The sequence below is a fragment of the Cyrtonyx montezumae genome, unplaced genomic scaffold, assembly GCF_038088225.1.
Source record: "Cyrtonyx montezumae isolate F1298 unplaced genomic scaffold, pur_monq_1.0 scaffold_3, whole genome shotgun sequence".
Lineage (NCBI taxonomy): Eukaryota > Metazoa > Chordata > Aves > Galliformes > Odontophoridae > Cyrtonyx > Cyrtonyx montezumae.
In genome coordinates this window covers 123918621-124056575 of record NW_027072034.1, presented here as the reverse complement: position 1 = coordinate 124056575, position 137955 = coordinate 123918621, and the positions used below count along the sequence as shown (strand labels likewise).

The 137955-nt window shown below is 40.7% G+C and overlaps 3 protein-coding genes across 5 annotated transcripts in view; 1 reads left to right on the top strand and 2 right to left on the bottom strand.

The window, feature by feature from the left end:
* The first annotated feature begins 16415 nt into the window (after window positions 1-16415).
* On the top strand, window positions 16416-78360 carry ZDHHC17 (zinc finger DHHC-type palmitoyltransferase 17). The gene is made up of 17 exons (XM_065743267.1): window positions 16416-16487; window positions 31054-31157; window positions 39483-39605; window positions 42461-42538; window positions 43777-43921; window positions 48110-48174; window positions 48920-49082; window positions 53526-53651; window positions 54825-54967; window positions 57588-57690; window positions 65653-65775; window positions 68303-68365; window positions 69193-69286; window positions 72360-72443; window positions 72844-73001; window positions 75005-75099; window positions 76486-78360. Exons 1-17 carry the CDS (start codon window positions 16425-16427, stop codon window positions 76622-76624), a joined length of 1869 nt encoding a protein of 622 aa, XP_065599339.1. The 5' UTR covers window positions 16416-16424; the 3' UTR covers window positions 76625-78360.
* Window positions 78361-80242: 1882 nt separating this feature from the next.
* Window positions 80243-87830, bottom strand: CSRP2 (cysteine and glycine rich protein 2). 3 transcript variants are annotated; one of them, XM_065743278.1, is made up of 6 exons: window positions 87810-87830; window positions 85518-85636; window positions 83881-84049; window positions 82451-82583; window positions 81695-81788; window positions 80243-80547 (listed from the first exon to the last, which is right to left on the bottom strand). In XM_065743278.1, exons 2-6 carry the CDS (start codon window positions 85627-85629, stop codon window positions 80471-80473), a joined length of 585 nt encoding a protein of 194 aa, XP_065599350.1. In that variant the 5' UTR covers window positions 85630-85636; window positions 87810-87830; the 3' UTR covers window positions 80243-80470. The 3 variants fall into 3 exon arrangements, with proteins under 3 accessions (XP_065599350.1, XP_065599347.1, XP_065599348.1); XM_065743275.1 differs by lacking the exon at window positions 87810-87830 and adding an exon at window positions 87079-87190; XM_065743276.1 differs by lacking the exon at window positions 87810-87830 and adding an exon at window positions 85943-86165.
* A 44536-nt stretch (window positions 87831-132366) lies between these two features.
* E2F7 (E2F transcription factor 7) overlaps window positions 132367-137955 on the bottom strand; it is a 14039-nt gene continuing 8450 nt past the window's right edge. The window contains exons 8-12 of the mRNA XM_065743254.1: window positions 137560-137626; window positions 136232-136742; window positions 135301-135571; window positions 133842-134263; window positions 132367-132807 (exon numbers count right to left, since the gene is read on the bottom strand). Coding sequence (XP_065599326.1) covers window positions 132631-132807; window positions 133842-134263; window positions 135301-135571; window positions 136232-136742; window positions 137560-137626 — 1448 coding nt within the window. The 3' untranslated portion in view covers window positions 132367-132630. The remainder of the gene's footprint in view (window positions 132808-133841; window positions 134264-135300; window positions 135572-136231; window positions 136743-137559; window positions 137627-137955) is intronic.

Here is a 137955-nt window from a genome sequence, read left to right as displayed (position 1 = left end):
GTTATTTACATTTCAGACATATAATAGAATTCCTTTTTTGCAAGGTATAACACTAATGCAATGGAAAGCATAGCAACAACAGCAGAGTAGCAAAGTTATAGGCTGCAGCAAGCAAAGACTCGCTCAAATACAATAGCCACAGAAACAAAGAAAAGATTCTTCTCATCTTTGGAACACTTCAGATACGCAAGGATCTCCAGCAAAGTACCCTTACCTCCACTGCCAACCCTTAAATGAGGCCTGTGAAAGGGTGGATCCTGGCTCCACCCCTTCCAGTCACTTAGGTGCATTGCCCGCAGCTGAGCTCCCCTAGGTTGGCCCTGCCTTCCCACCAGGTGCTTAATCACTGGTTCAAGCTGTGACTTAGCATTTCTGCTACATCGAGTTGCCACTGAACCAAGCTGTCTTTTCAGTTTATCACTTAGTAACAATCTGTAAGTGTTTTCCTTTCCCCTTTTCTTGAACTTACATGTTTCTTGTATAAACAAAGTTAATGGTTTCTTTTAATTTTCTTGTCAGGTCACTTGGGGAGTTCAACAGCAACCAGCAAGAGGGAAAGAAAAAGCATAGTCCGCTTTGGTCACATTTTTGCTGTAGGTGGTTCATGAGGAGATAGGAAAAAAAAATCAACTCTCCTCCAAAAAAACCAAAAGCAACATTTCAGTTTAGAGGAGATGTCCAGTGCATAGAGGCGGGTTTGGGAATAATTAAAATAGAGACAATATTCAGAACATCTTTCCATAGGTAATTGCTCAAACTGGATGTGCAAGCAAAGGGTAGGAGCTAGGGGAAAAGTGCACGATGCTTAGGTGTTGGAAGCGAAGTATCTACAGTATAACACTGTTTGCTGGTCTTTATCTGGTTTCTCAGTAGAGCTAATTAGCCAGCAAAAACTCAGGATGTGCTCTGTGCAGCTGGATCTGAGTCCGCAGCAGCACACCATGTGCCACTGGGTTGCTCTGCTCTGCCCAGGAGAGGTCTGAAAGAGCATCTAAGGGATTCCCTGAGGGGATCTCTAGCTGAAAGTAAGCACTTAAAGAGATGATGCTCCACCAAAGTAGAAAGCGCAGAAATAATCTGGAAGGAAAACAGTGCTTATGTGGAATAATACAGCAACCCTCCACAGGGTTTTGGAAATAGTTATATTTAGTGACTCTGATGGGTGGTACTTGCTAATTAGGGCCAGGTACAAATACAAAACATCTGTATATTCCAGTTCAGTAGAGAATAGGAGAAACAGGCTAAAAAATGTTCACTCTCAAGAGTAAAACAGGCTATTATTTCACCTGCAAGCATCCTGTCAGCGCTGAAAAGGCTCTTGAGTGACCAAGAATATCCAGGGAGAATGGAGGGGCCATTAGAAAAGCACCATGATGTTTGGCAAGGAGGGCAGCAAGATGATGGAGGTCTGTGATCCAAAAATTCATCAGTCCAAACGACAATACAATCTGAGAGGGAGAGATGGAGAGAGACTGCAGGGATTGTATTGTATCTCAGTCCCTCTATAATGGAGGAAATAAGGCAACCAAAACCTAACAAAATTCACTGTGTAAGTCATACTGGGTGGTGCTTCAAGTATGTGCTCTTCCTGGTGTGGGAGAGACAGTTCAAGTAAGATGTAATTCTTCCAGTCTGATTATTCATCCTTTGATAGGAAAAGTACAGGAACAAGGACCCCAGTCCTGTACATGGGTAAGAACAGAGACATGGATATTGCTTTCTTAGTTGCTATTTTGCACCAGGAGATGCTGGTTTCTTATGAAACCAGTAAGCAAGGCACTCTGACTTTGCATTATTTTAAATACTCTCTATTAGCATTAACAATATAAAGAAAGTGACGATAGTATGGATAACCACATGTCCCTTGAGATGCTGGGAGCTCCAAATTGTGGAGCACCAAAGAGGATCCTGATCTGCCATACAGACCCCAACCACAGATGAGTTACACAGTTTTTAGCCAATCTTTTACATGATATTCTTGAAAGAAAACAACTTTATTCATCATTTCTATATGGTCATATGCATGAGAACTTGTTGCTACAGCTTTAGATAAAGGGAAGGACATGCAGGTGGTGTAATTGTGGGTACAGTGGGGGAGCAGCCTGCAGGCTCCTCTGATAATGTCATCTGTCCTCAGCCAAGAGATGAGTGCAGTGTGGCACACACCTCTGCCTGCTCAGGCAAGCTCTTACATTGACCACCAGCTCAGCTCCTCAGTGTGTAGTGGTCATCTGGCCAGCAGCATTGCATCTGGCTGCATCTAATTTCTCTGTCTCAGCAGCTAGGTTTACTATTTATGTTACCATATTCTTATATAACTTAGTAACTTTTAAGAGCAAACCAAATGAACCATGACCACAAACAAAAAACAGTGCTCTTGCATGTTAAATGGAGAAGGTATTTTCCTAAGTCAAGTATGCATTTTGCTTCGTAGGTTGATGTATTCTGCATGCGTGAGAAAAGAACTTTAAGTGAACCATTAAGGCTGAAGAGGTTAAACCTCTGACACATGGTTGCTGGCAGGTTTGGATGCTTTTCTCTGGAGACCCTTTAGTAAAATGCTTTGTATAGTGGTCTACTCATGCAATGATAGCCATAAATATGCCAGCTGAAATGCAAGTTAATTAGGAAGCACTTATTCTACTCCTCCAGAGTGTATTAAAATAGAGTTTTACTTTCAGGCTACAACTTTCTCCTTTCATTTCCAGCTTCACACTTTTGCTTTTTCTAAGACTTTCTTCTCCATTCAATGGCAGGGCAGTACATATAGCAGGCTTTCCAATGGACATTTCTTTCTGTGCTGAGCAGAAAAGGTCATTGCCTGCATGTATGGGAACTCTTGAATCACGGCTTGAGCCACTGATTGATCACCTGAGGTGAGCACCTAGTCAGCCCCAGGAGCACAGGTGAAGGCAATGCATCTGTGTGACCAGAATGTGCGGAGCCTGGCTCCACCTCTCCCAGACCCCATGTAAGGGCTGACCACTACTGGGGAAGGATCTTTTTCTGGAGATCCCTCTTATGTGATGAGTTTCCTTTGTGAGCCTCAATCTTTGGAGACAGGTGAGCCCTTCCTAATGTATTGGGTGTTTTTCTGGATAATCCATCCAAAAATATACTGCCCATCTTTGTTACATTGTGTGGGCACTATTCATTCAGGGTATTCACCCTACATTATAAAACCAACCTTCTCTATAGCATCATCCTTGTCCATCTTTCAGTTACTGGACTTATACTTCACCTTGGGTTGCGATCATAACTTAAATCAAAGATAGACTTGCTTGAGCTATTCCCTACAAGTGAAATCATGGCTCCATTGAAGAGAGTTGGCTTTTCACTTCAGGCAGTCAGAAAACTGATTTTATGTGTACTGATTCTATTTCTATTTATCTGTACTTGTAACCAACAACTCATTTTACTTGTCCTTGTTTGAATACCACAATTTAGGGAAGTAAAGTGTAGGCTTGCATCAGCTGTGTCTGTCTGAGTCTCAAATGTTCATATTCATCAGGTGAAGCTAATTGACAGATTTGGGGTTAATGTGAAGATTAATCTTTTCCTTGGTGTCAGATTGACAGATACTGAACAGCTTTTCCTTTCCTGTGGGGCATGATGTGGGGTCCATCTGCTAGAAATTCTCCAGGGATATTTCAGCAACAGCAGTGCTGTGCATGTCTTCTGTTCTCCTTCTGTGTGATAGTGTATTTTTTTTGAGGCTTTTTTGCCTGTTGTACTAATGGTGTTGCAATTTTTACATGCTATCAGAGACTACTGTGTGGTACGTGATACAGATGGAGTGGCAGATACTCAGAGGATCAACCTGAGCCAGATATTGACACCATCACAGCATGACTGCAGTGGGCTGCATTTAGGGACCCTGGAGTTTCTCTCCAGACCTATGCTCTGCCTCACACCAGCTGAGCACAGATCACCTATCTCCCTTTTCTGTCTTGTTCTCCTGTCTCTCTGCTGCTCTTTGGTTTTCTCTTATCTATATATACTTTTTAAAAATCTGCTTATGAGACAACCTAATAATATAAGCAAAGCATTTCCAAAATAATTGAACACAGTATATGATACCATTACTGTTCTGATAATTCTTACACAAACCTTTCAATTCCTTCATTAGCTTTGGAGATAGTATTTCCACAAACTGATGGAGCTGGGTTTTCACCTTGGAAGATGTAACTATAGGTTTTCAGATGAAACACGTCATTGTTTCAATCATAAATAAATTTATAGGCAGTAGCGATTAAAAAGGGATCAAATTGAAGTGAATCAATGTGAGCATAGAGGATGTTAAAAACAATATGATTTACATCTTCAAAATCTCATGAAGCACTCGGCCTAGAAAGATGCTGTAGCTCTTTGGAGGAATGGGATGGATGGTAAGCCCCCTTGTGGCATTGATTTCCATTCCTGGTGATCCCAAACCAATAATCAATGTCTTTTCAAATCAGGAAAACTTGCAGGCCTCTTTCTGGCTGGGACAGGATGTTTTCTGCATCTAGTGTACCTTTAACCACTTATCTAACGTTATCCATGTGAAATAAATCTACTCCACAGGAGTAAACATAATTCTAAGTAAATATTTCTTTGATCTCCTAGTGTAGGGGAATAAAAAACGCAGACACAGATGTGTAAGAGTAATTGTCTGCATGAGGCCTTCTTTTGAAAGGCTTGCATGTGGAGTGTAAAGCTTTTCTTAATCACGTGCATCTCAGGCAATGGCACTAACCACACACTGTGCACAGTCTTCAGTTTTAATAGCACCGAGCATGGGTAAAAATGGGGAACTGTTGCCTGATTTTCTAATTTCATCTGCATTGTTTATGGAAACATTATGTCTCAGCAGAGCTCCAGGGAGACGGGTATTCTCTATTTTCTGAGTGCCTGGCATTTGTGAATGCTAGAAACAGACCAGAACCTTGATGTCGTTTTTGACATTCTGAAGTCAGAAAAGCTCAAATACCATTTAGTCACAGAAAGAATGAGACCCCACTGCTTCCTTGCTTCCCTTGCCCCAGCCTATAGACTATATGCATTCTGAGGAAGAAGATGGAGCGCAACTCAAAATTTAAATTACAGCAACTTTATAGTTAACCAACACTTGACAAAATTAAACATGTTTCAAGGGATGATGAATAAGAACTCCCCCTTTTTTTCCTCTGCTTACCTTTTGCTTCTTTAATAACCTCCTTTCTTAATCTTTTCTGCTTGCTTTAGGCAGTAGATTGTTCCTCTGCCTGCCGTTCTCTCTCTGTTCTCTAAATCTTGCTGACTCATACAATTTTCTTTCTACTCAGAGCTCTTTTCCTGGTTTCTCATGTGTTCCCTGTCGCCTACTCCCTCATTTTGCACCTTGACTCTCTCTGTTCCTATTTCTACTTCTCTACCTCTATATCAGGGTTGCTGCTAACTTAAGACAAGGCTGTCAACAAAGGGCAGGGCCTGGCTTCTCTCCACAGATGAACTCCTGAAGGAATGAATAGCTTGGAAGGTCAGTAGGCTTCAGAAATCTGTGCTATACCCTTGCAGACCAAGCACTGAAGTTCCTTAGTATCTAATGCAATAAGCACAATACAGAGAGATAACATCACCAGAGAAAAAGGGGACAACATACTGTTCAGTGTATGGGTGGAAATTTTCAATAATCCTATTGCTATTCATGAACTTGTACTGTCTTCTTCAGTGCTTGCAGAGGTACCCACAATACTCACAGCTCCTTTCTCTTAAGAGATGATCCCTGCAAATACTGAACCTGATTCACAGCTATTTTTGCTGAAATTTTACAGCAGCATAACTTTACTGATTTCACTGGAGACAGGCCAAGTTCAGCAATATAAATGAGATCAGGAGTAGTAAACCTAGCCTGTATATTTCCCTCTGAGTGCCTTCAAAAGTCTTCCTTTGTATTTTGAGAGTCTCTGTGTTTCCACTCAAATTCAATTATTCATGTTTGACAGAACTTGCTCTGGTGTTATTGTGCTTTAAAAACTGGAAACTCCTCCAAGGTATAACAAAAAATAAAACCCCCTATTGTCCTTGAAAGGAACATTGGAAGGTTGTTGGTTCTGTTCTTTCAAGCAGACTGAGATTTTAGTCCTATTGTGTCAGTTCATGGTTGCTGAATGTATTCTAAAACATCTCAATTACTTTCTACTTTACAGATGTTTTTATTAGATCTATAATCTCATGCCTCATATCCTCAGAGCGTCCTCAGCGTTCTGCCATTGCTAAGCAATTACCAAGGGGATGTATTTTCTCCTCTGACAGATTCTAAGCTTTCCTTCCAGAGGCTGAATTTTATTGCAGTTTTTATGTCAGGACAGCAGAGTCTTATTGTTTCTTCTTAATTTTTCCCACTGGATGTCAAAAACATAAACACAGAAAGAAGAGCCAGAGTGATAATCCAGCCAAGGGATAGAGTGATTTTAGATGTCCAATATTCTCATAAAGATTCATTTAACGTTCCTGCTGACCTTCCTCTTGTTAACTCATGAGGGACAACAGAATGATTCTCTCATTTCCTCTGTTGTGATACATCACAGAGGCCAAGCTCATCTCTTAACCGTCCACTTTCCTGTAGAATAACAGGCTACAGGATGGCAGAGTTTTGCTTGTCTTCATACTTTGTTCTTTCTGCCCCAAGTCTATTTATTCATTCTCTTCATATCCTGAAAAAAAAATTCATCTGCTTTGCACTTAAGTGGTCTTATGCCTGTAGAAGACCACAAAATAAAAAGCATGCTTCACCCAGAACACAACCCTTAGATGTGTCAGTTATACTCCACTGTTCCCACAAGTAAAACAAATGATGAAGACAAAAACAAACAAATAAAAAAGCACTGACAGCAAGAAACATACAAATAACTTCCCAGATTTACAAAAATGGTCATTACATGTATTTATTTTTTAATTAATCATCAGTTCCATCCTTTGCTTCCTATTTTTTCTTAAGGCTTTGCTTGAAAAGGAGAATACCAAAAACTGATAGGAAAAATTTTCTTTCCTCCATCACCTCGGTGGCAGCATCATAGAAATGCTTGACTTCTCAGGAATACTGCACGTGACAGCCCATGCATAAAGTGGATACTCTCCAATAGTTTAAGGAATAAATGTACGTAGGGTGAATACCCTGAATGAATAGTACCCAAGCAATATAATGAAGACGGGCAGTATATTTTTGGATGGACTATCCAGATGGTATAAAAACACCCAATACATTAGGAAGGGCTCACCTGTCACTGAAGGTCAAGGCTCACTTGGAATTCCATATAGAAAGGATCTCCTCTTGGAGATCCTTCCCCAGTGGTGGTCAGCCCTTACATGGGGTCTGGGAGAGGTGGAGCCAGACTCCACCCCTTCCAGTCACACAGATGCATTGCCTTCACCTGTGCTCCTTTGGCTGAGTCAGTGCTCCCCTCAGGTGATCAATCAGTGGCTCAGGCTGTGATTCAACAGTTCCCTTACACATGTATTCATGAATTCAGTGGCAGAATAATGAAGGAATAAGTCCAGACTCATTGGTCTCAGTGTGGAAGATGTCTTGCCAGCTTGCTGTTATGGGGTAAGCAACTCCCTGAAACTGCCAGTTGCTGGTGTGCTTTGGTCTTGAAGGAGAAGGAGGCTTTGGAAAAGAATGATAGTTTGAGAAATTTGTCTGCAAGGCTGAAAACAGACCAATGTAATTCCCGTGGTTCCCAAATTTGGCAAACTCAGGCATGGAAGAGAATAGTTTTTCCACTAAATGCTAATCACTACAGTGACTTTTTTATTTCAGCAAAAATTATTCTGAGATCAACAGAATTCTCACAGTCTGAAGCTACCGATTTATTTATTTGTTGATTCAGTCATTCTGACTGCCTTCTTCCCCGTGCATTTGACAAGCATTTGGAATACCACCACTAAAGAAGTACACATGAATTCAAGCCAGCATCCTTTTGCATAAATGTAGTACTTCAGAAGATCCTGTATTATTTTGGAGCTAAGACAATTTTTTAAAATGATCTTAGATTTACAATCAATTCCAGTGCCTTGGAAAGTGAGTTCTAGGGTGGGTCACAGATAACGTCCACTAAAATTACTCACAAGCACAAAAACCACAGAGAGCCAACCTTCAGCTTTAGAAGATTACAGAGAGTTGTGCTTCTTCCAGCATGGCTACCCTTTCTAGGATAAAGCAGATGCAGCTGGGTCCTTTCACTGTACTTTCTACTTTTGCTCGGCCTTCTGTATGGATTTACCCACAGTTTAGGACAGGAACTGAATATTTGCAAAGGGCAAGCTATGAGCACTGAGTGAGTTTCCAATAGAATGGCAGTATGCTTATGTAATATAGCTCGCTACTGATTGTTCATGTGTGCAGCAACTCTGGATTTCTACACATGAAGTGTCATTGTTTTCTCGTTTTTATCAAAGACCTGTTTTGATTAGTTGCCTCTACCTCTGCTAATCTTGTAAAACCAGTATTGTAAAAATGTGCAAAGGTCGTCTCTAACACACATCTCTGACCACGGGCAGCCAGCCCTGCATGTTCCCGTCCCCAGCTGGAAGGGGGCTGGATACACTCACTGCTCATCCCAAAGCCTTGGGATGTTAACCAGCCTGAGCCTGCCAAAGTACAAGGGGTGCTCCCCAGGCCCATATGTCGGCCAGAGGGCCACAGTAGGGCTCCTCACGGCCCTGCCCAGCAAGCAGCAGCTCTGCTCCTTTGCCTCAGGATGCAGAAGCTCTGAAGCATGGTGCTAAGAAGCATTACTGGGTGGAAAACTAAGAACACCAGACATGGACTGTCAGGAAAAATGAAGACATTTGTAAGAAATTAAGCATATGGTGTTGCTGTGGTCTGCACTATTTTTCATTCCACTGCTAGAGAACATGGCTGCATTTCTCTCCAAAACCACTAGTGTTATACAGCAGAGCTCACATCCACGCAGCAGTGGAATGGGCTCAGACACAACGTGCCAATCCACTGTTCTATAACTAAAATCGATTATTTTTTGCTGTTAGCACTCTCCTCCCCTATTAAAATTCAGTGTTATGGTTCAGCATTCCTGATAGAGGTGTTCTTGTCATTTTTCCTAGGTGTGCTGGAAGCATGTACGTACTTCTAGCAAGTGCTGAAACCTAAACTAAAAGGCTTACAAATCAGCAGTAGCACACTGCACTACAATGCTTAAGTTTTTGTTGCCATATGACGTATGCCCATATGTAACACTTTAGAGCCCAGCTATGTACCCATCTATTAAATACCAATCTTCCTGCCAAAACTTTTAGTTCTGCTATAATAATGTGTGAGTCTTTTTTAATTTTTTTTTTAAGACTGATAAAAAAATCAGCTGTAAATAAAGTCCAAAGTGACCAAGGTCTTGATCCTTCTAGTTCCTGAGCACCGCACTTCCCATTAACATCAAGCTGTACAGTTACACTGCTGGGAAGGCTCTCTTTCAAGAAACATTTTGTCACTTCTGAGAACAGGGCCTGAAAGGGTCTTAAACTTCACAGCAACTCAAGGGAACTCTGTCTTACTGCATTGTAGAAATCATCTATGCTATTTTGACTGCTACCTCAGCAGCTTAGAACTGTGCAACAGCACTGTCAGTCTTTGTATGACAGCTTCATTCTCTTGCATTTATTCTAATAACAGTCAATTCCTTACAGCTCCTAAACTTGATTATACCAGCTATACACCTCCTATATGTGTCTCTAGTGATTCCCAAACATGCTGTCTAAATGGACAACTTTCTGTCCTCAGTATTCTGTATTTTTTATTTTTAAGAATGTAATCCCATGCAACAGTTTATTATACTGATATATCACTGAATATCGGTCATGCATATGAAAGCTAGAGTTTGTAGTTCAGATTGGTCATTTTCATCTAGTGTTTGCTTTGTTTTAAAGCCTAACTATGGGGGATTATTCCTCATTTAGTAGCTTCAGTAGTCTGGCAGCTATTCTGAGAATCTAACAAAAGAAATTCAACCCCCAAACCTTGTCCATTTTCCCCCTGCTCTGTCAGTGAGACAGTAGAGATTGCTGCTTCCTACATATCCTTGCTTAGTCAAGTGCAGACAACCATTGGTGCTACCCCTCTTCCCGAGTGAAGCATAGCCTAGGTCACATCAGCACCTCTGGACAGAGTACTTGCCTGCTTGTAATAATTAATGACATTAATAATTGATTATTAATCACAAATCTAAATAAGATGGTGATTCATGCAACATTTTCCATCACAATTTTGAAGCTTTGAAGCTTTTCAAAGTGGTGTCGGCTATTTTTTTTTACTGTCCTTGATTCCATTTATATAATAATCTAAAATACATTCATGGCATGATTTGCATGCTTCAAACTGCCAACTACTTGTCTGCTACAGACTTTAAAACATGGAGAAATAAAGTATCTCCCATGAAAAGCAAATGGACAATAGAAATAGCAGGAGCTTTCTGGTTTAAATTTTTCATTTTCTTAATATTTGATAGAAGTTTTGTTCTTTTATATTTTGTTTACAGTGCTATTCCTTTCTTTCTTTGACATGGATGCAAACAACCTTTCATGTTCACTGGGCAGGTTCATCTCTGGCAATATGCTGCCCCTCACAGTGGTTTTTAGTTGTCCATTTAGATGACTATCATGATGCTCATGACTGCAGTTCCTGATTATGTTTATTACAGAAAGTATTCCGTGATTGTGCTACTTATAAAATAGTCTTATTATCGTATGCTTGGGTGGCATCTTAAGCATGGAAAATTGTTTCAATCAAGCTAATAAATTTTAGTTTGTAAATGGGAACGGTGTTAATTTATCATTCTCCTATCTTGTTTTTGAACTGGGCAGAGAAAATATTTATTTCATTTGATATAAATTACAAAAAGAGAATTCATTTATTGGCTTTCATCCAAAGGTGGTAAGTTAAACTCCTATAACTGTGTTCTGTATTTTATTTTATTATTCGTCCTGCTTCAAATTCAGTTCCTGAGAAGGAAGTCCATGAAATACACCGTAATCGAGTATTTATAGCTTCATTCTCATTAATACCTCTCTAAAACAGTGGCATGGCTATTGATTTATTTTTCTTTGTCTATTTTTGTTTTTCAGTTTGGCAGAGAGCTCATCCCTCAGCAGTTGCATGTTTCATAATACATAGTTTGGACACATTCTGGACCTTCTTCGAAGGCAGTTGGAATAACGAGCGCAGCATATGCAAAGAGAGGTCTAAGATAAGAAATGGGCAATGAAAATTAGCCAAGGAAGTTCATGATGAGTAAGTCAGCCTTCAGCTCCAAGTGTGTTCATCTTGCCTTACAAATATTAAACATAATCCAGTATCAGCTGTTGCATGGGGTTGATGTATGCTTGCCCCAGAGAATGAGCACAGGCAGACACATTAGCAGAACAAACTGATATCTGCAGCATGTTCCTGGATGTGTTAATGAAAGAGCTGCAGGGTAAAGCTCAGAGGAGACTAATAAGTACATAAAAATATATTTTAGTATTCCTATTAGACATATTTAAGCATTAGGCAGTCTAAGCAGTGAGAACATTAAGTAACAGTAACTTTGGCCATAGTGAATGAAGAAAAATTAAATTATGCTTTGATAGCAGCAAAGCTATCTATGAATATGATATGGTATCAAGATCAAGTGCATTAAATGTCTTGGTTTGGAAGGGACCTCAAGCATCAGCAAGTTATAACTCCCATGCCACAGGCAGGGCTGCCAGTTGCTAGATCAAATACTAGATCAGGTTGCTCAGGGCCCCATCCAACCTGGCCTTGGGGATGGGGCACACACAACTTCTCTGGGCAACCTGTTCCAGCACCTCACCACTCTCTCAGTGAAAAACTTCCCCTTAATATTTAATCTAAATCTCACTTCCTTTAGTTTAAAACCATTCCCCCTCATCCTATCACTATCTACCCATGTAAAAAGTTCCCTCACGTTTTAAACTCCCTTTAAATACTGGAAGGCCGCAATGAGGTTTCCCCGCAGCCTTCTCTTTTCCAGGCTACACAAGCCCAGTTCCTTCAGCCTATTCTCATAGGAGAGGTGCTCCAGCCCTTGCTTCATCTTTGTGGTCTTCTTCTGGACCCTCTCCCAAAGCTCCACATCTTTCCTGTCATTAATAGCAAATAACTAAGCCATTTAGAATTCCAGAAATATGTTTAGCATCTTATAGTTTGTCATTTTCATATATATGTTTATCTCATCAGCATTATATTTTAATAATATAATACACCAGGACCAGCTCCTCACATTTAATTTGATACAGAGATTTGCGGTCCAATTACCCTGTGGGAAGGTAGAAGTAAATAGTCTCCCTTCAAATGAAACACATAACATAATTTAACATTGAAATGAGATTTCCAGCTTCTTTTAAGACAGAGTTCTCCTCAAGTGTTTCCACAGGAGAAAAGTGGCTGTGCAGGGCACAAGCAGACTTCCTTGGGAAGACTCACCCTGTTCCATACCAACAGTCCTGAAAAATATCTGTCGCCTGCAGACCAATAGCCAAATCTTAGCTTGTGTTCCCAATCACAAAAGTTTGCCCCTAACAGATTTCCACAGGAGCAGTGAAAATGAAGGCAGTCATCTCAGTTAGTAGCATTGTCATTGTTGTGTATTACAATTTACAGTAGTTAAAGAAGCATCCAGACATCAGATAGTGGTTAAGCTGTGATCTTTCCGACATTTTCCCTCTGTTCTGAGAGGGTCGCTGATACTGCACGATATCTAAAACTGCCTGGTATGAAATGTGGTAAAATAGTAAATAGTAATAGTAAAAGTAGTATAGACATTGTGTCTGACTTTCCTCTCTTCATAGCATTGTAAATCAAGACAAACACAACTGAAATTAAAAAACCCATCACTAGAAAGCAGGTGTAAGAGAACTGTCAGGCTCCCTGGTGTGATCTGCAGAAACAAAAAGGCTGCCACAACTGCCTATTGCAGCCTAAGACTATTTCTCTTTACTGGCTGTGCAAAGAGAAGCCTTACAGTGTATGGCAGTAAGGCAAAGCACTGATCTCTCACACTCACTGCTTTGGCTGACGTGCAGTGGACATTGCAGTCACATGGCCGATTGGTACTGTCCCCAGCCATCCTCACCAACTCTTTGATCTCTGATGTGAGTTCTGGATACTTAATATGCTCTCTAATCTACTTGATTTGAGAGCATTTTCATCTGGGTTATAATTTTAAACACAAAATACATGGAGCTATTCGGGCAGAGAAGGAAAACCCCCACACTCTTTAAAGAATGGTGTGCTTTTGAGCCCAGTGTGTTGCAGTAGCTTGGCCTGTAGAAGTATGTTAGAGAAGTAGTTCAGAGAACTAGAGCCCTGAACATCTGAAAAAAGGAGGGCACATGGGGATGGCTGTACTCACTGGTTGCTGGTGACCCAAACTGATCAACAGTGCTCAAGAACTGGGTGCTTTCCATCTGGAAGTGAATGCAGAGAGTAAGCACAGACTTGGACAAACCCAAGCAGCATGTGCTCATCCACATTTAGATGGGTGGATGTAATTATCAATTGAGAAAACACAGAGCACACAAACTAACATGATTAGAAAATGCACTGCAGAGAGTTAATAATGAAGATGTAAAACATAGGGTCACTGGAGTGCTGAGGATGTCACTGTAGCAGTATTTCATTTTTCCTGTGTTAATTACATTACTCATTCTGATCATAGCTGCTCTGCAAACATGCCCAGGGAGAACAGGAATGCGATATGGCTTATGCAGATATTTTAGCCACTGTCAGTGAAGCTAGTTTTTTGGATGACTGAGGAAGGGAAAATTTCAGAGAGGCCTCAATATGGTGGCAAATCCACGTCATGATGTTTTAATTAAAGTAGGATTAGTGAAAATCACATATGAAAAGTGAAGGATAAAAGCAGTTCTTTTAAAGATGTTCATTCTTGTAGAATTAGGAGGAGTATTCTTGACTTAGTACTTATTTTTGCACTCAGACATTCTTATACTTTCACTACAAGGTTTTGCCTGCCAAGAGTGCAAACGTTTGCCTTGAACTGTGGTATTTAACTGTAAATATAAACAGTGTTTAATTGCACTTTTAGTCATTTTAAATGGTAACTTCGTAACACAAAATATACTACTCGGACATAAGCCTTTTATTTCATGCTTCAAAGTTTAGTAGAAGATACAATGTAAAATAGCTGTACAATCTTTTATGGTGCTGGGACCTGTATCTGGATGCTTATTGTACAAATATACTGTCTTGTCTCTGCCGAAGTTATTTTTTTCTAATAGTTAATTCAGAAAAGTGAAATTCATGCTGTGTAATGGAGAATCATAAGAATTTATGCTACTTCCCCATTAAGCTGGGTGCCAATTTTGTTACCAAAGCAGGTCATTAGGTTTGCAGCTGCTGCTCACTTACTCTGTGTAGTTGTTAAGCGTGTCTGTAGTGACAACATAAGACAGTGAAGAACCGTGTTTCCGAGCAACTGTATTACAGACTAGGAAATAACTGGGAATAAAAGAGAGATTCAGTTCTGAAGAAGGATACAATGGGCCACACATGAACTATACATGCAGACTGAGCCTCAAGTGTGATGGCAAAAATTCTCTGTGCAGATGTCTTTGTGAACAGAAGTGGTTACAAAACGTGTGGACCTGTGAAGAGCACAGTATATATAGGGAAACATCAGGGCTTGCATCTACGATCCAGTTCAGAGCAGAAATTGAATGTGCCATGGAATGAAGCACAGCTTCTTTAGGCTTCTGGAGAAATATAATGTGTACAGTAAAAATGCTACCAAAATTTTGGATTGCTTTCTGATCCTTTCCTTTATTATGCATAAGTGAACAACAGTAGTGATGCATAGGATTCCTGTTTCTGAGGTTTGCAGAAGTTTGAAAACCCTCTTTACACAAATCAGATTGCAAATTATATCTAGACTCTCATACATGTAGTAATATACACGGTTTAAAAAAAAAAAGACCCTCTTCTGAATATTGTGTGCTGTGTTCTGCTCTTGTAGCACTACAGTACCTCAAGGTTTCAAGTCTGTGCTTCCATTCCTGTTCCATAGTCCTGGTTTCTAAATCTTGTGTCATTCTTCTTGACAATTGCAGATTCCCATTTATTTATACAGCAAAAAGATATTTACGGTTTAACATTTTAATAATGCTGTAGCCAAATGTTATTAGTGCTTTTCTGTTACATTTTATATGAGACAGGAAAGTAATGAAGAACATATCATTGTGGGTTTTTAGGCTTATGAGCTTAATGTATTATGATATAACAAAATGTATTATGTAAAAGTCCCTTTCTCAGGAAGGCAAATGAGAGGACCATAGATACGGCAACATAAAGCAGCAATCAAAACAGCAATAACTTTCTGTAATTGGAAAAATGCTTTTTTAAAAAACCATAATGTATAAGGGCAGATAATTCTGAAATAAAGAGCTCTCAGATTGCTAAGAGTGGCTGTTTATGTATCACACAGGTAGTAAGAAGAGAAAATATGAATAAAACAAAACCTATTGCCCCATAAGGGCAATATTTGATTTCCTTATTTGATCTCCAAATCTGCAGCAGACAGCTTGTCTGTCTGCACAGTGTATGTGACAGAATGTAAGAAACCATCAGCTCATCTTGGTACCAGTGATCAGAAAGAATCCTTCATAGACTTTCTTAGTGAGGCAATGGGTTTTTAGAAACCTTAGGAATCACTCTTGATTTCTTCCTACGCTCTCTTAGCTACCTGTAGACATGAACATAACCTTTGAAGAGAACCGGACAAGCATTACTTTGTTATGAAACAAATTAACATAAACCACAGCGGAGTCCTCATTTTGTTCTCATTACGAATTAGAACGAGCTTAATGAAGTTGCAGTTTCTCCCCAAAGCTAAATAACACTAAGCATTCCTTTCAGAAGCAGGGGCACTGGCCTCCCCACATGCCAAGTTTGGCAGTTTGCCTTTCCCCTGCAATTTGGCAGCCACTGGTTGAGGCCTTACAGGGTGGGCAGCGTGAAGGACAGCACCCCAGGCTGCTCCACCGCCAAGCACGGGGTGGTTTGCTTTGAACCTGTCTGATCACAGAGCCGTTCTGAGGATTGCAAAGGAGCACAGTTTGGTGCTCAGTGGGCATTTGTGCACATGGCCAAGGCGCTGCAGAGCAGGCAGCGAGCCACAGCCGGGGGCTGGCGGGAGCGAGACTGCAGGGAACGGCTGTCACAAGCACCACGAGCTCTTACTACGGCCATTAAAACTGCAGAAGAACGTTTATTTCAAAACATCAAAACAGGACACGAAGAACTGCCACACACAGCCCCGACCCTGAGCACGGAGCCGCAGCGCACAGCCGTCCCCACGCGGCCCCGCCCCCTTCCGTCAGCCGCCGCCGGGGCCGCGCAGTACCCGGCATGCAGCGGGCGGGCGGCTCGCTCCAAGATGGCGGCGCCGCTGGACGAGTACGAGAAAGAAGCGGGCTGCGTCCCCATCCTGCATCCCGAGGTGAGGCCGGGCCGCCCGGGCGCGGCGAGGCGAGGAAGGGCGGGCCGGCCGGCTGAGCGGGGCGCGCGAGGTGCCGTCCCCCGCTCCCGGCCTGGGTGTGCGCGGCGGGGCGGGATGGGGCGGGCCGGGCGGAGGAGGGCGCGGATGCCGCCGTGCGTGTGGCGGAGGGCGCGGTGCGCCGCGGGCGCTGCGCGGAAAGGGCCGAGAACGGGGCGAGGCCCGGCCGCCCCCGGCCCGCTGCGAACCGAGCCGTCTCTCCCCGGCGGCGCCGCCCCGCGCAGCCCGCCCGGCCCCGCAGCCCCGGGAGCGGAACGGGCGCTTCCTCCGGCGCCGTGCCGCTGCCCGCGGGCCGCCCAGCTCGCATCCAGCCGCCGCTGCGTGGGTTTGTTTAGGCGCCCGCCGGCGTGTTGGCCGAGGAGTGCTGACAGGTAACGTGCAGAGGTCGTTTCGTGCGGTGTGTTTCTTCTCCTTTGTGCCCCCCGCGTTTATCAGCAGCACCTGTGCTCTCCTGAGGTCCGCTGTGATTGGTTTGAAGGGTATTTGAAACAGTTTGTAAAGCCTTTATCTGTGGGCTTCTCACCTGATCCATTAGGGATGGTAGGGACTAATTCTTCAGCCTACAGAAAAGACAAGTGCATATGCTTGGCTCCAGTTTCTACTAAACAGATGGCACTTTTTTTTTTCTTCCATAAACAACATCTTAAAGACGCTTTTAGTTTTCTTGAAGACTGAAGGGGCTCCATAGGCATCTATATATGGCTGTACATCCTAGTCACTCTTTGCTGCCTCTCTAAACTGTGCTTACTTATGACTTTGAAGTACGCGGTCTATTTTGAAGGTTACGCATGCACCCCAAACATGTCACGATTATTATTTAATTATTACATGTTTCTGTAGGGTAGCAGGCGAAATGCTCTCATTTCATGTTTATCAAAAGTGACAGAAGCTGACGGTAAGTCTCCTTCTCTGGAGATGTTCAGGACCCGCCTGGACGCCTACCTGTGCAACCTGGGCTAGGGAGCTGCTTTGGCAGGGGGTTGGACTCCATGATCTCTGGAGGTCCCTTCCAACCCCTACAATTCTGTGATACTGTGGTAACCGTCCAAACTGACATCTTCATTTGAAATACAGTATTCTGAACTTGTTGGAAGCTTAGAGGGGAGGGTGAAAGCTATAAAACAGAGAAACAAGTGTGTGCAGGATGTTAGAGAGCCTTGTTTTAAGGACTGAAAACTAATATTCAGTAAGTTGACTTTGAGTGAGGGCTGCGTAGTGAAGAAGGGTCTTATTGTAAACTGATGGAAAAATCCTTGGTGAGGTGATCTGGTAGAACTGTATATACTAAAGGAATGTGTTTGTGATAGGCACGGAAAGAAACTATATTAGCATATTGTATATCATGTGCAATAGGTAACCACCAGTCTTGAGGTTTTATAAGTGGATCGGTCTGAAAATGCTGGGTATCTGACTGTACTGACTGTATCTGACAGCATCCAAGGGGAGTGTTTACATAGATATCAGTGGGTGTTCCCTTAGTCCTTCGGGAGCTTATCTGTATGAAGGGATTTTAAGAGGAGGATGCTTTTAATGTTAGTGATGTTGATTGTTCAAAGTGTGTTTCAGGGCTGCATTGTTGCAGACCTGCTCAACAAACAGCGTAGTGCCATCTGTGTTGAGGTTTTTTTTTCTCAAGTTTAGAGGCCCTTGTAGTCAATGCCTTCCACTTTTTAAGAAAGTAGCACCATATCCTTATGTAAGTGGTGACGTTGGAGCACATAATCGGTTCTTACGTTTGTACACACAGAAAGTGATGCTTTTTATAGGACTGTCATAACCTTTCCGAGTTTCTCATGCTTCATGCTGGTGTTAATCTCAGTGTCGTGCATCTTTCTCAGATATCTTTTTGTGCTTCAAAATCTACTTTTTTTTTGTTACTTGATGCTTTTGTTTGTTTGTTTTGACTAATTTGTACTACTTTCTAAGTTTAAGGGGCTTTTTTTTTAAGAGGAAAATGTTTTAATGCAGATAGCTTTGCATTTTCTTGTGAGGTGTTTCTGGACATTGTTCGCAAATGATGTGGGAAAGATGGTCTTAGAAATAAAAGTTACTTAAATCTTTCAGCACTTGAATATTTATTTGTGAAAGGCTCAACAGAAGAAAGTGACTCCAGTAAGTTTTGTTAAGAAGAGGTAAAAACCACTCTGAAAATGTGAATGCTTGAGGTAACTGGTGAGGGGACAGCTTTGTACGTGGATGTGGGTTATTGGTGGGGGAGCATGAAGGGGGTGGTGTGGGGACTGGGGAGGATATCTTGACTAAGATTGTGGGTTTTCCTTCTTTGTTTGAAACACAGCCTAATTTTTATCTGGGACACTTGTTTCAAAGGCATTTTTTTTTTAAATCAAAGTTCATATCAGTGTTACAGTGTGGAATTATAGAGTTGTTTGTGTTGGAAGGGACCTTTAAAGGCCCTCCTGTCCAACTCCCCTGCCGTGAACAGGGATACCTACAGCTACATCAGGTTGCTCGGAGCCTGGTCCAGCCTCCAGGGGTGAGACTTCCCCCAGTGCTGGGCAGCCTGTTCCAGTGCCCCACTACCCTCACTGTAAAAGGTTCTTTCCTTATATCCAACGCAAGTCTGCCCACTTCTAGTTTGAAGCCAGCTCCCCTTGTCCTATAATCACAGACTCTGCTAGATCCCCCTGTTGTCTGCTAATATAAAGCTAATAATGAAGCAGTAAAGCATATAAACATCATTTTAGCTGCAAAGTATGCTAACAAACATCCAATTTGTGTTGTATGAGCATTACGTGATCCTCTGGCAATGATTAATGGTGGAGTTAGCTGGCTAACTGTAACTTCTGAGAAGTAGTTGATTAGAGGGAATTGTTCCTGAAAGTCTCACAGGAGTGAATCTGCTTAAGACATTCTTATGAATGATTTGTGAGGAATTACAGAATTATCGCTCATCAGTGGGGTGGATAGATATGAGGCAGTGAGGACACAGTGATGACACAAACTCACTTAGAAGCCATGTTAAGTTATCTTAGTAAATCAAAGTCCATCTTTGTGGAGTCATGTTCTAAATCATATGCTGAAGGTGAGGAGCACTGGTGTGGTGCTGTAAAATGACTTAAAATCCAAAAACAACAGCAACAAAAAAGTGTTGTAGTGTGCTCCGTGATTTCTTTCAAAGATGATTTTAGGAACAAGGAGATGTTTTTTGGCTGAGCATCGAATATAGTAGTATGAACAATGGAGAGCTGCCCTGAAGATTTGTTTCTTTATAAGTCATTGTTAAGCACTGTAAACTGGAAAAGACTTTGGAAGTGGTTTTAGTATTGCTTTATGGTGGAAGGGATGGAAAAACTGTGTTCACACAGTTAGAAATAGCGAGAAGTGACTTCTGTGCAGCACACTTAGTGAGGTGCAGTGCCCCGTTTAGTATATACTTAACAAGATCAAGTGGCTGGAAAGTGAAAACAGATGGGATCAAACTGAAAGGCACAAGCAGTAAACAGTGAGGGTGAGTGATAAAGCAAGAAGGGAAATGGTGGATTATCCACCTCTTGATGCTTTCAGCTCAAGTTTGTATGCCTTTCTGGAGACCAGATGCAGTCTTTGAATTTGGGACACGAATAACTGTGGTGTTTCAAATCTGTGGCTGTGAAGGAGCTTTGGCCACGATGGGATGGTTCTGTTTCTCTGAGTGATGTGTCACTGCTTCCGTACCTGTGAATCCTTCAGCGTGGGGGTGATGGGGTGCAGGGGCCATCAGCTGTCCTGGAGTGTGAGAGCTGCTGTCTAAGAGGTGGGATGTGTGCAGAGAGCACCCTGGACAGCGCATACATGATGTCAGAGCGGGCCCTGCTGGTTTGTCTCCACCTTTCAGTGTTGTATAGTGACAGTCACAGTGGCAAGCAGCTCAGCTTCCAGCTATGCATGTAGCTCTAGTAAGGGAATACTTGTGCTGCTCATACTAATGATTTTTAGAGTCCTTCTGATGGTTCCTGGAACTGTGATGGTTTCTGTGGCAGATAATGGTAGGCTTGAAGGGAATACTTAGAAACTTGCTTGTGTTTTTACCATTCCTTCTCTTTATTTGCAGAATATTCTTAGTGTGAGAGCTAATGCTGCCTGAACTGCCTAAGGTGTTTCAGCTGTTTGTGGCTGTAGCTGTTCTGAGCTGATGGAGAGGAAGCTCTGCTTTGATACTGCTATGTCATGTGCTCTATAGCTTCGTTAGGTTGTGCTGGATGTGCGTGAGGGAGCTGCAAGTTGTCAAGTATTACCTAACTCCTTTGGCACTGGAAGAGTCTTGGCTGTGGAATTAGATTTTTATGTTGTTTGTTTGATCTGAAGTTGGAGACAAATCTTCCTGCAAAGCTGAAAGAAAATTTTAAGAACTATGTGTTCTGACAGACATTATCCCAGGTGGAAGCCTGTTATACTCGGTTTACTTTTTGTTTTGTTTCTCTGCCTGTGGTACGTATCAATGTAGGAAGTCAGAGGCATGGAGGTGGGGGTTTGAAGGAAATGGGTGAACCTTCTGTAGCTAGCTTTGGCTCTCAATTTTTCCATCTTAATGAAATCCATGATTTTCACAGTCTGAGTCTGTTTGCAGTGCGATTCAGTTGATATCACTGAGGCTGTGTTGGGTTGCACGTTGCTCTGCAAATGTGTGGAGATGATTCCTTAATTTAGGCAGGGACTTTCCAGCAGCTAAACTTCCATTTGTGATCTTATGCAGACCAGTTATTATTTATTGCGTTATTTCTAGGAAGAAAGTGAAACTGTGAAGTCTCAGGCAAGTTAGCGTGCTTAATATTGAAAGTAGACTCTTGTCTTATTAAACATATCGTGGTTAGCTCACAGGCTGTGAGGCCAGAGGGGACTGAAAATCTAATCTGACCTTCTAGCACAGCCATTGAAGGGTTTTCTTGAACGAAATAATTCTTTTTATAACTAGGATACTACTTCTACTGTAAAAAAGGAACACAATTTTACAGTAACAGTTATTCCTGTTTAGCTGGGTAAGTTGCTGCTAAATTTAATTGTTGTTAAATACTTAAACCTGCCTATGGAATGAATGAAATTTGTTTCAGATCATTAGGTCTTGAGAGATAACTGTCCAAATACAGCTCTATCTGTATGTAGTTAATACGCTGATGATTATCAGAGCCCTACAATGGAATTATGGTCTGCAGTCATATTGAATCTTCAGTGGATCTTAAGATATGGGTTGTTTTATTTCTCCATAGCTGTTTTCATGGTGTTGTTCTTGGGGCTGTCAGGTAGCAGACACTGGAACAGCAGTGTGCTTAAGAACAGAGTGCTTTTCTGGTTGTCACATGGGGTCAGGGGCAGCTGTAAAGCATCTTCACATTCTTATTTTCCATACGCACAGGCCATTGTAGCTGTCTTGCTGGAAGCTTGGGCCAATGATTTCTGACTGCTTCATTATCACTTCTACTCACCATCAAAACTTGCCTGTGAGTTGTTTGTTCCAAGGTTGTAGAGAAACGTGAAGTAGAGTGGGATCAAAATACATACTATGTAGATTAGTGCTATTGAAATGTTTTCATATTGACACCCCACACACAGAAGCTTTAAAAATACGCATGAGCTGTTGAGCAGCCTTCTTTTGTCCAGTACAGGTGGGGACAGGTTGTATAGTACTCACAACATGAGCAATAAAGCTCACTGATCTAGTCTTTAATATGTGTGAGATGGACCACATCAAGTTTTTTAATATTCAGATTTCTTAATTGAACTATCAGAACATGTTAAATAACATACTTCATGTGTGAAGGCAGGCTGTCACTACTCTTTTATGATCTGAAAGTGCTGCATTGTTGGGGTTTTTTTCTGTAAAACCACAATATTTGTCATTACAGATTTTTGCTTTTTTTTTTTTTTTTGCTCATGTTAACCTTTATCCAGACCACTGGAGTTCCTTCAGGCTCAGATTAAAAAAAAGCAGTATTTTCATCTTTTGGATGATATGTGTGACCTTAATCTGTATTTTTAAGAAGTCTAATAGCATTTAATAGAAATCTTTCATGGCATTTAAATAGGGAATAAGGGGGAAAATGATTAAGAAGTTTGTTGGTTGCTCAAAAACTAGCTAACATTTAGATGTCAGCGTTCACTTTGTCCTGTGCTGCTTTTCAAAGACTTGGAGATAAGAATGTAACTTCTGTAGCGTCGCTGTCGTTGAGAGAGCCTCTGGAGTGGGTTAGAATGGAGGCTGCTCAAAAAGCTGGAGAACTTCTCAAGTCAGGGAACCTGACTGAGCAGAACCCTCAGGGCTGTTGTGTTAGATTAACGTTAGATTACAATCTGTCTCATACATTCTTGATATCTAGTAATCCTTCCTACACTCATAAGATGCCCAGAGGTCTTTGGAAGTGTCACTGTGAGCCTCTCTGCAGGGGAGGGAGGTACCAAAACTGGAGGGTGGTGAGAGGCTGTGGTTGGCTCTGCGTGCTGCTCGGGTCACATCCAGGGGAAGATGACTCAATGAGGGACAGCCATGTATAAAGGCAGAGAGGGCAGCAAGGTGTGCCTCAGAAGCACCCGTATTGCTATGCTGAGTTTAAGCTGATCTAAAACATAAAGCAATCCAAATGTAGTCCCTTATTCTTTGCTAGGTGAGTTGGGACGCAGGTTGCTTTACAGGTCTGTGGTCTGCTCTGACTGCACTCCTGGGGGAGCTGGTGGGAGCAGGGAGGGTCTTTTTGTTGAGTGAGGATTATGGTGGGAATGGAGAATTGAAGTTTTCCATGAGGACTTACTGCATGTTGTACTAGTATTTGTTTTTTTGTTTTCTAATATGTGCTAAGGAGAAAAGAGAGGGTTCACAGCTGGGCAGATGGCTGGTTCTGTAATGCTCGCTTGCCAGTTTGGTAATCCTTGATGTAATTTTTTCCCCTGTTCCTCAGAGATAAGTTAGTTGCATACTCACTAAGTGGCATCACTTACTTTTGATGCATGTGCTTTGTAGGCTTGTTGAAAAGTCAGAGTCTTCAGTATGCTTTTTTAATAATTATATTTGATGATGTAATGGTAGGAGAGTTTAAAATTGGGTAAAGAATCAGAATCACAGAATGGTTTGGGTTGGGAGGGACCTTTAAGATCACCAAGTTCCTACCCCCTGCTGTAGACAGGAGCACCTCCCTCTGGACCAGGTTGCTTACAGCCCCATCTAGCCTGGCCTTGAATGCTTCCAGGGAGGGACATCCACAGCCTCTCTGGATGACCTGTTCCTCTATCTCACCACCCTTATAATAAAACATTTCTCCCTAATACTATTCTACATGAATCTAAGGAATCTTCTGATGACACCATTCTGGGAAGTTATTTTTCTCCAAGTAGTATCAGGAGTCAACTGTATATGTATTTAAGTGCGTTTAGGAAATTTAGAATTTGGAGGGTAAAAAAAGCAAAGTTTTTAGTTGGCTTCAAGTTATTGTCACAGTGGCTGCATATTAATGCTGAGTCTCTGGGATGTGTTTATTGTACATTGAAAGGTCTGCAAGCTCTTGTGCTCTTGACGCCTAGATATGTTTAAATCACTTGGAAAAAGATGATTAAAATGCTCGTATTAACGGTTAGAACACAGTGCAAAGCTCTTTGAAAAGAGAACCCAAAAAGAGGGAGACATGTTAGTAGAAGTTGCTAAATAAAGCAGAAACTATATGGACTTACCTTACTAGGAGGAGAATTTGAACTAGTAAATATGTTGGTGGACTTTGGTCTGTAAATATCTAGTTAATGCAGTCTTGAAGGAAATTGTGTGATTGATACATGATAGAAAAAAAATCGGTACTTCAGGAAAACCTTACTGTTTTCAACATTGTTTTCTTATTGCCATATACTTATGATAATATTTTGGTTACTTAAATGAAGTCCTGTAAGCAAGTATAACAGGGAGCCAGAAGGGAACTTCTGAGAGTCAAGTCTGAGATGAAGATTTCAGTGTGTCTGTGACTTGTAGCCTGACCTGGCCACCCTCCTGCAGCACCAGTGCTTCTGACGATGATTGCTTCTGAAAGGCTTTGCTGTTACAACTGCTAAGAACAAATATTGTTCAGAATAGAGCACGTAGTCAATTTAATATTGTTTAGTACTCAGCAGTTATGTTTTGTGTGTTTTTTTTCACTTTCCTGGGGTATGAACTGGATTTTTTTAAATTCTGTATTGAAAAGCATTCTCTCCATCACACTTTTGTTGCTGGGTTTAACTGGTGATGGTACAGTTTCGTGCTGAATACTTTATAGAGATGCTTCTGTTCTCTGAATGGAAAAGACATTTCTGTCATTTTAAGTTACTAAAATAAAAACTCATCTACTTGAAATATGCTCCTCTGAAAAAAAAACCTGAGAAAATAGAAAAGTGTACAGCTAGAAGATATCACAGAATGCAGGATATCTGTGTGCTGTTCAAATAATTCCTTCAATCTGTAAGTAACATAATAAAGCACTTCAACTCATGCATAATAACCAATAATTTGTGTACGTACCTAAAATTGGAACTGATTATTGGTATAGGGCACCTAAGTATTTCTGAACTGTCACTAAACTTGTGTTTACTGTTTTCGAGAACTTAGAGACTTTTGGCTGGATAATGTGATAAAGTAAATTTTAAACTATAATATTGTAAGCTTTTAATTGCTTTAACCATTCCGTTGCTTCATACTTGCTGGTGTCACTGTGCAAACAGGAGGCATTCTGATAAGCCTCTGTGTGAAGCTGGTGTGGGCATAAAGGTAATTGTCTTCAATCCAGAAGCACCTGTAAGTAAATGAGGAAGAAGTGATGGACACTTGCTTTGAGCAAACAGGACTGAGTTGTTTGCCAGCTGTGCTTTAAATCCCCCTGATCTCCGACCTCTGTGTAGCGGCTGGATTAAAGGCTCTGGCTGAGCGGCTCTGGCTCCTTGTTATGTAAAAGCAGAGGTCTGCATTGGAGCGTGTGGGGTTATTCACTGTGCAGTGGCTGCCTGCTGCTTGTGGGTGGGAACTGCACCAGCAGAACTACTTGGTTGTGTTTGGGATGTGGCTTTGCTCGATTTATTTCACTTCTTTTTAAAGAAAGCGTCACCTTCAACTGCAACTTGCTTTCAGAATGAAATCAGAATGTTGTTTTGGCTAAGGAATGTTTTTTCTATTGTGTGTTAATTCTGTAATTAACTTCCTTGGGGATTTCCGTAAGTTATCTTGCTTTCTGTGGGTGTGCCAAGGATCCATGCAAATAGGGCAAATTTAAGAAAGCATGAAACTGACTTAACAAGATGCTGTCAAATGTGAAAAGTAATGGGAAACGGTGATGGAATTGTTACTGAGTGGAAAATGTGTGTCAAATCATATTCATTTCATGTATTTTAGTGCTGTTCTGAAGGGCAACGAGAATCCCAGCGTAAACTGTGTGTCCCTGAGTGAAGTATGGCTTTTTCTTAATGGGTTGTATGGCCAGTTAAGATTCAAATGCAAGTGGCATTGGACTTTGAATTACAGGCAGTAACTCTTAGCAATTAGCTACGTTTTCTAGCATGTATTATCTAAATGGAAGGTGTATGCACACATCACCCCAGCCCAGCAATCAAACAGCTCAAGCAGATGAACCCATACAGCTCTGCAGGATTCTTCTCTCTAGGTCTTCACATGCATGAACATAAGAAAGATGAGGCTCCCATTTGATGGCAGTCAGCAGTTAGGTTAGCTGTACACCTGCAGTTTTACCACGTGTTCTGGAGAAGCAATGATGCTGGTGTGATTCTGTCTGAAATTAAGGCATGGTGCCTTCAGTCTGTGTTTCTGTGACTGTGCTGCAGAATTAGGTGAAGGAGCAGGGAAGGGAAAGTGTCGGTTTAGGAATGAGACTTTAGGAATGAGACTTGTGTTAAAAATACTACATCAGCAGTGTGGTCTTTTTTTGTCACTGTTATTAACTAATTTGCTTTAATTATTGGGTATTTTTCTGTTAATGTGTGAGTGGCTAGTGGATTTGTGTACAGACACTGCAGCGGGTCTGTATGTGTAGCATGCATGTCAGTATTGATCCATTGGTTTCCACAGATTCTTTCACACTTATAAGTGGGAGGAACAATGGGAAAGCTTCTTAGAAGTAAGGTGTTACAATAAATGGAGAGCACAGAAGTTGAACGTGTAATGTGGGGGAAGGAATTCATTAACATTAACCCCCAATAGCCTGTATTAAATACATTAAACATGTATGAGAGTTGGTTCATTATTTAGCTACCCTGACATAGTATGCTTGGTTGCTGTTGTGTATGATTTCTGTCAAGATTTTTTAAAATTGTGGCCATATATGACATAGTACAAAGTCATCAATAATATATTAAGTGTGTGTGTACGTACGATACATATCTGGCTGTCTAAATGTTATGGTCTTAACTGTTTTCAATAAAAACACAGGAAACAGTGTGCAGTATTTTACTGCTGGTAATGCTTCCATTTCTGTGTTTTTATTTCAGACCTTGCTAGTTTTTTCTTTCCAGGTGTCTGTTAATTAACTTGGTTCCCATTCAGAGTTTGACTGGCTGACTTCGATCGTGATCTCTCTTCCTTGCAGCAGTATTGCATAATGTTAAAGGAAGAGCAGCCCTAGCCATCTGCTGATGCCTACCAGAGCCATATGTAGCACCTAAAAGCTGCAGTGTTTTCCTGCCTTCCTTATGTCCAAACAGGCATACCGACCTGTCCGTATCCTCCTGCTAAATATAATTGACAACTATGAAATTGCTATCAGAATAATTCCATCTTTGTCATCTTATTCTTTTGCACATAATTTTTTTTAACTATGATTACTGCTTTTGGAATTACCTTTAAATTTATATCACATTTGGCTTTTTTGATTGGAAGAGTACTGAGATTTGAGTACTGAGGGGCAGTTAGCATAGCCAGTGCACTTAGTGATGAGAAGAGGTGAGCAGGAATGCCTGTGTTACTTGTACATGGAAGTTGTTCCCCTCCCCACCTCACCCCTTTTCCCTTTTATTCATATTTTTTGTTTTGCTCTATTTTCTGTTTCCCCAAAGGAGAGTCCCTTTTCTCCTGCACCCTGCTTTTCCTCTGCCTAATTCTTTCCTTGCCCTTCATTACTTACGCATCTGTGCAAGTAGTGGTCACAATTTGTGACTAATGAGTAATGACAAACTAACCACAGATGCATGGGAGTAATTAGAGCACTGTCAGAGGACAATCACTGAAGTGGGAAGCTCGTCTAGAATAAGTGGCCCGTAGAAGTAATGGGGGAACCAAGTTCAATTATAAAAAAAACACTGAAATCTGTTTCTCTTGCATCCTTCCCAGCAACTTACTCCTTCTTAGGAGCAGTGTTGTTCTGCTCATCCTGTCAGCCCGGTGTCCTTGAGTATTTCAGCACTTGTGCACAGTTCTGTGATTGCCAGATGCCCACTTGGCAGCTGCCGCGCTGTTCTTGGTGCTTTCTCTTTCCTTGTTTCCTCTGTGTCTGTGTCTCCCAGTGCCTGTGGAGCTTGTGTTTCTACAGCAAAAGTGGATTTAATATGCTGCCCTAGGGGAAGAGTCAAGCAAGAAGCAGCAGAATCAGATCTGTTTTCCTCTCATAACGATGCTGGCTTGTTGTGGTGTCGATGTGATGGACCTGGGCTAGCTGAATCAGGCTCAGGAACTGTGTGGCCAAGAGCAGTAGGTTGGACAGTGCTGACTTTTCCAGCAGTGTTGTGCTGCTCCTTGGGCTCCAGTCACCCTTGGAAATGCTTCTTAAAACAGAGCGCAGGAGAGATCGAGCATTTGCAACCTGCTTATCTGGAGGCAGAAAATTCAGGCCTCATCTTTAATACCTTGTGGTTAGCAGTCCTGGCATTCAGGCAGGGAGGTGGGAAACCTACTGACAGTAGATATCAAAACAAATACAAATCTTCAGTCATGTTTTCACCTGTTAGTTATCTGATAGTGATTTTTAAGTAGACCATCGTCATCAAGTTAATTTTTCCTGAAAGGACTGTTACATTGTTACTCTACTATCAGTCATATATATTTTTAATTATGTTAGAAATAATATCCCCACTGCAAAACAAATAAACTGCAGTGATTGCAAGGATTTTAACTGTTTTTCTGAAGTTTGTGAAAGGAAATGGCAATGAAAGACAAGGTTCTGTAACATGCATAGTGTAAGCAGGTCATTATTTTTCACTTTTTTTAATGCTTTTTCCCTTTCTTTTAATGATAATGAGTAACAGTTCTCTATCAGAATAGGATTTCTAGTCAGAGCTTTCTCTTCCAACAAGTCGGAGAAAGTAATCTGTATTTTTATGTGTTTTAATCTTCTTTTGAACTCCAAAAATAGATGCTGTCTGAATTTCATGACGTATGATTTCTTCTGTTGTCATTGCTGATGCAGAATGATCAGAGTTGGGAAATCCATCTTTGGTACCACCACTGCAATCAGTCTCGCCAGGGTTGAGCAGGACATGATGCATCTTTAGTTGAAATCAGATTTTATTTTTCCCCTCCCTGATCCGTTTATATATTGTTGTTATAGAGGTAGCATGATTGAGCTCTGTTGGCCAAAGACTGGAATATCACAAACCAGGAAATCTGAGTTGATTAATACAACAGCTTATAGTTTCCCAAGAAATCAGAGTTCAATGTAATGAGTGAGCAGAGACATATGGGAACCAAACTGCTGAGATGGCTGAGCCTGGCACTGAGTGCTAAAGGAAAAGGTAGAAGTCCAAGGAAAGCTGTGCTCATTAGACTGAGATATAGCACCTTCAGCATTCATAGTTTTGGGCTTACTTGTTGAGAGCAGTACAGGAGGGGGTCAGAAGATAAGTTTTCAGTGGGAACGGCAGCGTCCGTGACATTTTAAGTGCCTAATAAAAGTAGTAGGTAAGTGGGAGGAGGGGCTAATAAATATAAATATAATTTCTCACTTTATTTTTGAAATGACATTGTTAATATTCAAGCTTTTGCTATATGCCTGTAAACCTTTTTGTGAAGGCATTAGTATCATAAGGCCGTGATTTCATGGTCACTTCGGCTGACACAATAAGTGTCACTTTTAAGTGGGTAGCTCTCTTGATTTGCTGGTGTGGGCTCAGGGGATCAGAAGCCTGCTTTGTGTGCTTGAAGTGTTCACAAAAATGCAGCTGAAGAGAAGCAGCATTTCATAGTAAATTAACATCTACCTGAACATAAGTTTCTCAGTTTGCTTTTAATACCTGCTGGATAACAAGATGACAGATATATTTTTTCCTCTTTTTCAGCATCTGTGAAAGGTTGAGAAATACCTCTCCTCATCAGGGTATTCCAGGACAGCAGATTCCCTTTGTTCTGACCTTCGACTGTTAAATTTTTCCTTTAGGTTTTCAAGGTCTGAGCATTATGATTTGAAAAATACTAGTGTGATTTTATAGTGTAATAGGAGAACACGGTAGAAATCCTGTTTTTTCTAATACAAGGGAAAAGAGACACAAAATAATGAATTTATTATGCTATTATATTTTGCTTTGTTTTCGTTGTAATATCATCTGTTCGGTGCCTTCTGCAGCTTTACTCTGGAGGGCATGCTAGCTAATCTGGTAGCTGAGGTAGAGTGGGTTTGGTTTAGCTGTTGCCTTATTAAAATATAAAATGAAGTGGTGTTTTTGGGTAGTAAGAGTTGTGACCTGCGATTGGAATGGCAGCAGATGCCCTGTTACAGCTTTAGGTTTTATCCTGTAGAGATGGCAGCAGAACAGCCTTCCTGCTGGGCTGGCAATGCTTAAGTGGTTAATCTAGTTAGTTCTCAGGCTTAGGAAAACAATGAGAAGATTGAGCACCGCAGAAAGCATTGCAGTGAAGATGTACTCTGGTCATCTGGATACTAAGGGAAATGGAAGAAAATCATTCTTTTTAACAAAAGCCTATGAATAAGAATAAATCTGTTTTGGTATTTGTGTGTAGAGGTCATTTGTTCCTAAAGTGGCACAGAGGAAATAAAGTTGTTGAATTGTTTTCCTTTGACTTAACCAGTAAGGTTCCCAGACACCGGAGGATGGCTCCCCTGCTCTCTGAGCCACTTTCTCTCCTGCATGGCTGTTTTGTTCCCTGCTGTATCACTGTGATTCTGAACTGATGTCAGTGAGGAATGCACACAGCATGGATGCTGGGACTTGAGCTGAAGAATCAATGTAGTATCAGTAGATTCTAGTAACTGTTATTAACCACTCCCAAATATATAGCTTATAGAAGATATCTGACTGTGCGATTTGGAGTATTGCAATATATGTAGTAGCATTGAGCCTTCCTCAATTTGTGGCCCATGGCTCTTCTAGGTACGTTACTGTGTATGTTGCATTTACAGACACAAGGCTGTTGGTTGCCTTTCTTAAAATTACCCACGGAAAGGATTCTCCAGATCTCAAGTTATCAATTGCAAAACGTGGAGAGCAGTCAGTTACCACCCTCAGATTCAGCTAGATTTATAGCATACATAGGGTACTACTCTTTTTTCTTTGTTTAATAATCTTTTAATAGTGCTGATCTTGGTGTCCTAATAACAAATTTCTTTTTTAGGAAATAAAGCCTCAAAGCCATTACAACCACGGATATAGTGAATCTCTTGGACGGAAAAGCCACATTGATGATTATAGCACTTGGGACATTGTCAAAGCCACACAGTAAGTTTATCTTTGAGCTTTAGATTTGCATTAGTTGAATAGAAAAATGTGTTTATAACTTGAAAGTTCAAGGCTGGCTGTGTTTGTATCTACAATAATGCAAGATTTACAAATGAACTTTATTGTTTAAGACAGATCTATGAGCACTGTGTGAAATATGTGGGAAGCATTGCGGTAAACTGTAAATGTAGGTGGTTGCTGAATGGATTGTTGGAGAAGAAAGCAGTTTTTTCCTGTCTGTACTGGAGTTTATTTTCTGTAATCAGTGATTAAGAGGTAAGTGGGCAACGTGGTGATAAGCAGATGTGAGGGTTTCCTTGATTTCTTGGCATCATTTATAGGTTAGAACGTGTTACATACAGATGAATTCTGTTTCTAACTCTACAGTTTCAGTGCTGCTATGAAACTGAGTTATTGTTAAGAAAGGATTGTAGGAATAAACTGAGTGAAAATCTAGTTAACGGTTTCTTACTTAATGCAGATGAATTATACATATTTGTCTTCTGTAGAGTCCTGTAATACATTCTAACTTGCAAGACTGAAGAATTGTCATAGAGCAGCCTTTCAGCTTTCCATTGTTTATTGTTCAGAAACTACCAGTGTCACTTTCACCTTTCTTCTTCAGAAAGCTGAAAACATGATAGTTGTGCAAAATATTATCTTGAATGCATACGTTATTATGTATATTGCTTCTTAAATACATATTTCCACTTCCTAAAAATATTTCTTTAACTGAAAATATCTTTGCAACTCATTTCCTGATGTGTGCCACATTTAGGTTTAGGAGGTATGTACTTTTCTTCAACTTCTGAATAGTTAGGAATTCTACTTCTGATATAGACATTTGATGGAACCTGTGATTGTAGCTCTTAAGATTTAAATAGCAATAATACAACCTATAATCCTTTTATCAGGGCATTCCTTGAAATGAAACCATTGGTATGACATGGGACTGTGATGGAAGAAGTGATGATTTTGTAGGTTGCCTTCTTCCAGTTCTGTGTGCTCTTTGTATGCTTGAAAACCTGAAACACATTTGTTATCACTCAAATTTAGGTTGATCTTTGCTTACAGCTGAGGGATTTTAGTTCTTTTCTGGCCTCTTGTAAAAATGAACAGAACTGTCAGTTTTATGTTATGCTCCTTCATGGTCTTCTTATAATGAGATTGGTACAATGTTTATACATGCAGGCTGGGGATGAAACACTGGTGAGCCACCCTTGGTCTCACCAAGCTCAACATGAGTCAGAAGTGTGCCCAGGCCAGGAAGACCAGCTGTGACCTGGGGTGCATCAAGCATGGCGTTGCCAACAGATCAAGGGAAGTGATTCTTCTGCTCTTCACTGCACTGGTGTGGCCTCACATTGAGTACTGTGTGCATTTTTAGGTGCTACAGTACAAAAAGGATGTGAGAGAGCCTCCAAAGGAGATCTACAAAGATGAAAAGTCTAGAGGGGAAGATGTATGAGGAGCAGCTGAAGTCTATTGGTTTGTTTAGTTAGAGGAGACTGAAAGGTGAGCTCATTGCAGCCTGTAGCTCCTCAGGAAGAGAGGAGGGACAGTGTTCATCTTTTCTCTGTTGACAGTGACAGGACCTGAGGGAATAGCATGGAGCTTTGCAGGAGAGGGTCAGGTTGTAAGGAAAAGGTTTGCATCAGAGAGCAGTCAGGCACTGGAACAGGCTGCCCAGGGCAGTGGTCATGGTACTGAACTTGTCAGAGTTCAAGAAGCATCTGGACTGTGCTCTCAGACATACCTGGAAAATCAGACTAGTGTTGTGTGGAACCAGGAGTTGGACTTGATGATCTGTCCGGGTCTCTTCCAACTCAACATGTTCTGTGATTCTATGTCCTCTTCTCTGCAAGAGAAGGCTCTTACTGCCATTGTAGCACAGGGATAGGTGGCTGACAGCACGAGTTCTGTTAGTGGTCTTTCTTGGAAACAATCTGACTGGAGGGAAACCTCAACTCTATTTGAATTATTACTGGTTTAAGTTTTTATGGCAATTTGAATGCTGTGTTATGTAAAATTGGGGAAACTATGAAGTTTAAGGCAGACATTAAGCCTGCCAAGCACTGAAAGGCTTAGATAAAATAAAGCTGCTAATATATTAATTCAGTGGTGTCTTACCAAAAGCAACGAAGTCTTTAGAAAGATAGCCTCCACATTAGTATTGGAAGTGAAGTTTCACTTGATGAGCAGCAATGGTGAAGAAGTGCATCACTGATACACAGTTCCTATTAAAGTAAACAGTGAAGTGACTTTTGTAGAAATATAGCCTCTTGTACATGAATGAAAAATAGATGATCTCATCTTCTAGACTTGTCCTCGAAACTCATTGTTCACTTAGGTTAAGATAACTGATTTAGTCTACTTTTCACTTTCTTGCTAATGTAAGCCACAAAAAGCTTTGCTAAAAGGTAAAAACACAGAAAGAATGCTTATCTATCTTCTAGATCTCCCCTAACTAAACCAGTAAGTTCAAGAAAAAGGCAGCGAAACAGAACAGGAATTATTTTCATTTTTCTAAGTTTTGTTGGTTGTTTTTGTTGTTGTTTCTTTCGTATTTGTGGAAAACAAACAGAAATATTCAGTGTAGAGTTGGCAGTACAATTGTTTTATTTTTTTTCCTTTCAGAACACTTTGAAACCCCCCTAGAAGAGTGTTACAGCTTTCATGCATAATAACATCAAATGGTAGCTGGAGTCCTTACTGTTTAGTGGAATGAAAATGATTTGGTGTCAGAACTGATCAGATAGCTAATTATAATAACGTTGTTTATCTTGTTGTTTCCTTTTAAAACAAAATAAAAACAATGCTTCAAAAGACAAATGTGTTGACCAAAGTATTTGACATTTGATGCAAGACCAATGAAATTGTAGGCTTCTTGACAGATGGAAGGTGCACTTCAGCGTAGCATAGAGCTGTTTGCTTTCAAGTTAGTGATAATCCATGCAGAAGACATTTGCAACTTTTGAGTAGCTAGTCAGTCATTTACCTTACTGTCAATCCTTGTTGTTTATGCTGTCTTCCATGTGCTATTAAGTTTCTCTCATGAAATCAGCTGTTTGTTATTGTTGCATACAACTGAAGTCAGAAACAGCTCCTTAAACTACAAAGATGATTAAAAAAAATTGTATAAAAATGTTTTAGTTTCTCTGTATTCTATATATGGTACTCGCAAAATTTGACATTAAAATGTTGACTTTATTGACATTGATTTTAGTCAAATGATGCATTCAGCAGGTGAAAATAAAAGCCTGCAAACTCTACACACTTTTCCAGAATAATTTTTATTCTTTGCCACTCAGATCTTGTCCATATGTTCCCGTGCTTTATCTTACTTTGTAGTTTGGACACTTATTCAATTAACATGCTTCTACACTGAAGTACAAAATCTGATAAGCTCTTACAATCAAATCAAGATTTTGTAGAGAAAAGAACAGTTCAGTCAGTGTTCTCATTGCACAGAGATCTGTATTTTTCTCCCACTACATTCCTTCTGAGATCTTCCCTAGAAATGGATCCACATGATTTACCAACAGAATACTTTGTTTCGCAGAAACTTCTGCTGGAGTAAAAATGATAGCAGTTGGTTTTTATACACATCAGTAAGAAGGGGTGTTTTTCACTGGCAATGTCATATCATGTCCCAAGACATCTAGTTAGAGTTAAAAGTACTAGTGTCTTGTCTATTATATTAAGCATCTTTCAAGGCTGGAGTTAAATTTGAATATGATTTAGGAGAGGTACCATGTTATTGTTAGTGACTTAAAGTTGATTGCTGACTGTTTAAAATTGTTCAAGCCATGAAACTATGGAAAGAGTTATTGCTCACAGATGGGAAAGTATATGGTAGATTGTGACTGGAACCACCTCTGAGACAATTTCATCCATGCTTTGTGATTTTTCAGCTGAGAGTCAATGGGCATCTTCTGTTTGCAGTGAACTTGACCAATTTCCAGTGATGCTGGAAGCGTGTTAAATGTTATTCTGAACATTAGTGTTAAACGTTAATTATATTAAGAACTGTTTTCCAGGGTTCTGCAAGATTGATTCCTTGTGCCCTGAGTATGATTTCTCAGTTGCAAGAGTAACTATTAGTTTTAGTACTGAGATCATTAAAATGAGATTTGTGTGCATCATGGAATAGTGTAGTACGTTTGCATAGACTGTGCTGAAGCTTGCCCAGGGAAAAGAAAAGTTGCATATGTTTGAGAACATTCATTATGTATTTACTAAGAAAGAAAACCCAAATCCTGCAGAGTAGTGGAAATTGAGGAGGGTTGGCATAAAACCATGATACCAAAATTAGAAATACTTGTTATTTTCAGCCATTCAAAGGAAAGGATGGGTAGACTTTGGCAGAAGTACATGTGCTGTTTACAAGCTCATTGTTTTAGCCCACGGATTTTATATATACTTGTCATTTTCAGCAGTATAATAAAAGTTCAAATGGAAGGGTGTGAGGTTTTTTTTTTCTGTAAACCACATTATCAGTGTATCCACAACTGCCTAGCTGCTCTGAGGCTTTGGAATGCATGCAGCAACTGAATTCCTCATCTCTCAGCATCCTTGTTTGTGGGTTGTTAAGCAGCTCTTGAGCCTGCTTTGCTGTTGGAAACAAAGCTGCCTTACAGTTTAACACACAAATGGTAAAAGAATATGTGAATAACCACCATCATTCGTGGAATGAGACTTGAAAAGATTAAGGTGAAAAAAAAAAGATCATTTTGATACTAATTGCATTTCCAGCTAAAATAGCTTTGAGCTTGCAGCGATAGCAAGATGAGTGAGGAGGTAAACTCTTGGCTTAGTGATGTGTTCTCTGAAAAGAGATTCCTTTCTAGTGTTGTGTATTTTGTGTTGCTCTTATGGCAAAGCTGGCAGTGTCTATTTCTAAGATTCTGTGCTTGCAGAATCCAAAAGTGGATTCTGTATTTAAAATGGAAAAGGATTCTACAGTACTGTTTTTGAAATTAGTTTCAAATTTAATTTAGATATCTTTGATTTACAAGGAAAAATAAAATACTACATTAGTTGCTGCTAGCATTAGACTGTGATAATGAAATGAGTTTACGCAATGCTATTCTTGCTCTGGAAGAATTAGTCAAGTTTTTCACGAGAGCAAGACAAGCTTAGCAAGTACCTTCATAATTATATTCCATTGATATTTACAAATATCACCCACTAGAAATGATTCAAGTGCAGATTTTTTTATATTAATGAACCTCTTGTGAGATCTGAATTTTTTCCTCCTTCCTCTTTCTTGAAGGGAGTTGCTGTTTGGTTGCTCAGATGAGGCACCCACAACCTGTGTCTGGAGATGTTTTAAGGCCCGATTGGGTGGGGCCCTGGGCAACCTGATGTTATCTTTGATCTAGTGGCTGGCAACCCTGCCTGTGGACGGGGTGTAGCTTGACAATCCTTCCAGCCCAAGCCATTCTGTGATACCCTTTTATAGCTACATTATGAGTATGCTGAGTAAAATGTGTGTTTCGTAATCTAATAGTGTGTCGTGAACTTTGGAGAAGACAGAGCCGAGTCAACTGCAGCAAACTGATGAAAGAAGACTCTAGGTCTTATGTAAGAGAAGAATGTTTCTAGGACAGAGCTCAAGAAATTAAAACTGCATCAGATTTATTATTTTCTTGTAGAGAGCACTCTTTTTTTTTTTTTCCCAGGACAGGAATGAACTGCTCTGTAAATTCTCGATCTTTTCTGTTAGGTGATTTTTGTCTGTTTAGATCCTTATGGCCTCTTGTGACAATAAATTAGAGAGTTTCTAAACTATACCTGTATATAACTACATCTTTTATAATCAGTTATAGCCTCTGGATGTTGTAAAATGTCAGCGTGAGATAAGCAAGTCTGGGAAGTTCCACGTTGCAGACTATTTCCTGTTACAAGTGCTTAGTGAGCTAACTAGGAAAGGTGCATTCTGTTGCTTGAGAATATAGAATGCCTTATTAGAGGTGTGATGGTAGTTGGCTGCCTTGGCCACAGTTATCATAAAATAGTTGAGGTCAGAAGAGTTGCCACCCTGGATTTTAAGAGAACAAACTTTAAACTACCTGGGGAGTTAGTTATCAGTGTGCCTTGGGTATCACCCCTAGTGGGCTTGCAGATCCATTAGCAGATTGCTTTTCAAGAACCACCTTCTAAAAGCCCAGCAGTTCGCAGTCCCACTGTGTCACAAATGAAGCAAGTGTGGTAGAAGGCTAGCTTGACTGAACGGGGAATGTCTGGAACTAGGGCAGCAAAAGCAAATATATCTCAGAAAGCAAAGTCTTGCTTCACAGGGACAATACAGTGCTTCAGTTTACATCTCCAGGGAGAAAACAACAACAACCAGAGCTGAACTTGATTCGGGTCAGTATAGTATCAGACAATGAAAAAGGCAAGGTCTGAGGAAAATGTTGGACTGATACTTGGTGGTCACTTAGGAAGTAAGGATGAGTAAAAGGCAGAAGCATTAATGCTTTTTTTTTTTTTTTAACTTCACTGTTTAATGTTGATGATAGGTCTTGGGCTTCCTGGCCCTCTTGTGTTGGAGAACCACGACTGGAAGAGAAACAGCTCCTCAGTTGCAAGGGACCATCAGTTGAATGTTCATGGGACCTGACAGGATTCACCCCGCAGTACTGAAGGAGTTAGCAGATGTTTACTAAAGTCCTCTCAGCGGTTTACTGCAGATCTTTGCAGGCTGGGAAGGTTCCCACTGACTGGAAGTGGTCCCTTCCAACTGACCTATTCAATTCTGTGTACTGCTTGGTGAGACCAGAATTTGCTATCTTGCTTTCAGAAACCCTGCTATCACCCCTCTTACTGTTTTTTTTTTCATGGCTTCTCATTTTTAGCTGATTTGCCCATAGTTACACTAAACCTATTTCAGTGGCACTTCTGACTGCAGGGACATTGAGGAATTGTATCTTGAGCATTCCCTTGTTCAGGTCTCATCTAGACTTGAGCTTTGGAGATCAGCTAGACTTAGAGCCTTATTGATTTTCTTGGCAGTACATGTGCCTGAGTGTGTGTTCTGTCTAACTGGTTGCATATTTTTCAGTCTTCATAAACCATGCTGTTCTTCCATGCCTCCCCTTCTCCCTCACCTGATTGAAAACAAAGCTTTATTGTCCAAACTGTTCATGACTGCTGCTTTTCTACTAGGCCTGAGGAATCAAGCTGTATCTGTTTGGTTCCAATTAGTATGTGTGGCAGGCAGCAATCTTTGTCCTGATCCTTAGCAAAACTTTGAGAGATTAGAGAAGTAAGAGTAATATCTTGTATTCTTCATAATTTCTAGTGTAATTTTCCTAAGAAGCTTAGAACAGCATGGCTTAAGTAGGTTCTGTCTAGTGCTTCTTTTTAATATTTATTTCTAATATTGTCCAGCTGTAAGCTTGGAAAGCATTATTGTCTTCGACTTGCGTCAGTTGGGATCTCACTGTGGCAGTACTGTCTGGGTTGAAGGTCCGTTCAGCTGTATTAAAGAAAAAGTAAGAATGGGAACTACCCTGGAAAAAAAGTAGTGGTAGTTAAACCAGCTGACCCAAGTGGAGCAAAGAGGCCTTCAATTGTTGAAGACTGTGTCATCTCCCAAAAATAAAATGTAGATGCAGCGTAAGGAAAGTGTACTTAAATTCCAGCTGGAGAGGATGTTAAACTTCTCAAGCAGTCTGATATTGCATGGAGGAGCTGCTTTGGACTTGATTCCAGGTTTTGCCTGTACCTGTCTCTTTGAGACCTGGGAAATCCCTGTGGGTTGTACAGTCATTTAAATATAGTCTTTATGAGCCTTTCTACGTTGCTTTTATTGTCACGAAGAACAGCACAAACATTTAATATTGGAGTTAGATGTTCTTTGTTATCTAAGGTGGAAAAAATGTCTGAATGTGTTAGTGTTTGTAACTGATCTGATGATCTTGTTATCTGTTCCTCTGATTTTTTTGGAAGATATTTTCAGTTCAGTCCAGTTATGGAGACCATCAAGAGATGGAAAGGAAGGAAAACAGGCATGTGAGAAACAAATATAGGAGAGTCCCTGGGAAGAGTTTTGTTTTGCACTAAACATCCTATTGATTTGTATTTCACCTTGTTCTGCTCTATAGCTTTCCATGGAGAGAAGGCTTCTGTAAAGTCTTGAGTTGGTTCACTTCTATGAGTGAAAAGTTACTGTTGCAAGAGATCTGTCTTCATGTAGAAAGTAAAGTTCAGCTTCATTTCTGTTTTGTTGAAGATAGTGTATCATAATCATTATGGTGTTTGTCTAATTCATTTTTCTCCCAAAATAACAGCTTTGAAAATAATATTTTCTTCTTCAAGGTATGGAATATATGAACGATGTAGAGAGTTGGTGGAAGCGGGTTATGATGTACGACAACCAGACAAAGAAAACGTGACACTTCTCCACTGGGCTGCAATCAACAACAGGATAGATCTGGTGAAGTATGTACTATGCATAAAGATTTATATAAACTAATTGCATTCTTTAAAATGTTTATTTCTATCATTTTTTTTAAAGACTGTTAGGTGCAGTGGCTACTTCCATTAAATACGTTGTCTAGTGTGCTTGATACCAGATAAGCGAAGTTTAGGTATAAGTGATGTGCTCTTGCAGTAGCAAATCTCGGTGCCTGTCTTACCAGCTGTTGACTATTTTAGATCATCGTGGTGAAGGAGTTCAGGATTAGACTTCTTCTGTTTCCTGATGTTATTCTGTTGCAAAACTTGGGATTCAGCCTAGATAGCAGTGAAGTCCATGGACGCTTAATAATGAAAACTGCAGAACCCTTTTAATATGTATTTTTAATTTTTAAATTAAATTTTTTGTTAGACATCTATAATGTACTTCTGTTTAAATTACCACACTGATCTTTCTTTGTTGTTTTGATTCAATTTTATGAAAAGGCAAAATTAACCTTGTATCTCTGCGGATACTTGGTGACTGCATTTCACCATATGCAGTGTTTAATATTTGCCAGACAAGGATCTCTCTTCTCCTTTTCCTCTTTCTACCAACAGTGACTTCATGCACTTCAATTCCACAACTGAATCCAAGCATGGGCAGTTTTCAAATGCTTAGCCAAGACTTAGCAACTCTAATGTGGAAGTCAGTGGAAGTATTTTCTTCCTAAGCCAACCTATTATAAGATCTGTTTGATTTGAGTGTAAGTAGTTTGCTTAAATAAGACTTGCACACCTGGCTTGGATTTCTGGATGAGTCATGGAGAGTCAAATCATTTAGTTTCTCCTTTCAATAACATTCTCACCAAGCACAGAATTGAGAGATTTACCTAGGCAAGATCAAGTTCTTGGATTAGTTTTGCAAAGAAAACCCTTACCATCTATGTATACTGAAGTAGAATGATAAATCTTAACTTAGTCTAGAGCGCCCTTAAATAAATGTTATTTCAGTGCACCATCTGGCAGGAGATAGTCGCCTTGTCTTTTCCCAGTTGTCAAACTGTAAGTTTGCCATTCTAAATAAAACATACTAGCCAGCAAGCAGTGCTGCTGCTCAGTAAAATCTGAACATATTCTGCATTTCTGCAGGGACTAGTGTTTGAATGAAGACAATCTGTTTAATGTTCACCTCCCCATGAGTGGCTGTCACATCAGTGAGATGGATCCAGGCTTTGCCTGTGAGTTTCTATGATGTCTTCTTCTATAGACAGGATTGCCTTGGAAGCTTCTTCCCCAAATGGCCAAAATCTGCTTCTCGGTGTCTTTTTGAAATTTATATTTAGGTATCTGAATCTTGCTTCACAACAATGCAATGCAGTCCCCTTAGCTTATATAAGCTTTGTCTATTTACTTATCAGGACCAGGACTTTCAAAAAATCTTGCTTGTTCTCTTTGAAACATCCGAAAGCTTCAGCAGGGAGATACTGCAGTTTGTTCCTTTGGTGTCAGAAAGCAGTGAAGCAAACTATACTGCAGCGATCAGGGTTAGGTATCCAGCTTGTCTGACCCTGGCAAGTCTTTTTATCTAATAGCTTTTAACCTGTTGGGTAAAGGTCTGCATTTTTTAGCATGAATATTGTTAGCAAATGCATTCTTCAGTTTCTGTTTCTGTAGGTAACTTGTGGATTCTCGTACAGGTTTGAATCTGAATTGATAAGCACTTGAGCAGAAGAAGGTAGTTGCTTTGAGTAACAGTTTTCAGATTGTTTGTTGTCCTCCTTGCCATCTGCCTTGAAACACGTAGAGGAAATTGAGATGCAAGAAGCTGTGCTGAAGATTTTGAAGGACAGCTTGTGTGGGTAGGAGAGTAGGACTCACATAGACCTTGAAGGTATTATGCAAGCAAAAAGTCTAAAGGCACAGGTATTGGAAATGTGCAAGCACTTAGAAATCTGTAGCTAGGTAGCTTTTATCAAAAATCTATTAGTTGTAACTCTTTGCCATTTGCATTTATGGTACTGAATGAAGAACCAGTGTTCACATCCTTACAGGAAAGCTGCATTTTGACCATGAGTTTTTTTAGTGTAGGCATTTTCTTTCACAAAAGAAAAATAATGCTGCCAGATTTGTGTGCCAAATACAACAGCAAGGAAAGCAGTTTGCAGGAGCATTACAAAGAGCTATGAATATGGATTGCTGCAGTTAAATAATGGATTACTTACTGTGTTCTTACAGGTGGTTTGTTTTAAAATGTTCTTGAAGAAGAAATAATTTTTACGCCATCATTTAAAAATATTTTTAAAATACTCAAATGTTTCTGTCCTTTATTTAATATTGTACTCTTCAATAGAGAAACAGGTAAAATCTTAACACTTGGTTTAAAACGTAACTTAAGCAGAAACTCTTGGAACAGTGACATCAGCAGGGATGTTCCAGAATTGAGGATACATGCTGCGAGATGAATTACATATAGTGTTGTTATCTTTGCCAAATTTTCTCTAAGTATGCTAGTCTGCTAGCAGCATTTCCTTTACTATTAGTTCAGAATTATTTTTATCTTAGTGAGAACTCCAACAAATTTGGAAGAAACTGGTTTTTTTTAAGATGCTTACGTGGTACCATGGTTTTTATTAATATACATAGCAATTACTGTGTTTTACTTTAGAACCAAAAGTAGGAAAGCAGCGTACTTAAAGCACAGGAAGAGGTATACCTGTTCTCACCCATATAAAAAAGGCAAAAAAACTGATCTCTGAAAGGAAAGTTTATATGAAGGCAAGGAAGGCTTCTGATTTGTTATTGCCTGTTTTCCATAATGTCAAACAGCATGCGTACTGTGTCCTTTCTTTTGAAACAAGATGAGCATTAATGTTTACTGTTTTTTGTTGTTGTACTAGATACTATATCTCAAAAGGTGCAATCGTTGATCAGCTTGGAGGGGATTTAAATTCTACCCCACTTCACTGGGCAACAAGGTGAGGAATAATCTTGGGGGTTTTTCTTAACTTGGTACCTGCTACTGATTGATTTGTACAGTTGCTGTATGTTATGGGAATACTTGTGCAGGGATGAACTCAATCACTTATGACAGGGAATGCCGTGAATCCGGTATGTTTGAGCTACAGGAGCATATGGTTTGAGTTTTGTCTTATCTCTTTCTCATGCAGAGGAAGATTTCTGTGATAGGAGAAAATAAAATAGAGTCCATAGTCACCTTGGTTTATTCTTACTTTGGTCGTCGTCTTCTTTACTTTGGTCTCAGCTCTTTGTTCACCTGGGGCTTCGATTGATTTTGTGTGACACTGTCCTTCCAGTTTTCTAGTATGTGTATAGTTATAAGATGCACTTTATATCAGTCTTATGGTGTAGAAGGTGCTCTGAGGATGACTGGCTGGAAGCATTGGCTGCTACTGCTGACAAGTGATGGCAAACAGGCAGGAAAGTAACGTGGGAATATTTTTAACTGCAGACTGCAAAAGAGTAATTAGAAAATCAGTTTGTATCAAGATAATTTCCTTAGTAAAGAAGAGAGCTTTCTTTTTAGACCCCTTTAAAAATCTTTGCTTGTATATTTCTTGCTGGTACAGATCACTCTCTGCTTTCTAAATGGTAATAGCACAAATGTTTGATTACACTTCTTGGTGCTCATAACTATTATCTGTTGTTCTGTGAAGCATTGTGCAAAACTGCTTCTGACATATGTGAATTGTTTTTTAACTCATGCCAGAAAGAGTGCTGATAGTTGTACACCTTATCTGCTGAAAGAATTTGCCTGTGTTCATTATGCCAACTAGAAAACTGAGATTCAAATGTATGGAGAAAAGTAGGCTTTCCATTTTTCTTCCTATTTTTCTTCCAGTACTGTTTTTTAATAGTGTATAGATCACAAAAAACAAGAGTATATAATCAGTTTGACAGCTCTTAAAACAGCAGGTTTCATATGTGGATGGGAAGAAGTCACATTAGGCTTGTTGTTGCTGATTGGCCTTTTACTTCACAACACACGTAAGCCTACTGTATGCGGCACGTGTTGGCTGCATAGAATTTGCTCATGTGAGTGAAGTTATATACTTGGTTGCACAGTCAGTTCATGATGATCACTTTGTCAAATAATATATTAAAGGTCATGTTTGTTTTAGAATATTTTAAAATTGCATCGCTTATCTGTATATAGCTATTCATTTATTTGTTTTCTGTGTTCTGTTGCATTTAGACAGGGTCATTTATCCATGGTTGTACAGCTGATGAAATATGGGGCAGATCCGTCGCTAATAGATGGAGAAGGATGTAGCTGTATTCATTTGGCTGCCCAGTTTGGACATACTTCAATTGTTGCTTACCTGATAGCAAAGGGACAGGTAAAGTTTAAGTAGTATCATTTTAAAGTAGATTCTACTCAAATCTGGAGTAATAAAGCAATTGAAAAATGGTACTATCAGCCAGAAAGTGCAAAATGTTCACCTGACTAAAGCCAAGTAAATCACTGTCTTTTACTGTAGACTGCTGTATTTTAAGTAATGCACAGATATCTGTTAACTTAATTTCTTGAAACAATGGTACTTTGGCCTAAATTCATATCGTAGTATTATAGATGCAGTTCTAGGGTATATTTTTTTGCCATTCTTTATTTCCAATTAAGCTAGTATTCATAGACTATTATAGCAAATATGTTTGAAGTGTTCACAGAAACATCTAGTTAAGTGCTGGTAAAGAGTCTAATGACTAAGAGTTGACATATGATTTCTCTTTTTACACCTCAGTTCACAACTTTTATTTATTCCTGCTTTAAATTGCATCATATTAAAAAAAACAACAAACCTTCATGCCTCTTGTGTTATTGCTAGGTATATAAAATGTGTATATATAGCTCTTTGCACTGTCTCCTATTTTTCATTCTCTATGCTCAAAACATCATTTACTTTTTTTGCTACTTGCTCTGCATTGCTGTTTATAAATTTACACAAGCACGGGTATGTGCTTGAAGCATAAATTACGTTTACTTTGTAAGCCATACAGAGAAGTCAAAACCTTCTTTTTTATAGTCTTGCTAATACTGTTCCAATTCTGTATTCTGCTTGTTCTTTCAAATATCAGGTGAGGTACAATCCAATGAATCAGACAGAACATGAGTATAAAATGATTCGATTTCGATCTGTTTTCAGCTGCCAAGTGCTACTATATTTTAAAACAAATACTAGATTTGCTAAAATATATATATATATATATATATATATATATATATATATATATATATACAATCTACAAAAAAAAACTTCTTGCACTATTTTATTATCTTAAAATTGTTAGGTGAAACAGTACTTAGGTATGACTGAGAGTAAGGTAGACCCAAGAGAAGGCTGATCTTACAATCACTATTTTGAAGCTAAATAATACTCATATCTTTGTAAGATAATAAATGCTCATTGTTAGGGAACAAGTTTGATATTTTGTTCACAAATTATCTAAAATGTGAAACCCATACTCTTGCACCAGAAAAATATTGCAAAAGTTCTGTATTTGCAAACTTGTTTAAAGCACAGCATTAGTGAATTATAAATGTCCTTTAAAATGTTCTGTCACTATTATGAAATCTCACTGTGAGTCTTTGGTTGCCCTGATGTTTACATACAGACTTGGCCTATTTATTTACTTGAGCATATAATGCCTCACTCTGAGAGGAGCTGTGTGTGCTGTGTATATGTGTACATACATGGATACAGAAAACAGACTTGAAAATTTGAGGTGTATTATCTCGGTAACAGGTCTCTTGACAATAGCTCTTGCTTTTAAAGAGTAAGTCTTAATAAGTCCCACCAGTGTAATCAAGTATGATTTCAGTATCCTTTCCACACCTTTCCAAGTTTGAATTGAAGTAGATCAGATTGCTCAGAGCCCTGTTGTTGGATGTCTCCAAGGGTGGGGTGTCAACCACCTCCCTGTGCACTATGTTGCAGTTCTTCACCACCCTTCTTATTGTAAAAATAAAAATAAAAAAAAATAAATAAAACACAAAAAATAATCAACCCAACATTTTCTTTATATCCAGTCTAAATCTTCCCTCATTTACTTTGAAACCATATTCTCTTGTCCTGTCGTACCAGACCCTGCTTTTTGTTCACTTGAGTCTTTGCTTCCTTTATAATAGAATGATTTGGATTTGGAAACTTTTAACTACTTTTGCTAAAGTAGACTTACCCAATTAATCTTGTAAGGTTTTTTTTTCCTTTTTCCTTTACAGAGATGAGGCTCTATTACCAGTCTAAGAATAGGTTTGTCTCTGTTCCAAACCTAATTGTAGTATCTAGGGGAGGAAAGGCATGCAAGTTTAAACAGAATCACAGAATGGCTGAGGTTTGAAGGGCAATCTGGTCCAACCCCCTGGCCAAATACAGACACCTAGAACAGGTTGCCAGGCACCTAGATGTGACCGTGCAGATTTTGAATTACAAAGTCTATGATATGTGAAATAACCAGTAATGTTTCTGAAGATGATCAAATTCCCAGTCTCATTCTGTGCAATTCAGTGTATTTCTGGAATCCTTGATGCTTTTTGTGCTTTTGAGGAGGCTGTATGACACAGGACTGGCTTGAGCACTGCCATCACAAAGCCCTGGTACGCCTACATGTCGCTGTGATCTCTGGCAGCTATTCAGAATTTGAACTCATCAGCTGTGTTACATTCAGAAAGCAGTGTCACGCAGCAGAATTAGTTGACGCAGCTCCTTTTCATCTAGGAAACTGTTTCCTCCCGTATGTTTTTTACTTCTGGAAGCTTTCTGTGGAATCCTGTATTAATGCCACAGAACTAAAATCTGGCTAATCTTTAAAGTCATTCTCTTTCAGAGCCCAAGTTTTCCTATTTCATGTACATTTTAAAAAATTACTGATGTTGGTCTGTTGTGTTCTCCCATTTGAAAAACATACACAGGATATAATTTGTATACTTCTAATCATTGCATTACTGTATTTAGTATTGAAATTTGGCTCTTGTAATGCTCAGATTCCTGCCCTAACAACATGGACAGCTGTTCATGAGCATTATCAGATTCACCAAGAGTTAAGAAGTTAATGCTGAGATACCTGTTGGTTCACACCAGAAAAAAAAACCAACACAGTCTTCTGATACATTCATTATACACTGTTGAAGGCTTACTTTTTTGCCTCAGCTCTCTGATATAGAAGAGCAACATCTTTCTGAAATGTACTCTTTTGTTGTGTTGTGGTATTGATCTGGCAGAATGACAAAGAATTTTTGACAGGAGCTTTGTTAGACAGTCTCTCTTCTGTCCATGAGTACATCATCTTTATCATGCTCATAAAACTGTGTGCAAGCGAGTCTTAGTTTCTTTGTCACTTGCTACAGTTCCTTTGAAGAGGGATCTGCCTCAGCCCATGTTGAAGCTTAGTATGAGTAATATGTGTAGCCTGCTCATCTAATACAATAACGTGGAGTTTCATTTTTCCTCTTTTAACTGTCAACTAGTATGCAAAATGTAGTTTCAGTTTGTCTGGTGGAATCACTGAAGATGTCTTTTTTTTTTTACCTCCTTCCAAGTAGTCAGGTGTCTTCTGATCACAAAGCATTGCATTTCTGCATGTAATCTAAAAATTGTTTGTCTTGGTTACTACGTGCATTTTTAAGAACATGTAGTACACACAGCACGACCCATGAATCAGAGTTGTGCTTCTGAAGGATGGGTGACCTCGAGATCAGGCTTTGGTTCTGATTTCCTTCACAGTCTTGGCAACAGGAGCTTGATTGGAGTGAATGCCAACAGTTGTTTGGCTTTAGGAGTCCCTAAAGGATGTAGTTTATGTGCATACCTAGAGGAAACAGGCTTAAATATTAGTCTTACTACATGTAACTTGTTTCTCAATGTGCCATGCAATATAGTAGTGGTTCTCCTCCCCTTTCATCAGTCACTTTTTATTTCTGATCTTCAATTTCATTTTTTTTAGTTTAGCAATTGAGTAAAAATTGCACAGGAATCTGCAATCTAGGGGTCTTTTAAAAGCAGTTATTTAGTAGAACAGAATTCCTGGAAAACTTTTACCTGTGTCAGGCTAGCAGCACAGCAGAGTGGGAGTCCCAGACTGCTGAGTGTTTGGCAGATAACAGAGCAGAGAACTGGCAAGTAGAAGGCTACATCATCTGCATTTTGAGTTTCTCTCAAGAGCTTCTGTAGTAAATGGTTTTATTGAAACACTTTCAAACTAATTTACTTAGTAGGGGACGAGGGGAGTAGCATAGGAGATGTCGATATAGCTTTACCAGTTCTAAGTACGTGTCTTGAATTCAGTTGGTTTAGAGTAATTTCATGCTGCTAGGCTGCGGAACTTGCTCAGGTGTGCTTGAGTGTCTAATCTGGTTCTGGAGGTATACCAGCTTCCTTGGTAGTGAGGCAGAGATCTGTAACAGAACAAAATGCTGTAGTTTTCAGAAAGGAAAGCATCTATTAAGTTTCAGAATGGTTTTATTTCAGATGACCTGCGTAGTGCTATTTTGTCAACTTGAACAAACATCTTACCAGCATTCTGTTTTGTAGGATGTGGATATGATGGATCAGAATGGAATGACACCTCTAATGTGGGCAGCTTACAGAACACATAGGTAATACATGTACTCACTGCAATTTTTACATTATGTTGGTGTTAACTAAGCACATCACTTGGAATAATGACTGATTTTGAGTCTTGGAGAGTGCTCTGGTTGAACTAGTCTGTGTACTTCTCACAGTTATCACTTTATCTTTCTTAATTTATGGCCTGTTCCAGAGTGAGAGTTTATCCAGATATACTCATTAATATGATTTTTTTTTAACCGAGTAGATATTCCTGTGGAGGTTGCCAAAGCAAATTGTTGTAAAAAGGCAATTCTCCAATGAGCAAGTTAGTTTGAATTAGTTTCCTGTTTGGAAACTAGCTTGTCTCCTTTGTTTGTTGAGTGAAGCATAAGTGTGTTTTCACAAATACCTGCCATTTTCCAACAGCATTTTTATTTTCATCTTTTGGAATGAGAAGTGAAAGTCTGGAAATGCTTAAACTTCGATTGTCTGCCTGTGTAATCATTTGTTTTCTTTTAAAAATCTTTGTTAACACTGTTAGTTTTTGAGAGAAATGACAACAGAATTATGTACCAAATGTGTTGCATGATGTAACAAACACCTTTTAGATTCAACAAAATTGTAGTTGTTCTTTGGTGGGAGTAGAATTTGAGCCATTCATAATCATCAACAAATATGTCCCTTTTACACACTGTACTTGATCAGCATTGTGTGTAGGAGTTGAACTCTTTGACAAGAAATTGGAATGTATTGAACTCCTTTGTAGATCTAACAAGGCTTTTTCTTTTCTAGTGTGGATCCAACCCGATTACTACTTACGTTTAATGTTTCTGTTAATCTCGGAGACAAGTATCACAAAAATACAGCATTGCACTGGGCTGTGCTAGCAGGAAATACTACAGTTATTAGTCTTCTGTTAGAAGCTGGAGCTAATGTTGATGCTCAGAATATAAAGGTAAACAGTCTGTTTTTCTTGTAAGTGGTTTGAGACAGAAATCTGAAGAATAAATTATTCTTGTGGGTGTGGTGGGATTGTGAAGATGGAGCAAAAATTAAACTTTTATCCAGGTGTCAATGTTTATTAACATTGATGCATAGCTGCTAAATCAGAGAAGTACCCATGTAAATAATTTACAAAAGGTTAAGTATGAATATGCTTGGGGTGCAGTGCACCTTTGGATGGCATGCATGATGAGCTGCATACTTGGATGAAAAGAAATCTGACCGAATGTATTACAGTGAAGGTTTGGGGTGACTATCTTTTTTAAGTGGAGTGAAGTGTGAGGCAGTTCATCTCCCATTGGCAAGGAATTTTAAGACTGAAAAATACCATTAAGAGTAGAATACAGAAATGGGCTCTTATCAGAAGTTCAAGTTGCCTGGTTACTTTGCCAGAACCTCTGAATGAAGGTCAATTCAGCAGTACCTTAGCCCATCCTTAGCATGTGTTAGAGCAACCACAAAGCTGTTAGAATTGATGTGATAGGCATGGAGTCTGTAAGAGCTGCTTCTTTGGTGGAGGGTGGACCTCTTCAGCCTGTGCTTGGCACTGTTTTTGACCAGTGCCTGTCCATTACTGTTGTGTATAGCAAATCAGATGTACTTTATCACCTAAGTTGTTTCTTTTGTGGTGTCAGAATTCAATTTTAGGAAAAGAATTTTCAACTACTTCCTTTCTCTTCAAATATCTGTATTTTTCACATAATAGTGCATTTTATAAATGTTATAGATAGACTGTAAAAATAAAAGTCTACATCTGCATTTATAAACCATTAAATGTCTAATTAAAATAATTTGACCTTTCACCATTTTTCCTGCCACTTAAGAATGCCAAGCCTTACTTCATTTGGAACAAGTGATAGAAATGTGCTTAAAACAAACAAAACCATTCATCCATTTTCTTGAACAGCATGTAGCAGAGTCTCTAGGGATGCAGTTTAATTTTACTAGAAGCTTTCTAGGTTCTGCATTAAGTAGATGTATATTTATGCAAATCTGTTTCCTAGTCTGTAAGGTCAGTTGCATGGCTAAATTACGACTCTATTCTCACTCCTTGCAAATTGTTGAGAAGCTCTTCTCTGTGCCACCTAATGGTAAAAGTAAATAAGTAGGGTATTTTTGTGGAAAAAAAAGGTCAGTGTGTCATAACTTGCTTCCCTTGACAAACTGATTAGTGTGCCTAGATTAAAGTCCTCACCTTATCCATGCTTTTGGACTCTTGTGAAATCTGTAATACAAATTAATTTGTTTGGCCAACTGAAATGATACCAGCTAGCCTGCAGCAGTTACATTATTGACAGACAGCAGCAGTCAGTAGGAAAATTAGGCTTTTAAACCTGCTGGATCATGATATCTTTCCAGTCATGCCAGGAGACACGTGCCTGGTTTTATTATCTGCAGTGGAGTCAGGGTTACTTGTATGCCTTCCTATTGGTTTCTAGGGTCTTTAGATGTCAAAACTCTTCTAGCAGGGGTAGTTTTACCATTCTGTCAGTATTTATAACGGGTGTTGATTTGGGTGATTTATTGTATGTTCAACACAAGCTCATAATAAACATCAAATTTGGGTTGATTTCTGTAGATAAATTGAAACTTGTTTTTGTGCTTCTCATTTGACTGTTCAGCAAAGAAGTGTTTTCAACAAAAAAGATGTTTTAAGTGGCTCATATTTCTTTAGCAATAAAAGGAATAATGAGAGGCTTCTTTCTAAAGAAGTAATATACAGATTTCTGTAGCAGTATTTACTGAAGTCCTTTGTTGAGATAGGCCATGGAATTGGCCATAACCAGTGAAGACAGCTGAAGCTGAAGAAATAAATTGGTTGATACCCCTTTATCTTTTATCAAATTATGAAATGGAAGAGATATTAGTTGTTAATTTTCACCTTTTTGTTATCAGCTCTAGGCAGGATATGTTAGAAAACTGCATGTTGCTGGCTTTCTAGGTTTGGGACAGGTTGGAACCAGTCATCTCAGTAAGGTACTACTTTTACACTGTATGATGCTTTGAATGGTATAGTGAAGGAGACCTAAAAGAAATATGTTAACAATCACACTCTTATTCTAGAATAATCCTTGATCATTTGGAGGATAAAAAAATAAAAAAGGAGAGAGAGAATGTCCATCCTGGAAGTAAAATGATATAAAGCAGCAATGTGGATTAGTAACACCTGAATGTGTATATATCATAGGTAAATTGTTTCAGGTTAATCAAAGTGGATTTGTCCTGTTCTTGTTATTTATCCTATTTGTATTATGCTGTACAAGAAAATAACAATTTTCTTTTAGTAGTAAAATAGTTTGTTGGGATTTTTTATTTATTTTTTTTATTTTGAGACCTAGATTACAGGTGGAAGTAGAAGTCCCTTTTCAGTAGTCAAGGGAGAGTTGTGGAGTTTTTTTTTTGTTTCTTTTTTTAAGTATTTTGTCTTATGAGTGGACAGATTGGGCAGATGAGGACAGGATTTCACAAGAACACAGTTTATAATTGGAATTAAAGTAAATGATAAACATAATCTGTTAATAGATCACCGAATAGATTTTAGGTGTAGTTTGTTGATTATGCAGCATATCTTTAGGTTTGTCTGCGGAAGTCTACATGTAAAGTTCCCGATGGTCATGATGCTTCAGATTATTCTTTCTGTCTGATCACTTGAAATACATTACTATTGCATCCTAATTGCTTTTTGGCAGTCCAAGTTGTTTACTGGACCAATATCCCTGATTTGTTTTTTTTATTTTTTTGCTTTTTAAGCAAGTCAGCCATCCATCCCTGTGAATGCAAGGAAAATAGTAAACTGCCCAGATGATTAGATGCATAGTCAAAGACTTCTTTAAAGCTCCCTCAATCTTTTTATCTAGGCAGTTCCTAGGTGTCTCATGGCCCTCTAGTGGAAGGGATGCTCAGCTGGACCACAAGACAACTTCAGGATTTACTTGGGAGATGAACTCCCAGAGAGAATTGCTTGTCCACAGGTAATCTTTATGGTCTGGAAATATAAAGTGATATTAAGAAAACAAACAAAAGGAAAACCCACCATGTCTTGAGTTTTCCAGATAATAGCAATTCGAGATGATATGCCAATAAATTTTGTGATGAAGCAGGCGCCATAGTTGATTTCAGGCATTTCTGCTGAGAGTCACGATCCCTCAGCCTGTTTCTTAATCATCTGTCGAAAGGATATTCTTTTCTTACTGATTCTGGTAGTTGAAACTTTTGGAGAAAGTTCCTGCAAGATCCTGTTAGTCAGCAAAACACTTCACCTCATAATCTGTAGCGTATGCTATTTGCCCTTCTTTTAGAGATTTGGAGGGAGTTTTCAAAGGCAAAGGTGACAGTTAAGTCTGTCTGTGGCATATAGATAGCTATCTGTCTTTTTTGTTTTTGACACCTCTTCTGTCTATAGTAATGATTGCCCTTTGTGGGTAATTTCAGTTTCTGGTACCTGTCTCACTTTTTTTTTAGGAGGGGGCCAAGCGATGGAGGATTCAGCCATTTTTCAAGCCTCCATGTGTGCTTTGTTTAGGAGGGGATTTAACTCCAGTAGAAGAGAGGAGGAGTCAAATGCAAAACTGAAGCTGGAGGTACCTGCAGTTGGTTGTCTCTTGCCTCCTCTGTAATTTTAGACCCAGTCAGTAGCTTTTTCATTTAGCTCTCTTCCTGAAAGTTCAAAAAGCAGTGATATCAAATCAGTCTGTTAGGCAACTTTGGCCCTGTATATCTCTCTCTTTTTGCTTTGTCTGTCAGTTCTCTTAATGTAGGGAATTTGAAAGCATGGACTGTTGCTGGCTCTGCACCCAAAGTGTGTAAGGCACGAGTCAAGCATCAAAGCTCAGAGTTGTGGAATGAGTTGTACATGAGCAATCAATTAATTTTCTTATTTTCTTCCTTGATTTTTATTAACTAGACAAAATTAGAGCATTAAACTTTTGGGGAAAAAATCCTTATTTTAAAAATTCTATGGTATTATTATTATAACTCAAGTCAGGCTTTAGACTGGGAGAGTTTCCATGATCCAGTGGGTCACAAGTTGAATTTCTTTGCTGGATTTCTGCTGCCTGTCAATAGCTAAGGGGGAAGCACAGTCTCTCTTTTACAGACTGGTGGACTGTGTATAGAATAAGGAAACAGACATGTTATACCAAAGGCAACAATTACTACAATGTCAAAACATACGTACTGGCAGGATTGTACACTTAATATTCTCTTGGACCACTTGTATAGTTATGAGTTTGAAAAAGATCAAAAGGAATGGTGAACGAATGATGATTGGTGTCAAGTAAGCTGTAAAGTAAAAAGTAAATAAAAAATATTTTAATGCCAGAATCCTGTTTCAAAAGTACTCCGAATGCATTTTATTTTTAAATCAGATTTTTTCCCACTCTTATGCTCTTGGCAGGGAGAATCACCACTTGATCTAGCAAAACAGAGGAAAAACGTTTGGATGATCAATCACCTACAGGAAGCAAGGCAGGCTAAGGGATATGACAGTCCATCTTTTCTGAGAAAACTAAAAGCTGATAAGGTGAGAAGTAGTACAGCACTTACGTGTTACTGCTGACTTTGGTGGGAAGGGGGAGTCACGTTTGTTTAGGGTAAGCAATTCAGTAATGTATATTCCCCACCTCTTAGTTTGAGGAAACATTGTCTTTTTGTACTAAAAGTAATTGAAAAAGGAAAACAAAACGCCAAAGCAAATAACAGCAACAACAAACTGCAACCCACCATAAGCCTCCACTGTAACCTTTAGCTTTTGTGCTGCTTAAACATTAAGTACCAAGTAGTTGTACAGTTGAGGCATATCCAAGATGATATGATTCTCACGTAAATGATTCTCACGTAACTAAGGGAAAAAAGAGTTTTAGACACCTAGAACTCTGATCTCCTCACTGTTATATAGTATTTTGTGTTTGATGACTAAAGCAGTCAGTGTTGGCAGTCCTAACAGTTCTGCTCAGGTTAGCATCCAATAATGTGGAGAGGATAATATGAGAAATGGGGGTATAAAGCCTGAAGAACTGTCTGCTTATGGACTGAGAACTTGTGTACTGTTAATGTTTTCTCATCAGTGAGAATATTATACTGAACTATGGCCCAGTGTTGCCATAGTTTGTAATTGCTTCTTGATTTAAGTAGACATTGCATCTTGATTGCAGCACTGGCTACAGCCTCTGCTGTAATTGTATGGCCAAATAATAATGCAGCAAGTATTGCCCTTAAGTGATTTGTGCATTGCATTGTCTGTGCATGGAAACTGTAACTGTGCTTTCAGTATCCAGAAAAAGCTGAAAGTTCCTTAAACAGGAACTGTACCTACATAATATGAGATACAATGAAAGACAGGACTCTTTTTATAGTCTTCAGTTTGGCTCTCTGTTTCTTACAACACTTCAGTCTACCTGAGATTATCTGAGCTATAGTCTGTAGTATAGCACTGCATTTCATTGCTTTTAATAAATAACTTCTGTTGCCTTTATTCTGGACTAATAGAAAAATCACCTTTTAAGGATTTTTCTAAAATTGTTAATTTGATACAGATTATAGGAAATTTCTTTTTGCATATACACTACAGATACATAAATATAAGTTGATAAATACCTTGATACAAGTTTTTGTGACTGTCCTTTTTATCATAGAATATTATTATATAATCTGTTCCTAAAAGTAGAATTACTTACAGGTGTTTGTTTCCATATAGGAATTCCGTCAGAAGGTGATGCTGGGAACTCCTTTCCTAGTTATTTGGCTCGTTGGGTTCATAGCAGACCTAGACATTGATTCTTGGCTCATTAAAGGGCTGATGTACGGTGGTGTTTGGGCTATGGTGCAGTTTCTTTCAAAGTAAGTGTTTCATCAGGACACTGCATGCATACAAGATTTATGTGTTGGATAGATAATCTTAAATTTGTTTTTCATGTGGTTATTAGACATGCTGCTTTATTTACTTATTTTTATTATTATTCCTTGGAAAGATCTTGTGTAACTTTGCTCCGTTGTCTTGCAGATACCTTTGTAATTCAACCAAGGTAATTCCACTGAGCTTATAGGAGCTATCAGCAAAATAGAAATTCAGTCATTCTCCAGTGGAGGGTGCTGAATGTCTGTCTGACAAAGAGTTACCAGTGCAAACTATATACAAAACAGTCAAGGGAAAAGCTACAGGGACAGAAAAAAGACCTGTGCAAGTATACTGTCAAAACCCTGTTTTCGTGCAAAGAGACTGAAGGAAACAACTGCTTTTTAGTACTGTTCATCTGTTAATTGATCATAGAGAGCATTAAATGTGTTTGTGGTTACTTAAATGGCTGTAGGTGTACATAAATGTACTCTAGCGGATTTTCAGGATCTTTAGACTACTTAATCTGTGCTTTGCTTTTTCTTTGTCATATGTGACGTGTGTAGAAGAACCTGCTATATAATTATACTTACAAGCGATCTCCAAGTGGTTCTAACCACTTGCTCCTTCCTTCCTTCTGTGTAGAGGAAAAGAAAATTATTTCTGCTCCGTAAAACAAGTTTGTGGTATCTAATTGATCTCAGAGCATGTGGGAAGGGTGGTCATCAGACTTTCGTCTCTGAAAGATCTTTAAGAAAATCTGATCAGTCTTTCTGTTGTCTGAGGTTGTTCAATCCACTGTTCAATCCTCCTCCTACTGCTAGATCACTTGGTAATGCAAATCCTCAAGCACACTTCTGCAGGCAGGGATGACATTTCAGTTTCTCAAGATGCGTGTTTTCATCTTTTTTTCTTCTTTTTGATCTACTCAGTACCTGCTCAGAATTAACATTATTTCTCTTATCCTTTGTGTAATGTTCAGTTATGCATGATTTTCAGAGCGTTACTGTGATTTGAGTGAAACTTGTTACTATTCTAGTAATATATCCTTTGCCTTTTGCATTTTAGCTAATCTACTTAGCTCTGTTTTCTTCCCGACTCCATTCACACACAAGAAGTATATAGGAATCATTGAAAGAATAGTTAGTGCATTGTAACTGCTGTGTATCCAAATTTATATTCCCTTATTATTTACCACCTTAACTCATCATCTTAACCTTACAGGATTTTCTCAAAAGATTTAAAGAGCTTTTATTAGAGAAGTGAGAACTATTAAGAAGGAATACAGGAGTAAAATGGAAACTATTCTGTTCCTGTTAGAGGAGAGTTACTACCAGGAACTAAAGGAGTAAAATGGAAGCTATTCAGCACACACATAACCATGGCAGCTCTGAGGCACCATCAGGACAAAAAGCCAGAAGATTCAGTGTAAGGATGTTTAAGCAGATAGTGGAAGTTTTATTTCAAGGGGTTTAGCAGTTTAGAGGATGACTTTTCATGTATTTAGCAACTCTTCCTTGAAGAGTTACCTAGTCACTAACATGGTTTGTCCCAACTAGATTCAAATTTTGTGCAGAATATTCTTTAAAATGCAGAGTATGAGAAGATAGAAAGAATTCTGATGGCTTAATCTTTGTTTTCATTAATGCATTAGCACTCCATCTTGGAACTTGGCAAATTGTTATGGAAAATAGCTTTTTTTCCTCTGGTTTTCTATTGGAAACCATTACAGAAGTACAAGATTGAAGAATCAGAAAAATTTCAAGTATGTCAGCTGATAACACCAAATCTCTTAAACCTTCTTGAAGTAATTTTAACATCTAATTTCCATTGTACTGGTTTCATAAATATTTTTGGTGTTGAAGTCTCGCATATAAAGGCAGTTTGCAGCCACTATCCGTGCTGTAGGCTAGGAATCTCACAGATATTTACCTGCTCAGTGTAGCTTTAGATAAGTATCTAAGCATTTCATGTTTCTTGTCCAGTTCTTGATTGCTGTGGTGCTATTGGCTTATGAAGCATTATACTCAGGGAGCCATGGTACCTTCTAAAATAGCAACAGGAAAGACTTGGGTTTTACAATACTATGAACAACTTCAAAAAAACTGAAGACTTATTTTTTTTCCTGTTGAGAGGGCTGAACATTTTGATTTTAATGTATGTAACAAAGATATTAGTTTTAAATCAGGTAAGGAAATGTGAGCTTATATTAAAGTGGGGATGAGTCATAAGAAGTGGAGACTTTTTAATGGATTTTTCTTAAATAAACTAATAAAATCTTATTTTCTGTAAAATACATATTTCTGTTATGGCTGATATCTTGCCCAGGATGCTTGGGTCATGTTCACCTCATTTGTCTGGCATTGACGTTTACTTAAAAATGAATGTACAAATTATTTAATATCTTTTAGTCATGACTGTTCATCTGGATGGGTTGAAAAATGAAACTTCATATGAACTTTGAATGTGAAAATGAGAAGAAGGTTGTTGGGGTTTTTTTGTGGCATACTTTGCAATATCCTATATAGTACATATTTGAGGAGGAATTGCATTTTCAGAAGCAGTAGTTCAGGATTTGCATTTTATAAGTTCAGACTTACTTATGACATTGTTTCTGCTTTGTAGGTCATTCTTTGATCACTCCATGCACAGTGCATTGCCTCTTGGAATATACTTGGCAACAAAATTCTGGATGTATGTGACGTGGTTCTTCTGGTTTTGGAATGATATCCTTTTCTGTGCACATTAATATTTTCTTTATGTAAGTAGTATGAGGCAATACCAAGAGTTGTCCTACATGGAAGAGTAAGTACGCTACTTAAAATTTTGAAAGGCTGTCTCTATTAAAAATTGTTTTCCATCTTTATGGTAGTTATTTTTTTGCTTTAAAAATATGTCATTATTGCTGTGCTTCAGAAAGTAGATTTTCCTCAAAAGTGCCTTACAGCAGTCTGCAAAATCTCCTGTGCTTTACCAATTTCTTATGTGGGGAAATGTAAGCATGTCTGTGAGATATGTTATGGCTGTGAGTTGATGAATTTCAACTTAACAAAGAACAGTAAGCACTTTGATTGTATTCTAGTGGAGTTAATTTTGTAGCTACTTCTTAAAGATATTACAAATTTTGTTTCATACAGACTGTAGATAAATTTAGTTTAACTATATTTTCAGTCTTTGAGGATGGATGCATTAGCAACACCAGATTATGGACACTCAAAAAGATGGGCATATTCAGTTTTTAACTGTCTGCCTAGATATGAACTTAGGTATTCATTGGGGTAGAAATAGTTTCAGAGTGCAACGAAAAATGACAGTTAACCCCCTAAAGAAATATATTGAAAATTTTAAACAACTTTCTTTTGTATTTTAATTACAATAAGTTAAAAATTGAACATACATTTAATTTTTTTAATGTTTAATGTTTACAGATAGTTGAATAGTTTAATATTTATGATGGATATGGGTCATAAACAGTGCAGTTTCAGGTGTTTGGACAGTGCTCTCAGACTCAGGGTTTGATTTTTGTGGGGTCCTTTGTGCAATTAGAAGTTGCACTTGGTGATCCCAGTGGATCTCTTCTAACTAGGCATATTCTGTCATTCTGTCTTTCCCTGGAAAGAGTATTTCTTTTTCAGAGGAATTACACCATGAAACAAGATAGTAGCAGTGAAGTCTTTTCATTATCTTCTTAATATGTTCTTCGATCTCAGCTTGTGGTTTTAATTTAAGAGATATCTGGGAGTCTGTTTACATGCTGCCTTTGGCTACAGTGTTTGTAAAGATGCTGCTGTGAATAACAACTTTCTTAATATAATACCATGAGTTTCATGGGACTTAAGGAGACTACTATTTCTTTTTCTTTTTTTTTTTTTTAAGAAATTCTAGTTTTTAAGTACGAAAAAGTCCTGTATGCATTGACATCCCCGTTTCTTGTAACAGTCATTTAGAAATGCTGATCCTACTCCTCTCTCGTTTGTTTCTTTTTCCTCAATTAAACTTAATAGGAAGTGCAGAGCAAGGAAAGCAAGCATAGTATGGATAACAAAGAACATTTTAAAAAACAGTGGTTAAAAATGGCACTATAATTTTTCATGTCTGACAGAATGGAGTAGATTGTCCAAATTCACCATGTCTTTAGAGTGAAGTTGCTTTTCTGTTATTTTTCGGTAAGAAAACATGCCTGACTTCTGGCAAGTAGTGAAATGAAACTTTCTCAGGCGTGTTTAACAACGGCACCATCTCATTTCTGATCTCCCCATACTTTATAGAGTTTGTTTATGAACTCATGGTTGAGTAGCAAATGCTGAGATAGCACAAGAAAGCTTTTCAAGGTAACATAACATCATCTTGAACCGTATTTAAGTATGTGCTTAATTTTCAGTCTGAGTACTTTACTGGATTAGAATTGCTTCACAGCTGACATGGCATGGTGATGGCCTCTATCTTGATGTGAAAAGCTGTGTCCTAAGGTTAGCAAATTATAAGATGTTTTTCCTGGAGTGTATAGTTCTTTCATATTCCAATGAAAATTGATGAACTTCATATGTACCAGCTTGCTCTGATTTTTATTTCTGATAGCCATCCTGATTAATCTGACTTTGTTTGTCATTGGGTAACATCTGTCGTTCACTAGAAGGTAGTAAGCATAGATAATTAACTAATATGAAAGCGTGACTTGAGAACATCAATAAAATACTATACTCTGTAATTTATGTCTCAAAACCATTGCAAAACCTTTTTTAGACACAAAAGTAGTCTGAAAGTGTCAGTTTCTACTGATGGCGTTCATTAGAGCTGACACAATTCTTTGTGACAAGCAGCTTTGGGGACAGTACTTGGGGCCATCTTCCTTTAATTGATGATTTTAAATTGGAATTCTTTGTAATAAGATTCCAAATCCATTCTTCTTCTGGAAAATTGCCCCATAGCTGTATTGGAGCGGGAAGAAAAAAAAAGAAATTGCACGCCTCGTCTATTTTTATAGCACGAGGCACAGTGCTGTGGTTGGAGAAAAGGTTCTTGTATTTTTACAGCTTTATGTGATTACTTACGGCAGACCAGAGCACTACTTTATACTCTGTAATGTTCATCTGATGATGAAACCTGTCCTAGTCATTTTCATGAATTCTGACAATATTTTGCTTGGTAAAAATGTTTCTAACTTTAAACAGTCAAGTAATGCCTTACTGGAATTTCAGATGTAGTATCACAAGTAATATAAAATGTCTTGATTGCTGCAAGCATTGCTTCCGTGTTCAAGTATCTGTTAAGAATTTCCTTTTCTTGAAGACAGATTTGTTGAAAGAGTCTGAAACATCAGGTAGTTTGCTGGTTTTAATCCTATGAGGCACAAAAGGGCAGTAGCAGCAGCGTATCATAAGGAACATACAAAACCAGACCAGCAGTGTATTTCCTTGAATTTAAGGATTTTCTCATGGAAAATAAGGTCGTGTATAAATTACAAGACAATGATGTGTTGTTTAAAAGACCAATCTTGAAAGTAAATTTGAACATTTTATATTAATCTAATGCACTTGATTTTGTGCATGCTTCCATTTGATGGAGTTTTTGTATTTTCTGAGATTAATCTGTTAAAATAGAATAGCATACTTTTATAGGAGTTCAGAAATTCCTGACCTGTCCATTACACTTCCCTTCTGCTCTTTTGCCTGTCATGAAGGATAGCTGTCCTGCTCTCTTCGTTTATCTTCCTCTGCAGAGCAGGTTTAAATAATAGTAATAAAAAAATCCTATACACCGAATCACTGTGTTTTAATTTGCTTTTATTTTAAAGAGGAAGAGTGCATTTGAAATTACAAATAATAAATCTGTTGAGTATTTCATTCTTTCCTTTGGCATTGTATAGGTAGAACATTCTCTTGTGTCCTGTAGAAATTCAGAGCACACATATTGAGTTCCTTTGTCAGTTGTTCATTCAATATTTCAGTTACAGCTGAAAAAATAGAGCATGTTGTGTTAGAGGTTCTTTTGCTGCTCTGTATTTTGTTTTTTTTTAAGATGTCAGGGGTTGCTGTGACTCAAAATAATCACAGGATAATGTTATAATGTTTTTTTTGTTTGTTTTTTGTTTTTGCTAATGTCTCTGTTTGATGCAACTTTGAGTATGTAATTTTCTTTCATTATGCTCTTTTGATACGGTGTACCACTTGCAGTGCTGAGGTAATGAGATACAAGGCAAATAATTGAAAATTGCTAAAAAATTATTATTTACTAATACCTTATTGGTTATCCTTATGACTAATGTGCTTCATGTATTAACGGTTTTTAAGTGAAGAAAAAAACATTTTTTCAATTAGAGGTAGTTATTAAAACTAGTTCTAAGAGAATGCATGGTTATGTTCATGCTTTTACAAAGCTGTTACAGTAGCATACTCAGGAGGCACTGAGGCACTGGCACAGGTTGACTAGAGAAGCTGTGGGTGCCCCATTCCTGGAGGTGTTCAGGGTGAGGTTGGATGGGGCCCTGGGCAGCCTCAGCTGGTGGGTGGCAGCCCTGTCCACAGCAGGGAGCTGTAACTGGTTGGTCTGTAAGGTCCCTTCCAAGCTGAGCTGTTCTTTGATATTTTAAAATTAGTAACAAGTTAATTGGTACAGTTAAACAGTTGGAAAACAAAACAAAACAAAAAAAAAACAAACACATAATGTCAAAATTTAAAGGTTTCCACCAAGAAAGCACAACAACAACAAGAAAAGAGTTACCTAGAGAAAGAAAGAGGCAGTGACTTTGTTTCTAAAGGAGTCTAAACAGGGGAAAAAATATCATCTGCAGTTTTGGCTGTCCATAACTTCCATTTCTGAAGTACAGATCTGTGGGATGCAAGTGACTCAATCCCTTTTTGGAAGATAAGGGATTTCTCTTTATAAATGGAGGATGGAGGAGGTGGAGAGGCCTTGAAGATCTTTAAATGGTAAAAATGGTTATCTTCTAATAAATATCTAGCCATATGAACCCTCTTGTATACCTGTAGGCTTGGATCTGAATGTACACTATTACGAATTGGCAGATTCATTAGTTTGTGTTGATCTGACATTTTATGCTAGCTGCAAATCTTTAGGAAAAAATAATTGATTATTGGTGTTGTAGTTAGTAAAAGGGAGCATCTTGGTATGTAACATCAACTCTGGCTTGGTTTCAGTCTGGTGTACAATGTGTAACTGTGATACTAGGAACTGGCATTTGTTTGGGCCATTCTAAGTAGGCTGCAGGTCAGGATAAAAAATTAGCTGATCGCATATTAGCGTAACTCATGGGGTTTGGGATGGAATGGGATTGCTGGTTTTGTTTTGATTCTCTCTGACGAGGCAGTCTTTAGGTTCTAAGTGGTTTCCTGGAATGATTTTCAGCCTGTTGTTCTTGGTCTTAAAATTAAAGCACATCACTGGAAACTGAAGGTAGAAAGCATTTTGTGGTTGTTTCTGCTTTGTTTGTCACAGTGAGAACTGGGGAAACCTTGTAAAAGGTAGATTAGTAATGGTAAATGTTCTGTTGTGCTTTTTGTAGCCATTAATTTTGTAATGGGGTTTTCTTTGAACAGTTGCAAGCGAGGGTGTTAGGGCAAAGTGAGTCACTGTCTCTGGAGAGCCAATTCCCTGCTGGGTAGTTAATGCAAAGTTACAAAGATTTTCTTATTTATTGAGAATTTTGAGAGATGCTTGTGATACAAGTTGTTAAGATCTCTTTGGAAGTAAACATCAGAGGAGAATTTGTAATTAAAAAAAAATTATATGGCACTGATTATCTGACTTAAGGGTCTTAATGCTGAAGATTAGAAGTGGTTTTACTTTCTGTTGAGAGGTCCCTTCTAAACCCCTATGATTCTGTATGTTGCTGAATGACTGAAGGTAGGTGAAGTGAACCTCGTACTCAGAGTTGTTTGTCTATACCAGATGCTAGAAATGTTCTGGAAAGTACAATTCTTAATTTCCTTTCTCCTTCAGGCTAACTGGTTTTCATCCCTTCTCCCCAGTTTTGTTTAAAATTTATGAGAAATATCTTGAGTTTATTTGAAGGTACTGGTTTTATTTGAGTCTTCACCATTTATGTAGCTATTGCTTGTATGTAAATTGCCTTTCTCATGTGATCTCCCAGCATCTTTTATCTGTGGTATTTATCTGCCACAGTTTAGATCTGTCAGTATTACACAAATCACCATGGTAAAAGGCAAAATGTGTGGGCAGCTTCTTAGGCTCTCCCATTATTTTATGGAGTAAAAAAGTAGAAAGGGCAGGTGTAGCAAAACTCTGCATTCTGAATTTCCTGTGGCTTGCATCCATAGACATCCTATGTTATACAAATTTTGATCAGTTAAAAATATATATATTAAAAAACTTTAATGTTATAAAACCTTGTATCCATTATACCGTTATCCATTGTACTGGATAGAAAATAAATTGTCTTTTCTCTTGTCTTCTTTAAAAGTCTAGACATGATGTATAGTAATCAGGAATGGTCCATAAATTTTTCTTAGTTGTACCTTTGTTGTTTGTCACAGATGTCTAGTTAAGGTATTTTAATGCAAAGTTTTCACTGTAGCAGCAAATAAAGCTCAATGACAATGTAAGTATTATATAGAAAATTTAATTTCTCTAAAGCTATAAAAATAAGTTGAACCAGCTTAGTTTCGGCAGCAAGTAAATTTGAAGAAAAAGAGGAAGAAAGTAGATTGTACATAATTGAAGTCAGAGCTTTTCATCTGTAACGTATCAAATAGAACTTGATTTAGGTTATAGTATAGCTGGTTGAGTTTTTTCCCTATTACAAACTTGCTGGAAACAGCTTGCTAGAGAAAAAATGAGTCTTTAATAAGTTAATACGAACATTCTACTTTTCACATACATTACTATGATTTTAATTTAATTTGCCAATATTTTTGCTGAAAATTTACAGCCACTTCTTTCCCGAAAAAGAACATGAAAACAAAAAGGGTTTTTATTATTTTTTAATACACTTACATTACTGATTAGACTTTGGTGAGTAGAAAAAGAGAAATATCACCTGTTTCTAGTAGGGGTCAAAAGGGAAACCCTGTGAACCGCTGAGTAGTCAACCTCACCTCTGTGCCTGGGAAGATCATGGAGGTACTCTAGGACCAGGTTGGATGGGGCCTTGGGCAGCCTGGTCTAAATGGTCTTTAAGGTCCATTCCAACACAAACCATTATTTGATTCTATGATTTCATAAGTACAGAAGAGGTCTTACTTGCATTTAGTGATGTTTCAGGGTTATTCCATGCTGCCAGAGCGTTGTAGAAGGATTTGAGAGGCTTACTGTTAATTCTTCAGAACTTCTAATTTTATTTTCTCAGTTAGTATTTGTTTATATCTGTGCCACATAGACTTATTTACAAATGGGTTTTGTAATATTTTTCTTAATGCTTTTTAATGTCTTTCTTAATCTGTTTTTCCAAGAATACAAACAAAATAGAATATATTGATAGATATACAGTGGAATGCATTTGAAAATCTATTCTAGCTTCAAAATCCAATTTCTGTCAAAGCTTGCAGAAATGATTTTATTCTGTTGCTTTTAAAGCCTTACATGCCAGTTCTATGCAAGTTGCCACATTGTATTTTTAGCTTTATAATCCTAGTTGTTTTTTTTTTTTTTTAACACAAACACTTCTGTATTAAGCTACAATTACAGAAGTCTTGATGATTACCAAAGTAGAGAGTAATATTCATCCAGGAAATAATATAGTCTGTGCAGTGATTTGTGACAGAGTAGCAGATGTCCTTTTTACTCAGAGCTTTGTCAAGTATGGCATCACATTGCATTTCTGAATAAGAGGTGGCAGGTATCTTTACTTATTGGTCAAGTCCCTTATAGAGTCATTGAACAGAATAAACACTCTTTACTTTTTCAGTTTTAGGGTAGAGGCATATCTGAAGTATTTGTTTTTCTAACATCATTGCTAAGAAATGTTCTATTTCTGTGAAGAAATGTCAAATGTTCTAAGACTATGTATGTTATGGAGAGAATCATTCAACACAGGAAACGTATTTTAAACCTAATGGTTATTTTCTGTCTTAATGTGGAAAACTGATTTTATAAACACTTCAGGGATCTCTGAGTTTTGTGTTTTTGTAAGTATTAGATGTATTAGTATGTTAAAATAACTTTCATTGGTGTGAAATATAGGTATTCCTCATAACAGGATGGGGTTTCAAACAGTACTTTTCTTGGAGATAACTGATGGTTGTGACATGATTTGTGATGGCAGTGCAGCATTGTTCTGTTGAGCACAGTCCCTTAAAAGGCTGGAAACAGGCGTTCTGTCATCTAACTGGAATTCCAAGCCAATGAAAACTTACTAGTCAAATGATGATTTTATAAATAGAAATGTTTATTGTGAAAACAGGAAATACTTTTGAGAACATAAATTTAATGGAATTTATTTAAAGAGGAAATTACAAAAATTGAACTGTCATTCATTTCTAGAGAATTCAGTATTTTAGAGATACAGAGAGCATTTTATAAACGTGAGTCTGAAATTCTGAGCAAGAGGAAATGTTGACTACAAAAAGGAAGTTCTTAAATCAACATTGAGTTTTGTTATTTCATATGAGGGCATTTATGAAAGACTCATCGTAATTTCATTTCAGAATTATTAGTGGGTGTTTTCAAGAGGAAGTTTGGTTTTAAACTTTGAATTCCTTGACTTCAAACACATCTCAATTTTTTCTTTATCCATCTTCCATTCCTTGCTAATAGTGTTGCACTTTTCTACAATTTTGGAAAATCCTGGAAATCTGATCCAGGAATCATCAAAGCCACAGAAGAACAAAAGAAAAAGGTAAAGCTGTGAGCGTGCGAGACTTGTTCTTCAGCTGCCTTCTGCCAGTCAGTAAGAATAGCTTGCTGTTTAGTGCATGACATTTCAATAAAATTGTATAGAAAAGGGTCTAAAATGTTGGAAATTTCCTTTTGCTTGTCTCCCAGGTTTCTCTCTTCTATTCAGAATGAGCATTCAAGCCTTAACTGGTCCAAAGTTTTGTTTAGGTTGTTCTCAATAAGAAAAAAATTAAAATATTCAATTTAGGTTTTCAATAGAAAACATTTAAAATATAGTTGAATGGAAAGGTAACAGTTTAGAATTCTACCTCAGTGTGAGAAGTGGCTCTTCATGGGTTAAGTGTTGCTAGTTTGATGCTATAAAAACTTGACAGACTTTAAAGCACCTCTTGTTTTTCTTATGTTTGTATTTGAAGAGAAAAATGTATCACAGCCTCTAAAAGATGGTTTTGAGGTTACTTGAATGTTTTTTTTTCTGGTATATTATTACTGAGTTTTGTTGGTCAGCATTCAGATTTTCTGTGCAAATTTACCAAAGTAAAATCCAGTTTAAATTCTCTTTCAACCAGGCCAAATTAAATAAGTCCACAGTTGCCTATTGGTTCAGATTTAGCAAATTGCACAGACATGCAGTTTGTTTTATGCACATGTACCAGTACTTATATGTGGGTACAAAAGCCTTGTTGAACTGTATAGGAATGGTAAAAGACAACTTCCTCATTAGATGTGTATCATTGTGAATGTTATGGATTTCTTATATTGCATGAACCCAATTTTAGACTGCTACCAGTCGAATAGACCTCTGTAGGACATTCCTTATCTGTGTGCATTGTAGTATTTTCTCATGTTTTCGTAAATTGTCTTCAAGTGTATTTACACTGAGTTTGCCTTTAGCTTTTGAACAGGTAACCAAAAAATTATTTTAATTCCAGGATTAATTTATAGTCTAATTTATTGTCCAGATTAAGGATGTTTGGAAATGTTCCAGTAAGCAGCATTTTTGGATGTTTATTTTTTGGATGATATATCATGTCATCTTTTTATCTAGCATTTCTATATTACAAAATAACCTGAGTTCTTCTTAAATAAATCAGTTTCACAATCAGATATTAATAATGTGAAAGCGTGGATGATAGACCCGGGGCGCACAAAGCACAAAAGTCTGTTTGTAACTTGTGCCCTCCTGGATCCCCTTGTGTTGTAAATTGTATGGAAAGCTAGATTTGCTAGGGCTTTACATGCACCCTTTTCAACTCAGTTCTCACGAGTTTTAGGATGTTGCTTGTGGCTATAATACTGAACTCCAGTGTTGAGCATTGCATGTAAATTCCTTTGTGTATCTTCTCATTAGTGCGTAGTGTAGTGCAGACTCCCACTGAAATCAGAGGAACTGCTTGTGGTTGTGCATTGCGAGTGTCTGGAGTGCTGGTTTGATGGAGCTGAATACTGCACCAAAAGCAATTGGAAGTGCAACGAGCAAAGCGAAGAAAGAGTCCAACTTTCAGAGCTTAGTTATTAGGTGTTAGAAAATTGTGAGACTGTTCCTCGTTCACCTTAGATCAGCAGAAGCGTCAAGACACTGATTACCACTGGACTGTTGGCTGAGGCTTCTACCATCTAATTTGATGCAAAGAATCCCATAAATGTTTCCTGACTAAGTATAGTATTGTGTAGAAAACTTTTACACCTTCAGTCAAGTTAGTGCTCATCATCTAATTAGGGAAGTGATGCTTTTATTGCTGTGATAATACTTGTAAGAACCATATTACTGCTCCTCCAGTGGGAAGCTGTGTTGATGCATAAGCTATATGTGGCTTAAAAGGGAGCAATGGATTGATCTGTTTAATGTAAGGAAATTTATGCTGAGTGAATTCCTTCTGGATCAGGGAAGGCTATTTTGGCAGATGTTTTCAGGTTATTTTCCATCTGTGGCAAGTATAATTTAAAGTCTTACATTGAGACAGATTTCAACTGCTGAATTTTGGAATTTGTTGGAAACCGTATAACAGAGTTACAGGTTTCTTCTGTTCCATCACTGAAGTAGATATTGAGGAAGTGCACAAAATAAGAAGTTAGCATTTAGCATGAGGGAATGCTTTAGCTGATACCTCTCCGTGTTCTTCGCTTAAGCCGTGAGTGTAACATCTGTAGGAGAAGGTTTGGTTTGCATTCTTTTCTTGCTAGGAACTTGAACATCAAAGGAAAGAAGTGAAGACAGATGAAAAGTTTTTGATGGGATACCTCTAGAAATGGTCTTTTTTAGACTGGCTGATCATGCTTGCTTCCTGGAACATCTTCATTGTGTTCCTGTTTAGAAATTTAGAAATCAGGCTTTGATTAACATTGGATTTAACAGAGCATGTTTACAGTCAGTTTCCACTGACAAGTTTTAACTTGCTTCTATATATATAGAGAGAGTACCTGAAATTTTATGGAGCTCACAGCCTTTGAGTCAGACATGTTAACAGTTCTTGTCAACATTTGTTTGTATGTTAAATTCTGTTTCCTCCTATTTTTTTTTTCTGCAGACAATAGTAGAACTTGCAGAGACAGGAAGTCTGGACCTTAGTATATTCTGCAGTACCTGCTTGGTAATGTATATAGATTTCTTTATTTTCTGTGCCAAAACTAGGTGATCCTATAGTGAACACACTCTTGCCCTTACTTAATTCCATATAAAGGACAGAATTTATTTGCAATCTTTAATTCATGCAGTATTAAAAAAAATAATCAATTTACACAACAAGCCTTATGCAACAATAAGGAAGAAAAGTATTCATGGTAAATTAATGTTCCTTTTTTAAAAAATCTAACTTCTTAATGATCAGGGCAGTCAGTATTACACTTTAATGCTCTACAAAGAACACGAATGATGTTATATTCTTAAAATCAGATCTGGAACATGATGTACAAATGTGGCAACTTAAAATTGTGTGTGTGTATGTGTAGATCTCAAAATAGTTAATATCAGGTCTTTTTTCTTTGTTGCTGTTTTATATCTCTTTCAAAACACATCCTTTAAAAATATTGTTAAAATAATCAGGAGTTCCAGTTGCTGAATAGCATTCCTGTCTTTAGAAAATAAGCAGAACAGTTTAGGGCTTCATTATGAGTACTACTGACAGAATCATGGAACTGAAACTCATTCTGTACTTCCATTGCTTAAAAGCTGAAATGAAACTGATTGCTAGACAAAGCTCAAGAGCTGGAGGGGATAGGAACTTTGGGGGGTAAAAAATATCCTTTACAACCTTAGTTTTATATATAATATATATATAGTCTATGTGTGTTTGCATTAAATAACATATAGATTAATAGCTAAGACTGCATTAAAAATTGAAGTCACCTGAGTAGTTAAAATAAGCTATTTTACATGATTTTTTTTGCTGTTCTAAACAAGTGTTAATAACCATTACAGATACGGAAGCCAGTGAGGTCTAAACACTGTGGTGTATGCAATCGATGTATAGCAAAGTTTGATCACCACTGTCCGTGGGTGGGTAACTGTGTAGGTAAGTGATCTGCTGCAATACGATGCCTTTGTAATAGATTAAGAAGGTAAAAGCTTCTGGAATTGATCCTGTCTTGTGTGGGTTTTTTCTTGTTCTTCTTTCATGATGACAATGAGCTGGTAGAAAAACTGTAGGAGACTATTGGTAAAAGGAAGATAATTTTTAATATAGGTGCTGATTTTTCATTCCACATGTGATTCTCTGCATTAGTCTTCCCTGTAGTGTCTGTTACATACCCAGTATTTGTAATAACTTAAGTTCTAGTAATGTAAAAAGTCAGTTAAGATTAATCTTTCTGCAGTAAGAACATCTACTGTTTATCCATTTGCATAACATAAAATTTTTCATCTTTACTAATACTTCTCCAATGGGAAAGTGTGCACACTCAAAAATGCAGTTACACTAGTTCGATACAGAATGGCCTACTACTGTGGGACTCTTCTTTTTTTTACACCCTCACACCTTCCACCCTCCAACTCCCAGAATAAATTCATTTTTTCTCCATAGTGGTGATACAAAGAACTTGCACAGAACAGGAATAAAGTCTGTAAATGCTGCATTTTCCTGTCTTTCTTCTTGAAAAACTTATTTGAAAGCCATTATTATGCAGGGGCTTCATAGCTAGAAGATGAATACAATTGCTTCATTTACTTATTTTTTTAGACACGAGTAGAGGTAACTTTAATCTTCAAGAGGAATTAGGACCTGGATTCATTGACAAGAAGCTTCATAGTAGGCCTTTCAAGTATTAATAATAATAGATAGTCACTGTAGTGTGACTGTTGTTGGGGAATGGGACAGTGCTGAGATTTGAATTGCTAACAAAGCGTCACTAAAATCTCACGGAGATGGACTTGGGTTGTTCCATTCTATTTTCCATTTCCTACTGTTGTCGCTGTATGAGTTACTTTTGATTTATATTTTAGGTGCTCTGCAGTGAAGAATTAAGAAATCTTGAATGAACAGCAACAAAAAGGCTGAGTGGGCCCAAGCTCAGATATTGGAGGCAGTGTTGATGGCAGTTTGATACTTGTTTCGTGAGAGTGCTGAGAAGTACTTCTCAGTGGGACAGAGAGATCCAGAGTTTTAACCAGTAATTAGAAAAGCATAAAAATTGGATGGGGAAGGAAGAAAGAGACCTAGTTTGTGTGTGATAAGAGAAGTATGTGAGTAGCAGAATTTGGTTAGGTAGAGATAATGTAGTGGACTTGTTTTTTTCTTTTTTAAAGCAGTGGTGATGATTTGTGTTTCTTTTTTCCCCAGAAACAGTAGAGATGAAAAAACAGAGCCCTCTTTGTCTTGAGCAAATCAGGATAACTGTTGATAAAAGTAAACATTAGGAAACTTGAAAGTATGCTGGGGGAAATAAAATAAAAAATAGAAAAAGAGAAGTCACACCATGGGAACAGTTCTGAACTGAAGGGAATGATGGTCTAATGACCTTATATGGCTTTTTTGCCTCCAGTTCATAGATGGTGACTATGAACACAGGATTACAAAACAGAATCCATTCTTAAAACTGCATTCATGGCATGTTTCCTGAAAAGGGAAACATGAATTATGCCTCTATGGAGAGGTTAAATTTGGAAATGTTTCATATAGTCTTCAAATGTGTTAAAAGGACAAGAATGTTACTAAAGATAGAATTGAGGAAAGTGTGTGTAGAGGCACTCTAAAAATGAATTCTTTTGGGTTTATTTGCCATGCAAATAGGTGAAAAGAAAGACAGGCTTCATTAAAAAAAAAAAAAAGTTTGTCAATTAGGGCTTATTTATAATACAAACAAAACTATATAAAAGGAATTAGCTGCTGTTCTTAGCACATTGTCGTAACCACAGAGTCACTTACTGCTCTCTGTTAGTCCAAGCTGAACCTGTAGAATATGGTGCATTTCACTCAGTCTGCAAAGGAAAGGTGGATTCTCCACATTTCCAAAGTCTTTTAATAGTGACCAAGGGTGTCCATGTCTAGACATTTTTTCACCAAATAACGGGCTCTCCAGTTAAGCAGAATTTGGTTCAGTATCGTTAGAGATAGTACAGAAAGGAGCATTTCATTAAGTACCTATCAGATGGACCTCTTGGTCAGATCATAAAGCTTCCTGGTTTTCAATTTGTTTTCATGAAACCTAACAGTACCAAAAGTGGAAATAATACCCTAGGGACACTCGCAACACTCTTCCTCATATACTCTTAGCTGATTGAAGGCAATGTTGCAACGTATTTTACATCCAGAGGAGCTTGTCTGATTTTCAGGGAAATGTCTTGTGCTCACTCGAGCTTGTGTTTATGTATGTTTTTCTTCATCTCTTTTTTATGTAGTCATTCAGTTTGCTTGCAAAAAGCAGTTGATTATTTTCTGCCTCCGGAGGATGCTCTTGATTTAGCAGGCAAAACATTTGATATAATGAAGAAGTAAATGCTGTACTCATAGATGATGACAGCCAAATCTTTGTAGTACATTACAATCTCTTTGGGTTTAGCTTTCAGCCTAGAGCTGTTGGAAGGTTAAAACTGTGGACATATTTTATAGATGGAAGGTTGAGTCCTTCAGATTTAAGGCCCGCTTGTGTAAGAGACATCTGCATAGCTGAAGTCGTGTTTAAAATAGAGCATTCTTTTAAAAGCTGATTTTTCTTGTTTTTTAACTTCAGTCAAAATGTTGTACTTTGGTTTTGTGTGTTATCCTGCCCAGGTCATTAGGCCTTGTCTGTTTTTATCTGACTTCTGTTACATGTTTTAGTTAGGCTTAAACACCCTCAATGAAGCTAAGCTTTGAGTTAATTTGTTATTGTTGGAGATTATATTTTTCATATTTGTATTTATTTTAAGAACTCTGCAGTCTGACAGATCTTTTTCTACTGCCATTCTTAACAAAACACTACATATTGATGTGCAATTCCTCGTTGTTCTGGGTTCTGTAAAGCTGTTAACAACGTTGTTCTAAATATTGTCTATTAATAATTGTATTAACTCGTGGAAGAGGTTACCTGTAATGGAAGCTAAGCTTCCTTGTGTGTTCTGTTTCTTCTGAAAGCGGAGTAATTTAATCTGTTGTTCTTGTGCAACTTTAGGAGCGGGGAATCATCGCTATTTTATGGGATACTTGTTCTTCCTGCTGTTTATGATCTGCTGGATGATTTATGGATGTATCTCTTGTGAGTAAATGTGTGGGGTTTGTTTGTTTTGCTTTGTTTTTAATTACTTATAAATACTTTATCTCCTGGTATGGATTTTTTACAGGGTTTTGTGTTATCAGAGTTTTTGATATTCTTTATCCTGGAACTGATCTGCGTGTTAATCATTTCCCATGGTAATTTAAGTTAAAAGATGTTTTTCTTGTCCTATTTTTTTTTCTGTCTTCCTCACAACTATGTGTGTGCATATGTCATATATTCACTGACTTGGAAAAGGAAGCCAGACCAAGTAAAACTCTTCTGGTACATATAGCTGTTTACATATTTCATGTATCATGTTCTAATGCGAGCTTTATGTTGATGTATAGTAAACATACCTTAAATCTTCTATATGGTGTTTGTTACTTTCTTTTTTCCCTAGACTGGGGTTTCCACTGTGAGACAAGTTATGCAAAGGATGGATTTTGGACCTATATTACACAGATTGCTACCTGTTCTCCTTGGATGTTTTGGATGTTTCTAAACAGTGTTTTTCACTTCATGTGGGTGGCTGTGTTACTCATGTGTCAGATGTATCAGGTATGGAAGAGCATTTCATTTGGGAGTGCGTAGGCATATGAAATAGTTGTTGTTTAAATGTTCATTATGCAAGACCGAGTGCAGTCTCTGAGTTGCAGCTGAAGGAGGTAGGCATTTGTCTCTGCATAATAGAAGGCATCATTCACTTCTCATTCATTTGTGCTTTTTCTTTTTGCAAGAGGTTAAAATACTTACCTCCCACTTTCCATTCTCAGAATGACAGAAAGGCAAAACAGACCAGAGAAAGGCAATAAAGACTAATAAAAGCCTAGAGGATAAAATCTGTGGGTAGAAGGAGGAATAATGCAGTATGTCATTAGCTGGGTGGTAACTTCAAATGGGACGCAATAATTTCTTAAACTGCTTCAGGGCGATTCATCATCACATGACTTTACTGTAATCTGACCAAGCCCTATTTTTTCTGTATCCTTTTTAATGAAAGACAAGTCGTGCTGGAAGCCTTTCAATGTTACTTGTCGTTAATGAGCAGCCAGACATTGATATCATCTGTCCACAGATCCTGGAAATAAAAATCATGCTCTAAGACTTGGGTGCAACTTAGGAAATTTGAGTTTTCTCCTCCTTCCTCTAGAATGCTTATAAACATTATGTGCCAATTTCAGAATCTTGTGTATGCACCAGACATCTTTGTTGGTCAAGACAAATGAGCAAAGATAACTGCATACATTTCGTGTCACCCGACTTCCATAGCAAGATGAACATGTAACTTGGCAGAGAATTTTCAGTCGTATTTGTCATGACCCACTGTGCTCCACGTGGAGAATGCCTGTAAATATGTTCTGTGTGCAGATGAGCATTTGAAATATACAGTGCTTGCAAAAAACACATTGCATTGTATTATTGGTTTAATTAGTCAATGTAATCTTAACACTTATTTGTCAATCCTGGAAAATAAAAATTAAAAACAGTTGTATTAATACAGTGTTACACTTAGAAAACTTGGGATCTTGTTTGACAAATCTTTCTGTGGAGTCTGACATAGGAATTGATGAAGGAACGCTCTAAATTATTTCTTAGGCTGTGCAGATACACAGCCTCTGCTATTGCTCCTTGTTTTTTCTCTCCATCATCAAGTTTTGACTTGTCCTTTATATTGAACTGGCCGAGGCTCTTGCCAAAGTACTGTGTGTGAAAGAAAAGTAATTAAAAAGCATTACTTCCAACTTCAAAAGTTGGCCATTAACACCTCATTTATATACATAGAAACGAAACTCCACTGGGTTTCATGGAGGGAGAGAAAATGCTTGAGACAACAGGTAAATCCGAATGAGGCAAGCAAGCCCAAGTTTAATTTTCTCAGTGTTCTTGTAACATGTAGAAGAGTTGACTTGATATTCCACTGGGAATTAGAAGATTTTATCTTGCTGTAGACTGTTAAGGGATTTCTCACAGTTCTGTTTCCAATTACATCACATTACAGTAAACTCCAGTTTTATATATGCCCTGTTGGGCTAAAGTAGTTGGGAAGTAATTACATAAAATTGTGTTCTTTGAGCCAAATGATTGTGGTTTGAAACAAACAAAAAACCCTGTTCTAGTCTTCTTTTTTGTCTTACAGGAAGAAAAGTTATGTTACAAAGTTTTAAATGAGAGAGAAATACAATACTGTCATATACGTACTATTGTCAGAATGTCAGGAGGAAAAGAAAATGATTTGAATGCTGTGTAAAAAACCTCCTGAATCTGTTATTTACTGTTGCACTTCAGCTGTTAGTTAATAGAGGTATCTCTACCCTACGAGCTAGTAAGGCACAGTTTGTTCACTGATCATGATTTGTTTCTGTTCACTTCTAAATATTTTTCACAACCTGGTTGTGTGGTTATGTGGCATTTTATGTTGGGCGCCAACAGTTTCAGCAGGACAGAAATGGTCCTTCAAAAGAAAGAATATAAAAACAAGAAATTCTTTTACAGCCTTATGTAGGGCTTGTCTGTCTGTTTTTATGTTGGCTAAGTTGCTTACTTTATTTTTTTGTCTTCAGATATCTTGCTTAGGAATCACGACAAATGAAAGAATGAATGCAAGACGATACAAGCACTTTAAAGTTACAACCACATCTATTGAAAGCCCATTCAAGTAAGTTTTAAAGTACATACATGCTTCTCAATTGTGTTGTTCTTCATGTTTGAATTGTGTAGCTTTTTGAAACAGAACAAAGCTAAATACTTGTGGAGAAGGGTGCAAGATGTCCCAGGAGCTGAAGTGAAAATGTTGTGTAGGTGAGATACAGGGTTTTGGATATCATTAAGAGTAGGGTATGGTGAGGTTCTGGTTTCTGTAGTGATCAGAGTGCAAGCTAAGAAAGGATGGTTCAGGGATGGTGCAGCACTGGGATGTTAGTACTTGTAGGAGGGGAATAAGGCAGAATGGAGAAGCTTGTAGAGTCAAAGCAGGAAATAAATGAAGGCATGAGGCTGGGATTATTGGTGGGTTGAGGGCATATTATGAAGGAGCAGAGAAAGGACAGAAGCACATCTCATCCTGCAGTGTATGCTGTCACTTCTGTGGGAGCTGCTGCTCTTTCAGATAGTACCCCAAGGAAGGAGAGAATGAAGTCCTAGTTGTATGTAGTTTGATTTTTGTGCTGGAATAGAAGTTTGTATGATTTTTTGGTAATATCTTTAAATATGAAACTTCTATTGAGAAAAAGAGAAGCATCTCTATGGTTGAAATGTTCCTACAGAAAAAATGTAGCAAAGTCAGGTAATTATGTGTCCTGGAAGAAAAAAAAAAAAAGAGTGGTGGACAGGATTAGGAAAAAAAAATGCTGTTTCTATTCCTATATTGATATCCAGTTCACAAACTGTATTCAGTGAAACAGCTCCTATTGTAAAAAAGGACTTATAAAATAACACCACCTATCTAAAATATGACATCACCTGTCAAATGAAGGAGTAGTCAGTCACCTTCTTGTTGCTTTGAGCCATTCTGGTGCATTGTTGCATAAACTTCTCTTCCAGAAAGCCATGAACTTATTCAGTCTGTGTGCAATTATTTAAAAAACAAAGCATGTTTTGATGCAAGCATCTTAAACATATGATGGTGAACTATTTCAGCAGCAGAAAGCCCTTGTATACGTCATCTATTTCCTTGACACTTACTTAATTTTGTGTTGTCTGGGAACTTAATTATCTTGAACCTACAGCTGTGAACCAGTAGATGTGACAGAAATAAGTATTAAGAAAGATAGAAGTGATTCTGGATAAGAACGGTGGATAGTGGAAGGAATAAGAGAGCGGATAGTGAAAGAAGTCTTGGTTGTGTCCAAGAACAAAAATGAATCAATGCAATGGCTTATTGTGGGGCTTGTTCCAGCAAGCACTACGGCAGTTTTTATCTGAATTGGTTCTCTGCAGTTAGGAACTTAAGGAGTGAGGAAATGAATTTGTAAAAAGACAAAAAAAAAAGTACTTTGCTGGAAGAGTTATTACTTATTAACTTGTATTTCTGTTCTGTTTTTAGCCATGGTTGTATAAGGAACATTATAGACTTCTTTGAATTCAGATGCTGTGGTCTTTTTCGGCCTGTTATTGTGGACTGGACGAGGCAGTATACAATTGAATATGACCAAACGTCAGGATCAGGCTACCAGCTGGTGTAGCACCACCTTCATCCTGTGAGCATATCATATCTGAGTGGTGCCTGAAAATTTTTTCTCTCTCTCTCTCGAAACCACATCCCTTGAAGAGTAGCATGCTATGTGTATGGCTGGTGATGAATCTTGAGGTACCTTCTCTTCATCAGAATTTTATTAACAAAAGTAAAAGTGGACAGAATAAACTGCCAAACCTGATACGGAAGAGGAGGAAGATCAAAAAGGGATTTTAACAGTTCTTAACATGAGAATTATTCGCAACAGCATATTCACAGTATTTGTTGCTGTTTTGTTTTGTTTTAAGATCTTTCACAATGGAGCATGACATTATTGAAGTATTGACGTAAGTAGTTATGTTGTGCTGAGCAGAAAAATTCATTTCCCAATATGAATAATTCCACCAAAATGAGAATCTTAGAATATGAAGCTAAATTTCATGATGCGAAGCTCACCGATCGCTTTGGTGTAGTTCCTGTAATGTGGTTTTTTTTCATTATTATTACAGATTTTCTGTAGTATTATGTGCATTGAAAAATGTGCTTTTCAATACTGTGATAAACATCATGTGGTGGGGATCCCCCGTAACGTTCAGTCATAGCAGTGAGGCACATCTGGTATGTTAAGAAAAAAATACATTGCCCACTTTTTTCGGTGATTGTTATTGTCACCGTTTACTGGTACAACTAAATACTTCTAGAAGCCCTGCTCTGAGGTTGTGTAGTCTGAAATAAAAGATGGCACAAATAAGGAAAGCTCTTCTGTCAAAGCTGAAGGCTTACTTAAATGCGTGGTGCACCTGCAGAAATAGGTTACAGTGTACAGTGTTCAGGAAAAAAATGTGGAAAAGAAATCTGTATCTTTGGAGTAGATGTATGAAAGTTTTACAAAGTAGCAGTGCTTTGGTCCCTGGACAGCACAGTGTAGGGTGGCTGCAGATGTGTTCAAAGAGAAGTTGCATAGAGGGAAACCAAAGATGTGAAAACGAAAATCTCAATTATAAAAATGCAAAGTTAAAATAGATTTAAATTGGCTGCAGATGCAGAAGCCGTAGTCATCTGAAATGCTTATTTTATACGGGCATCAAATAATGGAAACCAAACTTTAAAAAGGAAAAAAAAGAAACATATCTCCAAAAAAGCACACGCACACAGAGCATGTGATGCAGCATTCTGAAGGTGGTGTATTGGCAAGTGGGTATCACCCTTAATGTTTCTAAGTTCTCATGCTACAGAGAAGTTTGGAAGGTGAGGAATCAACGGAAATGGCATTCCAAGGGGGCTTGTCTTGAATGTGATGCACTGATTTTTGTTATGGTGTTTTCATATACTCATAGTGAATTGTTCACTGCTTCCTTAACTATTGTTTACAGAGAGACTGAGAATCAGGTTAGTTCTTTTCTAAGTGCTGTAGCAACCTAGTGGTTCGAGAATCCTGTGAGGGGAGTGTGGGGAGGGGACCTGAAAGCCCATGTCTGAGACCAGTGTAAAGAATGTGTATCTGTACATAAATAATTTATCAAATAGTTTTCTCTCCGTGAGTGTGTGTTTAGTATATTTAAAGCTGCTCATTTTCATTTTATTCAACCAAAAAGTATAGGAAGATTATCTAATGAGCTTTTAGTGATGTTAAATATTGCTGTTAATAGGCGTTACGCCCTGCAAATTCACTGCATGTTTGATGCTTGGCAAAATTAGCGTTCTCTGTAACACGCAGATCACAGGTAATAAAGCAATCTAGTGGTATTCCCGCCCCTTGCCTTAGTAGGAGGAGCAGTGAAACTGTAAATAGTTGATGTTCAGTATTTGCAAGTAAACATTTTTTTCTGTAGTTGTTTGTGGATCTCGAGACACACGCTTAGTTTGCAAGTACCAGATATCAGGATTTACAGAAGTGCAGCGTTAAAGTACTTGAATGTCTAATACTGGAAAAACCAACATCATCTTGGACACAGTTTTGATGGAGAGGTTCGGGCACAGGGGAGGCGAGAAGCCTTTGCTGTTTTTGTCAGACAAAATTGTAATCCCAGTTCCATTTCAGTGAGAACAGTTGCTATCAGTTACTCATCTTTTGTCATAATCTCAAAACAAAGCACGAAGACCCCGCAGTGTCAGTTATTTTATTTATCAGTGATGTTCACTTCTCACACTTCTGTTGGGGGTTGGTTGACTTGAAGAACTCAAGTCCGCTTCTTTAAATGTCGCCTAGCACCAGTAGTGCAGTTCAGCACGTGATACAGGTTTTGGTTTTCATTGCCCAGTAGCATTAACTGCCATGGATTGTCGTGCAGTCCCTTTAACAGCCAGTTAGCAAAAGAGGTGATCTGTGGTAATTTGTGGTGAATCCTGCACTGTTCACTGGGTGAGAACTCTGTGGTGATGGTTTCGTGAAGGCCTGTAGAATCGGAGCGATACTGATTGTTATGAAAATGTACTTGTGTGTGGATTTGGGATGTGAAGTTTCCAGTGCAGAGTGTGACTTGAGTAACCCTGAATTTCTGGATCAGAAGTGGTAAAATCACGTGGCGGGGGGAGCCAACTATGCAGCATTTTTCTGTCAAGTTATCAAACTTGCAATCCATTTGTTGAACCAAAACTGCATTGCTTCTGGAATTGATGAAGCTCATCCAGTTCAACAACAGATCAGACCAGCTTGACCTGATCCGGGTAGAATAAATGGGAATTTTGTCTTGGCCCTAAACATGTGCTGTTCCTTTGCAGGTTTCTGTATTCTTTGATGTCCACCAGATATTTTTTTTTAATTATGTGTAAAACAGCATCACTACATTTTAAGCTATGGATTTTTTTGTATATCCTTTATTTATAACTGTGCCAAGTATTATTTTAATACTGTCAAGATCTTGATGTATTACATTGTGAACAATAAAATCTGTAAAATGTTTAATAAATTAGCTCTCCTTACATAAATTAAATCTGTTAAATTTTGTAAGTTATTAATCAAATAAATATTGACTCTTAGATGCAGTGTTTGTCTTGACTTCTGGTGTGGTTATACGCAGTGTTAGTTTTGTCTATTCTCAGAGGTCTCGCATTTTGATCTGCCTGTCTGCTCTTCCTCCTATCCACATTGTTCCTCCTAACTCCCACAAAATGCTCTTTGTGGATTGTTATGACTAGGACATATTTTTCTCATCAGGCACTTGGCTGGCGCTGCTGAGCGACCTCAGGCTGCGGCGGTAGACGTTGCTTGAACCTCTGCCTGAGCCCATGCTCACACACGATTACCATTTTTTATTGCAGCATTCCCAGTCATGATTGTGTCTGCGTGAACTCACTCTGTAAAGGCTTTTTTCCCCAAAGGTATCGGCCTGCTCCCAAAACCAGACTACTTCAGCTCTCATCTTTTCTGCAGCAACTTCTGTTGGGCACTGACAGCGGATCGAAGGACCCTGGCCTGCTCTGAGGGCCTTCACACAGAGTAAATCAGGGCAGCAGATGACTGTCCCATCTGCCCCATCTCTGCACTGGCAAGCTGGTTACTCACCACTGCAGCTTCCAGACCTGCCATGCTCTCAGTGAAGCCCTTGTGTCTCTACCCAGCTCCCCACAAAGCACCCCAGTAACATTATACGTGATGACCTTGTCACAGCCCGCAGCAGAGGTAACATTATGCTTCAAGATACATCAACAAGCAAAGCTTTATTGAATTGGTACACAGTACGAAAAGTGTGGTACATAAAGCAAAGAAGAAAGAATGCTTCAAAACAAAAGTCATCTAAAAGTATGGCCCAAACACTACAGTCAGCTAGCTTCTGTTTCACAGTAGTTAGTAACGTTTTGGAAACTTTCCTTTAGCTGAATCCAAGCAGAGCTGAGCAGGTTGCACTGTGCTCCCTCACTGGGCGTGAACGAGGGCTCCTGCTCCCTGCCCATAGCCAAATCCTTTAGGGCCAAAGTTCTTTGCGTAACAGCCTGCAAGAGAGAGGTGGCAGTAGGAGCTGAGGCTTCTGAGCTGTTCATGAAAAGCAGCATTTTCTAGGTGAAGCCAATTGGCCGCTTTATTCGTCAGAACACTGGAATACAAAGCAGCCCTTAAAAACCTCTTTTGGGTAACTGCCATAGCTGCTGTACACCCACATCACTTTTGCCAGGGTAGCTCCTGTTTTGGGTGATGCTCAGTGAAAGCATTTCACGCGCCAGCTCTGTGACTGGGTACATGTCAAAGCATGCTGTCACCCAGACACAGTGTGGGACATCCATGGTGGCACAGGAGGTGCAGCATGGTGACTGTTAGCAGTGCCTGCCCTCTGGTTTGTTCCCTGACCTAAGGGCACGGGCTGCTACTAACAGTTCAGTATGTGTGTCCAGCAGGGTTTTCAACATGTATGCCACATCAGCAGCCTCAGAACTAGCACAGTGCTCAGATCCTCTGCTGTGACCCACAGACCGTTTCTGTCATCTTGACAGGAGCCCGGAAGGTTCTTGAAACAGGAATAAATCCAGCATCTGTCCTTGCAACAGATTACCAGAAGTGTGAGCAGCAGGAGGTGATTCTGCCCCTGTACTCTGCTCTTGTGAGAGACCACACCTGGAGTACTGCATCTACTCCTGGGGCCCCCAGCACAAGGAGGTCAAGGTGCTGGAGCAGGTCCAGAGGAGGGCCACAAAGATCAGAGGGCTGGAGCACCTCCCCTACAAGGACAGGCTGAGAGAGCTGGGGCTCTTATGCCTGGAGAAGAGAAGGCTCCAAGGAGACCTTATAGCGGCCTTCCAGTACCTGAAGGGGCCTTCAGGAAAGCTGGGGAGGGAAGGGCAGTTAGCAACAGGACAAAGGGAAATGTCTTTATACTGAAAGAGTGTAGATTAGACGAGCTATCAGGAAGAAATTCTTTACAGTGGGAGTGGTGAGACACTGGAACAGGTTGTCCAGAGAGGCTGTGAATGCCCATCCCTGGAAGCATTCAAGGCCAGGCTGCATGGGGCTGTAAGCAACCTGGTCCAGAGGGAGGTGTCCCTGTCTATAGCAGGGGGTTGGAACTAGGTGATCTTGAAGGTCCCTTCCAAGCCAAGCCATTTTATCATTTTACGATTAAACAATTGTCTTTGTTTCTCTGCTCACCTTTACAGTAGATTTCTCCCTCTTTTTCGGTTAGGGTCGTAGATTCTAGACTTTTCCCACACTTGGCACATCGGAAACAGTTCTTGTGCCATGGCTGGGTAGGGAGAAATGGAAAAGATACATTAAATACGCAGAATGCCTCAGTTTGTTTTTAAAAGAACATTAACTTGAGATGACTGCATCAGAATTGATTACTTATACCGGTGCAATGAAAACCAGTTAGAGTGCACGCACTAGTTAAGAGTGTCTGTATTTTTAGATGGCACAAAGGCCTGAACACCACACTGCTTCCCACTCAGAGAAGTGTTTTGAAAGGTCTGAGCTTGTCCTAATCAGTTCTGATCTTGGCTGTCGGTCGAGAGCCAGACAGCAGGCAGAAAGCATTGCTACGTGGTGCTTACAAAAAACATACCCAGTCAGCTGAAACATTAAGCCCTTCATGAGCTCTATGAGAAAAAAAATCATTCCCTCATCTGGAAGGAGAGGGTTCCTGTACTTTGAGGAGGTACTGAAGCTTGACCTCTGAAAAACACAGTGAGGGCCCATTTCCAGTTCAAAAAACCAAAGACTAGATTGATTTGAGCACTTCCAGTTCTGAGAAATTATTCTCAGAATAATTAAGCAGCATTAAGGAAGCCGTGCCACAGTCAGTTCCCTGCTACCTTCTGGACAGCACGCTCCAGGAAGCCTTCATAACACACTTAGCTCACTTCGAAGCTCATTTAGCAGGTAGGTACAGAAGTCGCATTCCCTTACCTTTCCAGCACCGATGACTTTCTCCGCTGCATAAACAGAATCCCCACACCGAGAACATTTCTCCGCACCTCCAAATTTCTGAGCAAACTTTGAAGTATTTGTGTTCGTGGTGGGTCGGTGAGGAGAGGGTGTACTGAAAGAAAGAGGACATTTTGTTTTTGTAGTTCAAGGGCTCTGGCTCTTCCCAACAACACTGACCTCGCAGCACGAAACAAACAGAACAGAAAACAGTACTTTTTCAAAACTGAAGAGGTTCTTACCAAGCAAGGCTTTCTCTTTTTTTTTTTTTCTTCCCTACCATGCTTCAAAATGTCCTAAGGAGTTACTGGGAAAGGGCCTCTCACCTTTTCACTGCTAGAAACATGCTGAGACCAAGGCCTGTGTCAGGACAAGGATTTATTTTAGCTTTATCAAGCATATGGGGACTGCTGAGTCATGGCCTCAACTACTGATTGAGCACCTGAAGGAAAGACCCTGTCAGCCCTGGGAGCACACATGAAGGTGATTCATCTGTGTGACCAGATAGGGTGGAGCCAAGCTGCACCTCTCTTAGACCTCATTTAAAGGCTGACTGCCACTGAGGAGGGATCTCTTGTTGGAGGTCTCTCCTTTGGAGTCCTTTCCCTGCAAGCCTAGATCCTCAGAGATGAGCGTGCATTCATTTATCCTTCCTTTTGTAACATCTTGTTTGCATTGGTCCCTTTGCCTTTACAGCAAGCTAAAAATATTTAAGTTAAATTCCTGTCATCCAATCATACCTGTAACCTGAACTGATCGGTGACCCTGAAGTACATAGCTATTCAGCATCTCTGGATTTGCTCTGGCAGGACAGCACGCATCACATAAAGCCAAGCAACCATTTGGGAACTTGCATGAAATCATCTGTGAGGCATGGCTCAGGTGCTCTTCACATGGTTTGCTTTACAGCAAGAACTTGATCAGATTAGGAATGTTTACTGCTTAATAAGCCATTTGGTTTTGGCTGTAATTAATCCCAAATGGTTCTTCATTTACCAATTAAAACTCATTCTTGCAGCCCCAGATTTGCAGCTCCTGACTCCATTCCTGCACAAACCTGCCGAGCAGCTGTATTTGCAGCGTATTCAGGAGAGCATCACCAAACCCACCAGGGTGCCAACCCGTTGAGGGCTCCTGTGGAATCACCAGTGGCTCAGCAATCCCATCCCATTGCATACAGCTTGCTTCTCACATCCTCACCTGCGCCAACACCTGCCCTTACAGGGCCTACACAGGGCCACTACAGAGGTTTATGCCTTGTCGGCTAACTGCCCTGCACTCGGTTACACTGGGGAACTTTGCAGCATTTCTGTTCCAGGTGGCATGAATCAGACAAAATCCAGCCTGAAAGACTGCTGTGAGAGCAGTGCTGGAGAACACAGCTCACGCATGTCACGGCTCGCCTAGCTCACCTCTCAGGCTTGATGCCTAGTCTCTCTCCCCTGTCCATGTTCAGCGTGCCTGCCCCTTGCCCGTAGCCATAACCTTTCGGGCCGTACTTCTTTCCGTAGCAAGATTTGCAGTAAACTTCAGCATCATGAATCGCAACAGTTGTGCTGTCCAAATTCTTCCGGCAGACCACTGGAGGGAAAAAAGTTAAATGCCATGAAGTGCCCGTTTCCACCAGCACACGCTGACAGCCTCAAGTCAACCAAAAGTGCCAATAGGGGTTTCCTTGTCCACAACGCTTCTGTTAGGCTGTGAGACCACTGGAGATTAGCAGTGGGGTTGTTTTTTGAGCTGGTGAGTTACACACAGCCTCATAAAGGGCTCTGATCCCTCCTACCTTCCCATGGCTGGGCTCAGAGACCCAGACACTGTGGCCAGCAGTTTCCCCTGACAAATGCCACACAGCACAGAGCAAATCTGTGCAGGAAGAGTCCCCGTCCCACCCTCTTGCCCAGGGTGGGGCTTCTCCCTGCCCAGTGCTGGGTTGGGGCACAGCTGGTACTGTTTCATAGCTGTCACCAGAGGGGCCTCGCTTTTCTGGCATTCATGTTGTCCTTCAGCACAACATAAGCACCCTGCTCCCCCACTGAAGGTTACAGTCGAAGGCTGAACTACTTCCCACTTAAACCCTCTTTCATAACCCAACTGATGTGCTCTCAGTCTGCAACAGCATTTTGCTGTGATGAAAAATGTGGACTGGGGAAAAAAAAAAAGAAAGAAAACTTTAATAATTTCATGTTCAAAAGGAATTTAAGCTCTTCAAAATACATGGTGGCTTTTGCTTACAGCCTTCATTAGCTCTAAGGCTCTTTTTATAGGACACAAATATCCAATAAGTAAATCAACTCATGCACATTTGTTAGAGCATGCAGACTTTAACCCCAGCAGAATTATCCACTAGGCAAAAGCAAACATGGAGTCAGACACACTACAGCCATTGTCTGACTGTAAGTTCCAGGTTTCTTTTAATAGAAACTCCCATAAAAGGCTGAAAATGAGGCAGCTGAGACATCTGATTTTTTTTATGGCTGCAGTAGAGCTAAGGAAAAGGAGCGTAGGTGCACCCGGGCTCCCATGCCAGCCCAGCGTGCTGATGTTATGCAGATTAATGGCAAAGCAGACCAAGAAGTCCGGCTGCAGCCACGGCTCATAGAGAGGGCTAAACCCGAGCTCTGCCTGCAGGCACCAGCAAGCAAGACAAAACAATTCTTAGTGTTTGTCATAAGGTAAAGTTCTCTGACTCGGTCAGGCAGGCTGCTGGTTTGCAAAGCAACCATTTTGAAAAACCACAAAGTGACCCTTTGTTTCTTTCATCTAATCAGAAGTCTTTTCAGCAGAGAAAGCTGTTTCCAATGCCTCAGCGGACTCATTGGCTGGACTGGAGAATAATGCTTTGGACTCCTTCCATGTGAAATGAGCACGGGCCCCTGTGCCAAGAGAGCATCAGCTCTCGGCCGTGCTGAAGCACAGCAATGCCCCGAGCACGTCTCACTGTGCCGAGCGGGAAGGACAGCACTCCTACACACGGCCACCACAGACCACCGCCGTGCACCTGAGCTCTGCCAGGGTGGTTCTGGTGGGCCACGAGGGCAGTACTTACTGCAGAGGAAGCAGCAGCGATGGAAGCTCCGTCCGTCACACTGCACCTCCTCAGCGTGGTACACCGTGCGGCCGCAGGCGCCGCATTTGTTGCCACCTCCCCAGTTCGGCATGGCGGTGCTGTGGGGCAGAGAGCTCCGTTAGCTGCGCTGATACGGTGCCCTTCGGGGCCCTGCCTCCACGCTGGGGCTTTGTGCTCCCTCTATACTGTCAGGCACGAGCTTGTGATTTCACCAAGTGAGCAGCTCCTCAGCCGGACCCGAAGGCCCCAGCAGCCCCAAGGAACAGCGGCCGCTGCTGCCCAGCAGCGAGGAAAGCAAGACACTGAGCCCACCGGATGATTCCCAGTGCATGCTCAGGGCTTTCAAAGCTACCTAAACTGGATACGCACAAATCACACTTTCACGCACAAGGGCTTTACCGTACCTTGAGCTAACATCCCCCCAGATGGATGTAATTTCAGTTTCTATGCTTCATTAGCTCCAGGCTTCTTGCTGGTGGAAGCAAACCAGTTGTGCCAACAACGGCATTTTGTTTTACTGCGGGGCCCATTGCTTGAGACAGAGCGTGAGCCAAAGCTCAGCCCATCGGAGAACCTCTTACTGGGGCTGCAGGGGCATTCTGAACTCCTCTAAGGTCACTTCTGGGCTTTGAAGGGGCTGAAGAGGGATTGTTTCCCAGGGACCCATCTCTAAGACACAAACTGGCCTTACCGGGCAGGTACAGGAGCCAAAAGCAAGTGTCCAACTGCCTGCAGCTGCTGTAAGAGGCAGCAGAGCTCTCACACATAATCTGCAGCAGGCCCAGGAAGCGCTGAAGAGGGCAGGCAGCGACACATCCAGCTGCAGCCCTAGCAGTATCAACACTTTAGCAACACTGTCCCATCCCAGCCTGCTGCAGTCCCCTGTCCTCGTGCCATCCCTCCACTCAGCTTGACTGGGATCTCCCCTCCTCTTCGTCAAGTCTCATGAGCTGACCTGGGCTGAAACACCAATGAGAGTACCCTCAGCTTTTATAGGGCTTCATCCAACCCTGCTGCCACCGAGGCTACGAGCTATCTGACACACTACCCAGAGGCACCGCTCCCTCCTGGTGCGCAGCCGGGTTCCTGTGGGCTCCCAGCTCCTCAGAGCTCACCAATCCAACACAGCACACAAACTCTGCTAAGCCAAAACAAAGGGACCCACCTCACCCATGCTCCAGCCAAGCACCCTGCCCAGGTCAGCAGTTTTGGGTACGAGTGAGGGCTGCCCGGTTCCCAAGCATGACCCAGTGCCAAGTGCCTGATAAAAGAGCTTTGTCCCAGATATGCAAGCAGCCATTTGTGGCATGTGGGAAAATAAGATTAGTTTATTAGCGTGAATTGGGGCATCTCTGGTACATTCCTAACCAGAGGCTTAGGAAACTTCCTCAGCGTGGCTGAGCAGTGCCATTTACAGCACTGACACTAATTACTGAGATATTCCTTTGTTCGACGCTTCCCCAGGATTAACACCATTACCGCTTGCGGTTTAGCACTAATACTCCAACCGAGCTCATAAAATTAGTCGCATGACGTTCACCACTTTGCCTCTGTCATTCTTGGCACCACCGTAGAGTCTAAAAATTAAGATTCCATTTCTTTTATTCAAGCGCTTGGCCGCGCTACCACACAGCAGCTGACATCAATCACGGCAGCGGCATCCTCAGTTAGAGGGCTCCACCGGGAGCACGTCCCAGCCTCACACACCCTGCCCAGAGGCAGCTCTGCACACCGAAGGCTTCTTGGCTAGTTCAGGCAAGCCTCCGGGGAGCTCTGCAGCGGTAATCAAGCAGCAAGGTGAGCTCATTGCCAGCACAAGCAGCTCTGACTTCAGAGTGCAGGCGTGTTGGCAGCCGCTTTCCCGAGATAAGAAAGCCCCGGCTCCTGCGGTGCTCGTGCCCAGCCAAGAGGCCACCGCAGCCAGCTCTGCACGCAGCCCTTGCTTCAGCTGCACCGTCCTTTCCGACGTCTTAGTTAGCAGAGAGCTCACATGCAGGACGGCCCGGATAGCCGCAAAACAAACACTGCGCTACCGCCAGCCATCCAGTTATCTTTAAAGCACGCAAAGCTGCATTCCTAGCGTCCCGGAGCCGAGCAGATCAAGGCTGCCCCCGGCTCCGCCCCGCTACAGCTCCCCAGGCACCCGGGTCAGCTTCACCCACCGCAACAAGCGTCAGAACCAGCGGCAGGAGGGGGCGAAGGAAGAGATGAAGGCTCCCTCCCCGACCTCCCTCGTGGCCCGGACACGACCCGACCCACAGCCCTACTCACCGCGGGCTGCGCTCAGCACCTCTCGGCACGGCGCGGCCCCGCAGCCGCTTAAAGCACCGGGGCGGAGCCTCCGCGGTCCGGCCCCCGCCCCAGCCCCAATCTCCTTCCCATTTATTATTACTATTATGATTTTCCATTTGCAGTGGGTTGCGAATGACGGGCCCGCGCCCAGCTTGCACTCAGCGCTCAGCGTGGGTCCGTGCGGGGTAAGGTGGTGCTGGCTGCGAGCAGCCGGGAGCCCGAGCGACCTGCCGGGTCACAGCCTGCTCCTGCAGGGGAGAGCGGCACTCACTGATGGTTCGCGGCCTGGGGACAACGCTAAGGGAGAGGAGCTCTGCAATTCAGGAAAACAAAGGGTGTTGGAGAAGGAAATTCTGGCTGTGAGTGAAGGACTGTGCTGCTGCTGCATCCGATGATTCCTTTTCTTGTGTCCATAAATGAGAGGGGAAGCTTTCACCACGTTTTATTTCTATTGAAAATGGCTATATGCACTTTATAAATGTATATAAATAGGCATGCTTATTTATACGTCTCTCTTTTACAGATGTCTATCTGCCTATGCATACGTGCTCTATCTCCTCAGCAGATCTCTCCTCTGCCTCTATCCTTCCCGAGACCGAGAACCACTTAAAGATAACACGTGCATCCAACCCTGCTGCATTCCTCCCCTTGGCCCTATTACCCCGGGCCTCCTCCTGGTCAGCCTCACTGCCCCTAACCGCCCCCAACACACTTCGGCCTTCTTGCCTATGCCCTCTGTGAGCTCCTCTTTCTGACTTGCTGTCCCAAACGCCGGGTGCTGCCACTCTCCCCCAGCCCCACACCAGGTCCCCACACACAGCTGGGCTCCGGGTGCCTGCCTGACTTGTGCTGTTCTGAGCTGGGCAGTCTGTAATTAGGCCAGTTTGCTCTGAGAAGCGGCACTGAGGTGTATTGACAGGTCCCGCTCACTTTTCCTCTCACTTGGACAGCTCTGGCATGTGGGGCCTGTGAGCAGGGAGCTGTGCTTCTGCTTGCTTCTGTTGGGTGGCCATGCACGAGCTGGCTGCTGTATGAAAACCCATCCTCCCTTCTCTTGTGCAAGTGACCCCAAACGTGTTTACCCACTGCTTTCACCTCAAAACAAAGTCCTCTGTTTTTGCCCTCTGTTCTGTAATCGTATGTGAAAGTTGCTCTCTGTGTTTTGGGGACTGAGCAGATGAGCAGACTGTCTGACCTATTTACTGCACAGTCACACATCACTGGTAGCCCCGGGCCTTTGCATCCACTAAATACTTTCCACTCACCTGGGATTATCTTATCCTTGTTTGATCTTGTTGCTGCGGTCCCACAAGTCTGTTTACAGCTCAGGTGGTCTGCTCGCTCCCCTCCTGCTCCCCTGCTAATCCTTGCTGTTGTGTTACATGCATTTATTTCAGATGGTTCCGATTTTACTTCGCAGGGGGGTTTAGTCATATCCTATCACTTTTTTTTTTCCAGACATCATTTTAACAAAATGCTCACACTACAGATAGCGCTTTACCTTGGCTAATTTTTCACCCACACGTGCCCTGTGTTAAAATGGATTTTGAAATGAGCTCCGTGCAACATCAGCTAGTGAAAAGCAAATTCCTGCTCAGTTATCTGTAGCCCTGTTCTAGAAGGACATACCTACTAAATTAATTTCTGTATTTAAATATACATATATCTCAGTAGTGCTGTACATTTTTTTTTTCTGTTGTAATTTCAACAATGATAATTTGATGAAGTTTACAGAAAGTGATAAAAACGCAGCAGACAACTCTAGGGTTTGCCAGAGGTGAGACTTTTTGAATCAGCTGCTTGCATCCCAAGTAGAGACCTCAGAAACATGCAGCATGAGTAGGCTGTAAAAGCTCACTGCTTTCCTTATCACTGGCCTTGTTTGCCTAGAAGTTATAAGAAACGGCAGTTTGGTCATCCAATACACAACACGTAGGGTTCTTTTGTGAACTGTAGTTACCGAGTTTGGGTGCTGGGAATGCATGTTGGATGGCGGTTCCTGTGAAGCCCAGCAAAGCACAAGCTCCATTCCAGTTGCCAGCTCAGCAGAACACTAATACCTGCACCAGTAATGATGTCACTGTCCTGGCAGGAGGCATCATCTAGGTTGAAAGTATCGATTTCTTTAATAAAGCTTGATTTATTCACAGTACGCTCACACAGCTGGATTATTCCTCACGTCTTGCCAGGGGAAAACCTTCAGACGAGGGCTGTGGTAATCCCCAGGATGTACAAGCTCTGCTGCTGACTGACAATTTCATTAGTTCAGGACAGAGCATGAGGACCCATGTGACTTGTTCCAATAATGCCATGAGGGCAGGGAAATGCGGTTAGTGTAAGGCAGCAGACACAGAGGGACAGCAAGGTGAGACAGTCTGGTTTGCTGCTTCTGGAAAGCTCCTCAGCCCCATTGGGTTGCTGAAGGATTCGCTGGGATGATGTTACCTGGATAGGGGATGGCAGCCACACAGCCCCTGACAAAAACAGGCAGTGACTGGGCTGGGACAAGAACCCAGAAGTGCTCCCTATCATCCCCTTCCTGTCAGCAGGTTGGAGCCCAACACCCTTCTCCAGCTGCCCAGCGGTATGCTGGTTCCTGCTGGAAGCCAGGATGATCCCATTGGTGTTACAAAATAGATCTTTGGTGTCCCTCCCCTGGAGTGCCCTGTGAAAGATGCCTCATGTTTCTGGGGAGAGGGAGGGGAAGAAACGTTGGCAGAAAACCTGCCCAGCCTCGAGGGGAATGACCTACTGCATGCAGTTGGTGTGCAGCTTCTAGCAAGTCTCTTCTCATTACTGAGCCTGAGCACCGCCCACCTGTGGAGGGGCTCTGCGGGATTACATATTATTCCAGTTCTCATTTAAACTGAGATGAGCAGACTCCCGCTTTGTGGCTGACTGCTGTGTCTAAATGACAAACAGATGTCACCACAGGGTGGACGAGTGTGCTCCGAGGTGTCCTTTGTCCAATGGCAGGACAGCAGAGGGCAGGTATCATACACCCAGCATCTGCCCCAGCCTTGCCTCTGGCTGGTGTCTTTTTATGCCAAGAGTGAGTGCTTGGAGATGCGGTGTGGTTGCGGTGACACTGGGGTGCTGCTGGGCCCCTTTGTCCTGATGCTGCTCCCTGTGCCCATGCCCTGTCCTTCTCTCAGGCTGGAGCACTGATGGTTGGGTGCAATGGATCCCAGCTCTTGCCGACTGAGCAGAAATCACATATAGCAGCAGGGCTGGCTCCGGTCAGTCGTACAACTACATCCTCAGCAACAAATCATTGCAAGGCACTCTGCTCTTCTGTGGTTTCTTTGGATAACAATTTATGACCTCCTTCCACAAAGAGTGAGTGAAAACAAGCTGTGCTTAAAGAGATCACATTGGCTAGCTCTAGCACATCACGCAGTCTTGGCAACCATCCTTTTTTCTTGGCACAAACACAAGCGCTAGGAAGCTACAGGGTGTCAGAGCCTCTTCTGCATGGTGCTGATGGTCAGCTTTCAACACTTGGCTTATTAATTACCTTTAACACCAGCATTCATTTCATAAAGGCCATGGTCACATAATGCTCATCCTGTAACGGTACACAAATGATTTTTTAACATAGAGTGGCACCATTAAAATACAGATCACGTTGCTGGTGTAAAAAGGCAATGAAAATGCTGAGCAGATTTCTACAGATCTTTTATCACTTGGAAAAGAAGACCAGCTTTAACAAAAGGGAAATTCTGTGGTCAGGACAAAGCCCTAACAAGTTACAATACTTTCCTTAAGTGCATTACAAATATCGCTTTTGGAGCACACTTAAAAATCAATTATTCTTTTCTCCTTGTGCTCAGTTTGTTTTTCAGTGTCTGTTTTTCACCCTTCACTGAGCAACACAATGAAACAAGGCTGTTATGTTTCTTATTGATTCCACTTTGTGTTCAAAGCCAGTTTATCTTTCTAGATTTTGGTCAACAATGAACTCTTGTTGTCATTGTTGTTGTCTTTTCTAGCACAGATGAAGTAGTTATCTGCATTAACTTCAGAGCTGCAAATTGTCACTGTGTATCACAAGGTCATTTCCAGCTTTCTTGGGATGAAGATTCTTCTATTAATTAAAGGATGCATCACGCCCAACAAGAGATAGCATGCATATATTCAGGCCAGAAAGAGAACTTACTTAACATAGAAGTTAAAGTGGGAGAAGATGTACAAACAGAAGCTGAAGAGGATTACTGTCTGAAAGCTTGGGGTGAAAAAGAGAGCAAAGAGGAGAAATGGTGAGTAGGAAAAAGAGAATCTAGAGCACGGATAACAGAGTAGATAACATGCAGTGTCCCCAATGGATAAGGTCTTCTGGGTGAGGACAAAGAGCCAATATCTAATGTTGTTTGAGACATGAAAACTGAACAAGGTTTGTGGACAGAAGTCATGCTCTTATCCCTCAATTCAGAAGTGTGTTAACTCTGACCTGGCTTCTATAAGCAGAAATATGTTTATTTTCCATCTTCCTTGCAAGTCATGGCACTGGTTGTGCTATCTGACCAAATAGTTTTTTTCCTAATTAGTTTTTTTCACTAATGAAGGGCTGATGCACCAGCCAGAGGATGAAATGGCACCCGTTCCCTCTATGGCAGCAGCCATGTAGCTGGCGGCCTTCTGCCTGCACCGTGAGGGCTTCCAGCCTGGTGCCTGCAGCTGCTGCAGCACCTGTGTTTCACAGATAATACTCAGCTCCCCGCAGGAACAACAGCAGGACAAAGGAGCAACAAGCACCGCGTGCTTCCAACATGCGAGGTGCTGCAGTATTAAAGAGCCTTCATATTAATTTTGCATTCCAAAATCTAACCTTTGTGTTTGCTTACTTAAAAGAGCTTTGTTTGCAGCCTGTGGTTGTTTGGTGGGAATCAGACCTCAAGAATGCTCCTTGGCACTGCTCATGTTTTTCCGAAACCAGCTTGTAATGTCCCACGGATAATTACATGGGGCTGAAATTCACAACTACAACTTTTATTTCCGTGTAATCGTTTTCATGCACCAAGATCCTGTTTTCAGTGCAGCATTGTGCTCCTAGCAGAGAGCTTAACAGAAACCACTGGCCGTCAGCTCTTTCAAAAAGCAGTCATCTTATGCAAAACGTAAGAGGAGATTTTTTTATTATTGCAAAAGGTACAAAGCAAGCTAAAATTATTTTTCAGGTTTGTGCAGCTTTCCTGTTTGATGGTCCCTCCTGTGGTCTAAAATGTAAGCAAAGTCAAGGGAACAACTCCACTTTCTGCAGCACGTTTGGACTCCAGAGTCAAAACTAAGAGGGAGATCAGCAGTGAGACAGTGGTTTAACCAGTGTTCACAGGGAGCTGGACAAATTCAGGGCATGCAGCAGGGGACTTCGCACACACATCACCTTTCTCGGTGTGCTCAGGCTGCTCTCACCCATTTCGTGTTTCACGAAGAGGTTTGTGAGTGCTGGTGTGATTCAGGATCTCATTCCAAGAGGGAGCCCAACTAGACATGAAATCAGGTGCAGCACTGCGTCTCGTTGGCTGTAGGCACCTGGCACCACTGAGGCCTGGAGGTCTCAGGGCTCTCCACCAGCACAGCAGTGGGACTGCTCATGGTCTCACCAACACCATGCACTGCTCTTGCTGCTGCAGCCTGCACCACCAAGCAGAATCCTTCTCCAATGGGGAAAATCAGTGCTCCTGGGAAGTATTTGTTTTAGCTACCGTGACTTCATGCGATGTTCAGACCTGTATAAACATAATCCTTTCCTGATGTTTTCTAAGCTAATTGCCTCCATAATGCGTATGGAGGTAGTTTCTAGGGGTTACCAGCTTGCTTATGCAAACACTTCCTGCTATTAATTCTGTTGTCATTGCCTCACCTACTCTTGCTCTTTCCGCATGGAAAATGCAGGATGCATCATGTTGCTCCATCCTTCATTCTTTCCTTTGCCTGTCAGTCTTTTTGTTGCCTCCACCCCAAGGCCTGCACGCCCATCTGCATTTTCTAAACAGTGCTTGTTGGCATGCTGAATCGTGGAACGACAGAACCATTAAGGTTGGAAAAGACCTCCATCAAAAGCCCAACCATCAACCCATTGCTGCCATGTCCACTAACCGTGTCCCTCATCTCCACATTTCTTGAACACCTCCAGGAACAATGACTCCACCACTTCCCATTCTTTCTGCAATGTGTCAGTATATTCTTCATGTAACAAAATTATTCTCATGCTGGAGTTGCTCTCTGCTTTAGCTCATGCCCTTTCCCTCTTGCAGTAAGCGCACACTCCATTCCATTGGCAGCACACCTTTCCATCATTTCCACAGTTCTGAGTGCTTTCTCGTTTCACTACAGAGCACACATCTATTGTCTTGGCCCTTGCAAATAACTCATATCAAATTATGTTAGTTTGCCTTAGCAGCATGTTTACCATTGAATTTATGAGGTATTTTATAGTTTGATCATTTTTTCCTTACTCAACTGTACTTCAGGAAAGAAATTTTGGAAAATAAAGGAAATTTGAAATAAAACTGTTAGGTGATATATTAATGTTAGGATTTCATTGTGCTATAAATTATTCAATGTATAAATAAGGAACAGACATTTAATGTACTACAGTCTGTCTGAACTAGTCATATATGGTAAATCTCTGTAAAGGGGTCGCATTTGACGGAAGGTGTCTATTATTGTTGGCATTGAGAGGTACGCTTTTCAGAGCTGCTAGGCTCCTCGTGGCACTGGACCAATTTGTTATTTTGGGAGTAGATAAAGTCTTCGTTTCGCCTTCTGGTGCTCAGTGTGGCTCTTAAAAATGGGTTTCTTTGTTTTGCTTTGGGTTTTCTGTTGCTCTCAATTCTGTTCTATTCTATAGAGTTTTGTCACGGGGGACCTGGGCCTGAGTATTAGGTGTACTCATTCTTGGATATCTTCCCAGAAGGCTTCATTTGGGGTGAGCGGGAGGGGGACTTTTGGAGATAATGTACAACACTGTACTTGTGCATTGTGGTGTCAGCACTCGTGGCTTTGTCTAAGACCAGCAGCTCTCACTGCTGCTGTTGTTCACTAGATAACAGATAAGGTATTTATATAATACCATAGCACCTGGAGTGCTTCATGTTTGTCTTTGTGTTTTGTTTTTTTTTCCTCAGTGTTTGTTAGCACATCGTGTACAGTCTATAGATAAAAAAGTTGGAGTCAAATCCAGCGGAGATCTTGGACAGTTAGAGGAGAAGAGCGTTTATACCTGGCTGCAAAGCTCCCCAAGTTCCTGATTTTAAGGTTTCCCTTTGCTGGACATGCAGAAATAGGGGACCCAGAGCTGCCCTGTTCCTGGCACAGATGCCACCTTGGGGCGTGGAGTATGCTCAAGGCCAGATGGGATCCTGTGCAAAATGTTCCTGCCCCACCTCCATTGCTGGGCTTTGTACACAGGCAGGATTGTTCTCACTGAAGTGTCATTGCCAGCTGCCCTGGGGGCAGCTCTATGCAGGATAACCTTGCAATTAGGGCAGCGGACAAGAGTCTGGGAAACCCAGATTCCATTCTCTTCCCAGGAGGATGGGATGAGCCTGCCGTCCTTACCGGGCTGCCAGCCTGGGTCTTCTGGGGCAGCAGGTGGGGAGAGATGCCTGTCCTGCAAAAGGTGCTGCCTGCCCTGCTCTTCCTTGTGCCCAGGCTTTTGCAGTTCTTTATACTATGCATATCTTTTGGCCAGTCAAGGATGAAGTAAGGTCCCTGGAAAAATGCACTTAAGACGTACCTGAAGTCCCTTCATCCAGGAGCTCTTTAGGGAAGTGGTCATGGCACCAAGCTGGATGATGTTCTAAGATGTGGACTGATTTTTGAGTAGTCCTTTGTGGAACCAGAAGTTGGACTCAGTGATCTTTATTTGCCCCTTCCAACTTGAATGATTCTGTATTCTTGAATGAAGCTTAAGTAGGTCCCTGAGTATCCCTCAGTTACTTTGCAGCAGCAGGACATGACCACGGGACCTGATTTTGCTCTCTGTTTAGGCACAGGATGTGGTGGGAGGAGGAGGCCAGTGCCACCACACCACAGTCAGGCCTTGGAGGTGAATGAGGGGCTTGGGCTTTGGTTCTCCATGGAGGAGATGATCCCCAGACTGGATGTTTAGGGCAGGAACTGTGCTATGCTCCCTTTCTGGGCTCTTGCCCTGACATGTGTTCCAGGCAGGGGTGGCATACTTGCAGTTTTCATGCATCTGAGGCATATAAAATACCCTGCAGTCCTCACTCTTTGGAACCAAAGCACTTCCATATTTTCTCAAAGGGTGTATTTTAAGTGCCAATCAGTGAAAATGTCTCTAAGAATCCAGTTTCCCAGGAGATGACTTCTCATTCATCTTGAGTACCATGTTATCCTGCAAAAGGCCCAGCTCAGCAAACACTAACCTACAAATTTACCTTAAGGCCCAGGAGAGTCGCACTGAGTACAATCCCTCCTGGATTAACGTGTTTGAGGAGCCCGAAAGCAGATAACTGATGCTGAAAATCCTGATGACAGCCTGAGCATGTTTGTTGGGAAGTGTCACCTCAGTAGCACAGGGACATCCCTCAGCCTGCAGGTGAGCAGTCAGCAGGTGTTGCAGAGCCCTGTGCAGCAGGTGCTCTATTAACAAGTGTTTAATTGATTTTTAGAGGGATGAGAGAGACAGAGCTCCAAGTTTCCTGCAAAATCACTGATGTTTCAGCAAAAGGTAACATCTGGCAGCGTGTTTGGAGGGAGGCAGATAAGTATCAGCTTGCACAGTTGCTTAAGATATAGGGCTGAGCTATGTAGCCCTGATTCAGATGTTGCTTGGGTCTTGGGCACCTGGGCCTCCTGGTAGATCAGCTGAATGAGCTAATGCAGGCAGAACTGCAGCTCAGGTGCCTACAGGCCTACAGGTCTCTGTTCTCCACAGGCAAGGGCTGCTGACCCACATCACCCCTTTGGGGGACATGCGAAAGAGAACACGCTCCACCCTCCTTGTACATAGCTCCTTGATTCAGGGATCAAGACTTTGGAATTTCTGAGATGTCTTTTGGTTTATTTATAGTTCAGGGAAAGTGGCAATACAAGGAGTGCTGGCGCATTCCACTCAATGTGGGAATAAGGGTGGTCATACAATGAGCACAGCAGTCAGCTTGTGTGGGTGGGCTGGCGAGCAGCATACCCATGAGGGTCTGAAAAGCACATGTGCACTCTATTCCTGGCCACATCTTGAACTGCTCACTCTATTATTTGCTCAAATGGGCTGTTAACATCAGAGAGGCTGTCTGTATCAAGCGGAGGCATGCTCAGAATGAGAGCAGCAGCATTAGATGCCTTGTGGTAGGGAAGGGAATACTAGAGTTTTCCAAAAGAATATGCTTTAAAAAGCAATCTGAAGGCCAAATACATATGAGGTGTGGGCAGGAAGAAACCCTCTCGCTCTGCAGCTAGAACGGGTTCTGACACAAGAGCGTTGGGGGTGCAAGAAGGCTGAAAGACATGGCAGCCTCTTAATTCAGAGTTTTCGGCAGCTCATTCGTCTGCTTGTTTGTTGGCTCCATAGCTGTACTGGCTTGTTTCCTTGTTCATTGTTGATTCACCAGTTTTATTTAACTCTTTGTCTTTTTCAAAGAGACCAATTAAGGCCATTTCCTTCAGCTTCATCATTAGTGACAGGGCTCTGTTGTATGCTCTGGTGATACAACAGATCTGGTGCAGCCATCCCAGCCTTTGGGGAGACCCACAAGCAAACTGGAAACTGTGTTCCTCTTATCTTGAGTAGGTCTTCACAGACTTCTGCACAAAGATGGCTTTGAGTTACTGGGAGCAGGGGGCAAGTGGTGTCCCACATGAGGATGTTCACTAACACATAGGACTTGGGTCTTAATTTGAGATTTAACCAAAAGAAAGGTGTCAAAATATTGATCTTTCCAGACTGCGTGTGGCAGGTATGAGAGCCAGCTACAGAAATGTTACTTCAGTCGGTATCAGGATTGCTGAAGCTGAGATGAGTTACTAATATAAATACTATTAAAAGGTTCATTTTTCTCCTGTAGTATGGCTGCAAGTGGTCTGAAATTCTTTACTTTCCTATTTCATCCCTAAATATTACTTAAAAAATAGACCTTATTTGCCTTTACAGCTATACATACACATACTTGGTGTGGTCAGCAATGTTTATGGAAGAAAGAGAACCTGGGTCAAGGTCAAGCCAAACTGCATGTCTTCTTCCTTTATATATTGTAACGGGAATGGAATGATGAAGGGACATAGCTATTGTCCTGCAGTACCTGTTGATGGATGCAGTCTTCTGCTGGAAGATTTTCTAGCATCTTATTTTTGTGAGGGAATGAAAAGTATTTTCAGATGGAATGATGAACAAATTTCTTAATTCATTAAGAAACAAACCTTTGTTTTGTTTCTTAATGAATTAAATGAGTTATTTTCTCTTGTCCTGTGCCCAGGAGCAAGTGTGCCTTCCCCGCACACTGTGTACGAGCACCCTGTGGTCACCAAACACCAGTCCAGCTGTTGCCATCAGATGCAATCACTGGCAGAACTGGGTTTGGAGGAACCAAAGAACCTGTGCTTTCCTTTCCATCCACAAAACAAGCTTTAGGCTTCAAAAACTTCTTCAATAAGAAGACCATTTGATGGTAGATTTCTGTGTTGAATAAATTAATGCTAGAAAAAAGGGAAAGTAAGCACAACAACAGAGGGGTTTATAGCCCGGAAGGAGTGATGAAAGGATATGGACATTTCTGCCTACTGCAGCATTATGACCCTCATATATTGGGAAAGGAGAGAGAATTACACCATGGTTGTGTTGCTGCCAAGTTACAATGTAGAAGGACGGTGTCCTTCAAGGAGACTATAAAATAGTTCAGTAGCATGGATAACCAACTGTGGATTTCTCTGCATGATGACACCAATCCGTAATGACAGGTTGGGAATAACGATGCTATATTTTTCCTTTAAATAAAGTTTTATTTGTAGAACGTTGACTGATTTTTAAAGTAATGTAGACTTTCCTTACCACTAAAGCCCACATGTGTAATACACAGCCAAGCTGTTCTCTCTGAGACCACGTTATGCATGTTGTAACAATACTCTCCCACAGATAATGAACATTTAGGACATATTTTTCCGTGTGAATCATCCATTCACTAAATTAAAAAAATCCTCTATTAAAAAAATGCAGCCATGTGACAAGTTTTGCAGTTCTGTGTTCCACTTTTCTTTTTCATTAGACTATTAAAAATTTATTGCTGTTTCAAATCATTTTCTGATGGCTGCATAATTTTTCCTCCTTATTCCCCTCATTTCCTTTCCAAGATAATATCAAGCAGTTTCCATCCTCGCTTTGCTGTGAGTACACCTAAGTAAAATAAATGACCAACTGATCCTGCAGTGAGATGCATGCAAATAAGATCTGCATTGCTTCTTTCGAACCAGCTGCCACATGTTGACCCATAAAGATCCCTGTTGGTATTTCTCTGCTGAGTAAGACCCCAGAAGAGAAATTAAGTTGTCTTTACAATCCCTGACATTGATTGCTGAAGAATACGGAGTCCCTGCAATGTTGTATGTTTTCCTTTAAAACTGGAAGGTTAAGAGGGAGCACAAAAAGCATATGGTGCTGTCGAAAGGCTGGTAGTCTGGGTCGGTATCCAATACCAGATGCTGCTCTGCCACTGATGATACTGCTTTTTGTGGGTATTTGCTGTCCATTTAACAGCCCCAGATAAAAGGTAAACAATATCCCAAGTTCTCGAAGTAATTCATTTGGATAACTGCTCTCCTGCTTTCTTTGTGCAATTTACTTCTATAAATATACGCTAGGGGAATCATTTGTCTAGCATACCATGGCACACTAATTTCCGATATAATTTCATCCAATTGCTGCAGGAACTCTTTTGAGCAATCGTTAATTAATCATTAACAATCATTAACTTTGGGTAGCAGTGATTGCTAATCAAGATTTCCATGCTTCATTTTTAATCTCTGCAGATTCACCATTAATCAAATTAGTAACATTTTTTTGTTATTCGAGGAAAAGAAACTATGCATCTCATCAATTCAAAGGAGCTGTCAGTATTATCTTTCCCTTTAAAATCATTACGTGCCTTCAGTCGAGCTGCTGGAAAAGACAGGGGCTTTTTTGCTGCATAAATTACTTGCAAATATTTTGTAGTTTAAATTAACAATGCTTTCCCGTTGTTCATTCTACTGGCAATTATACTGCAAGGAACAACTATGAACGTACTGACAGCACTCCAGCTCTTTCCATCGTGGTTAATCTTTGCCCCATAGTGCTGAATCAGCTACCGGTAGTACTTTCAATGCTCTCTTTTTCTCACTGCTCAATCTAATAATCATCTACTTTCCTGTGCACAGTGGCCCACCAGCACTGCATTTGTAAGTGGTGTAGACATTGCTGTATTTTGTGCAGCTGCCCAACGAGGGGCATGTAATTCTCATTTCCTCCCACACTGCAGTGTGAAGATAAGTGATGCAGCCCGTGGACACCAAGCAGGTGGATGTCTGAAGAGGGCCAACCGGGTGTCTGTGCTGCCTCTTCCACCACGAGCTTGCCCAGCCTCCACCTCGTGCTGCTGCGCTGGAGCTTATCGGGCCTGTCCTGCCCGCCCTGCATTAGCTGTGCTGTGGGCGCTTACCCAGAGAGATAAGCTGCTCACGGCTCAGCACACAGGGAGCCGTGTGGGTTAAGGTGTGCCAAGTGTCCCGAGGGAGAGAACGCCAAGAACGGCACTAGCATTTTATCGCTGCCGCTTGCTAATGCCTGCTATTACGTGTGTCATTAAGGCTCGTTTCCCACTGAGCCACGCGTTGCGGGGCTGTGAATAGCATCGGGCTGAAATCAGGGTGATCTTATTTCAAAGAATTCCAGAGGAATGAACGGTAATTTCCTACTAATTGCAAGGAAGCTTTGATAAAAACTCTGAACAGATTCCCAACAGCGCATATTTTCCAGAGCCCGCCTGGCAATTTTCAAGAAAACCCAAGAACAATATGACCATTAACTGCTATGTTAAATGTCATCCAGATTTGTTAGAACCGTTCTTCACTGTGCTGCATCTTTTGTGCGTGTGTGTTCATAAAGGATGGTGTGTGGCCACACTTGGGCTCTCTCAGTGGTGCGTGTGTGGAAAAAGATGCGACAAAGTTCAAACAAAGCCCCACCAGAGAGGGCTGATTACCTTCCCCATTTGGCTTTTCCTTAGTGTTACCTTGCAGTTTGTAGCTTCATTTGCAGACAGATTGCATCTCACAGTACCCCTTCTGGGGAAAGGGAATGCACCCAGCAAGTATTTCTTTGAACAGAGAAGGTCACCAGCAGTGGCAGTGTTTGGATCACACCATGGGACACATGATGATGGTTCATGGCAGCACCTGCAGCACTATGTATGCACACAGCTTCCTCAATGGATGCTGGGGATGGCAGGACCAGGGCTGAGCCCTGGCCCTATGGACTGCAGGGGGTCAGGGCAACTTGCAGAGCCTTGGCAGGTCCTGCACCATGCTGGGTGACACTTCCAGTGACTCCTGAGATGTCTGAGTTATATTCTTTATGAATATGCTAAACAACATACTTTGCTTACTGAAAAAAATGTCACCCTTGTTTGCTTGGCTCGGCTGCTCGTGTATTTTAATAGCTGTAAATGTTCAGAAAGGTAACGGTACTCTGAAGGCTTCCCCAGTTGTAAGAATGGCATTTAATTATTGTGAGTGCTTGTGAAAGGGGCAGGTTGTTTTTTGCTTAAATTTGCTGCTGCTTCATGTTCCAACAGCTGTAATCAATACCAGATGACTCAAGTTAGCAGCCAAACAAGGAGACTTGGCAGATAGTTGAAACAAACAATTTGTAATACCTCATGGGAAAGTTATTTGTCCAAATTATTCAGCAAATATTGCAAATTCACAGACAATTAGAAAATCTTTTGAATGTTTTGTCATCATGGAAGATCTATGTCTATATAGAGTATTATTTTAAATTAATATTTCAACTGTCTCATGTTTAATTTATCCTGTGTAGCTGGCCTGGTTTTGTCCTATTGACGGAGGAAACAGCAAATTTATGAATGTTCTCTGATTCCCAAATTCCCTATTTAATGAAATATATTAAAAAATTAAGGACAAGCTTGAAGGCGCATCCCAGTGCTCCAAAGAAGGCGAGCGGATGCGATGGCATCGCTGTCCTCGCTGTGCTGGGATCTCAGTTGCCAGGCTTAGATCTTCCCTCATGTATGCACAAGACATAAGTGTTGATATTTTATGTTGCCTAAATGAGGAGATGTTGGTGCATGATATTCATTAGGCTGAACCCTCTGCTGATGTAAACCCACAAAAAGACATGAAATTAACTGACAATCTGGAAAAGCCTTCAGTACAAGATTTCCTATATCAAGATAAAAGCAAACAAACAAGGGACAACTCAACTGAAGATCTTTGCACCTGACATCATACTTGCTTCTAACTGGGGTAAGATTTTTCTTTTGCTCTCTGCTTGAACGTACCCTCTCCTTCACAACCCAGTGTGGCCACAGCTATGTCCAGCAAAACAAAGAGGGTAAAAAAGGAAAAAATTTGAGTGTTTGAGTCCCTTTCTAATCATTTAAACACACTCAGATCTGAAATGCTGCATACAGTCAGATAGCAATGTCATTTTCTCAAAAAAGAGCCTGCCTAACAATGTGATCAAGCATGGACAGAACTTGACAGTGCTTCATACTAAGTGTACTTTTCAAGAGCTGTAATAGTAAATGCTCAGGAAATAGCTATTTTTTTTTCTGCCACTGCCAATTAAATTCACGGAAATGGAACAAATACACCGAAAAGCTGCTTAATCACCCAACAGCCCAAATAGCTTTTCAGATGGTGACGTGATTCCTGCAAGCAGAAAATTTCATTTGGAAAGTTCATGTGGAAACAACTGTTATAATTCATGGCTTCATTTATACTTTGCCTTCTATCCTGCACATAATCTTCCTCTAATTTTGTCACAGTATTAAACATTCTGTTTCAGCCCCGGTAGGTGTTCTAAGACCAAAACATCAGTTGTCATTACATTTAAGAATCAGTTTTGCTACAAAAAGAAGCTCTAAAAGAAATAATGCAATCTGATATTCCTGCTGTAGGCAACTAGTATTCTTCCATGTTTTTTTTTTTTTTCATTGTTTAATGATAATAGTCTGTTCTTTTCCTGATTTACACGTTTTGGCCCTTCAGAATACCCTCCATCTTTCAATTAGTTTCCCTATTACATCTATAATTAAAGACAAATCAGATTATGGTGATTAGCATATATTATAAACCATTTTACTAATTTCTGAGGGCATATTTCTAGAAGGGATAACACAGAAATTAGAAGACTAATTAGGCCAAAATTACCTTTGCTAATGAATCTAAGCAGTAGTTAAATCCTCTAACAAAAAAGACATTTCTGTGCTTTGAAGGTTGAAGGTTTGATTCTCAGGAGCCACCATTAGCAATAAGTCTGTGGAGTTTCAAGAGGATTTGTGAAGGGCTCAGCTCCAATACACCTGAACTAAGTCTCTGTCAACCTGCCGCCATTAGGACTTACTGTGATAGCTGAAGACATTCACACTGTTGTAAAAGTCTGAGGGAAGAAGAAATCCTTCTCTGTAGTGCAGTTCTTTCCACTGTTGTTGGGGTTCATGGGGACAAAGCGGGAAGTTTGAGGGGCTAATGCCAGATTTTGTGTGGGATGTGAGCCTGCAGCCGGGCAAGAGCAGTGGCGACCAGCCAGCAGTCAGCAGAGTGCTCCTCTCCCTGCTTCTCCATGGAGATCCAGAGCCAGACCATCACAACCACACCATTCCTGTTTGGTGGCTCTATTTTCAGGTGCTAGTTACCTGCTGAAACTTTCAGCCACTGAGATGAAGGGGTTTTTTTGTTTTGTTTTTTCCCCCTCTGGAATTAATCTCATTTAAATGTGCAAGTAACGAGGCTCATTTATATTTTCAGATGGGGAAAATATTTTCCCTTCATCTGAAGGAAAAAAGGAGGGAGGGGGAGAGAAAAGCAATAGATTGTTTTGAACAGCTCTGGTGTCAAAATGGGTGGGGGTAAGGAAAGAGTGAAACTCTATAGGAAAATTGCCCTTGGAGAGACAACGGGCCTTCTAGTGTTCCAGTGGAGCTAGCCAAGGCCTTGGAATGATGTTTTCCACATGCACAGTGGGTTTGCACAAGTGTTTCCCCACATTCTCCATAAAGTAAGGCAGTGCTGTGCATGGAGATGTTGCTCTTTGTACACATGAAAATACCTAATTGCTCCGTGCAGTAGGCTGTGCTTCCCTTGCTCTGAGGTATGGGAGGAAGGGACACAGGAAGAGAGCAGGTGGAAGGTTCCAGCAGAGAGGTCCCCTGGTGGTCCCTGTGCCCCCTCCTGTGTCTCCTGCCCCTTTTCATAACCACCCAAGGCTCTGGGCAGGCTTGGTGGGAACTTGGTACCAGCTGGTGGCCACCTCCCTGCAGCCACAGCTACTAAACTCTGTTGTCTGTGCGCAGTAGAAACCTGTTGGGACTATAGCATGTAGAAATCAGTTTTCCTGGACAAAGAGGGTCAAGGTGCTGGTGGCAGCTGGGCAAGACCCAGATGTCAGCATCAGGACCTGGGGCCTGGCAGTGCTGCCAGGGAGGGCAGGATGAGCTGTGTGCTGTAGGTGTGAAAGAAATACCTGCAACATGCAGGACTGACACAGGGAAAACACAGGGTGTCTCTCTGATGTGGAGCAGAGGAAAAGAAAACCATCACTGTTAAAAAAAAAAACCATCACTGTTACCTGTACCCACAGGGTGAAAGAACACAGAAGATGTCTATGCTGATGAGATGAGCAATGCTTTAGCAAATAAATTTACAAGGAAAAAGCATAAACTTCTCTTCAACTGCGTAGAAAGCAAGTTATTGTAACCCAAACTGAGGTGGGAACTTTAAAACCAATGCAATAAAAGCTATAGGACAGGGGAGCACACTGCAGGGCAGCCAGAACAAGCAGGAGAGCTGCCTGGCCGTGGATGGGGTGAGCAGTGTGTGGGGCCCGGGTGAGCCAGCACCCTGCCCAAACAGGAGCACCCCAAGGAATGTGCTGCGATTACATCACACACCTCCTGGAAGTGGGGTAGCTCAGGTGTCTGCCTCTTACTGTTTCTGCTTCTTTCTGTTGAGAATGGCTTTCTGTTAAGGCAAACCTTAGGATATAATCTGATTAAGATCATGTGTACGTATTTATTTATATTTTGCCTTGGGAAGAAAGCTTTCTTGCAACAAAAAGTGTAACAGTAATATTTTTTCTTCTCTCTGGCACCTATAAAACATGTAAGCACGAAGAATTATTGCCACATATAGGATTCGAGATACAAAGAACTTAAATAATTTTGCAGCAGAATTTATTGTGGGGGAAGCAGTTGGGGGTGGGAGGCAGGGCTTCTCCCCGCGTTTTGTTTTCCTCACTGGGTGTGACAGCAGCCGTGTCAGCCTGACTTTCTGGTGAGAGTGCTCACAGGGAGCTGGAAGCTGGCTAGACTGCAATGGATGCTGCCAAACCTCTATTGTTTGGATGAGGATGGGTATTCTGGAGTGCCTTTGCTTTAAAAACAGCTGTCCTCCAAACTTTCTGCTCTATGCAAGGTTCTGGAAGGACTACTGGTGAAGCAAGCATCATGGGAATGGTGATCATGGAAGGACTGCAAATCTACCACTCCTATAAGAAAGTTCCTTTAGACCAAAAGATGAAATGCACTCAGAAACGATTTCATTCCTGGGTAAGCATTGCTGAGGAGGCCCCTCTGGAAGGAATACCGTGCTCCAGGGGAGGATTCACCCAGCAGCATGCAGCCGGCTGTGTGCGGCCACAGCCTGCTGAGCTCCAGCCAGGCTCACGCTGGAAGTGCTGGCGGCATCAAGAATGTTGGCTGTGGGTCAGGCATGTGTTTTAGCATGGAACATCTGCGCCAGCAAAAGCCAGAGCGGAGATGCAGTTGTGCTAACAGGAAGTGCTCTGCCAGCACAGCATATACAAAGTACAACAGCAACAGAGAATCCCTTTCCAGCTCTTGGCATCTATGTGAGGCTTGAACAAGAAGCATCTGCTGTTCCTGTGCAAGCTGAGGAGCAGAAGGCTCAGCGGATGTGCTGTGGCTCTGGGCTAGGTGTAATGCACCTGATGGGGGAGGCTGAAGTCTGAGCAGCTGCAGAGATCGGCAGCTTTTACTGGTGGAGCGCGCTGCGCTTTCAAACGAGGATCAGTTTGAGTGCGCAAGGAGCTGGCTCCCTGTGTGCACCAGTATGCCTGAACTAGAGCTTGGTGCTCAAATCAGGGCTAATCCCCATTATTGATAAGTCCTTATAAAAATCCTGCTAAGAGCAGTAAATCTCACTAAAACGCCACTTGGCAAAATTCGCGACCAGCTGGCTCAGGCAGACAGGGCTAAATGGTACTGACAGTTCCTTCAAGCTGAGCACCCTCAAGGCAATGCAAAATATACTGCACCAGCACGTTCCTGGGGCCAGCACAGTGTGAAAGCCAAGGGGGTCTCAGGAAGATGAGATTTTGGCTTTGCTTGGGAACCAGATACCCCATAACAACAGCTTACTTTGTCAGAGGCCACCAGGTGCCAAGGGGAGGGAATTTACGTTCACAAGACAAATACAAATTCCATTGAGGAGATTAAACTCATAAGAGACTTCCAGAAAATAAACATCCTGGTTAGCGAGAGAGACTGGAAAGCCAGTGCTAAGTGTAACCACTGGATACTTGGACCTCAGACAGCTGAGACAGTGTTAATGGATAACTTGATACCCAAAGTGCTGGAGAAAACCTCAAAAGTCCATTTGAAAGGAGGTACAGAAACTCTGTGTATGTGTAAGATAAGGAGGGAGGCCAACAAACACAGCTCTGATTAAGTCATTCAATGTGACTGAAGAAATGGGAAGAGGATCCTAAAAAAAAGATAAGGCTGTTTCTCAGGGTAACAGGATTCTGATTTTTCTGACCTGAGATGCAGGATTCAAGCAGAAGAAAAGGAGTTTATTCTTACTGAACAAGTTACCATTTGTGCAGATAGAAGCAGAAGCAGATCTGTTCACAGACACAGCAGGTAAGAAGGTTATGAGAAACAGTCAACATGGATTGTCCTCTACAGCATTGTTCCATTGTGTGGGAAAGGTGAGACCTGCTAATGTAATACTCCTTGACTTTGTTAATGATTTTGATGCCATCACTCACAGCATTATCATTTGGAAGCTGAAGAAATAAAGCTGGAAAAAAAAAACAAACAGGTGAATTGAAAAGCAGCTGAAGCTCTGGGCTCAAATTGTGGTTCCTATCTGGTTAGTGGCCATTTATGAGATGAGTGTTGCAGGAATTGTTGAATGCCTTCATTAACAGTCTGCTTGGTCATGAAATAAACCATCAGCAGATTTGTAAAAAATATTTAATTAGTGTAAGTGGTTCACGAGATGAGAGGCAGAGCTTCAATCCGAAGAGTCTTTGCTGTACATGAAGACTAGGGCAACTTAAACAGCTAAGAAAAGTTTAACAAGGAGAAATGCGAAGTTTTGTACCTGTGACAGTACTAGCCATGCTGAAAAAGCCATGGATGTCTATAGTGGATGATGCTGACAGGACACTTCCCCTGCGAAGAAGGCAAGCAACACATTGGGCTGTATTACAAGGAACATTATTTTTTTGTTACTGTTGTGATTTGTTTATCCTAGAAAATATGAATGAAAGTCATACATCAGTGTAAAAGTGAGGCAATCCTTCACATTTTTGTGCAGTCACCTCCCTTCCCAACCAAGAAAAGTTACCATGAAACCATCGGGTGGGCAGAATTCTGGTCAGGAATGTGGTGTGTGAAAGCTGGGAGCTGTGTTGGTTGTACTCTTACCCTGGCTATTTCTGGCTGGCCTAAACTATTTTCTTTGTACCTCAGTAAAGTGATGCTTATTGTTGTGAATCTTGATAGGTGGGAGGGACTGGGTAATAATCCTTTCTTGTTTTCATTACTGCTCTGTATAATTGCAGTTAATGAAAGTGATGATTTCTTAAAATGTGCTTTGTGCATTGCAGCTGTCCTCAGGCAAGAGGACACTATGTCTGTTTAAACACTCAGCCTTTAGAGCAGTAGCAGAAAGACTGATGCTCTCTCCAGAAACACACAAGAGCAGAAAGAAGTACATCCTTTGCTAAAGACAAGGTTTTGAAATTATATTCTCCATCTTCCTCTGGTTTCCCCAAGCTCTTTTGGTACATTCATCTATCCACCCACTCTCCTTCTAAACTGAAAAGAAAATGGAATGCTTTGGGCTTCTAGGGATTAGTGACTTCAACAGAGCCACTGGGACAAGATCAAAGGCTCGTGGGAAAATGATGAGTTAGCTTTTCTCCAAGTAGAAACACAGCTACAGCCCTCAATGGATTTTGGTGTTACAGTGCTGTGTTTGGTGTTACACTTTCATTCAAATTCACCCCATCTCATTTTAGGCACTTAGTGAGGCACCTAAATTACGAGTTTCATTGTCTTAAGCTCTCTGATTCTTGTAGACAAGCAACTCCAGAATGAAATTGAGTCCTCCTATGATCTAAATTACTTTCTCAGGATGCCTGTGTTTCTCTTGAATGCAAGGAAGCTTTGGGTGACAAATATAGGCACTTCAAGCATTTTTGTTTTGTTTTGTTTGTTTATCAGTGCAGAAGTCAGGATTTATTTTTTATTTTTTGCTATGTAGAGCTTACAAGCTGTGATTAATTCTGCTGGCTGGCTGCTTCACTGGGGTGCGTCAGCTCTGGCCTGACACATTGCTGACAAACAGTGTCCAAACAGTCTAGAGGACACTACAGACAAAACAAAAAAGCCATTAACCTAAGTGACTCCACTGTAGACAGACGAGAAGTAAGATAAGAGAGTAAAGTCTAAACTTGAAAAGCGGTTTCACAAAGGCCTTTTTTTTTTTTTGCCAAGTGAGCCATCACAGCAGCCAGATACTGGTTCTCTTTCCTTCTTGGAGGCATCAGGCCTGCAGTGAGATTTGTCATGTTGGTCTGCACATACATAACAAGCATAATTCCAAGATTCCCGTGAGCTTCCCTATTGCTTCCTCGAGTTGCCTGGGGTTGTTGTGAACAAGGTCCTGCATTTTGGTCACAACAACCCCAGGCAACCCTACAGGCTTGGGGAGGAGTGGCTGGAAAGCTGCCTGTTGGAAAGTGACCTTGGTGTACTGGTGGACAGTTGGCTGAATATGAGCCAGCAGTGTGCCCACGTGGCCAAGAAGGCCAATGGCATCCTGGCTTGTATCAGGAATGTTGTGGTGAGCAGGACTAGGGAAGTAATCCTGCCCCTGTACTCGGCATCTGGGAGGCCTCACCTTGAGTACTGTGTTCAGATTTGGGCACCGCAGTACAGAAAGGACACAGAAATGCTGGAGCAGGTCCAAAGAAGGGCAACAAGGCTGGTGAAGGGCTTGGAGAATATGCCCTATGAGGGGCAACTAAAGGAACTGGGGCTGTTTAGTCTGGGGAAAAGGAGGCTGAGGGGAGACATTGCTCTCTTCCAATATCTGAAAGGTGCTTACAGCGAGAGCAGGGTTGGTCTCTTCTCACTGGTGACAGGTGACAGGACAAGGGGAAGTGGCCTTAAGTTGCGCCAGGGTAAGTTTAGGTTGGATATCAGGAAACACTTCTTTACAGAAAGGGTTGTTAAGCACTGGAATAGGCTCCCCAGGGAGGTGGTTGAGTCACCATTCCTGGATGTGTCTGAAAACCATTTGGATGTGGTGCTCAGGGACATGATTTAGTGGAGGGTTGTTAGAGTACAGTTAGGTGGTGGTTGGACTCGATGATATTTGAGGTCTTTTCCAACCTGAGTGATTCTATGATTCCTTGTGCAAGTATTGAACAGAATATACAGCTCTGACTGTTTCTGTCTGGTTGAGAATCGGAAATGTAAATCTAGGTGGAAGAGGCCTGTCCACTGAGATCTGAAAACACTTCATTGGTGTTCTCATCTTCCCACCTCTCTTTTTCACCTGTGCCTGCTTCCATTCTCCCTGGAAGATCCCATCCCACTGGAGAGGGAGGTAAGCATGAGTCGATGGTTCCCTGATTCCCTGAGTTCCTGAGTTGAAAGTTCCCATCAACTGCATCTCTTGGAGAAGAGGTATGGCATCTTTCAATGCATCACTTTGTATCTAAATGATGCTGTAAGTTACCTGCCTTGTGGCCAGTATTTAGCTTCTCCATGCCACTTGTGTATCACCTCCTGTTACGTATTTCCATAGTAGGCACCTATCTGGGATCCAGTGGCTATGTTTGTGAAAATCTGAAATCTGGTTCAATCATGTTATTTCTCAGCAGTTATTTTTTTTAAAGTAATTTCTTTTTCTGGTCATGCTAGCTCTGTGCTTTAAGTTGCCAGCTTATGGTTGGAAATAGAAAGAGGCACCACAAAGACAAGTTTCAGCTGTGACATCACGACAGACCTCTTGACGTCAGACACTTAAACAAGGTACCAAAGAGCCTAACCCATACAGTTGCTTCCAAGAGGCAGTTGTTTATCAGATTGCTTCAGATACCTCCAGAAAATGCCCATCTTTCTCTGTTGTGTATCTTCCCTTGGCCAGGAGTGAACCATGCTGTGATTCCTGAAGTGCTAAAGGTTATCTGCATCCTGGAAGTCCTCTTTCCTGCTGTGAGCTTGGAAAACACATCCCGAGCCTCAAGAGTTTTTCCTACAAAATAAAGGTGTTTGTACCCATAAAAGATGCTGGCTTTCCTGTTCAGATATTAAAATACACATTCAGCCTTTGTTTCACGCAGTTACCCACTTGTTTGAAGTTGAAAGCACATGCTGAGAGTTAGTTTCCTTCTTTTCAGAGTGTATACCGCATTCCTGTATAGAAGTATCTTTAAGTGTAGGAAAGCCTTCTTCCTCTCATTGTCCATCTATTGGATATGCCATCCATTTGAGTAAACATAAACATCATTTTATAGAATTAGAAAAAATCAAGTGCTTCATTGGATTAACTCATTTTTTACCTTTCTAGAGTCTGTGTTGGTTTCATTTTGCAAAGTGTGACACTCCCAAAACGTTCTGAGTGTCCCTGAGGTACCCAAACCCCCCAAGGGATGCCAGGTGTCACACTGATCAGTGTTGTCCGGTACTGCTATTTAAGCCTGGCCACAGAGAGCTGCTGGAAAATCATCTGAAAGATGGACATTGTTAAACAGACATGCAAATAAAACCAAACAGATTTTTAATCTATGTAAACAGAAACAATTTGTACATAAACAGTTGATTATTTCAGCACTCGAAAGAGCATGTACTCTCAAGACACTGGGGTAGCTAGTCAGGAAGACTTTCCTGGGTAGGGCTACCTGCAGCAGCATCCCAACTTTCAGTCATATAACATAAGAAACCCTGAGTAGTTCTGCTCCCAGAAGCTAGCGCAGGGCTGAGCCAGACCTTGCAAGCATAGGGGCTCCTGCTTCATAGGGTAACAACGACAACAAGGACTGTACAGTCAAGAGTTTCTGCATGACTTTGAAGTGTATTTATTCATCTTTATAAATAGAGAGTTATCTTGTTTCCTTGAAGAACAGAGCATGGATTCTCTTCCCAAGGACTTCAGTGTGGCTGTGTGCAGGAAGGAAACATCTGTGAAGGTGAGCAGGAGAGGCTGGGAGCTTTTGTTCTGTGCTGCTTTGCGGGAGCATATTGCATGCTACTTGAGTGCTTGATTGAAAATAAGCAATGTGCTCATGTCCTGGCACTCTCAAATATATCAAGGCAGGAGTCTTACACTTGTTTTACTTGTTGCTTGTTGGACATGAGATGCCAGAGGATGTTAATTGGAAGAGTGAGAACTATATCTGCACTGCACCTCTGTACATTCACAGCCTCTTTGATCCCCCAGAAGATGTTAGCACAACAGTAGGATCAATTCCTACCTGTCATGACCTTCTAACAGCATTAGTAGACAATATTCTGTGGGAGAAAGTACGTAGTCACTTCATGGCTGTTGGGAAGGTGGAGCAGGTGAATAGTTCAGAGGCTATCAGCTTGAAAAATAGAAAGAGTCTAGAAAGATGTAATACAAAACTACTGTTATGATGCCAGCTGTTCAAGCTGTTTCTGAAATGTAGTTTGGAATCTTATGAGACCTTAGGCTGCAGTAAACCGGAATTTACTGCGAAACAGGTTTTCTTCTCCTCCTTATCCATCAGACAATGACGTTGATCCAAAATTCAGAATTCTACCTGTCAAGATTGGGTCTTAACAAATGTCTCCTTGGAAATCAGAGCTATGGACCTAATCTGGGGCCACTGCTTTGGAGAGTTTTTTTCAGTAAAAGGATGGCAGGAAGGTATTCTGTGGTATTTCTAATCCCAGTTACTGAAAAATGTAATAGGATCTGCTTTATTTGTTTGGGTGTGAAGTTCAGCAATTGTGGTTATTTTTGTTTTGGCATTCCCCACCCCACCCCACCCCCCTTATTTTTTTTTTCTCAGTAGAAATACACATATTTGAAAGAATATTCTACTTCATGGAACCCATCAGAAATTGGACAAAAAAAAATCTTATCAGTTAGGGACTGACTGTATTCTGAAGTAATTCCAGAATTACAAATACTTCTTGGTTCCTCCTTGATCTCCCTTCCCCAGGTCTGGGAGTTCTCTTACAGGTAAGCAGTTTCTTCATTCCCAGCATGTAACATTTGAGATTAAACATTATTTAAGATAATTAATCACAATTAGGAGATGCAGTCTGCCATGTTGCTGATATCTATAATAATGGAGGTGTTTAAAAATGGCACTAAAAAACAGAACTGGTGGTGGCTCAGTGATGGTTCTCTCGAACCAAACCTCCATGCCCTACTGTTACAACCTCAGCAGTTGGAATAGTACTCATTTCCAGATTTTTTTCTCTCTGTCTGTAAATGTTCTCTAAATGTACTGTAATGATTTTAAAACACACCAGAAATGTATTTTCCTGCATAGCCAGTCATTTTGACTGAAGAATATAGAAAAAGCAGATAGGACTAATTTTCTTTTACTTGGTCCAAACATTTCAATAGGTGGGTTATTTTCCTTACCAGCAGTTGGACTTCCCACTGTTCTTAATAGGATTATTTGGATAAATAAACGGATCCAACTTTGTCCCTTTATTAATCATACACCTGAGGCAGAACATGCAGAAGTTAATGGAAAGAAAAGATGTCTGGTCTAGTAAGAAATGAGCTCATGTTGCTTTACTATGAAAAGGCATCAAATTTCCAGTTTTATTTCTGTTATGATTAAATGAACACACAAAAAAATGAACAGGTTGGAACATAGCTTGGGAGGATAAAAGAAAGGAGCATTATTATAACTATGTTAATGATTTACAGATGTTTCTAGTGGGCATATAAATGGCTCTTTTTCAGAGACATCTCTGTATTATTTTGCCAATGCTCAAACTCATTTCTCCCTTTGAGACTGTATATACCTAAACTACAGTTGGAGGAAAACAGGTTACAGCTTAAAGTGCAGCAAAAGTGAGATAAGAAAATCAAATAATGGAACAAAATCAGTTTCCACTTCTTCAGGAGTAAATGAATTTACAGTGTAAGGATGCAATGAGATAAATGTAATGGTGACAGATGCAAAGTCAATAGTTGGAGGTGCTGAAGGATGGTAATAAAAGCTGGGCAATGCTATAAATATGCAGATCAGGGAAGAGGTATGGGTTAAACTCCCACGTCAGCTCTAGATTGCTGTTATCTTCTTTCTAAGCTGTAATCATCAGGGGATTGAAGCTTGAGTAGACCGTTCCAAGGAGCTGGACTTAAGATTTAAGATTAAATAATTGGAAGTCAGGAGTGATGGCTGTGAATGAAGTGTTCTGACATGCCAACCTGTGTAGCATTTCTTGCTTTCTCTTCTGTTAAGCAGATGTGGGATTATAAGTACAATGGGATTGATGCTATAATGGAGCTGAAGTAGTAGTGGGGCTGAAGCACCCGCCGTACCTGATGATGGAAGATATAAGTGGCACTGATGCGTTGCCTCAGCATGCAACTAACAACTGCATGGTACCATTGGACTGCTTGGCTGCTAGGAGCTTCACATGGAGTTGACCATCAACCAAAACCCCCAGACCTCTTTCTGAAGAATGCACTCCAACCATTTTTTCCTTAATCTACTTATATCCAGGACTATGCAGTGGTGGAAGAGAGTATTAAGAAACTATTGACTGCAATTTCTCTTTTTTTTCTTCTTCTTCCTTTTTCTTTCCTCCTGGGCTGCCAGAAGTTTCTGTTTGCTCAGATCTATTAGTTGGGCTACTCGTGAACATTTCTTTCTTGTATAATTTCAAGTGAGATGAGTTAATACCTACAAATGGAATTGTTTAGACAAACAGAAGTGACTGAGGAAATATTCAGGCAGTACAAGGGGTGACAAGTGGTTGGCAGTAAGCAGACAGCAGTAATCACTTTGAACTGGCACATTCTATTTGGCCATGGTATCAGGTCCTTCTGTGAATTTGGCCCAGTGAATTTATCACCCTGTTACAGTGGAGCTGGTTCCAATTGTGAATTTGAAGAGCCAGCATATAACTTTAATGTTTTTACTAACTCCTTCAATTAGAACTGCATTAGGACAGTTAGCCATGGCACATGAATAAGCAAACAGATCTTTGAGAGTAGCTTTTCTCAAGGAATTCTTTTATTTAGCATATAAAGTACTTATTAATAATCAGTCAAGCTGTGGAAGATTGTGTAGGTAATGGCACTGTGCTATAATTTCTCTGCAGATTTAGATGTTGTGGAAATCAAACCAAGCAGACTGCCATACTTGACAAGAGGTAGAGAAGATGATTCTGCACAAGGTCATTTTGTTTCTGGACAAAGCATTTGTCACAACGGCAGAATTTTTTTACTTTGGATGAGAGGGGTGTGCAACATATATTTAATTAAATATTTAAGAAACTAATGAACATTGTGTACTAATTTCTATTAATATTGACTGTACTTGTGACCTTGGGTCGATTACTGCATCTCTTTGTAAGTATCCCCATTTATAAAGTGTCTTTCTTACAGAGATGTCATGAGGATTCAGTAGCTAATGTTTATGAAGTGTTTTGAAGACATAAATACTGTTATTAACTTAATGGCTCTGATCTTCATGATGTTAAGAGGGCATCTTATCCTTCACATCCTACTCACCTATCGGGGATGGCAGTAGCCATTTCACAAATAAATGCATCATTCACATCAATCTTTACACAAGCTGCTATTCACAGCTAAATTTCCTTATATATCTAGGTGATTGCTGGCTGTTTGATGTCTGTGAGTGCCTAATTTTTTATGGCAATTAAGAAATAAGTTATGTTCATTTTCACAAAAACTTTACACTGGGGATAAACAATTTTTCCATGGATTAGTATTTGTCACTCCAAGCAGTTAATGGAGGGATTTTTTTCAGTTATGATTGATTCATATAATTGGAAATTCATCATTTCTCAGACAAACAGCAGAATTCTATTTAGACTTGGGAGCACCGTTAAAATGGCATAAAAAAAGAATGTTATAAGTTTATTTTATGCCTAAGCTCCAGAAGACATTGAGATATTTTTTTATTTTTATTTTTTTTTCTTTACTGTGCTTCCAGACTATTATACCCCAGTGCTGTACCTCTGTTTCTTGTGCTGTACTTTAATATGCTAAAGGAGATCTCTCTAGCATGGCGTAGTAACATAAGTCTTGAGCCATGGAAGAAGTGCAAATGCTTAAATGCTCATGGAAATCCTACACACTGTTGAATCTCAATCTCAGATTTCCACATAGGAAAATAAAATCAGACTTCATCCCAGGGTGACTGGTAACTGTTTTTCTTATTATTATTTTTGTCTTTCTGGCAAAAGGAACTGCAGAGCCATGGAAATAGGCAGGAGTTGTCCTAACTCTTAGAGTTGTTCAACATTGTTTTGATTTATACCTTGATATACAGCCCCTATACTAATTTGTCCATGCCTCCACTTTACTATGTTCTTCTGCTTTGTTTGTTTGTTTGTTTGTTATATTTAAGTTGGATGAGATAATTTCCAGCCTGAACGTGGGGAACAACTCCTAGGTGTCTGGTATGGCATGAAAGGGACTAAGAAGAACTGGATGTGGCTACTTGCCTTCACCAGTATGAATTATCACAAAGAAAAACAAGGAAAACCATTTGGTGGTTGTACGATCAACTCTGAAGAAATAGGTCTCTTGGTTTTGCTGCCATCTAGCAGAAGATAGACAGTCTGACAGCCACCCATTCATTGGGACAGAAAAGCAAAGCAAAGCTGCTGCCACAACAATCTACTTATGCAGAAAGAAAGGTGTGGACACAGGTAAGAGACAGAAAAGCATTCAAATATACCCTTTAAATACAAAATCTCAAAGCAAGAGAGAGCCCCAGCTCTTCTGCTTCCCAGCACACACCATTCTCACTCCTGTTATGGTCCTTGTGGGCAGCCAGGACAGAGCTATGGAAATTTGACTGCTGGTAGCCCTGGCCAGTCACTCGTGTTATCTAAGGATGCTTCTCTGTAGTTTTCTGAGGTGCAGTGAGATAGCAAATGCATTTGTACATCCGTGCTCTGAATTAGATGATAGATACCAAAATACTAGTGTCCTTCTCTGAAACAGTACTCCTACAGGTTCCCGTTTGTGCAGGTGCCCCTGAGGAAAAATTCAACTCCATTAGACTTTTTAGTGCTAATACCTGGATTTCTGGGGAAAGGAAAGCACTGCTCACATGCACAGAGCATATTTAATAATAATATATAAATAATAACAGTCATCTTGGTCTTGATTTGGTCAGAGTTTATACGAACATTACCTTCTAAAGCATTCCAAGCAGTTCATTAGTTGATTCTCAGTTTATACCATTTTATTATCTGAATGGTCATGAACAAAGCTTAGTTATATAATGGTCATGTTAAGCTTCTAAATGAGTTTTCTTTCCTGCAATCATTAATCCTCCAGCTTCCCACTTGCCTGCAATTTCATTTTCTCCTGCAGTGTATGTTCCTTTCACAGAGATAGATAACTACATCTTGTGGACAGTCATTTATGGTCTCTGTTCATTAGTTCATAGGCAAGGGAAGCTAAGCTGACTCTACTCTGACTTCCCTTTTGTTCATTGGAAGCTGTACATTTATTATGGTTTTGTTGTTGCTGATGGAAAGTTCAATTGCTAATGTAACATAGGTTAGAAATTCACAGCAAGATAAATACTTTGTGTTCAGGAGCAACTGAGCTCACATATATTCTCAAGGGAAGGGAAAAACCTGTTAAACATGAGTTGAAGTTATTGAAATGTGCCTTTGAGGCTAAAATTCATTATGAGGATGTTGTAGTTCAAACTAAACCTCAAACTAAAGACTGGAATTACACTTTAAAAGAAACCGAGATAAGTTAAGATACAGGAATACGCAGACAGATCACCCAGATAGCTGTGAGTCTACCCAGAAGTGGCATCTGACTGTGTTCATTACACAATCAAAAATAAGTCTTCTCTTCTGCTAGCTCATGATTGACTGAAGTTGTTTGTTTGTTTGTTTGAAATATATAGTGGAAGGTTCTACTGCCTTTATTTTCTCTTGGATGTCACAGTTTGGTGAAGGTCATTTGTCTGAGGAGAATATCAGAAGCAATGAGCCCCATACTCAGCTAAGTTTCTGGGCTATTGCTTTTTCCTAGGCCTCATGAATTCAGCACCAAATAACACTGTAGATCTCTAAATTATCTCTCAAGGAGAGAGCTCTGGGCCACACCTTCAGAACATCCAGAGCCATGACTCTTGTCAGAGTACAGTTTATCAATATGTCATCTATCAAGGCCACTGGCTTGGGTGGACTCCACATCACTGCATGAGCATCCACCCTCAGATTGGTAGGGTGATGGGCTAGAAGAAGGGAGCTACAGAGTACGAGTGTTCAAGACATCATCATGGCCTACCAAGGTTGGTGGAGATTCCTGGGAGAAAGCTCCTTGTGCCATGGGACACTACAGGTACTGGGTTGATGGGAAGGAATTCATTACCCCTCCTCTTACTCATCCTTTAATTAGGACCATTATTAGAATGTGATTTCATCACACAAAACTTCTTCAACTATTTCTTTTTCATTAGGCCCAGCGAATCAGAGGTAAATGTTTTCTCCACTCTGATGAGCACCAGTAACCTGCCCTGAAGGGCTCTCTGGAGCTCATATGGTGACACTGCTGCCTTCTGTCTTACATTTAGTGGCCTAATGATATACTGTGACCAATGGGCAAAAAAATAAGGATTCTGGCTTCTGGATTTATATTCCTCCATAACTGCTTGATATTATAAAATTTGTGCTTTGAATCCAGATTTCATGTTCCCTATCTGTACCACTAACTCACATTCTATCTATGGTTCTTTTCTTTGCTGGGTTCTGACGTCCCATTCCATCCTACCAGAACTTTATGGTCAGCCTCTGTACTCAATTAAGAAAGGAAACATCTATGTATGCTTAGGTAAAATTAATGACCATCATCACGAGAGAGGGAAAGAGAAAAATTTAGTCTTTAAAGCAAAATAGCTTTCAAAACATGTTGTCATTATCACCCAAATAAACTTTTTAAGTCCAGTAAATTTAAACCAAATAGGGTTAAGTTTATAAAAATAAAAATGTCTCATGCTGCAGAAACATGCATTTACGATATCCACAGAACACTATTGTGGCAGTAAGATTATGATTGAAAAACAGATTAGAATAAATTGTTTTGCATCAACCTACTGGTACATTTATAATTATTGCTGTCTTTCTGAAGTCTTTTCAGTGCATGCGTTCATTATGGACTGGGAACTCTTAGGAACTTTGGCTAATGCTCGAGTTTAAATGCTCATCAAAGCAAGACTGGTTGAATTAGGAATATTTCTGAAGTGATGGAGTCATACTTGCTATCCAAATCTTCCCTCTAAAAGCAAAGTTGTTGTAAAACTAAATTTCAGTCAGATTCAAAGAACGTAGAGTTATGTGCCTGCTCTTTTTATTATTTTGAGTTACTGCTTCTTGCTATATTAAATCACTCTGTGCCCTATAAGCACTTACTTTCTGTGATAATTTACAGTTGGTCTAGTGATTGGAACTGAGCACGTCTATGCCAGCAAAATCTTCTAAACTGTAGAATATCATTGGTAATCCTCTGAGTACACTGTAACTTGAATTACACTTTCAGGTCAGGAAATGTGTTTTTAGACATGTGTCAGTACAAGGTCCCAGGATGATTTTTTATATGAGCAGTAAATGCAGTTAAGTAAAGGGGGTCCAGAGTTGTATCTCTATTTTTGTGAAGAGCATATGGTATTGCCCAGGAAAGGACAGTTTGTCCAACCAACACAGATTTAGTTAATACAGATTTAATAAAATCCAATATTGGGTGACGGATTTATGAGCTACTGATAAGTGACCTAAGCAGGAAATAGTGAAGTTCCCCAAACCACAGCATCTGTGTTATAAATGTTTATTTATATTCTAACATACATTAATAGCATTAATTCACCAATCAGTAAGTTTTATTCATTCCTTTTAACATGACATCTGTTTTTCACACAGGAGGAAAAGTTGGACATTTTATTTTGCAAGATTTTCATTTTCTCACTCGCACCATTCTTTCTGTGCAAATAACTGAACGGACAGTTTTGCTTCCAGCAGTGATTTACAGGTTCAGCAGATGTCAGCTAGGCATATTCATGGAACAGTGCTACAGGAACTGCAGTTTTGAAGCATGATGTTCCCCACACTGACACTATCTAGCCTGCCACACGGAGCCTGATAGCTTTGTGGAAAAAATGTCAACAGCTATTAAGGAATATGCTCACTTCAGATTCCTGAAAGCTGAAAACTTTGTGAAAACATAAAAAGGGATCTTTAAATATTACAGAAAACATGAGGAATAGAGTATTTCTCTCCAAGATGGAAACCTAGAGAACAAAGAGAAACGATTGCTTGTGTTCCCCTGCTGTTGAGATACCCCCACTCTCAGACAACTTGTGGCAGTTTGGAAAACTACTACTTGTGTAAAACCAAAATAGACATAAGGAAATCTGAACAAAATGCTAAAACAGCGTCAACTATGTTATTTAAGCTGGAAAAAATGATGTACTTTTATCATGCATAGATACAGTTTCTTGGATAGCAAGCCAGGATTGCTCATTAGCTCCGTAATGCTGGGGTCCTGCATGGCAGAGACTGGCACTGTCATTGGTACAGCCAGTGTCTTTGACATCTTTTGATACCAAAGACTGTATTGGGTTAGTAGTTGTTAGCTTTTCATAAAGCAGCAGGATAGTCCACACCATCCAGTAAAATAAATGCTTGGTGGCAATATGCTGCAGCATAGACTAAAACCTGAAGAGATATGTGTGCCAATACTGGGGGAAAATGAGGGCAGGCACTGGTAGGTTGGCTAGACCCAGAGGCCTGTTTCATTCTTACATCTGAGCTAATGCATCAGTGCTGTGTTTCTGGGAGCAGATGCTGCATGGGACAGTGGTGATGCTTTCCAGAAGTCACAATGCAGTGACTTCTTTGGGGTTCTTATAAACACTTTTCACATGGGGCTGAACCTCACCAACATGTAAAGAGAAAAGAAAACCATTTTGTTTAAAGAAATTTTAGTCATAAGCATATTTGGGTCCAGAGTGCAGCATGGCAGATTTTGAAATAGAAAGCTACCATCAAATGGAGGTCACCTAGTGAGAATACTTTTTGTGTGATGCAAAACTGAGTGGATAGTTGAAATGGAGCAAAAAAGGTTTTGTATTCAGTGTTGCAATTATTACTTAGTTACAAATCAGCAAGATGTTCACATGGAGAAAACTTTGCAGAACTTGAGTAAGTCAGTACTTCTTGATTGAAGGAAGCTCCCCCTTGTCTGTCTGCTGAGAGGCTGCACATTATGGAGGCTGGACTATCTGAGGTTTCATGTAGTGAAAATAAACCTTTTCTAATGTTTTATCTGAAGAATTTGTTTGGAATCTGAGCCAACTGGAAGTGAACTAAGAACTGTGACAGAATAGTGTTGAATGGACGATGATGAACACTACTAGCTGTGCTGCTGGAGACCGTACCATCTCTACCTCCACATACTTCTCTTCTTCTACAAAATATCAACCCCTGTGTAGTCATATAGTAGTTTTATAAGGTAGTGGAATTTGCCTGTTTTAGATAGAAAGTCCATTTAGCATTTTTCTCAGTTCTCCAGTAGAATGGTATGGATACTAATGTGATTTTCCTGGCTGCAGTAGATAAGGCTTTGGGCATGGCAGCAATATGTTCACAGCAATTTGTTGTTAAGCAGATACGCTGCTTAGTTTCATATCAACTGAAATATTTTCCATGTGTATGCTCCCATTCCAGATGTGCATTTTGATAGCTAATATTCAGAAGGTATGAACATATAGATATCTCCAGAACCAAACCACTTATAGGGCAGAATTTCACTGAGATAAAGGAAGTGGAAAAAAATACAATGTGATAAAATCTTGCCACAGGCATTCAAAAATATCTTGAAATGAGAAACCTTAGCTTAACTAATATGTTATCAATATATTTTTTCCTAAGGCATTAATTTTCTTAGCGTTTTCAGATAGATCCATTGTTCTGAATCTGATTATAGAAGTCACTCATTTACTCCTCTTTCATTCTACTTTTTCCTCAGAAATACAAAATTAAATCCCTTTCAGCTTACTTCTTAGAGTAACTGCACCATATTGACTCCCAATGCAACTCTGTTAACTTCAGCATGGTCTTGCCAAGGATTAGCTTGTACTGTTCACAAAACCTTAAGAGAAAATCCATCTGATAAATCAGACCTAATCAACAAGACACTTGAATAAGATTCTTCCTTAGCTTGAGGTCCACTGTCCTCACTCTAAGTCTGGCATGAAGTGACATAAGCACTCACCTATACCTGAATGCCCTCAGTGGTATGAAATAGCCTCAAAAAATTGAAAGCCTCAAGAAGAAAAGGTCAAAGGAAGCTAATTTTATAGGTTCACTCTACGTTTAACCATTTATCTTCTTGTACTATGTTATAATACACATACTGATGTCTTTTAAGTGAGATTTAATCCACGTCTCAAGTTAGATTTTTTTTTCTCTGCATGTGGTGTGATGGATGTCCCACATGAGTGACTCGCTCATCCCTAAAATCTCTTAGAATTGCATAATTAAACAACAAGATATTCACTGAAAATTCTGTCCCTGTACAACAAACCAAAATCGTACTGCTGAGGCAAATGCTCAGAGAACAGGAAGTGATTGTGGTAAGGCTGAACAGTGAACCTATTAAATGGAAAGCTTTCAAATGACCTCCACTGCTACATATACAGATATACATAGATATTTGACTCATACTGTAACCCTTGATGCCTTGAGAGCAAGCACAAAAAGATTTGACTTCTCAAACAGAAATCTCAAATGTGATTGATAACGAATTTCTGCTGACAGACCTCACAAGTTCATCTAAACTAGCAAAAGGTGAATTTTGAAATTCCAGTAACATCAATGACATAATAATAAAGGAGAAAAAAAAATTAAAAAAAAGAGAAATATTCTTGCCCTTTATTTGTAGAAGCTCCACCATACCGCAACAAGGACTCAATTAAAATGTGGCAGAAAAGCTTCAGAGAGCAGACTGACACAGATTCATTGAATTTTTTAAAAATAATGCTTTTCTGGAGAAGGTACTATGTGGGACAGTTCTTTGTTTACCAGGGGGATATGACTGAAAATGTCTCTAATTTTCAGATAAATTCTCTACTGCTTTTTTCAAGCATTCCTGCAACAAGGGTAACTCACCTTCCAGGAGCCTCTCTGCATTTCCTATTTTTTACTATTATTGATTTCTAAAGGTCAATACTGTGCAAGAAGGCAGGGACTGTCCCTGTAGCAGTAACATAGTTCTGTGCCCTGGTAGTCCTCATCTCAAAGGGTGTGAACATAACACAGGAGACAAGATTCTCTACTCTCCACTTGATTTTTGGGTAGTTCTGTGCTGAGCCAGGAATTATATCCTTGTGGGCCCCTCCCAACTCGGGATATTCTATGGTTCTACAGTTCATAAAACAAACTGTCTTTGGAAATCCAGGAAGTTGGTCAGAAAGGGTTTCGACGTCACTTAATATAAACAGGCAGAGACAGCACTGTCTCCAGCTGTTGTGCAGTGCATGATGAATGACAAAGTTGTACCAGTTATCACAATCCCATAGAAGACCACGTGAACAGTTTCAGAGTGCTGACACGAAAGAACATCATAGTGTAATATGCAGTAATGGACTGCTTGGATTTGCTGATATTGCTCATTCTTTGCATAACTGTTTCCAAACCTGTGATCATTTTAAAGTTGCTTCATATTTTCATTGGTTTAAACAGCTTCTATTTCGGTTCAGCTGCATTTGACTTCCTGGCTGGCTGTTGTTACTGCAGAGACTTCTAAATTTCTTCCATTGTTCTCCCCCACGACATCAGCATCTTGTCCTCCAAAGTGTTTTCAATGTCATTTTTTTCCTCTCATATACATTTTCCAGCTGCTGTAAACAAGCTATATTGCTGTTGAGAAGACAGGAAACAGCTTAGAATGGCAGGAAGGACATAAAAAATTAGCCCCAGCTGAATGGAGCTTGAGTATCTTCAGCTGCATTAAGACAGGTATTCACATTTCTGGTGTGGCAATTCTACTACTTCTTCAGTGTTGTGCTGTTTAAAGTCACATGCAAATTTCCATCAGTTCTACCAAATGCTAGATACACCCTGAATCTGTTTGCTAGAAAGGAGCTTTAGTCAGATGTGACTAGGAAAAATTCCCCTTGTGCACAAGGCGTTCTGTGAGCTGCCATTCAGTGGATGCTAGAGGCTGCTGCCAACATCCTGAGAATGGTGCTGTTTGTGTATGATATAGTGTGACTGCACATCTCTGGTTGGAGAGGTGTTTAATACAACTCACTATGCTGCTTCTTACTGACTCTAATATCCTCTGTGCGAAGGACTATTGAAAGGAGAAAGTCCTTTTTACTCCCATCTGGTTTTAGCTAATCTCAGCCAGGCTCTCCTTGGCCAAGGAGAGGCCCAAGACAAGAATGGTCTCTCTCCCTCCTAATTACAGGCTTTACCCTTCAATCTAACACAGGAACACTAGTAATTAGATCACAGAAATGACAGAAGCTATATGTGAACACACAGTCAGCTTACAAGGTGATATGTTAAAGCTGATTCAGGCCTGTACACAATCTCTTTCTCATTACGGAGGTGTAATTAATCACTTTGTCTTATTATCACACAATTGGATTAAACAGTCACTTTAACCTTCCTCTGTATCTTGGAATCTACTTTGGCAGAAGCCAGTTTCCTTTGGAAAACATGATTAAGTTCCAGCATCTATGTGGATGTAGCTCTGCAGAGAGTTTATTTTAGCCTTTCTATCCATCGCCTAAACTTGAAGAGCATGTTGAAGTTTGTCCCTGTCTCTTTAGCAAACCAAGCTGCCCGGGCCCTAGGAGGCCTCCCCTCTAGGCATTTTGCTGGCTAAGCTGCGGAGCTCAGCTGCCTGACTCCTAGGCCAGCTATTTGCTGATAAGAGGAAGAAAGCTAAAAGCAAGAGCCTGCCCTTCCTCTCCCCTGGAAGCTGCTTTTCAGCTGCAGCTTTACCAGCTGGTTTACATCTACATCAGGGCAACAGCTAGGGTGCCCTGGAGCTCATTCCTCCCATTTTGACCTGGCTTGGCCACGCTGTGCTAGGCAGTCAGTGACTGCACCTGACCCTAGTTGCAGTCCCTGGGTCCAGTCCTGACCCTGGCTTGCCCCTCCACATCCTGGCTCCTTGTTGCTGAGGGCACTGTCCCTGAGGGCCTTGTTCTCACACGTGGCTCCCTGTGCAGCAGGCAGCTCTCTGCACCCTGACACAAGCTGCTGGGACTCACCAAGGTCTGATAATAATGAGATACTCTCTTTGGCCCCGCTCTGAGAGATGTCTGAAAGCTGCTTCACCAAAATAAAAACTGAGGGGTAAAGGAGTAACCTTGAAAGTCGTAATCTGAAGGAGCCCCAAACTCCGGGCTTTAGCCTTCAACAAATCAAGATTTACTGTTGCTAGTCCTGCCTTCCTGCTCATCAGCTCATTCCCCATTAGTTTGGAGCCCATTACTGAGTTTCTGGCCCTAGAGGAAGATGCAGTGGGCTGCCTCAGACAGGTGGACAGGGAAGGAAATCTGGGGCAAGGTGGACACTTAAGTTACACTAAGGGAAACTGACTGAGGAGTGAACAGAGGTCAGAGGAACCATGGAAAGGACACAATAGGTTTATTGTAATGAGGGAACCCATATTATCACAAAAATTCACAGGGAGCCAAGTGTCACAACTGATATTACAAAGCAGAAATGTTGTGATACAAGGCAGAGACTTGTGTGCAGGTTTTTTTTTTTTCATGGTTTATGTTCTGTGATGCGAATGGGATAAGACTTTGCAGTGCTTTGGGTCTTGTCATCAGGTTCCTACAGACATCACTTAATCCAAATGAGCTTGCTGTGGTAATCGGGGACCATGCATTATGGAGGCACTCCTATCACAACAGAGACCTATACCACTCTCCCTGGTACCATAGATCATAGTAACACAGACGTTTGTATACTGTCCAGTATCACAGAATCACTGTATCCATCACTTAGAGCTGCATCAGAAATAACAATCAGTAGTGGTCTCCTCTCCGTTTCACCTAGTCCAGAAACATTTTGAGCTCCATACAGAATCCCACATTGTGTAGTAGGCATTACAGTGAGCAGCACGGATGGTCCTAGCTAGGTGCAAAATGCATGCCACTGCAGGAAGCTGCTAGAATCCACACTTGTGTCCTTCCCTCAGAGCAGCTTCTACTATGTTCACAAATATGCTGCTACAAACACCCTATGGGCAACTGAGCTCAGAAAAACAGGGGCATGAAGTGGGAGTGAATCCTAGGTGTCTCAGAGCTGCTCTTGACTGCAGCTTGAAACAAGAGCCAGATTATAAACTGGCAGCTATGCTGGGTATGACAGGATGTGCCAGAAGGGTCAGGGATACTGTGATGCACTGATGCAAGCACACCCTGTGATGGCCCTGAGCCTCTGTGTGCTGTGCCAGCTGCGTACCAGAGAGCAGCCAAGGCTGCAAGTGAGTGCTTGGAACCAGAGAGACTTTCCAGCAGCTCTTAGCAAGGGGGAATGATGACATGCTATCAGGCACCTGGGAGGAGCAGCAGCAAAGGCAGAAGAAATTAGGATGTGGACCTCCTCAAAGAAAGGATTTACTCTAAGAAAGGGATTTTGTTTCCCTGGCCCTGACAGAAAAGGGTTTAGAGGTAGGAGATGGTGCTGAGAAAAGGGAATGATGCTGGATACAGAGTTTGCAGAGACAAAAGCAGATGGCAGACTGCACCACACCAGGTGAGAGAAACATGACTTGGGCTGGCCTGTTCAAGCTGCCTACAGCTTTTAAAATGATAGCATGTTCCTTGTAAATGAATCCAAGTGTCTCTTCTGCTCAGATGACCTTGAGAGCTGCTTGGCCAAGAGCTGTGCAAGCATTCTCAGTGTTGCCTCAAAACATAACAGAACTGGGGTATGTATTCTGCATGACAGCCATTGCAGATGTGTCATGGGGGAGGGGGGGGGGGAATGGGCCAGCCTTCCCATCTGCCTTAATCCATTCAATCCTTTTACTGAAATTGCTAAATTAGTTCGTTCTTTCTTCCTTTCTCTCTTCCATTTTGCCATAAGGGCCTAAGAGAAGTCTTGCTAAGCAGCTGCCCACTGGCTGATTCCAGCATTGCATTCTAATGGACCTCTATGATTCAGTGCAGCTTCATAGCAGAGATATCTCAAGGACCAAATGCTTCTTTTTACTTCATCTCAGTTTTTCCTTTCAATTTTGCCATGAGGAATTCCTCCTTGAAAATGATGACAAAAGTCTTACCTGTTTTTACACAGAACTACAAAAGTTCCATTTTAATATGCAGAATTATAACCCAGTCTGAGATTTCCTGGGCTTTAACGGAATTAACTCTCATGAACCTCTGAGATTTGTTTTGCACCCCTTAATTAAACTCTCCCCATTCTGCAAAAGGCAAAGGGAGGCTATGGTCATATTTACCTTGCACAACAAGTGGCAAGGGCTTTGCTACAAAAGAAGCTGACAGGCTGGTACTTACTTTCTGTCTCCTGGTTTCTCCCAGAGATAACAACTCATTAAGATCTTGCAAGACTTTGCAGGGTGCAGTAGCTTGAAGAAATGTCTGGAGAGACTTCAGAACTGGGGGAGGAGGGAGGCTGGCGCCTGAGTGAATCCTTTTATTCTCTGCAGAGACTCCTGGAGCCCAGCCCTAGTTACTCTGGCAGGGCACCGTGTAGTTATCTGATTAGAGTAAAATATATTCACTGATTGCATCTGAAACATTCTTTCCTCTTTAATTGTATATGCTGGGAACACTGAAAAAGCTTTTTCTTCCTCGGCCTCTTAAAACAATCTCTTATCTAATGAATTTTGAAGCATTTTTGTGAATGTCTGGTAGACATAATGGGCTCCAATCTATGTGATTTCAGCCTCAAGACACATGAGCAAGAGTCTTAAATTAAAAAATCAATGTTACATAACAGTCAGACAGTAAGAGAAGGTCAGCCTAAGACCATCGGGCTTGGACTACAGAGCTAGCAAGTCCTTAGGGACCACTAATAATGTGAAGACCCAACTACGTCTGAGCAGAAAAGCCCTACATTTAATAATGTAATGATAATTCAAATCAGTGCTTTGTGTGCATTGCAGATTTGCCTAATTTCCATACAGCGTCTTTACTAATATACCACATTCAGGTGGTAAAGTCCATAAATTACTGGTTTACTACTGTCATTTCTGCAATAGGAAAACAACTGTTGACAAATGAAACAAGTTTCATTCTCTCTTCCCACCTAAACCCGGAATATCATCTATTAAATTAAACTGCTGTCGCTTCAGGTTGGATATGGGAAAAGCAGAACATCTGGCAGCTCACATTCTCCTGCAGGATGAAAACCAGGACTTTATTTGTTCACAAAATGGAGGAATCCCAAGCTCTGACTGAGGCAGATCACACTGCTCTGTCCTTTCCCTGGCAGGTCCTGTGGTATCAAACTTAGACATCGTGGCATCCTGCCAAGCAGAAGTGCAGGTTCTTGCCCACCAGCAGAATCACTATGCATTCCTCGTGCAGCAGGGAAAGGACCAAGGATTTTGCAGCTTGACTTAGTGCTGACCGACACCGTTAGGTTTCATTTCATCACCCAGGAGGTCTTGGGGAAACCTCCTGAGAGCAGAAGTTCCTGTTGTGTCACTGGTGCAGTCGATGAACTTGGAAAGAACCTGGACCTGCTCCTTGCCATGCACATCTTCTCAGAGGCTCACAGGCAGCAGGGTGAAGCCCTGCTCTCCATGCCCAGCCTGCCCCATGCTGCACAATGCTTGGACCTGCAGTGGAAGAGCTCACCACGCAGCTGTTCTGCAGACTTCCCTTTGTCTTTCTGCCCGATTGCCACAGCAAATATGCTTGCAAGAGATCTGCTGGCAATCAGCCCCCAGCTAACCTCTGTAATTTTCCCCTAACTCATCTTTGTTAGATTTTTCCAGTGTCTTTTATTGCTTTGCTTTTTCTACTCCACAGAGACACTGGGGTGCCTCTTCCATGTGACCCAAACAAGGGGCAGCTAGGCCCTGGGGCAGGGGCTGATTGCTGCCCAAGATCAAATCTTCACTTGCTGGCAGCACGCAACACCTTCCAGCACTGTGGGCTGATTTTGGTCTCACAGCTGGCCCAGCCCACAGGGCACTAAGACTTTCATCCACAATGCCACAGCTTTTAATTTTCCCTTTTTACAGAGAGAACTAAATCAGAGGGTGGTTAATGTTCCCCTCTAATTATTTTTTACTTCAAAAGGGCACACCGATGAGGGCGGGAACTATTTGAAGCTACAGCCCTGATCTTTGCACCAAGGAAGCTACAGCCACGGCCTCACAAAAGGGGCTGGAGCAGTCTGTTAGCATTCTTCATCTCATATTTAATCTTATTAATTTATAATCTTCCCTGTCAGTGGAAAAGGGAAGCTAATACTGGTGGAGTCACAGGTCAGAAATAAGCCAAACAATATTGAGCGAGCTGCTGAGTTTTCATTTTAAAAAATGACTTGTGAGGAGCTGAGCCAGTCGTAACTCATAGGCATCTCGCAGCCGGGTCTCAGTGACATTAACTCACATCTAATTACTGGGGGAAAGCATCAAAGGACTTGGTGAAATCACCAGTGAAACAGACCCGATTTTAATGGAGCCCCGAGGTCCCTGGTAGCAGGACAGGCAGCCCCCAAGGACAGTGCCCACAGCCCAGTCCCAGGCCTCTCCTCTCGTGGGAAACTCCCACACAGGCACGGGCTTGAACCTTTCATGCCAGGAAGCATGAAGGCAACATGCTGTAGGCACATATTTAGACAACCTGCTATAGCAGCCAAACCCAGAACATCACCCCCACGTTATGGGAGCAGAGCTTGAGGGCACTTCACTTGGCTATGGATGAGGGCCATGTCCGCTAGGCAATCCTAGCCTGCTCCAGGATGCTATTAGCCAGTTCTCACTGCACATGGCTGCAACAGCACAGTAAAATAGCTGCATGCTAAAGCAGCTGAAGTAAGCTGTCATCCTGTCACTTGGTGTTCAGATTCAACAGCACCAATTTGAATGCACAGCGGATGGTTTCTTAAAGAATGCTCTCCATACTGACATTGCAGCCTCAGACTTGTTTTTAGTTCCACTTTTATTCTGTAAAAGTTTAATATTTTGCTAGAAGATAGGATTAAAAAAACCATCCCAACGGTGTGATTGGAGTAAATCTATATGCAAACAGCTAACAAGATTGCTACAGAGCAGGAAAAGCAGGACAGTTATAAGCAGCAATAAAATTAATATCTATATTAAACTAGCAGTGCAAAGATACAAACTGGAAGCAGCTTTACATTAAAAATACCGCTTTTTAAATACAGAAATAGCACCAATTTACAAAAGATAATCAGAAATGTAAACGTGGCAGGTAGATTCAAGTATAAGTTACACACTCACCCTCCCTAATAACTGTTTTGGAACAGAAAGGTTTTACAAACCTTGCAGAACATCATAGGTGTGCACTTTTCCTCAGTGTGAGTACAAATTCTGCTTTTCCAAACCTACTTTGCTGGTGAATTGTTACTAGTTTAATTTACTCATTTGCTTTCAGTGAAGGCAAAGATAGAAAACAAACTCATTCCCTCATGACAACCCACCCCTCTGTCTTGCCAGTCAGATGCAAGCAGCACTGACCTCAGTGTCACCCAAATGCCCCGGGGTGCTGCTGCTCCATCCATCCCTCCACCTACTTCAGTGATAACTTTGCACTGACAAAACCAGAACAGCATATAACCCCCCCTTCTGCTCCCAGCCCCAATTTTGCTTTCACAACCGTAACCCGTCAATCTGCTTTGATTGTGAGGGTGCTGATCCTCATTTCCAGGTCTGCTGTATTTACAGAAGCTCAAAAGTAGAAGCAGAAATTGGAAACAGAAGATACATTTTCCATCTCTGCATTTTCAAGTATACTATGACACAGACTATAACACAAAGCAAATATCATGATCGTGCTTCAGCTAGTGTCAGTACTGGACCTCAGTGCTCCCCTCTGCTGCCAGTTGCTATTTCATTCGAAGGCTGCACCACACTCCAGAGAAGGACCGTGTTTGGAGAAGACACATCCATGGTGTGCACCAGAACCACAGCAGCCTCTTTCCAGCCAGAACAGCAACTGTAGGTTAGCACAAGCGCAGCGGCAGTACTGTGCTGATCACACGTAACTTTTTAAAATGAAATAAATATAAGTGGGTATATAAGAAGAAATAATTCAGAAGCAAGAGCTGTAAACTTTCACAATTGTAGTGTGATTAAAAAAAAAAGCAACAAGAAAAAGCAACTTAAAATTTAGCAGTATGAAGATTTCTTCTTACCATCCCTGAAATTTCCTACAATAATTCTACTGCAGAGATAACCCTTCAGTGAGGTCTAACCAGCTCTCCTTGTAAGGCTGTTATTGGTTTACTCTATGATAAGGCCACATGAACTCAATTTCCAGTTTCGTTAAAATTCTTCTTAAATTTATTTTTCATAATACACCTCATTACACAAATAAAAATCCTCGTCAAATTCCCAGCTCCCACATAAAACCCTAGCCTCCCTTGACCAAGTAGCACATCAGCCTATCTACCCTATAGTACCAATCAGTTACTGCTCACGAGGGAAGAGCTGTTGATGTTGGCCCTAAGTCTGCTAAAAATCCAGAGTAACACAATGGCAACAGCAATGCTTTCTGTCTTTTAAAAAGGAAACTGCACAAAGTTCACAACAGATTGCTACACCAGTAAAGAACACACCAAACCATAAGAGTATTAACCCTTAAAATTATGTCCTATATTATTAATAGCACCACTCATTATTTGAGGACCCTGAATGTTAAGTGTTATACTTGCCCTTTTCTTCCTCCTTATCTTCTCGGAAGGAAGAATTTTCCCCCTACTTCCAAAATTTGACTCCCATTCTTTTTGAGCTTCTTTTGTGGTTTAGACGACAGGTATGTGCCAAAATCTCCCTCATCTTCCAAGTACATTCAAACACACTATTAACAATATTCCCATAAGTGAACAGACAGGCACTTATAATCTGCTTACAGACACAGGGTACAGATTGAAGTAAACCTCTACAAAGGCACTTAAAGAGACTCAGGTTAAACTGAATCTCAGTGTGATTACTGACTTACCACTGTCCCTTAATCAAAATCTAGAACATATATTGCATGGGAAATGAAACCTTAGCACAGCTCTCCTGGTGGCTTGGCATTCGAAAATGACATTGTCAAAACTTTTTTTTTTTTTTTTTTTAAAGAATCAGGTTTTGTGTTCTTCACATCTACTTTGTATCTTTTGCTCAGATTAGGAGAAAGAAACCCAAGGAATAATGCAGTTCATTGACATAACTATAAAAACATTAACACTCACAGTTATTTTGGTCTTATTATTTTTCAAACGTATACATTCAATCATATGGTGTTATTAGTTTTCCTAACCACAAGTGCTGGGCAAATTGTACAATAATTGACTGACATTCAAGTAATCCCACCCTGAGAAAACCTGCTACTCTGAAGCTCCCACTCTAATGTACCAAATAAACAGCAAGAGGTTGTACTGTGGAGGCAGGGTTTGGCAGATCGTTTTAGTTCATCAGTTTCACCACAGATTTACTCAGGGTAAGCAGACAACATGTTAAAAAAATTGCTTACCCCAGATAAGTGCTAGATGTCTCACTTAAAACCATGAGCAAAGAACCCGTGGGGACTCCAAGGAAATCTCTTCGCATCTCCTCACGATGAAGAGTTTTCCAGATTAACACCACAAATAAAACGTGATGCTCACAAGGTTACGTGAGCTACAGCATCTGAATTCAGATCAGTAACGAAGGAACAATTAAGTAAAAGGTTTTCACTACCAAAGATGATTTGTGGAGAAGGTTAACAGAACTGGTGGGTGAATGGACAGTGGGGAAGCATGCCAAAAGGGATGACATGTCAACATGCTCCTCTCGTCAGATTAAGAGCTTGCTCTCTCATAACGAATACTGTGTCCTAGGACAATCTGCCCAACATCTGCAATGTGTGAAGTTAATCAGCACTGGTACTGGAGATTTCTAGCCTTCTCTGCACAGAGCTGGCATTTCTGGTCTGGTTGCCTTCGTTTTTTTTCCATGCACCATGGTCTCCAAGACTTCCAGGAGTTTTGAAGAATGTCTCGTGACGTGCAGGACGAACGCTCTTGGGTGTGACAGGAGTTGATGAAGGCTGTGTGTGAAACAGAAGCAAGGTAATTCAGGAGTGTTTTATCAAAGTCTACCTGCAAGCATGCCCACAAGCTCTCTTCCATTTGCAAGAAGCCCTGCATCCTTCTTCTATAGGGAATCATGTCACACGATACATTCAGGAGCTCCACATGAAAAGCTATGGGCTGTCTGCCAGTACATCACTGCTGGGAAGCTGAAAGCCTTCAGCTCATTTCCAACTTAAATATATTCACAACTAGTTCACACTCACTCATTCTTATGCTAGTCTTGTTCTCTAGCTCAAATGGCTAAAAGTCAAAAGTAACTTCTGTTATTTGCTAGCAACAAAACAGACCTAAAATTAGTCTACTAAACTCAGGCTGCTTCTGCTTCAAGTGCTACTCTACTGTAATCTCTAATGCTGGTATCTGCAATCAGATTGACTGTAACAGCCTTTTTGTAAGGCTTGAACAAAATGAACATAAAGTAACATTCACAAAGCTTCCAAAAGTTCAATTTCTCTCTTCATTAGGAGGTAGGAAAACACATCACAGACTGAATAACGTGAGCTAAAGCAGTGCCAAAATGTCACTGCTAATAGTTCTGCAGACCACCTAACATAGTGTGACATGACTATTTAATCTTATTAGTTGTAATTCAGACTAATGAACCCTTCACTTTTGAATTTCTCATTTATATATTAAAAAAACCCATGACTACGGTTGATTTTCAAAACTATCTTCTGATGGTCAAGAAAGATCAACAAAACCCACAAAAAGTCAGCTCTGTTGGATGCTGCCATTAAGCTTCCTTTACTTAGCGAGGTCAGAATGGGGGTGAGGTAGCACACTAGCACCAGTTCATTTGACTCTTTAAAGATGACAAACAATCCTCCCATCTTCCTAACGTATTTCTATAGCTACTGCATGATACACTTAGAACGCCAGGATCAAACTGGGGGAGAACACTCCTCAGCCTGCTAACTTGCTGCTCTGGCACACAGGCACTGAGCTGGAACTGCACTTCCACTGTCACTCGGTCACCTTTGGTGCTTACCTGCTGCAGCTTCAGAAGGGTCACCGGATGCCCCACGCACACAGGGGAGTCCAGGTTAACAGCACTGCAGGACCTCGCGAGCACAGGTCTCGGATGGGCGGCAGGGTGAGCAGTTAGCTGGGGATCCACTGACGGTGAGGGTGAGCCATTTGGAGTAACCACTGCTGTGGTGCCAATGAAAACAGGCGCTGTCGATGCCAGGCCAGACATGCTGATATTCACGGAGGCAGCAGCTGAGGAGCCTTCAGGAACTGGAGAAAGAGGGCTGGGAATTGCAGGCGAACAGACAAGAGGAAAGGAAGCCAAGGCTGCTGATGGCACCATGACACAGGGGACACCCAGAGAAGGTAACTGGCTTGCAGCCAGCCCGATGGCACCAGGAGCTTGGTTTGCAGAGAACAGGAAATTAAAACTGCTTAATCCTGAACAAAAGAGAGAAACGGCACGGCATTAATACGGTTGACAAATCAGAATTAAGCTAACACAACTTCATATAGAACAGGAGAAAGGTATGACAAGAAAGAAGGAAAGAGAGAGGCTGCCCAGGAAGAAACAAAACTGGCTGTTATGCCAGGCTCTTTTTCCCTACATAACCCTGTGCCCCCACCTGCTGCCTGTTTATTCTCTCTACATCTGTTCACTTTATTCATACTAATATGAAAGTATATACACCGTTTTAGCAAGAAAAAATACATACAGAAAACATCCAAACATACCCCAAAGATGCTCATTTTCTTTAGAACTGCTGAAATATTATTTTGAAAAAGAAGCTGGTTCCTAGTTTGTTTGACCTTCTGAAATTCCAAGATCAAGGTTCTCCAGCTGAGCACCTCTATCCTACAAGTTGCTCCACATAAGTGAAATCCCATAGACCCCATTTCTAATGTCACAAAGAAATCAAATACTAAAGCAGTATTCATGAAAATCTGTCATGTGTGCTGCTCCCTCAAAAGTGTTTGGTACCATGCAATCACAAACAAGAGTGGATGTGAAATCCTGTTGTATTTTCAGCTGCTTCTTCCCTATTCTTGCTGTGTCCACAGACACTCCCAGTGATTGAGGTTTAAGACAAGAAAGTGCAAAGCATGCAGATGAGTAAGTTCACCCTTAGGGGAATGCTGTTGCACTATTCTGGCACCTTACTGACAAATCTAGACTTCCAGTTCCTCCAGTTTTGAATGCCAGATAGGGGTCTTATTTTGCTGCATGGAAACCACACACACAAAATCCACACTAATTATCTCTAGTAATGTTTGAGTACTTACAAACAAAGTGCCTCTATTTTCGGAGAAACAAAAATTCATATGGAATTCAGAGTTACTAAATTACTACAGAGAGCTGCTGATGCTTCTTGTGCCAGCTACAGACTTCCTGACCTATCTGCAGGTCTCCCTGTTTGAACACCTCAGTGAACAGATGGGAAGGTTTGAGTGCCTCTAGATCTCACATCTGCCCTTACCAGCAGCAGGCTGAACATAGAGATACTGTGGTACAAAAGGCTGACTGGCATTTTCTTTAGAGATGTGATCCTTTCCTGGAGAAGGTTCACCGGGGTCTTTATTCTGAGACCATTTTTCTTGCTCCTGAGAATCCAGAGGCTTAGTAGACTTTTTGTCTGCAGTCTCTGGAGCTGCAGGACTTGGGAGGTCAAGATGAAAAGCTTCTAGATGTACAGCAGAGGCACAGCCACTTCCTGGCGCAGAGTCTGCCTTAGGTGACTCAACAGGGTTCTAAGCAAAAACAAGAGAGGTAATGAGGAGTCCAAATTGAAGTATGGCATGATGTCTCATATACCTTCCTCAGCTACAGAGTAAAACATGTACCTGTTTCAAATGGCATATACTCAAACATCATACGGGGCCTGACCTCTGTTTGCAGCAGTGAAAACTGAGAAATAGATGCACTTTCACCATTATCTGCTCTCACCAATCTGCTACGAGCAACACTCAGTGTGAAAGGAACTCAGACTGGAGAGTAGGGAGAAAGTGCAAATCACATTTTCTGTGGCTCAGTGGAGTAAGCAATGCCACTGCTGTGTGGGAAAGCCTAAGCAAAGAGCAGAAGAGAAGGAGTAACAGTCACATTGATTTCTTCCCCTTTGGCAGCCTGTTCTGCTGAAGACAATGATCAGAACACTGATTCCAAAGGACAGCTGATCATCACTTCACTATGCAAAGCAATCATAGTCCATTTTCTACTGGTAATGCAGAAACATCCCCTAGTTAATGCCTACACTTCCTGATACAGCACTCAATTAATTGTATTAACATGCTAGAGGGAGCATTTGTATCCACAACAAGAGTGATTTTTCATTTCTAGAAACACTACACTGGGAATAAGTTTTCCCCACCAATAGAAAGCCTAAATGATAATGAAATTCACTACTTTACCTTGGGTATTACAAGTGAGAGAGGGACATCACCCTGCTCGATAGTCTGCTTTTTAGCAACTGGTTCTTCATCATCAGTAGGAGCAGAGGTCGATGCACACTTGTGGGAGCTGCGTTTCTGGCAATTAGCTGGAGGTACAGCACCCTGAGCTTCTGGGGGAAAGGCCTTCTCATCTGTACTCCTCTCCCTTGAGAGATTCTCCTGGAGACCACCACACAGCATAAAAAAGGATGATGAGGGGAAACACAGGAAGGGCTGGCTGGGGAGTAAGGGAGGTTTTCCATTTTCTGTCTTGGAGGCTGCTGCACTGGGAGGATGAAGAGCTTGGCTGCTGACCCCTTTCGGCAGCAAAAGGCTTGGCATATCTGCCTGGACCATGGGGAAAACTGCCTGAGATAAAGGATTAACACAAAAATCAGAGTCCCCAGGAACTGGAAGGAGGGAGAGATGTGAGGTTACACTTGAGTTCCTCGCTCCATTGAGAACTGCTTCTGTGGCACAAGCTGTGCTCCTAAAGAAAAAGAACAAAAACATTCAGTACAAAAGTAAAACCATGTTTTATCCTTACAAGCTACTATGTACCATTCTTGGGTACAAACATGAAAAATTCACAGAAAAACTCCACTTATTTTACACATTTACCACGAGGGTCATCTTTTATTATATCAAATTACACGGAAGCAGACTCATCAATTGCTTGGCAGAACAGTAATGCTTTCAGCTGCACTTGACTGGAGTAGAAAAGGCCACTAGGGAGCTACACCTGGCACCCAGACATGAATTCAAATTCGGATAGATACAGAGAAGACCCACTAATATGACAAGAGAGGTTTTCCATGGAACTGTGATTTGTCAGCCCAAATAACATGCACAGGAGGCAGAAAAGCCCTGTACGAACACACCTGAGATAAAGAACTATTGAAGCAAAAAGACAACAGCAGTACAGACATAGATATATATATACCAGCTGTGAATAAGCTCAAATAGTTAAACAGAAGAAAGCTTTTAATTAACATAGCAGTAAAGTTAGATTATGATTTGACAGCATAGTAAGAGGAACAAATAAACACACAAGTTTGAGGTGCACCAGCTTATATCGTTGATTGGTTCTACATTAAAGACTTCTGCATGTTAGAGTGATTCTCCTGAAAAACAAACTAACCAAAAACACTAAACAAACAAGCAATACTGAGACCCATGAGAATTACAATTTTAATACGGAGTTTCTGGGTACTTTCTTCCTGGTCCTATGAATGGAATCCAACCTTTTAACTCTGTGTGGCAAGTACCAAGTTGAAACAAGATATGAATTTTTAAGACCAACTTACCTAGTATCTTCTTCTATTTTCTGCCTGCAGACAGTTGCAAGATTTATCATTTTCGAGCAGTATTCATCTGAATTCATAATGCAAGCAGAAAGAACAAAGGAATTTTCAGTTAGTAAGAGGCAGGTTTACCAAGTGTATTTTGATACTGGCCATATAATATAAAATACTGGCTGTAGTATTTCTTCCCTATCACAATTTTATCTAAAGCCAGAACCTGCAAGATACTCAGAACACTTAGGTCCACTAGAGAGGTGCACAACATCATCATTTCCTATAAGGGGGGCCCATTAAAGGCCCTGTCCTGTAACTGCTTGCTCATTTTTAAGAGCTATCTGTTAGACTGTTTCAGTAAATTCTACTATACTAAGAACCATAAATTTCAGAAAGCTTTTGTGT

Excerpts from the sequence above, each read along its gene's own strand:
- CSRP2 (XM_065743275.1), bottom strand. Across the intron at positions 82,584-83,880 it reads CTAGGCATCAAGCCTGAGAG|TACACCCTCTCCTCACCGAC; the intron begins GTGAGCTAGGCG and ends TCTTTCTTTCAG. Across the intron at positions 80,548-81,694 it reads GGGAGAAATCTACTGTAAAG|GCTGTTACGCAAAGAACTTT; the intron begins GTGAGCAGAGAA and ends TCTCTCTTGCAG.
- ZDHHC17 (XM_065743267.1), top strand. The coding sequence starts at position 16,425 with ATGGCGGCGCCGCTGGACGAGTACGAGAAAGAAGCGGGCTGCGTCCCC. Across the intron at positions 16,488-31,053 it reads TCCCCATCCTGCATCCCGAG|GAAATAAAGCCTCAAAGCCA; the intron begins GTGAGGCCGGGC and ends TTTCTTTTTTAG. Across the intron at positions 54,968-57,587 it reads ATGGTGCAGTTTCTTTCAAA|GTCATTCTTTGATCACTCCA; the intron begins GTAAGTGTTTCA and ends TCTGCTTTGTAG.